At 41.4% G+C, this 143,877-nt stretch overlaps 4 protein-coding genes across 5 annotated transcripts; 3 read left to right on the top strand and 1 right to left on the bottom strand.

Moving 5' to 3' along the window:
* Positions 1-30,899: 30,899 nt before the first annotated feature.
* CCDC80 (coiled-coil domain containing 80) lies at positions 30,900-53,510 on the top strand. Its single transcript, XM_009814409.2, has 8 exons — positions 30,900-31,044; positions 31,413-33,325; positions 37,253-37,409; positions 42,307-42,443; positions 43,080-43,228; positions 46,444-46,547; positions 48,114-48,194; positions 50,959-53,510. Exons 2-8 carry the CDS (start codon positions 31,424-31,426, stop codon positions 51,303-51,305), a joined length of 2,877 nt encoding a protein of 958 aa, XP_009812711.2. The 5' UTR covers positions 30,900-31,044; positions 31,413-31,423; the 3' UTR covers positions 51,306-53,510.
* Positions 53,511-56,473: 2,963 nt separating this feature from the next.
* SLC35A5 (solute carrier family 35 member A5) lies at positions 56,474-67,967 on the bottom strand. Of its 2 annotated transcripts, XM_059817524.1 has the most exons (7): positions 67,838-67,967; positions 66,938-67,036; positions 66,663-66,665; positions 65,178-65,311; positions 61,919-61,986; positions 58,884-59,679; positions 56,474-57,707 (listed from the first exon to the last, which is right to left on the bottom strand). In XM_059817524.1, the coding sequence occupies exons 1-7, from the start codon at positions 67,965-67,967 to the stop codon at positions 57,639-57,641; spliced, it is 1,299 nt and encodes a 432-aa protein (XP_059673507.1). In that variant the 3' UTR covers positions 56,474-57,638. The 2 variants fall into 2 exon arrangements, with proteins under 2 accessions (XP_059673507.1, XP_059673499.1); XM_059817516.1 differs by lacking the exon at positions 66,663-66,665.
* Positions 67,968-69,677: 1,710 nt separating this feature from the next.
* Positions 69,678-94,330, top strand: ATG3 (autophagy related 3). The gene is made up of 12 exons (XM_059821548.1): positions 69,678-69,810; positions 72,918-72,959; positions 76,248-76,297; positions 77,530-77,600; positions 79,386-79,493; positions 81,545-81,594; positions 83,622-83,703; positions 84,247-84,281; positions 85,068-85,223; positions 85,903-86,030; positions 92,696-92,764; positions 94,053-94,330. The coding sequence occupies exons 1-12, from the start codon at positions 69,739-69,741 to the stop codon at positions 94,132-94,134; spliced, it is 945 nt and encodes a 314-aa protein (XP_059677531.1). The 5' UTR covers positions 69,678-69,738; the 3' UTR covers positions 94,135-94,330.
* A 7,727-nt stretch (positions 94,331-102,057) lies between these two features.
* F5 (coagulation factor V) lies at positions 102,058-137,406 on the top strand. The gene is made up of 25 exons (XM_009814430.2): positions 102,058-102,218; positions 105,289-105,380; positions 106,739-106,861; positions 108,079-108,291; positions 110,871-111,014; positions 111,946-112,167; positions 112,901-113,066; positions 114,091-114,268; positions 115,317-115,419; positions 115,808-116,019; positions 116,816-116,966; positions 118,119-118,331; positions 120,165-122,100; positions 124,368-124,533; positions 125,744-125,980; positions 126,473-126,680; positions 127,723-127,902; positions 129,581-129,697; positions 130,107-130,178; positions 131,269-131,363; positions 132,717-132,872; positions 133,713-133,857; positions 134,015-134,163; positions 134,937-135,119; positions 135,903-137,406. The coding sequence occupies exons 1-25, from the start codon at positions 102,058-102,060 to the stop codon at positions 136,089-136,091; spliced, it is 5,811 nt and encodes a 1,936-aa protein (XP_009812732.2). The 3' UTR covers positions 136,092-137,406.
* The last annotated feature ends 6,471 nt before the right edge of the window (positions 137,407-143,877 follow it).

Raw genomic sequence — 143,877 nt, 5'->3', positions numbered from 1 at the left:
CCAAGTGCAATGCTGACTTTAAAAGCAGGCTACAGTCTAAAAAGTGGCTCTGTGAAAGTGATATTGGGGTACTTTATGTTCACTCTTGTTTATCCCTCGCAGAAAAGATAAGGGTAGAGGCAGTTTATTCTTAATTTTTTAGCTGCCAGTGTTCTGGTATTAAAAATATTGGAAATTCTACTAGAAATAAACTAGGAGAGATCAGTTGACAACCTGATGAAGAAGGCAAACAAGTGCTAACTCATCTTCCTGTAGCAGGAGTGGCTGGATGTACCAAGAGAAGAAAGACTTCTCAGTAGCTCAATTTTCTCATCATCATACCAAAATCTGCCAACACACAAAACAAACCCTCAAATTCTGTCAGTGCCACCTTCCCCAGTTAACTGATGTTTAAAAGGATATCTTTTAATCAGCTTTAGAAGCGCTGCCTTTCACTTTTACTCGTCATCCTTTTCTTTTTGACAGAGGAAGGCAGGACGAGCAGCCTTCATTCTGTGTGCTGTTTGTTACTGTATGTAAAGTACCTTCACACCCACGTTAGGGTTTTATTTGACTCCACAGTTTTATGGAGAAAAAGAGAACGTGCAAGGCTTTGGATGAAAGGATTTCCTGCTCACCACTAAACAAACTAAGAAGCAATGAAAAGATACAAGGCCTTTTTTCTTTTTCCCACCACCACGTACACCCCTTCCCAGCAGAAAGCACATCAGGCACAAACAGCCTCAGTATAAGAGGGTTCACGTAGAGGCTTTTATGTCATTAATTGTGAAGGTGAGGGCTCCTTGCAAGTATTTGAAGGTGGGCTGATCACCCTCAAAGATCATGGCCGTTGCTTCCTTCTGCTGGGTAAAGTAGCAAAGAAAAAGGAAGTTAATCTGGAATGAAAATATTTGGTGGGGCTGTTTCCTGAAATAACCTATTTACCTAAAAGAGCACTGTTAAATATTTTTAAGCTAGCATCAGCTAATTAAACAATTAAAGGTTGCAGAACTTGCCCCGAATATAGGGTCAGGTGCTGAAAGACTCTTTTGTAAATGAGGTAAACTCCTGTGGCTAGACAGAAAGCAAACTACACGCATGATCACAAGCCCTCAAAAACCAGTCCCACGTAAAAGACTTTTAGAAAAGCAAAAAAAACCCCAACCAAACAGGGAGCCATTCAGTTTTCAAATCAGTCAGGAACAAATCCTCTTGCTTTTGAACACTTTTTTTCCTGCCAATAGCAACAAGATGAAAACGAAAGGGCTCTTTAGAACAGTTATTTCAGATTTGCATAGTGCAGACCTACCATCCTAGGTGAGATCAAAAGCATGACTCCACATGATACTTCCTCCTCAAGGTGGCTGGAGAACAGAATGAGAAAACCCGAGACCAAGTTACACAACTTGACAAAGGCAACTGCCATCTTTTAAAATGACCGTCAGAAACAGCCCATTTTGTCACTCAGTTTAGATGCAAGAGAAAAGAGAAAGAGAAGTCAACAACCACCTCAACTCCTAAATGAGTGAGTCCAATTATCCATGCCTTAGCGCTCTGCTTAAACTGAGGACCTTGGAGGCAGACGACAGGAAAGGACAAGAGTCGTGTTGGGATAACTGGCCGCTCTGCTGGAAAGAATGGAAAAGCAAAACAAAGCAGCTGTATTGAAAGGACTCACCTATACACATGGGTGACAACTACAGATGCCTTAGCACCCCATGGCAGCAGGAATTAAGACTGTATAGGAAGTGGTTTTCTTGTCCCATGAACAACTTCAAAGTACTTCCAATCTGAATAAACTGGCAAAGGACCAAATGCTATTCTTGCACCATTATGATTATTTTCTATCTGAATCACCAAAACATTAAATTTTGATACCCTTTAAGTACTGTAATGAAATCTGGAGAGTGCAGTTTTAAAAACATGGTATCTTGCTTACCTTTTCAAAGACAAGTCATTTTGCATTTGAAAGTCATGTTTGTTTAGCTTTGAAAATTGCATTTTGATGCAATTTTTCCAATAATGTGAGTCGGGAACACTTGAAAGTGACTCTTTCAAAGTTCTTACGAGAACTTAGGGCTTTTCCAGCAAACCAAAACATTTAAACCCGGCCTGCTCTGGAGAGGATGCAGTTCCCTCCCATCACCGTCGTCCATACCTCCCCTTTTAACAAGACCACCCTCAGAGAAGAGGATATTCTCCTTTCTATTTACGCAAGATCCTACCGAAATAAAGGGTTCTAGCACCAGCTGTTTCTAAAGCAGTACAGCCCTGCCTACCTCCAATTTGGTTATCTAAGCATGTCCTATGCTTTCTAGGACCGTAACCAAGCCCCAGGAGGGTAGGCACAGGCCTTCCTTCTGTGCAGCTCACTGAACAGCGTTCTTTCTGCAGGGTCTTTTGTGCTGGACCTTGAAATCCTGTCCACTCTGCCCAAATGCTAATAATCCCATGGTGTTTTTCAGAGTTTTCAAGGTTGTCCTTAAACAAAATCTCACTTCATTTTCCCTTTTTAGGCAGAAAGCCCAGAGCTAATTGGATGCATTCTCTCTCTTCTTCAGTGACTAAATGTAATGCTGATGTGTGCATATAATGTGGGAATCACGTTAATCATAGGCACACAGATTTCAAAGCCAAGAGTGCTGGTTGTGATGACCTAGTCTGATCCGCAGTGTAACACAAGGCACAGAATTTCCGCCAGTGATTCCTGCCTCAAGCCCGTGATTTTGCACCTCGGTTCCCATCTGTATAAACCGAGTTGCAGCTTCCAGACACAGGGTTTGTTATGCCTCTCTGCTGCATAAAAGAGTTCTTTGTTCCCAGAAACCTTCTACCACACTAAAGTCTTGTGGGCTCTGACCAAGCCACCTCTTCACCTTCTCTTTGCTAAAATGAATAGATTAAGCCTCTTATATCTCTATGCCCAAGGTAAGGTTTCCAGGCTTTGAATTATTCTGTAAAAAGACCACATAGACCTACGCGCTTGGTATCTCAAAAAAATCTTGAAGATATGAGGCTCCTGCAGTACGGGCCCTTCAAAGGCCACACAGTTAATCAGTCATTCAGAAGTTAGTCATTTCAGCCTTCCAGTTGGATCCACAGCCTTTGCTTTGTCACTGAGCATGTGTGGTACGTTTTTAGTTCTGTCATCACCTGATATTTCTCAGTTTATCCAATAGAATATCCCTGTGCACAAATGAAGTTTGAAATGGAGCTTAGCAGCTGCACGTTAGCAGGGCTGTGGCTCCACATTCAGAGCAAGGGCTCAGAAACTTCATACGCACTCATAACAAACACAGGGCTTAAAACAAAAGCAGTAATCAGTAAGAAAGATTTAAGCAATTAGGTGGGGTATCACATGGAGCCTTGGCTGTTCTGGTTTAGACTTACACTCTTAGTTTGGTCTCTTCCTGATGACTTGGTCCTTTAGAAAGCAAACTTGGCTGAAAGAGCTGCTCCCAGTACTTCCCGTTACCCTGCTTGACCTGCCATACTTGTGTGCACGTCAAATGCCAGCTCACCAAATGTGCTGTTCCTATAATTACTAGCAAAAACGCTTGTAATCCATGTCAAACTAGCGGTAATTTTCATGGCAAGATTCCCAGGTTTTGCAGCGATCTGATGTGACAGATCTCAAGTAATTCACAAATATCGAAAAGTACTGATGTTGTCAATAGATTAATCAGGAGATTAATAAATAATGCAGAATTCCCTTCGCTCTAGTATCTTAGCATCTATCTTGGATAGATATATACAGATACCTGTGGACACAACTCCAGTTTTCAAAATCCTGGCACATAATTGCATTGTGAAAGTCACTGATTTTAAGAGAACAAGTGAGATTTGGAGAGTTTAACAGAGATGCTTAAGTGCCATGTAAGTCCTTTAAGATGTCTAAGATATTAAGCAATCCATATGAGGTGCATGATATCACAGGGAAACCAACAACAAAACTGTTATTTAAATTGCTCTAATTAAGCTCACGAGAATTGACAGCTCGCTTTACAGAATAAATTTCAAGTGATTGCTTTTCAACGTTTTTTCAGGGTTTTTTAATTTGTTGATTTCAATCATGGTTTCCATAATTTTTTATTCATCCAAAACCCCTTTGCAATACGCAGCTGCTTTTATCTGTTTATATTTACCGTTTCTGTATTTTTAAAAACTGGGAGCAGGAGGAGGAGGGAGGAGCTTGGCAAATAGAGCAAGCAAAACAGTATCAAAATTTTTCACTAAAAATTGGTTTTCAAAACAACTTCTTCTTAAAAAAAAAATTTTGTAAAAAGTACTGCTGTTTTTCCATTTAATCATTGAAAATCCATCAAGTATAAACACAGCAAGTCATACATTTTTAAATTGATAATTTTGGGCTATCTGCAGACTCTGTAAATGTTTTAAGGTTATTTTCACAGACAGTAAGACTAGACACTTCTCTTTTTCTTTTCTATAAATGCTGGGAGTCTCAAGTCCCATTCAGTGTAATAGATGGTCTAAATTTTTGGCATACATTTGGCACTATTAATATTTACTCTAAGTGTAACATTACTTTTTTTTCTTGCAAAAGTCCGAGACACACAATCCACTGCCCGACTCCACACTGAGTGTGAGGTAATGCCTCTATCCACTAGTCAAGAAGAAACCTAGGAACCAGAGATCTGCTTTTTCAGCAGAGTTGAGTCAGTGTTTTCATTTTCAACATGCTTTGCACTAAACATCACTAAAGCCCTTTCACTAATTCTGATCTTGTGATTTCTACCATTGACAAGTAGAAGCAGAACCCAGCAGAGCAAAGTGATGTAGCATTAGGGTATTGTTTCAAAAGCAACATCTACATGTGACAGCTGCTCCATTGTCTGGCTCTTTAAACCCAGCCTAGGATTTTCCTTATGGGACAGTGCTCCAGCAAAATAAATGAAAGGGCTGTAGTCTAAACTCCAAAGCCCTCTGTAAGATGTTATTGTGTTCCAGGCTCAGCAATAATAGGAGAGACATCACATTACAGCAGACGTATACTTCTGCGCTTTTGGATAGATCAAAGCTTGCCTTGTCTGCAATAACTTTGGATAGATGCAAGATGGCTTGAGCCAGCATGGTCTAAAACACAGTAGGGGAAAATGTCATCAACATCCTACGGACTAATTTAAATCCCCATTTCTTCTTACTGCCTCATCAACTGAAAAGCCTGAAAAACCGCATACTTGCATGGCAGGTGGTAAGTACCTCAATGGTGGGGGGAAACTGCAATGGAGGAGGAAGCACCATAGAAGAGCTTATACCTCTAGGGGACTCTGGAAAACAGAGAGAGCAAAGAGGCCATACGTTCAGGCTGAAACGCTTTAACAAGGGCTTAATTACCAGAAGGCGCCTTCCCCACATTTTTTACACATCAGCCTCGAAACCAAACACTCCACCAAATCTTGATTGTTGTTCTTACAAAATGGCACAACTCGGGCAGAGGCAGCTCAAGCCAAGCGGAGCAGCCGTCACCGGGTGCCAGATACTCCCCCGTGGAAAACTCTGCGTAGGTCACTGGTCCTGACTCTCCATTACCTCCAAACAATGTCTACATACATTGAGGTAGGGGGCCTGAATTCCCTCGTCATCTTTGCATCTTCTGCCACTACCTCTGACAGAAGTTGAGTGAGATGAAGGCTTATACTTACTTTATCCTATCCTGGGAATGAGGTCCAGGTCATGCCTGGAGGTCCTTCCCGCCTGCCCCTTACCGCAGGGAGGGCTGAGTGGTGGCCGGCAGAGCCAGGAGCACAGCGGAGCTGCTGGGTTTGCCCACACCCTCCCAGGGATGGCACAACATGGTTGTAACAGGCTGGACACACCACCGGAGCATGCATTGGCTGAGAGTCTCAGTGCCATTTAAAATGTCACAATTCAACCTTGAGAAATAACCCTTAACTTCTGAATTGCCTTGGCTTGAGGATATTGGCTTTTAGACATGGAGGTGTTTCAAGAGCACAGCACACACATCCCCCAGCCTGAAGGGCTACAGCACTCCCACAAGAGCTGCAGCCCCAGGACGGTCAGTGCCTGGGACACCGGGAGCGTCGCAGCCCCCGGCTAAGGAGTGGGGGGCTGCCAGGGGGACCGTGGGCTGGCTGCCTGGCTGCAGGCAGGGAGCGAGGAGGTCCTGGAGGGGGTTCCTGAGGGCTGCCAGTTTCCCCACAGGAAATCTTGGCTGCATTTTCTGCTGCGCTGCATGATGATGTGTGGGCTGTAAATCTGGATGTTAATGCAGGAGCAGCGTGTGCTCCTATACAGACAGAGGAGGGACTCGGCCTTTTCTTCCTCATTAGGGACAGTAACACCTCGGGAAAGTCAAGCACAGGATGATTGTGGCTTGCTCAAAGACACTGAGTAGTTAAGCAGGACACATGATATGACCCTCACTTCTGGTCCTTTTGCCTCCAATCTCTTCAGGGTCAGGGGCTGATGTCACACAGTCTTACAGAGTGCTGGTCCTGCCTCATTGGGCAGCTAACATAGGTTAGCTGCCACGAGGTCTGGTTGCATCCTCTGTCTTCAGTCGATTCCTTTCAAAACAGACTAGTTACAGTAGTTCAAAGATGCAAAAATTAGTATGTAGCACAGTGTATTCTTCCAAAGTATAAGATCCTATTGCTGACCTGCTGCTCTCTGGTGAATACTTAAAGAACATCAAATGCGTTCCTCGTGCAGCATTGGATAATCAGCCACAGCCCCTTCAACTGAAACACACTGTACCCTCCGTAGCGCAGTCATCCCGCCATAGTTAGAGGTAATATTTCATCCAGCTCAACACACCGAACATACCAGTCTTGCTGTAACATTTAACTGCAGCCACGAGTAGAACTGAGTTACTTGCGAAGTGTGAGAGTAACTATTATTATATGTACTATTGCTCCTGTAGCATCCTCTGGGGTTCCAGTGACAGAAAAGAACCTTGCTATGCTAGATGCCGTACAAAACCAGAGCTAAACGCTGAGCTTTGCTCCTCTACAAAAAAAAAAAACATATTCAGATTTGATGTAGTACAGTTACAGAAACAGGCCCATTTGGGTCTACAACCACCCAATGTTTTGATCTGGCAATATGAAATGGCTCAAGAGGATGATACAGGAAAACACCTAAATGCAGGGGCGGGGGGGAACGGGAGAAGATTAAAAGACAGCTGATTGCAAGCAGCTGAAACTAGTCAAGAATAAACACAGAATTTTTATTGGTGGCAATACGCAACAGTGACCGTGGAAATACGGGATCCCAAAATTTCACTGTTTCTCCAGTTTTCACCTATCCAGTCTTCTCATGAATCTCGTAAGAGGAATAATTCTACAAGTCCCTAGACAGCCATTGCTCAACTATCCTTACATCTAGTTTTGAGGTTTTTTCTTCCTTTCTTTAAGATCTTAAAGACAAGTAATCTTTGCTGAACTTAGGCCAACTTCTTCTTGCCTTACCCTGTCTTGACCTGTAGAACTGATCATTGTCCTATCTGTGACACACTTAGAAATGTCTGAGGACTATCATATTTCCCACCTCTGCTCCTGCCATGTTTTCTTTCCTAGACTAAACAAAACTGATTCTCTCAGCCTTTACTCACAGTTCATGATTTAAAAGCCTCTTACCACTCTTGTTGCTCTAAGAGTGACTCTTCCATGGTTGTCTACATCTTACTGACAGTGCAATGCATCCAACAGAGAAGTCTGTTAGCGTGTGGAACAGGCCTACAAAGAAGGGAGTGCACTTGTACTGTGAGAAATACAACAAATTAAATACCAGCAGTAGAGTAGTAGGAGTTATTCCATACTGTCAGAGATGGATTAGGTGAGACCAAATACACTGTTTCTACCTTTGGTTTCTTCTGGAGTGGAAGTAGATGGAAGAGGCTGCAGCGTTGACTGTTTCATCAACTCATGCTTTCACAAAGAAGTCGTTAACAAGACAGCTCTGCCCCTGTCTCTGCAAAGCAGTCAGTGCCTTATCCGTGGAAAAGCTGGAGTGAAGGAGCCTGTGGCTCATAAGCTTTAGTAGCACTAAAATGCTTTTGTCTGATGCTGATGAAGAAGCAGCATGATGATATCAGATCACAGGCAGACACCCACCCTGTGAAGCAAGGGTATAGCAAAAAAGCATGTCCATTCTCTGCAAAGTAGCGTGGTGGAGAAGCCCTTCAATCCACTATCTGCTGTGCTGGCTCTGGAACAGGAGGCAGTACTGTTGTATCACACAACTTTGTATCAAGAAAGCAAACAAAAAATTCCTCTGTGGACCTAAAAGATGGCATGACAGAGGATGCTCCTTGTGCAGCTTTTCAGCCTCATCTAGTGTAAGCCTGGTTTGCTTTATTTTTATTTGCAGGTGATAGGTTTGGAGTGTAGGGGGAATCAGAGAGGCTTCTTGCAGAATGGAGCCCCTGTAGTACGTTTATCAGCCAACCAAAAGCCCATCAAAATCCTTTATTTTTTTCTGAGCTGAGTTTTTTGTTTGGCACTGTCTCACACAGTGGTAGACCCCAGCTGCAGAAGTAGCCTACTCCCCTCCCAGAAAAAAAAAAAAAAAAAAAAAAAAAAAAAAAAAAAAAAAATCACAGGGATGCACCCAGCTCTGCCCTGTTCTGCTGTGGGAGTTCACTGGGTCCCTTGCTAGGGCCACTTATCAGCATCAGCTTCCAGGAGCAAAGCCTGAGAATCTTTCACAGAAGAAGCTGGAAAAGTGTGAGAAATTGGGGGGGGGGAAGGAGAGAGTGTTTTTCCTTTAAGTCCTAAAGGAAAGTTTGAGCCCACAGTTTGTTTATCATTTGATTTTATTCAACCTTTACTATGGGAAATAAGGAAGGGGAAAGCGAGGATTGTCTGGAATAGGCTCAGGTCCAAACTATGCTCCTGAGAAAAGGAAAAATAGCCAGAAGGGCCACATGCACAAACAGACAGCTAATTCCACCAATTCTTTACTTGACCACATCACTCCCCACCCTGTACACCTCAATTACTGCCTCACCCATTTCAAAGGGATTCTGCTGTGCTGCTTCTCTAGTACTCCCATGGGCTCGCAGCCTGATTCTCTTCTCCCCTGTTTCTTTAATCATTTACACCAATGCCAAGAGTGTGTAGAAAACTATCAGGTCAAGAGCCAGAGCTTCAGCTAATGGAAATCAGATAACCACCATCCGTGTTAGCAAGGAGCCCTCCCCTACTGCACACCACTTCATAGGATGAGATACAGGGAAGAGAGCCCTGTGATTCTCCTCTAAACCCACCTCAGTTTGTCTAGACATGTACCAGCACTTTCCTGAATGTCCCTTCACCTTCTCTCTCAATCCCCTTTTTCTCACTGACTCCTTTCTGCAGCTCCTGCCATCTCCAGCAGCATTTGTAAGACGCCTTCTGCCCCCTCAAATCTTCACAGAAGACTCCTTCTCAGTGTTTCTGTTTCTGCACATGTGTGGCAGGAGGAAGAGGGTGTTCTTCAAGTTCTCTTCCTTCTTTGATACCACTCTGTGCTAGAATTTCAGACCTATCATTTGCTGGGGGCGGGGGGGAAATCTGTGCAGCAGAAGACTGCATGGTAAGCATCCTGTTGTGGCCCAGTCTCCATTGCTAACCTACATCCCTTGTAAGTTATTTTTAATAAAAAAAAAGGGGAGGGGGTTAGGAGGAATTTAAATCAGAACTTAAGAATCATACTATCACAAGATAGAAAAGCCTATTCTTCTGGAATCTTTGGTCTTAAGCATTTACAGATGGAAAATACAGACATCCTTCTGCATATTGTTTTTCCCAGTGCGTTCTACTTGGTAGCTTAAAAACTTACAGCAGGAAGATGGCTGTAGCATTTCAGGGATCAGTTCAAAACCTTGTGCTGTAGCAGATCATCTGGTGTTTGACCTGCGCACAAACTGAAAGCCTTGGGAATAAGGATTTTAAAATCCTTTAAAAATCGAAATCTGTGTGAGCACTGTGAACATACACATTACATCTAAAACACACACAGGAGTTCAGGTCCTAAAAGGAATTAGGACCCCAGTTGATACCATCCACACGCGAAGGCAGCAACAAGCTGAAGTTCCTATGTGCACCTTGCTCGCTGACCAAACACAAGTCTAAGTTACAGCTCAGGTTAATGACTTGACATATGTCAGGCCATTCATTGAGGTCAGAGCTATAATACAGTAATTAACAGGTTAGGTAGTCTGAAGCCTACACAGGTCTGGCAGCTCAGACAGCCCGAGATAATCAGGTAAACGGTGATAACTTCACCACCTGTCTGAGCCACAAAGTGCCTCAGTCTCACTCCATCGGGATGGACTGTAAGACTACAAATTGAATTTGGTCTCCCTGTTCCACCTAGTCCCCATGCTCCTTGTCCAGCCAGGGAACAAGTGTTTCCAAGGGCATTGTTTATGATGTGCACATCAAGAGCATCTACATCTGCTTTTGTAACCTCTGAGCCGGTTTCAGGCACACACGGCCCGTGCGCGCGCAGCCCGCCCTGCTCTCCAGGGGCCGGGGATCGCACATGCGATTCAGTCAGCCAAAACACGTTGTGTTTATCTGCCTACATGAGCCAGCACTCTGCTCCTGCCAACAGCCATTCTTGTTTATTCTATATCTGTCTGCCTTTCCTGGCACCCCGTGTTGTAGCGTCTAAGAGCCAGCAAGGCGCAAGCAGTTGGATGGATCAACTTGTTTCGTTCAGGTGCCCAAATAGCCAGCGGGTGGGTAATGGCTTTTGATCAAAAGCCATTCTACGACAGTGTTGAAAAGGAAGGCTTGATGACAAGCTAAAGAACTTAAAGTGCCCAGTCTCTAATTATAATGAATTTAAGCAAAGTAAAAGTCTTAAAAAAAGCAATTTCCTTGGGCACCAGAGAGGTTCAGATCACACTGGGAGTTCAGGATTCACATTGGGACTCATCCTAGGTAACACGCTAGGCTTTTATTCACTTACCTTTCTCAGAAACAATCACTTGATGTTTTAGGATAAACATCTGTCAGGAAACAGATCATATCCTATAGGAACAGAAGGAGGAAACTAAGCTTTGTTCATGAAATGCTAAGAATGTATTTTTAATGATAGAGGCCCGGGGCAGTTTCCCATAATTAGTTTACAGGAGTATGTCAGAAGGGCTCTGGCGGGCTGCACGGTGCTCATAAATCTGCACGATTGTAAAGTGTTCCAGGGTCCCTTCAAAGGGACTGGACCAAAGGCAAAAATAGCAGGATGCCCTTCATGTGGTAATCCCAGCTTCTGCGTACCGGGAGGTATCAGGAATCTTAATGAGGAATCCACCCTCTGGAGACTTTTACCTCTAATCTACACCAAAGAGAAGGGAGGGGAGAATAAATAAATAGAAGTGCTCACATTCTTTGACAGATCCAAAATGGACTTCCAGAGTCTTTAATGTTCCCTCATTGCTCACCAGCCATGACCCTGTAGACAAAAGAAGTCAATATAGTCTTCATTAGAAATAAGGCCAAGTTCCCAGGCAAATTTAAACGCATCTCCACTGGTGTCACCTGCACTTTCTCCAAAAGAATCCCTCCAGTGCTGTATCAGGTAACGTGGAAGGCAGGATATACTTTCTGCCAGGGCGTAGGAGAGAGTCAGAGCTGGTATGTTCAAGATTCAGAAAGAGAGACCTGCTGCAGTGAGGTGGATTCACCCTCAATCAGGCTCACAGCACTGGGAAGCTGTTTGAACAGCAGAGAGAGCAGCAGCTGCCCGTATGCCCAGGCAGGAGAGGTGGGCTTCACCCCCGGTGAAGTACCTCTAGGAAAGACTGCAGCTGTCCAGTGGTTTTGGTTTGTGGAAATGGTTCCTTCCCATGAAGATGCAAACACTCAATAGCAAATTTAAAACAAGTTTCCATTAATTTATCTCAAATATTTTTTTTTCAAACCCTGAAGGTGTTGCACTTGATGTGATGAATATCACTGCTCCAGCAGTAGGTACCACAGCAGTAACAGAGAAACTTCTTTTTGTTTGTCTGGGGGGATCTTTTTGCCCCTAGGGAAGAAGGGAGTGCCAATCATTGTCATTGCTGACCATCCTTACAGCCCCCCAACACACCTCCTTTGCTTGCCTCCTACAAAGTCATGAAAATATTTCCATATTCTCTGCTTGTGGTTTCCACAGACTGAAGATAAAATCTAAGCAAATCAAGAATGACAGAAGAATAGAATTGAAACAATAATACAAAGAGACATAGCAGTACTTATAACCTCCTTCAAACCTTGTATCCGAGCATCTTAAGGCATTTCACGCCGCCATGATGCCCTGGTGTTGTGGGGTAAGTGCTATTGCCCTTTTCCAAGCAAGGGCCATTAAGCCAGAAAGTGAATTGCAGTCTCCTGACACCCAGATCTGTGTTTTAAACCAGACATTGATTATCGTGGGAAAAGTTTTGCCATACCCCAGCCTGCATGTTAACACTGAGATAATTAATTATTTCAAAACAGGGACACTTCTATGAGAAATCTCATTTCCAAACTATTTAACAGTTATTCTCCTTAAATTAGTTGTCTCATATTTCTTAGTGTTAAAAGCATAAAGTGTTGGGTTTGGGTTTTTTTTAAACTTCCAGGTAGAGTGATGTACTTTAAGAATAAAGATGAGTTAAAACACATATTACATTCACCAGCCATTATCATTCATCCATTTTTTGGTCATAAGACCAGATGGTTTTGCTTTCTGGTTCTTGTGAGCTAGCAAAGTCCCTGTGTCTTTGAGGAATATGGTGTGACACAGGGCAACAGCAGCAATTTAAATGTATTCTGTGAAATTCAAGAATGAAAAAATCCATATTCCAACCTTCCCTTGAAATAAACAGAGCAAAGCCTGCCCTTCAGCAAGCCCTTATAGAACATATAGAAGAACATACGACTTTGTCTCCATTCTGAAGTGTTTATTCAGAAGTAATACAGCCTGAGCATCAGAGTACACTACAGAAAGTCAAACCTCCTTTATCTTTCATTCCTACAGAAGTTGTCATAGTTCTGTCAGTGAGAGACTTTGGGACCATCCCACTGATTCAGCAGACTAGAGAAGCTTCACATGAGGATCTACACCAGGTTAGATGATATGATCTGCCTCTTTCTTCCTCTATTTCTGCCTTATATAGAATGAAAATACTTTCACTTTGTAAAGAGCTTTGAAAGCTACAGAAGAAAAAACAGACCTAAATGCAGTGAACCATCATCCAGATCACTTACCAGTATACAGACGCAAGGATACCAAGATCTGATGCCCAAGGCAATGCCTGCTGAAGGCACTTCTCTTTCAAATGAAGGATTTATCTTTCAATCTTAGTTGAAGAAATTACTTGTCCAATATTTTGCATTTATACCAGCTACAGACAACCAAAACCAACACTGGAACCTGAGCAGCCCCAGTGACTCAGTGGCTTTAATTCTCATTATATTCAGAATGGCGGCATCCAGCTGGGAAAGGCAATCAGCTAACTTCTCACCAGCTGGCAACAATCAAGAACTAAGTGCATGGAGTGAGTGAGTGCTTCACTTCAGACACTTGAATGAAGTAATGTTTTACAGTGCTAATGTAAATACAGTTCAATGGAGAGGATGCTGGCAGGAAGCCATAGCAAGGACATAAATTCATGGTGCTGGAAGACCAGCTTGGCTTGGCCTGCTGAAGTAGTTCACAAAGCAATCCAGCATCTCATATAAATAAACTTTTTACCCAGGTAGTAAACCAGGAGAAAGGCTGGATTTTCTATCAGATGTCATGATTTAACAGATGGTTCTATTTCCTCCACAACTAACCCTTGTCCTGAAAAAGAACAAGTAAAATGAAAGAGGTTCTCAAATATGTCTGAGTTATTTCAGCTGGCCAGTTCAATTGAACAGCACACAAAGCAAATGAGAAGCTACTCTCTTCTTGCTCATTCTCACTTTCATCACTCAAGACGTTAATTGATACTGTCCCAAACTAGGAGATTTGGGCTGTGAGTATCTTCAGAGGCTCCTCCAAAGAGGAGAAGGTCTCAAAATGTTCCTCCAAAGAGGAGCCACAGAATCTTCTTGGCTTATTAGTTAATGGCATTCTGTAGCCTTCCCATTTGCCTCCTGCAAGCTCTTTATAAACTCTAAGTCTTATTAATGCTTGGAAATCCCTCTAGCACCTGGTTCGAATGACACAGGAAGAGCACTGGAGGTGGATGATGTCTGTAGGCACTTGTTCTCACTGGCATCTGCAGATAGTCTGATGAAGGCAGCCTGAACCCAGTGAAAACACCACAGAGGGGTTTCACTTCTTTGCTCCTGGTAAATCAAGTAGCTGTACCTTCCGTCATCAGTAATGGATTATGCCACCGATTCAGTGTTGACTCAGTGAAGGTCCTCAGTTTACCTCACTGCTTGCAGGCTGCTATTGAACCCTGCCAGTTTCAAGAGGTGTATGGCTATCGCTTGCCGGCTTTCCATTTTCTTCTTCAGTACCTGCTTCCTTCAGCTTGAACTTGTGCAGTGGCTGCTCACAAGTAGCTACTACATTTTTGCTCCCTCCCCTGAACAGTTCTGCTCATGTTGATATTTTGGGGCTTTTTTTTTATGGTTAGCTTTGTTCTCTCACAGTCTTTCCAATAATCTGGAATCACATGTTCCTCAAACCACCCTGCCTTTAATTAGAGTATCACTATGTCTGAAGAGCTATCTGTGGCCACCAAGGCTGTATATTGTAACATAATGTACCTACAAATTCCTTCTTCCTGTTCTGGTTTTGGGGACAAAACAAAATTCACTCCTTTCTCAAATCACCTGAGATCGCAGAACTCCATAGACATTGCCAACACCCATCCAGTATCTTACGTATATCATTCCCTCACACAGCTGTCTACGCGATGTTCAGAAAGCAAGGAAAATATAACAAGCTGTTGCTGTACAGAGACAACAGCAATGCAGCTTGCTATGCCTGCTGTGTAGGATGACACCTGGGATGTTTGAGCTCAAGAGGCACTGCGCCTGTGGGCACAGGCTCTCCGCTTACATCTGGAGTTCACATAGTGCAGTACACAGCCCTCGTCCTCACCTCTGACTCTAATCCTTCTCTTGACCTATATAATCTCTATAAGCATCAGTGCAGACTCCAAGGTGTGAATTTGTATGGGCACTTTTACCCCTAATGTGATCCCGTGTCCCCAGTATGATTTTTGAGAGTCTGCATTTGACTGAAGGAGTAGGACTGAGTTTTGCATAAGGAAGAATACCAGGAATTACTAGCAACTTTGGATACCTGATTAGAGGTGCCATCACAAGGGGTCTGACTTCCCCAAAAGTACCCAGTTTTACCAGTCAAACGTCTTTGATAACATGTTTCCTGTACAGTAAACGAATGAGGGAAACATACCCAAGGCATTTTTGCAGTTTGCAGACCCAGTCCAAACAAATGTGAGCTCTTCCTAAAGTTGATTGCTTAGACCAGCTCTCCAACATGCTCCTTCTCCTCTTCCTCATCAGAACTTCTAATTTGCTAACTGCTGCGACTCAAACTCTTGACTTGGAGGCTCAGGCTTCTTACATCTGGGACTGTCATTGCCATCGCAGACATGTCGTGCTGACAGTGGGTGCTGCAGGCGGTGATTTAAGATGTGGTCATTGCAGAAGTGCAACTGAAATGGGTAAGAAAAGTAATTTACTGATCGGTCATGTTCAAACGCGCCCAAAGAAGGCTGTTTACATCCACATTCTCTCAAATAAAGGAGCTGTTTACTGTTCTGATTTAAAATCAAGACAGTGAACATTTTCTTTTTAAATATTACAAAGGTAGAAGCCGCAATGCAGTCACTCACAAGCAAGTTTAAACTCCAATGTCCCAGTCTGGGGAGGCGGTGAGAGAAAGGGAGAAGAGGGATATATCCCATGGAAGAAAGGGAGAGTGAGTGGCTGATGCGGAGTGCAGTGGCATGTGCGGAGAATTAGAACAGTAGGACTTACAGAGCTACTTTTAAAACCAGAGGAAGAAGAAAACCTTCCCAGCCATGGCCAAGGTAGAAGGCAAGGTGCTGAGAAGGGAAGGTTTAGTGGTGAGTGGAATTTGTATCCTCCATCGTGCCACCAACTGCCAATCCATCAGCCACTGCGTTTATGCCGTGGCAGGCAAGACCATGCTCTCTCAGTCCACTTCGCCTGGGTGAACCTAGAAGTTGCCACCTAGCTTTGAAGCTTGCCCTCTGCTCTCCCCCTGCTTTCCTAGTGTGATCTTGGATCTTCATTCTTTTCGGGTTTCCTTTTCTATGCGCAGCTGCCTGCCAGGCTTGCTAAACTCTGAAAACCTGCCCTGACATCAGGGCTGCAGAGTCATTGCTATCCATGCAATATGCTTAGTAAACGGCAGCAGGATACTTTTGGGTTTTTCAACAGACAAACCCCCAGCTAACGCTGTAGCATTCTGTGGGATGGAAAAACTGCAGGAATGGGAATCCTGCCTTTTGTGGCTAAGGACAGGAAAGGCAAAAAGACATAGATGAAGTGGTGAGAGGCCCAGTAGTAGCAGCAACAGAAAAAAATACATTTTTTAAAATGAATCATACATTCCAGGGTTCAAAATATGCAGCATCCTAAGACTGACTGCTTTTAACAAGACATTATGGTCATTTATAGGCCACGCATTTTAGAATTAAAATGATAGAACTTGTGTCGTATCCTTAGGAAGCTTTTCAAGGTAATACACAAGAATGCAGGATCGTCCAAACGTTTGTTCATGTACTTTTCCCGGCTTCTGCCTAGTCCATTGTTTCATTGACTAGAAGAGCTGATAAGAGATAAACCCACTTTCAAGAACAGCAGGTCTGAGTCCATGTCCTGTGCAGACAGAAAGGGAAGGGGAGCTGACATTGTCCAAGTCTATTCCCAATAGAAGGAGTGACAGACCAAGCCACTGAAATTTCCTACACCTTTGTTTCCGTATTTGCGAACTGTGGCTAACCTAAAGGCTGTCATGAGGCATAGGCTGTATTCCAAAAGTGCCTTGCAGAGGCTTGGATATTGCTAAACATCAGCTTTCAGTTCTAGGATCTCAAATAGGAAATGATAGATATAGACAACATTATCCTCTAAGATAGGCCACGGTGTGTGAAACAGGAAAAAAACCCAGCATTGCCATAACAGCTCCTTTGTGAATGGCGCGACAGGGACTGAGGTTTGTATTTATATGAGTCTGTACAGATCCACATATAAACACTGGCCTGAGATGGGTCAGTGGATGTACTAAATGAAGGCACCACGGCATTGTTCTGCATTGTCCCACTTGATTCTAATAACAACACTTAGCAGTGCCTAGGACACGTAATTCTGACCTGCTAGATAGTGTGTTATTACACTTGCTTCCTGCAATAACAGAAAGGGAACTTACCTTCTACAGCGATGGATCTGTGCTCAGAGATTTTATGACTAAAATAGGCTTATCGCACAAACAGGGCTTCTAGTTATCGCTGTATCGCACCCTCATAGCTTCTGTTCAAACTACAGGCTGCCTTCTAGAGGGCACCCGGTATTTAGCACGGGTGACGGAGAATTCCCCTGGTCTGAATGTGCTCATTTTTTCCCCACATACACATGGAGTGAAAAATTTTTAGGTACCATTTTTCCCCCTACGAGAGAGTTTGGCCTATTCTGGGTGCTGCTGAGAGAAAAGCGTATCCCTTAATCACACAGTCCTCCGGCTGTAGAGTCAGTTAGAGAGGGGGAGGAGGGAAGAGACGTCTGTTTCGGATTAAGGGATTGTTCCAAAACTTTCCATTCGATGCAAAAAACACAACACCAAATGTTTGCGCCGTGGAACGGCCAGAACCCTTCAAAAGGGACAGGATGGGAAGAATACAGTAGATGCAAAGAAACTTCTTGTTATGACCTCTCCAAGCATGGCAAATAGAGAACCAGAGTAAGAACGGTCATTGGAAAGGGTGGGAATTAAGTTACAACCTTGCCACAGGATAATAAGGGCTTCACCATTCCTCAGAATTATGACATTTTTCAAACATAAGGGTTTCATTAATCTTTTTTTTTTTAAAGTAGAGAAAAAAAGTATCAGTTCCAAAGTAAAAAAATCCAGCAATAATTCAACACTTTCCAAAATATTAACGTTTGAAAAAGCATGGGGGAAAAGTGATTTGTGGCTTTTTAGACAGCTGAAGATTACAGAAGGACGTTATTGGCTTTTCTGTGACTCTGTATCACTCTTTTTCCCTCTCATTCCTCACAGATTCATAAATCTTGGAAGCTTACTATGTAGCAGGCTTATCAAATGGGAAACTCATCAATAACTTCTCAGCAAGGCTTCCATTTTAATAGGCCTCTGATTAAGGAATTCACTCTAAAAGAAGAGCACCAGTATAATTTACATACTATGTTTATTTGGGGTTTGGGTTTTTTTTCCATGAAACATAAATGGAAGTGGGTTTTTACTGATATTAAAAGCAGAGGGACATTGGAATACCATGAGGCCTCACACTGAGACCTGAAGCTGGGGTGGGACTGGGAGTGACAACCCAACTTCAGTACTGCCTGGGAATAGGTTATTGCTTCAGTGGACACTTTTCTTTTTCATTTAGAATAAACAAACAGCTCAGATCCTATGGATCAAATGCTCCTCTCGTATCTGTTGGCCTAATTGCCGCTGCTGTTAAATGTCAACATTTCTTTTCCTTGCAAAACCATTGGCTGTTCAATTCAGTGCAATAAAATCAGACAAAAGCGAGTCTGTATGGGTTTGACGCATCTATATATGTCACTAGATGGCGTTGCAAAACAGTTATGGTATAGTTTAGTGGCGGATCACAAAGTTATGCAATAGGCTGCTGTGTTACTGTGTAACGCCCCGGAGAACCTGTTTATGTACACATGGTCACTAAAACAGGCTGGGGTACCAGTTCCATCTCTTTTAAGCTTGTTTAACTCCCCTGTGACTAGACCGAAAGAATCAACGCATAGAAATTATCAGTTTTCTTTCTCTACAACAGCCCCTACGTGGTGTTTCTCTACAACACGCCCCTCCAGCCCCTTACTCCTGCCAGTGTAGGGACACGCTTATTCATACCAAGCTAAAGCACTGAAACCAGGGACAGGGGTAAAGTTAGTGTTGTTTCCATACTGAATACGGCCCTGACTTGAAAAATCTGTCAAGCACATTTCTAACGTCAAGAAGACGACCTGTTCGCTGCCTTCCCTTAAAGCCTGTGGTGTAGCTGATTTTCTAAAAATGATACAGGGAGGTGCTATGTCTCTTATTATTTAAGATCAGCTCATAGAACCTAAACAGTTATAAAAGTAGAAGCTAGAAGTTAGCTTGCCACACTGCTGGGAGCTCTGGGAATCAAGCCAGTATCCCATCTCCCACTTCACCTGGACCAGGACTGTCAGCTGAGTCTAGCTCCGAATTACAACTGCACTGTCACTTGCCTTCCAGGTCTGCCTTCAGTTACGTCTGCGTAGCTGCACTGGCGGCGTTAGAATTGGCAGATACGAGAGGGGAGGACGAGTCAGCTGTGCCTTTACAGTTTAGCTAACAAGTTTGCTGATAATGTGTGAGCCTAGCAGAGCCTAGCTCCCTCGCTGAGAGCTGTGCCTGTTCTGCAGGGCCAGCGGGCTCATGTTTACACAGGGTCAAGTCACACCTGAAGCTCAGGTGGGTACTTCCTATTTTCCTTCTTCCCACACAGGATGCAGGTGTGTATCCAAAACTCTCCAGAACAGGAATGCCAGAATGAGATGGAGCAGATGTAAAAGGCCAATACAGTCGGTCATCTAGGACTTATTCCTCTGCCATGATATCCTCTAGTGCTCTGCCCAGTCCAGATTTAAGTGACTCAGGCACCGTAAGCTCTTGCCATCTCCCTTCGGAAGTTACTTGCAAAGTTTTAATACATCTCCTCTTTAGCCTCAAAAGCCTCACCCTAGACTTGCCTTTGTCCAGTGATCCCATTTGCCCCAACCTTCCCAGTACAAAATCTCCTGTTCGCTGATTCTTCATACCACAGCCTGGTGAACTGTCATTTGCCCAAGCTTAATGCACCTACTTCTTTCATCGTCTCCTCCTAAGTCAGTCTCTCAGCCTCTCAAGCACTTGCGTTGTTCTTCTCAAAGAGAATTAAATCTCTCCCTCTATAAATAGTTCTGGTTGGTGTTCCAGTCTGTTGCTGATCTTTCCATTACCAAAACTTCTTGACATTTTATAGCCCACCATCTGCTGCGCATGATGGCATGCAGATGTTAGTCATACAGATGTCAGACATTTTTGGCTACCAGTACAGCAATAAAGAAATATTTCTCTAACACAAAAACTTGAGTCCTTGCCTTAAATGAACTAAGTAATGAGAGGTTAGTTCTGTATTGATTTCCCTTTGCTTCTTGCTATTGATGAATAAAATCTCATTTTGCCACCAACATTTGGGAAAAAAATGCTCATTCTACTCTTTCATATTGCTCCTTAAAAAATCCCTAAAGCCTCCCCTTTGCTAAGATGCCCTCACACCACTACCAATGACTTAACTGACATAAATTTGTCCACTGGTGGGCTACCACAATGGCCTGGCACTCCTGCCTGCATTCTGTCATTGTCCCTTGAGCTTTCACATCCATCTATCCACCTATTGTCTTCAACAGAGATTGTCATCTCCTTGAAGAAGAGGTTTTCTTGCTGTTCCAGATTTTTGATTGCAGGTACAATAGCATCCTGGCCATAGCCAGGTTATTAATAGCCACCGTGAATGAAATAATAAAACCCTACTCCTTTAAGGAATTCTTAGCAGTTAACAAGAATAAGGTTATATCAGATGTAATAGTATAGTATATTTCCAAGGGTGAGATTAAGGGCAAAGAGTCTTGGAGCATTGGTCACAGTTTTAGCATCAGACAACTATCAGTAATAGATATTTGCAGACAGTTTTCAAGAGGCAGGGCATTAGGGGAGGTGTGAAACCAGTACATTTCAGGAGGTAGATTTTGATAAATTGCAATATTGTTAGTCCATAATAGGATTGGGTTGCTTTCTTGGTTGTTTTGTTTGTTTTTTTTTCTGGGACGGGGAGCAACTATAATAAAAAACTATAATCTTGTGGCCAACAAGGCCAATGGCATCCTGGGGTGCATCAAGAAGACTGTGGCTAGCAGATCAAGGAAGGTTATCCTCCCCCTCTACTCTGCCCTGGTGAGGCCACATCTGGAGTACTGTGTCCAGTTCTGGGCTCCCCGGTTCAAGAAGGACAGGGAGCTGCTGGAGAGGGTACAGCAAAGGGCTATGAAGATGATGAGGGGACTGGAACATCTTTCTTACGAGGAAAGGCTGAGGGACTTGGGTCTTGTTAGTCTGGAGAAGAGAAGACTGAGGGGGATCTTATCAATGCTCATAAATGCTTCAGGGGTGGGTGCCAGGAGGATGGGGCCAGTCTTCTACAGTGGTGCCCAGTGACAGGACAAGAGGTAATGGGCACAAACTTGGTCATAGGAAGTTCCATCTAAACATGAGGAGGAACTTCTTTCCCTTGAGGGTGGCAGAGCACTGGAACGAGCTGCCCAGAGAGGTTGTGGGGTCTCCTTCTCTGGAGTTACTCAAAACCTGCCTGGATGCATTCCTGTGCGATGTACTCTAGGTGACCCTGCTCTGGCGGGGGGGTTGGACTAGATGATCTCCAGAGGTCCCTTCAACCCCTATCGTTCTGTGATTCTGTGATAATACTAGTAACACAAATGAAAATCAGAGAACAGAGTGTGTGGAAAAGAGACAAAACGGATTTGGTATCTGGTCATCTGCTTTGTATCCTGCAGAGATGTCATAGATCCCAAACGGTTTTGCAGAGCAGGGATATGTGGCCTCATGCTTCCGGAGATTAGAAAATCTCCAGATTTTCACTATGGGAGGTGAAGCAAGTTGGCTACTTTATAAGCATCTGCATCATGTGACCATTTAATATTAGCCACCTCTGTAGAAAGGACACTGAAGAGAACTAAAGGTCCAAATACAGTGGCATTTCCAAAAGCAGTCGATGTGTATCAGTGTAAATTAGGCTTCTTTACTCCAACAATGTGACTTTCTAAGATATCTGCAAGAAGTAAGATATCTAAATCATGTTTTACCCATGCCTACATCACTGTACATTACTTGATATTTAAGACAATCTCTTCTTGGCAGATGGTGGTTTTCCGTTCCTTGCTCTCCATGTTGAGTGCATGGACACACATTTACACTCACAAAATTTTGTATTTGCCTAAACGATGTCTGCTATTATCTTGATTCACCCAGTGCTGACACACATATGTAAAGCAGCTTTAACAGTTCTGGTCATTTGTGTGTTAAATTTCCATTGCCACTGGAAAGATCCCAGGTCACCTCCCCTCAGTGGAAGCAGGAGCTTGCTATAGTAATTATGGAAAAAATAACAACATCCAGACATGAAAACTTGGACCAATTATTTCACCTGGGATCTCTTTCACAACATATTTGCTTTCTCGTTTTTTTCTTTCTCCTCTTTAATTTTTGGAAGGCTGTGATCTCCCTTAAGTTTTCAGCTTAATTGTATCCTATAAATACGAGTAAAATCCAGGAGTCTTCACTGAAGACAGGAACTTTGCCATTGATTTCAAGGCAGCTGGGTTCGTATATCAGGAATACATGTGGATTTACATACAAGGCTGCCTTTAACATGAAGATAAGAAAGCAAAACCAGCAATGGAAATATCAGTCCTTACTGTGTATTTCTCTGAAGAAATCTGTTATACAGATTTCCCTCTCTTTTGTTTTGTTCTTTTTGGAGATCATGAATTGTCAGGGAGATGTTATCATTAATATAAATCTCTAAGATGAGGTGACAGGGAAGTAAACGCACTTCTTTTGGTCTTCCAGGTCCGCTCAGCACAGGTCTCCTGCCGCTGTTTCTCCTGTGACTCAGCAGATTGCTCGGAAAGAAATGTTGACAACATTGGACTGCTTTATCCCGTGTATTTAGACAGAAGCTGCCTGGACTGGGAAGTCCTTCTCCAGTCATACAGTATGTACAGAGGTACCAAACTCAATGGTAAGAACTTACTGCCCTACAGTAATACTAGTGCTTCTAGTACACGGGCACTAAAGTGCGCCATAAACAACCCGCAACAATAATCTATTGGAGAAAGGCAGTGACAGTTTGTCTCTGAATGCTTAAAAATAGGAATGTGCATGGTCTCTGTATATTGTAAGGGAACCAGATCCAAAAAATAAACCTTGAAATGCTATCTAATGTATAGCCTATCAGAAGTGTCATTTCAGATGTGAGCCTCTACAGGGGTATAATCCAAGAACAGCAGCAATATATTAATAAAACATGCTTCGACCACATTTTTTCTGGCAGATAGTACTTTTGCACTGTAGCCCAAAACATATAATGAAATCCAGATCTCACTAGTTGCTGGAATGTCCTTTGTCAATAACTGTGAAAAATCTCTCTCAGCCTGCAGTGCGAATCTGAGCTGTGGAATTTATGTGCATAAGTTCTTCCACCCTTAAAAAGTATTTTTTATCCTGAATGAAAATACTGACACTGATTGTGCATGGCAGAGACCACTCCCTGCCTCTGCTGTATATCCTAATCCCTTCTGCACCAATTTTGTTTATGTGAATTTATTGCCTGTGAAGTAGACTACCTCAGCCACCTCAAAACCCCAGGTTTTCTATTATTGTTTGATTAAAAATTAATACCAGTATTACCAAACAGGAAAGAGATGTATATGTACATCTCAACGTGAGACACTGTAGCAGGGGCCAGGATCCTTTTTTAGTCATTGCTTTTTCTTCTAGGGAAACGGTTAGAATTCAACTGCGTTGCTAGTTTTTGGCCTGGTGGAAACCTGTCCACATGGCACTACTTTGGGTTTGGTTCCAACCTGAGCTGAGATTAGGCCACAGACCTTAAAAAAACAAACAGCAAAACCCCTAGTTCCCAAACCCTTTGGACCAATGTCATGGCTCAAGACTTCTCACACCATTTTGCACCCTCTTCATATGTTTTTAGTTGAAAGCACCAGAGTAGTCAGCATTGTTCTATTGCCAGCTGCTGACCACTCACCATCATCTCATGAACTATGGTTTCACAACTAGCTGCCTACATCATTCTGCGCCTATCTCTGCTTCCAGAACTAGTACAGGAAGGTCACTGGATTCATGTCCCTCTACCCTGGTGAAATGATGAGACTAACCAAATTAGCCATTTGCCCCCTCTCCCATTTGAGTAGGTTCTGCCTACAGAAGGGAAACAAAATTCTGCAAGGAAAGAGGAAGAACTGTATTCGCCAGCCAAACAGCGTATCTGGAAGGCTGGCATGGGCCTTCCCAAAGCAAATGAAACCCCTTAAAGGATGCTGTGGGATCTTCATCCCACTCTAAATGATTCCACAGCTTTTGACTTGATTTTCTAAATACTCAAGTTTAAGCAGATACTTGCCCATTTCTTCTTTGTCTCCCCGTGTGCTTCTCCAAGGTTTGGGTAGTAGACACTGGTGCTGAAAACTAGTTCAGGGAAAGAACTTAAGAGCCCTGGGCTTCCAACTACTTGTACTCCTTGTCCCCATTTTTATGACCCCACCTACAGGCCCCTGGCCTGTGGAGCACTTGACCCAGTCAGAGCACCCATCGTAATGGGTGTCCCCCTCCTCTGCCACCCACCAAGGAAGGATTCCAAAAGAGTCTGGCAGAGACGTCTAGTTCAGCCTGAAGGAGACGAGAGAGAGCCACAGGCTACCACTAAGCGAGACACAGGAGTGCCTGTTCACACAAAGGAGAGAGAAAAGAGTGACTTCACTGAGATTAAATACTGTAATGCGCCTGACAGCATATAAATAAAGACAAGGGCCATGAATGCCTGCAAGTGAGCTTAAACAGCCTGACAAGAAAAGTGGTACATTATCTGCCCATGGTAATATTTCCAGCAGTCACTTTCAGGCTTGAACTGTCTTCAGTCTGACCTGAAGCAAAGGGACAGAAACACTAAATTTTCATTCTGCTTCAGCCTTTTGCCTTGCCTTGCCTTGCCTTGCCTTGCCTTGCCTTGCCTCCACAGAGCCATGTGAGCACCAAAGTGAGGTGAAACTTCAGTATATGCTTAAGTGCTTTTCCGACTTAGAACCATCAGAGGATTTGAATCTTCTCCATTGACTAGTAATGAATGTTAGGACAAGAATGTGTGCAGCCGTGTAAGTAGTAATTTTTTATATTCATCCCCAAAGCATTCTGACACGTAATCACTGAGAGTAATCACTGAGCATAGCCCTATTTTGGAAGGCTTTTTTATTGCTGAACTGTACCACAGTCTGGTTTTTAAACATGATCCTCCTCTACTTCTACCCCTTCAATTTTATAATCAAAACAAGTCTTTAAAAAAAAACAAACCAAAAACAACAACAACAACAAAAATCCAAACAATTTTTTTTATTTAAATTACAGGGTGCAAGAAAAAGATTTGTAAGCCAGAATATTTTAGGACAGATAATAAGGCCCACAAATATGTAAGGAACAACCCCTCTGAATCAGTGGGCTCTATTTTCTGGCAGAATCTCATTGAAGTTCTTCTACCAGGGCAGGGGAGAGCTGAGTCTTCCCTGGTAACTGAATGAGCTGATTGTATTGCAGGACAATTTCTACTTGATCTTCTTCCAAGTGTGCAAAGCCATAAGTTATTGCATTTGGACAATACAGTTGTCAAAGAGCTCATACCTGGAAGCTCTGCAGTAAGAATCCAAGTCCTAGTATTTGTGCAAAGAGAGAAGTTGCATAAGCACCAGTTTCCATCCTGCTTAAATCTGCTTTGTACTACAAAGTGGGGCCACGAGAGCCAGGAGAGAATTCTCCCTCTGTTAAGAACGGCTCCACATCGACTGGCAGTTCCCCAGACAGAGGAAGGGAGAAGGACAGAGAAAGCACGCCAGCGAAAGGAGGTGGCATGGATCAGCTTTCAGACCTATGCTAGCATAAAGTCCTCTTGTGCAGAGATGCAAAAGTGAGATGAGAATTCAGACCCTTGCAGCTGGTGAGTTCATTGCCATGGCCAAATTCATTTCGCCATGTAGGCATGTGATTTGGGAGAGGCAACCAACGGCGCTTCATGGGACGATCTTGAACATCAGCATCATGAGATGCCAGTAGTATGGCTTCCCAGTGGGGTTATACTGCTGTAAGAGAGGGTTTTGGCCCCACTCATTGATGATTAGAGCTAATGAAGTCTTCTTTTCCTATTCCCGTGACTGACTATCTCTTAACTATCCCAAGACTATTTCTGTGGTTTTCTGAATGCTACACCTCAGCAGCTGTATCCTTGAGAAACCATTTGCAGCACACTGCAATGGCTTTATCACTCCCCCCAGCTTTTGACTAGGTTAACACTGTTTGCAAGGCCGGCAGATGGCAATCTTTGTACTCATTTGCTCTCACGTGTAACACTTAGCGTACATAACACCAGTTGCATCAGTCAGTTTGGGGCAGAACTTGTGTCAGTCCCGGCCAGAAGATGTTTTTTCTCCCTGGCTGACGTTTCCATCCCAGATGTCAACCAGATGTCGAACAAGAAATGGGTCTATGTGAGAGCCTTCCTCTCACCAGGAAGCTCTGTAAAGTGAACAACGAGAGGTGCTAAACTCAAGGTCAGCTCAAGCACAGGCCAATAATAACACCCAGACATCAGAATTTCACCGCGTCTCAAATATAGCCTGAAGCTTTGGGGCTGCAACCCTGTCAGGACCTAGGAGGCTTAGCTTCAGTTTAAAACATTTCATTTTAAAGTTCGTAATATTTATTTTTAAAGCCTGAAGTGTCACATTGCATCACCAGTTTCTAAGCAACGTTCCCGGGCACTCCACAGAAAAATGTATATTTAAAAAGTGAAGACTCAAATGAGGCCAACCTATTTATCAAAAGCGCCTTTCTATTTTAGGAGCTTGATCTGACTAAGCAGGCACCGCTCTTTTTATTATGGGTCACTGCTTTTGCAAGCCTGCCTGTACTGACTCCTTTTCCTGCTTGCATACAGCGGCTGCAGCACAGTTCCCCTGTTTACGCTATTAGTTGTTATTTCCCCAGCTTCTGGCTGGGTTACAACCCCAGTCAGATCACTAATAATAGCCTCCTCCCCTCTCAGGAAAGCAAGGAGCCAGTGGGGTTCAAGAAACTTTGTCCCTTCCTAGAGCATCAACAATGTCCGGCTTCACAGGATTCAGGCTCTGGTGCTCTCCACACTAATAACCCCCCACGGCATCAGCAGGGGAACCTACACCCGCTTCTCTGGCTCCCAGCTCCCCAGCACTGGACAAAGCAGCTGGTGCCAGTCTTCCCAGCTCCTCGCCTCCTTTCACCTTCCCCGTAATCTCTGGGGGGTTGCCTGGAAGCCAGTTGAAAAAGAAAGCTCTTCCCACTCATGCCTCTGGCTGTCTCCTTCTTGCTGCTACCTTATTTCTCCAGGTTTTATAAGCCTGAGAAAGAATCCTAGTTCAGGAGGTAGCAGACTCGCCGTGTAATTCCTTAGCAGCTGAAATAATGTAGTCGTGCACACACCCCTTGACACACTTGATAGATATATTTTTAAGTCTGACACCTAAAGCAGAATATAGAAAGACTCACAGTACTATCGTCCTTAAACAGATACGTATTTTCCCTTTGTGGACATAGCATTAACTTTCAGTTCCTTAATAAAACCGCTCTGAGGGCTACAGGGTTCGTACATTGCATTTCACCTTTCTCAAATTGCTCATGTCAGTTCGGTGGGCTAAAGAATTCATTTCCGTAAGCCTCCAGAGAGCTGCACTCTTCAGGGGTGGGTGCCGTTTTGATCTCAGATTTCCCATATAGATGTGCCCATAGGGATCTCATTCCATCCTTTTGCCGTGACTTCCAGTCCAGCCAAGAAGGTCTCTTAGAGGCTTGATTTGAAGACTAAGCAGCAGAAAACCACCCCATTCTTGGGGAAATTATCCCAGGGGTTAACTGAGATCATTATTAAAAAATTGCAAGTAATTGCAATTACTTCAAATCTGCATTTGTCAGGATTTAATTCCTAATTATTGGATATCCTTCTGCCTTCCTCTGCTGGATTAAAAAGCAATTTACTTTCAGAAGTCTCTTTCCTGTGCTTGCACGAGAAGATCATGACCAAGGTGTGGCTGTGCCTTCCACGTAACTATTTTCCCACCACCATTTCGATGGGATCATAGCCAAACATCAGGTCACTTTTTGAGCCTTTTGCAATCCTTTTGAAAAGCTTGATGTGCACGGCAGTAACCACCTTATTGCTACTACGTATGACTTCCTAACTTCACGTACTGGCAGAGTTTCTCCTTGCTGAAGTATCATATCAAAAGTTTATTCCCAGTGGCTTCTATACCGCGACTTTTAAGTCTCTTACAGAATAGCTGCCTTCTAGGATATTGTTCTTTACCTTATGCATGTCTCATGCATTTTTTTGCATCTTACCCTTTAAAATATATGTTCACGTTACCAGAAGTCCCATGTTGGCCTGTATAAATTACTTACTTTCTAAGGAATTCTGATGCCAAATATTTCCAGCAGTCATTTCAAGTTTATTCTTCACCTCAGATACAGATACTAAGAAGCATCAGCCTTGGAAATAATCCTGGTGGCTCCATGTCTTGTTGTGTGCTAGTCTCTCCCTACAGCTGCCTTACAATCGATCATCTTCACTGATCCGCCACCCTTTGACACGTTTAAGACAGATTCTGTAGCATGCCATGTTTTAACTCAGGTTGGGAGAGCAAAGCAAAGTCCTTACAGAAATTCTTTAGTTTATCTATAATTGGATAGAATAGACAGCAGAGACGATAAGGAAATCTGTTTCTTTCCTTTGTTGTCAAGTACTAAGTGTGTTTTTCTTGGCTTCATTAGACCTATGCAGATAAATGATGTTTTGCTTCTGTGTGGTTTCAAACTATCACCAACAAAAAGAAATTTGAGGTAATTTATTTAAAAAAAAAAAATAATTTACCCCAAATTAAATACTTGGCTTCAGCTTTGTAGGGTAACTTCTCTTTATAATCTTTTTAATAGAACTGGAGGAAACATTTAAATGAAAGCATCATTTTGAATTATATTTTCTTTAAAAAGTCACATTGAAAAGTGTAATGTTTAGAGACTTTTTTTTTTCTTGTCAAGATTAATAAACCAGCAGACCTGCCGCTAATTTAAGTGGAAAATGTTACCTCCCCTTGCTCCGCAGAGCTCGAGTTTTGTGGTCCTTGTGAGAGGTACAATCCTCTTACTTCCCAGCTGACGTAGGATATATTCTGGGAGGGGCTGTGCATTTTTGCACTCATGTTAACGTGAGCAGAGGCGTTCAGCATCCTCCCCTACCTCCAGGGCAAACCACTGGCCACAGAATGCAAACTGAGGACACATATTAGCAAAACCACTACTGATGTTTATCAGCGCACCGGACAACTTAAGGTAAAAATGAAGCAAATAAGGAAAGAGAGAAAGAAAAGAAAGGGTTTTATCCTTGAAATATTAATTTCAAGAGAAGCAGAAGGTACGCCTTCCCCCCGCCCCAAGATAACTGAGGTCAAATCCAGTATGTTATCATGGAAATGTAACAGCATCTTTGTAAATAAATGAAATCTCGGAAAACAGTACAAGTAGCATTAAGTAATTGGAATTTTTTAGGTGTTACCCATCAACTACAATTAAGTGGTGTTTTACACTGAAGGTGCATGACACACTGAAGCCAGTGTGAATCGGCTGAAGACCAGGTGCTGGCAGCGTAGCTGTGCCAGTTTACGTCAGCTCAATAGAATGGTGTCATTTACACCATGAAGGGAGAGCAAAGGACGTGACCCTGTCTCTACCCATGTCTCTTTAGGTATTTTTGCACCTTTTCTCTTTTTTTTTTTTTAAACTGCTAGTGCACATTCATGGGAAATACATGCGGCTCTAATTTTAATACAATAATAAAGTAAACATCCAGATCTCTTTAAAAACTACAAATTAACAAACAGCCATACCCATAGGATGTTTGCAGAACAGACTATACCAACATACATGAGGACCTGAAAGAGAAATTGGTTGGAAAGTGAAAAGAAATTGAATTTCACTGGACTTTCTCCCAGAAAGTAAACAAACAAGGAAAAGGGGAACAGGAGGCAGAAATAATGGTGTTGAAAACCAGTAACTCTTAAACACCAGAGCTGTTATTGACACCGAAGGGGAAACACTTCTCATGGGACTATTTTTTATCCAGACGGTGTCTGTTTAATGGGAGGAAAGAGAAAGCTGAGGTTGGGGAGCGCCAAGGAGCTGGGATGTGTTAAGGAAAGAGTTAAGGCTGGAGTCACCCTCTCTGAAGTGCTCTGTGATGCTGTGCAGCGTTTCAGCCCCCAGAGCCTTCCTCCTCCTCCTCCCTCCCTGTGTCAGAGTGGGGAGGAGGCGGGTTCTGCTGAGCTGTTAAATCCTGAGTGAAGTTTCCCCCATTTCCAGTGGCCACCGTTGTCTGAGGCCGGTTCAGAGCAGGGTTGGGGTTACCCTGACATTTCTGGGACCGTGGCCAGCCAAGAAGGGAAAGAGAAGAAAAGACGAGTCTTTTACCGTTTGCTTTTGTTGAAGTGTGGAGAAAGGGGAAAGGGAAGTGTCCTTTTTTTTTCCAGCATCACATTCCTGTGTTTTTCTTCAGCCTGGAAAATATATTAATGCTGGTGCTTTCCTCTCTGGAAACAAAGGAGCTAAACGGAACTGAGGAAGCAAGAAGTGGGAAGGAAGCTTGGGAAGTTTAAAAGAGAGAGACTCGGAATAGCTGGGATTTCCCTTTTCTTAAATGAAATCCCTGCCTGTGTGGGTAACCGGTAGAGCAAAAAGCCAGACCTGCAGGTAAATGGAGAAGCAGAGATCCCAAAGGAAATTTCCGCTAACTTCATCCCGCTTGTCAAGAAGGTGAAGAAGAAAGAAAGTTAAAAGATACACAGAGAGACGGACAGGCTCTGGGACCTGTTGGGCAGTGTAAAGATAAATCACTGGGCAGCAGCAAAGCTGTATGGCATTGGTCTCCTTTTAAAGGAAAAAGACGTGAAACCTCGTCTCTGGAAGGGGAACTTCCCTGAGAGTGTAAGTCTCAAGTCAAATTCTTGGCTTTCTGCTCTACGTACTGGACCCTTTCTCTGTGCGTGTTTGCATGTGTGTATGTGAGAGCGTGAGAGAGACAGAGAGAGAGAAGGATGCAGATCACAGTGTCCATTTGGTTAGACAGAGTCATGTTACAGACGGATGATCTCATTTTTGCATGAAATGATCCATTTTGTGCTTTTCCAAAAATAACTGTAAACTACAAAGCCACCAGGGCAGGACTGAGGGGTAACCAGCACTTTGAAATCACAAAAACTAGCCAGCCTGCGCTCTGCTTTTTTTATCCCTTGTGCAAGATACCATCATGCTGTTAACATCTAACTTTTTCTCTTTCTCCTCCTCCCTGCAAGCGGATTGCACAATGAACTGGAGGCCAGCTCTCAGCTTAGCCCTGCTGTGGGCAGCGTGGCTTGTGTGCGGCTCTGAGAAGACGGGGAGGCTACCGGAGAGAGGGAGCCATGGAGTTAGGAAAGTGCCCCTGGCTTACAGGGCTCCAAGCAGCCTCCTGAGAAGGTCTGGAGCATCCCTGAGGATTTCAAGCCCGAATCCCCAACACCCCGTCACCAAGAGGGATTCTTCAGCACCTCCGAAGGCACCTGCCAATCTCCTGCAAGGGGAAGTGCGTTCCCAGGCCAGGAGCACGGGGACCAGAATGAGACGGGTACAGAGACTGACAGCTGCAGCCAAATACTCCAAGTCCGAGATGATAAAGGATGAAGGGATATCCTCTGCCTCACAGTCACGAGTGGTACGTTTCCCCTCGGGGTCAAGTTCTCCCAATGTCCTGGCCAGCTTTGCTGGAAAAAATCGGGTGTGGGTCATTTCTGCCCCCCATGCCTCTGAGGGCTACTACCGGCTCATGATGAGCCTGCTGAAAAACGATGTTTACTGTGAACTGGCTGAGAGGCACATCCAGCAGATTGTGTTGTTCCATGAAGAAGGGGAAGAAGGGGGAAAAGTCAGAAGGATAACCAACGAAGGAAAAATCCTGGAGCAGCCACTAGATCCTGCCCTCATACCTAAGCTCATGAGCTTTCTGAAACTGGAGAAGGGGAAATTTGGCATGGTGCTGTTGAAGAAAACTCTGCAGGTGGAGGAAAGGTATCCTTATCCAGTCAGGCTAGAGGCCATGTACGAAGTTATTGATCAGAGCCCCATGAGAAAAATTGAGAAGATGAGGCAGAAGGGCTTCATCCAGACTTGCAAAGCAGCTGGGGTGGAGGGACAAGTGGTTGAGGAAGGCAATAACGGGGGCAGCACCCAGCCTACCCCTAGCAGCGGACATGTCCAGGTGTCAGCAAGGAAGGAGGAGTCAAGGAGGAGCAATAATCAGCCAACAAGGATCAAAACAGTGAGGAAACCAATGACAACCACGGTGGCCACTCCTCTGCCTACAGTAAGGACCACTACCCTCCCTCCCACGACCACAACTACCCGTGCCACCACCCGCGCGGTGACAACAGCAAGCCGGTCTACGACAACAACTACACCCCTCCCCACCACGCAGAGGACCTGGACCACAAAATCACATTCCACCACAGAGTACCACAGGCTGCCAGTAGCCCCCGATGCCACCACGCCACGACTCACAGCCTCTGAAGATTTCTACTCTCCTGTGTGGAAGGCAAACCGCAGGGACCGGCAGCGTGGCCACCCAGAGAAACACCCGGCAGCCACACGGAAACCAAGCAAAGCTGCTCGCTATGACAGTTTCACAGAAGTCCCAACAGCTCCCTCTGTGCACTATACAAAGGCAAATGTGGGTAGATTTAAAGATAACCGAACAGACAGGAAGGACTATAACCATAGGGACCTGAATGTCACACCAGGGCAACACAAACCAACTAAGACTAAACCACCAAAAAAGAAGGCCCAAGAAAAGATACTGAGCAATGAATACGAAGATAAATATGACCCGAGCAAGCCTGCTAGTTCCCATTTAGAGGAAGAGATTGCAGTGGGAAATATTCCTCCAAAGAAAGGAAAAGAATCAAAGAAGCATGAGCGAATGGAGAAACCTGAGAAGGAGAAGAAGAAGAAGAAGGACAGACCTGACAAGCTGCAGAAGAGCGAGAAGCAGTCCAAGAAAGACAAAGCTGAGAAAAAGAGCAAGCAGGACAAAGACCGTAGCAAGAAGAACAAGAAGGGGAGCAGGACTGAGAATGAGGATTTCCCCAAGCCCAACAAGAAGCCTTTCCTACAGCCTCCCAGGAAATCGGTGATTGACCTCCTGGAATATTTTGAAGGCAAAAGGCGGCTCATTGTAAGTAACTCATTCATCTGAATCTTACTATGTCAATGAAGTCATATCTCCCTCCTAGTAGGAATATGCGTAACAGAAAGTTTATGATGGTTTTGTATTATTCTTTTTTGGTGCTTTTGTTTAAGAGGTAAAATTTCCAGACCCAAACAATCATTTCCAACAGGGAAGGTTTCGCGGCCTCATGCCGGAAATCCTACATGCAGTATGAACATCAGTCAGCCAGGAATTAGGCTAAAACCTCATCCCAGTCACTTCCATGAGCCATCAGATTATTTTGTTTCCAGTGGATATGTAGGTGTCAGGATCTGTATAGTTATGATCGATCAAACGAAGTTCCAGTGTGGATTACATCCCTTCATCGCTTTGGGTACTGGCCAACGTTACCACATTTCGATGCTCAGCATGTCCTGCCAGCTGGCACACCGGTTTTATATTGGTGCTGGTGTCCTAAAACTGGAAGCAAGCCAGGTGGCTTGGCAGTACTAGTGCATGTCTGACTGAGGATATGCACAAAGGCATATGATCAGATGCCCCGAGGTAGGATTGTTACATTTGCTATTCTTTCTGATGGGAATTTGGCATTCAAATCTCCTAGGCATCTTCAGAGATCCCGTGCAAACTTTATTTTGTTTTGGTTTTTTCCCCTGCTGTTTTTATTAAACTATAACACTATGGTAAGTTTTCAAGTCTGAGAAACTCAGCATGGTCTGGAGTTACTTATCCCAGGGTTTAATAGTGTTGTATGTTTTTCCAACTACTTATCTAAAAAAACACTTCACCTGGGACAGGAAACAGTTTTAGCTGTAGTACAAATGTTTTTTCTGGCAGATGGCACATACCCTGAAAGGTACACTTGGAAAAACAGTTCTTTAAAAATATTATTGTGGGAGCTGGTTGCTTGCAATTATTCCACTGTAAGCCGGCCTGTTTCACAGTTACTGTCCAATAGTCAGTGTCACAAACATAACTTTGACTTTCATGCCCCATATTCCAATACAAATAGCTAAGATGCCAAACTAAGATTTCAACCATTGGAATTTAATTAACGGTTCTACTGATGATTCACGGACCTGAGCAGAAGCCAACTTTCTTCTCCCCCTCCCCGTTCTTCCAGCTGTAGGGGCTGTGCGGAGCGAGCAGACTTGCATTCCCCAACATGATGGAAATGGAAAAGAGCCACATAGTTGAAAATTTTGAACTTGATTGAATGTTGCAAATAATGCCTATTAGTTACTTGTTAACTAACAGTTAATCAAATCAAAAGTTCAGAGAGAGAAACTGCACAGAAGTTTGGGATCTTTGAAACTTAGTCATCTATCTCAATGTTGTGGCTTCCAAAATATGTGCAGCATCAGGACAAATAAAAACAAATTTCAAAAAAGAGCCAAAAGCAGAGCTCACAGATGTCAGGCTGCTAATTCATTACACTAACACAGTCCTGGCAACTTAAATACTGGTCTGAAATTTGAACCTTCTGATACTAGGCCATCTCTCAGCTGGATCTCCAAGAAGAGAGTTGCACAATCTCAGGCTGTCAAGCCAGAACTCACTGAAGACAAATGATTATGCCACGCTGCACTTCACTTTTCCAGTATCTAATACCATCCGCAGCCTGCTTGCTCTGAAGTTTCTTGGAGAATAGGTTTGATTTGGTCATTAGTAAAAGCAGTGGCCGAACTCTACTATCTCTTTGCCGCTCAGGGCACATGTGGAAAACAAAGAACTTCTCAAGTTTCTTTGAATCCACACACATGCCTATTTGCATCCCTTCCTATCAAACTCTTTAGCTCCCTTAGGGTCAGTCCTTCCAGCTAGATGAAGTCTGCCATTCATGAGTCTTCAAACTCCCCCTCTAGAGAATTTGCCCACACTGCTGAGAAACTACCCGAGTTATTCCCCATTGCTTTGCTAAACTTTTGTCTTTCAGACACTTTAATAGACTGGCTCCCAAGGACGTTGTTTCAGTCCTCTCCCAAAAGTCTTTTGAGAGAGACGTGGGCTTTTAAGTCCTACACATCATTAAGGATTTCAGATTGCAGATTTCAGTGTGAATTTCAAACATCCAGAATTTTGAACTCTATTCTGGGTAAAGTTCAGTTAATGACAAATATAGGACCCAGCTGCCGAAACTGAAAAAATGTATGGGTTTTGAGTCCTGCTGCCCCACCTCTCCATAGCGGAGCTTTTACTGCAGTCTTACTAATGTTGAGAAGTCTTGGCTCAGTGAGTTTGGGTTTTTTGTTTGTTTTTCTGTGGTGACGAAATGCAGACTGACAGAATATATAACACTCCATTTATATGCACATGCACATATACACACATACACACATGTGCATGCAAATGCAGATAGATACTGTGTATATCTGGGTTAAAACTGCCTGGGTTAAAACAGTCCTAGCACAAAGCTTTGATTTAAAGTTTGCTTTGCCTCTTAAATGTTCCCTGCTTTTTTCTACAAGGTTTGATGAAGTAGATAAAATTCAGACTTGACTGTGCATTCCTGCTTACGGTCTCTGAAACTAGGAGGACAATACAAACCAATGGTCTGGTTTTGATCTCAGCCCTCAAATCCTTTTCATGATCCTGTTTTCATTTGAAGCATTTCTATGCAATTTAAAAGCATGTTACATGTTACGGCCCAGAAATCAAATCCTCTTTGCGTCTGACTCTCATTCACCTTCATGTCCCAATGCTGTAGTCATGCCAGGGGGCCTTTGCATAAATGAGAATCAGATCTTATAAGCCCAGAAATGCCTCTTACATTTCAGTACACTGATGAACTGGATTTATAAGGAGTATATCGTAAAAATTGGCCTCCAGGCCGTACAAACTTAAGAAGGCAGCTAAAAGATGACTGCACCTGTTACAGGCTAAAGCATAAATTTGCAATTGAAGGATTCTGGTGATTATTTATGACCTTAAACCATAAAATTTGGATCCAGATTCCAACTCCCTTTGTGTTTGGGGGATCAGTGGCAGATGCTTGAGCGCAGTTCACTGCTGCCAGTTAGAATGATCACATTGCTAGAGCTGCGGCATTCCTCTCCACCTTCTGCTGCATAGGACCACTGCTTGTTGCTACGCACACACCTTCCCTGGAATATTTGCATCTCAGTCCCTGTTGAAGGATCTCAGTTCTGTGCTTTAAACTTTTAAGAGTTAAATCTTTGCAATTGTTAGGAGGCTTTGAAACACGTACTATAAGCTGTAGAGATTTTTATACTTTTGTTGTTGTAATTGCTTCTCCTCCTGCTCTTCCCCCATAGCCATGCCTTCCCAGCAAATATAAGTCCCGTAAGACATCGAAGTGGCTTAGAACAAACAAAAGCTAAATCAGCAATTTTCAGCTGAGGTCACAGTGGCCATCACAAGTCTTCGGGGTCTTCTTATATGGCCATCAGTTACATAAGTATTCATGTAGCCCTAGTTGTACTCACCCCTTGACAGTTAAAACAGCCACCGGGAGCCCTGCCTGGACCATGGGATGAGGCCAGAGCGGCTACCATGTTCCCAGTGCTCCCACTGTAAGTGAGTAGGGGGAATCCTAGATTCATGGCACCACTGAAGGCTGTGAGGGAGACCTGGCGGGACTGGCAGGGCAAGGGTTAATAGGAGAGTACCTGGTTTTCTGTAAAATCCAGTGCCATTTCTTCTATCCGTACTGTGGAGAGGCAGCGGAGGAGCTGGTGCCACCAGCTGGCCGTGCTTCCTAAGGTTGTCCTGTGGCTGGTTGAACACCTTTGGGTCAGGCCTGGGCCTAAAAGTACACTCCAACCACAAAGAAATAAAATAAGGCTACAGAGCTGTCAACAGCTCTATGGAAAAGAAACCCCAGTTTGCAGAAAGTGACTAGTTCTCCTTCGGTAAAATACTTATCTGCTTCATTCCTTATACTAAACAAGCTCTTTTGTCTCTGCCACCAACCAGCTGATCACGACCCCCAAGGCGGACAACACCATGTATGTACAGCAGCGAGACGAGTATCTGGAAAGCTTCTGCAAGATGGCAACAAGGAAGATCTCAGTCATTACAATTTTTGGCACCATGAACAACAGCAGCATGAAAATTGACCACTTCCAGCTAGGTTCTTTTTCTTTAAATAATTTCTTTCCATTTCATGGGCACAATATAGACAGTAAAGGGAGAAATCTCCCCAGCTTGGGTCAAGATCTAAGCAAGATCATTTGTTGTGGTCCAGTTGCACTTTTGAATCCATTCCTCCTCCTTCCATGCCAACTACACCCTTTTTGAATTTACATAAGTGTCTCTGGTATTTTCCATGTTTAGGCTTCTAGGGCTATAACTTGAGCACCTTCAGCTTTCTTTGTGGGCATTCTTAAAGCCAGTAAAACGGTGAAACACTGAAAAGGCAGAAAAATGTGATGAGGGCATGGGACAGAAAGAGGAAATTAGGCTCAGCTCTACTAATATCTTGAACACCAACCTCACTGTCTAACCGAACAGCTGCCCTCATACAATGCCCCCCTGCCCTTGGTTTCTGCAGGACATCAGCCATGGGTGGCTAGATACTGGCTAGCACAATTTAAACACTGCTTAAAGAAACTGGCTGTTGTCATGAAGGAGAGGAGATTGGGGACAGGAAATGCTGAAGGGAACTGTTTGAAATTATATTCAAAACTTGGCCCAAGTTAATCCTGTTTTGAAGTTCCAACATCATTATCTCCCCGCTCTGCCATATAACATTTTCTCATGCCTTTGCACTCCTCACAAGGTCATAGAAAAAGCTTCATTTTTCAGGGGCACCCACTGGCTAAACCCAGGACGGAGAGAAGCATGCTAGTTAGACCCCTTGGTGCGAGTTCCTTTCCTTCCCAGGATCAGCTTTCCTAGGCTTAAGAGTGATTTTGATATGTTCACAAAGTGAGTATTCTCCTCCACAGTAAGGAGCATTTTTACCTCTGTACTGGTAAACAGATATTAATTTAGAAGTTTTCAACCATAGCCTCTAAGTTTGGACAACCTTACAAATTTGCACCAGCATACCTGATACTAAAAGGTTTACCATTTGAAGTCCTATCACCTCTACCCGTAAAGCAAGATACCCATCAGTGTGACTGCTTATTGCTGGCTAAAGAGGTTCATCTCACTGAAGCCGGAGGTTTTGGAGGCACTATAAATCAGGCTATGAAGGACTTGAAAAGTAGCTCATTCAGCCTTCTTTACATACAGAGTTCCCGTATCGATGGGTGACACTGGGCAGCCACCTCTCTTAGGCAGCTTTGAAACAACTGGTGTCAGTGTTCAGGTCCTGGGGAAGGACCCACCAAAGTCAGTGAGAACATTTCCTTTTGTAACAGTAGGGTTTGGACAAAGACTTCAGGTCCCAGTCCAGCAAAGCACTTAAGCTTAGGTGTCTCTTGAATCATGTAAACAATCTCATGGCTGTCTGTGTCTAAAGGTTAACACCACCATGAATGCTTTGCTGGACGAAGGCAAAGTAATAGTATAAAAGCTGCTAGTTTTGCTTACAAGTCCACCACATCTTTCCTCTGGAATTTCATCTGGTTTTACCAGACCTTGGGAAGAGATGTGTGATGGAACAGAAAGCTCAGGACCACACCAGCTCCAGGGTATCTCAAGTCTGGTATACAACAGACCAGAAGATCCCAGATTTATGTCTGGCTTCCAGCTGTGCCTCTACTACTCTCAGAGGCAGAGGACCTAGCGGGGTTCAGGAACCTTGTGTCCCTGAATGACAGCGAGTCACAAATCCTGCCAGACTGTCCATTTGTGCACCTCCTTGACAAATCTGAAGCAGTACAGGATTTTCCACATCAGGCCAAGGTTACTGAAGGTCACTTTTTGTGTACCTAGACCCATCTGCCTGTCAGTGGACTGTTTAGGATTATATTTAGCTCCAGTCTGGCTAATAAACAGACATTCACTCTGACATAGACCATACTCTTTCAGCCCGTTCCAAACTTAACCTACACTCAACTTTTCCCAAACCACACATGTGTATATAACAGCTGAACTCTCACAGGAGGAATTAACTTGTTGAAGAAAAGCAGGAGACTTAGAAGGGTGTAAGTTAAACTTTACATGAAGTTCACCTTCCATTTTTGCCCATAACACCAAATCCTGAGGTTTTTTTAAAGTTTAAATAATTCAAACTTCTTTCTATTCTACCTCCCCTTCTCCTCTACCCTTCCTACTTGCATGGCCTCTTCATGGCTCTCTTGGTCAGCACCAGAGGCAGCAAAAGCTCCTCAGAAACATATTGTTAACAGTATTTATGCTGTGAGAAGCCTTAGCACCCAGCATGATGAGGTCTACTTGTAGTGCTGCACCTTGGGACTGAGGTACAAATGACAACAACAGAAAAGTCCACAGAAAAGACTTTTCACTTAAAATTTCAAACACATTTAGAAGTAGTGAATGAAAGAGAGCTCATGAACACTGTTTGGCCAAGATCAGCTCGTACTGAAACCAAAGAGCGTTTCCCAGTTTCCCACTGAAATGACACAAAAGCCGAGTGTCACTGTAGAGGTCTTCTCTTCACCCTGAGTTAGCCATGTGGTCTCTTTTCCCCAACTCATGGGAACAGGGCTTTAGTCAACTAAACACCAGCCCCAGGCTCCCTACCTTACCATCAAAGCCAATACTCAATCTATTAGGCCACTGTACTGCTACAATAAACTGCTGAACTTCTTTGCAACCTCATTTGAATTATTTGTAAAGACTAATTCATCTTCCCAGCCTGTCTAGCTGTGAAAGATGTATGGAGAAAAGCTTCCACACTCCTTCAGTGACCTCTCTAGAAAGAGCAAAGAGAGCGAGGACTTTGCAGGTAGCAGCAGACAGTCTCAACTCCCATTGTTCTTCATGCTGATCCCAGATGTCCTTTATGAGGTGGAGGTCAGGGGCAAGTAGTGAATTGGAAAGAGGCGATTAGATTAACTTCTTTTTTTTTCTCCCCAGAATCACTTCCAAGTGATTCCAGCCTTTGTGGCATTATTTTTTTTCCCCTGAAACATTTTTCTGTATCACTCTTGTCATTAATTTTCTTCTTTACATTGTAAGTTTTGAAAGAAAATCTCCTAACAATGAAACTCTAAAGCGCTATCTTCATGCTGATATCTACAGCTTTTAAAGCAGAGAAGTGCCATGGGTCAGTTGGTCTGAGGTACTGCACCATAGAGGTGTTTTCCATCGCATTTCACACTAATGCATTTTGCATTATTCTACCTTCATATAGGCCAATGAGATAGTTTTTGCTTTTGTAGGGAATTGTTTGCCGGCATAAGTATGAATTTTTGGTCTATGTTTTAATGGTCATGCTTACCCTTAGTAACACGTAAATCTCACTTATGAAGCATTGATGCATGATTTACTTATGTTTTACAAAGTGAATAACCAACTAGCACATCCAGCAACCCATCCAATGGGGAATTTATAACGCCTATAATTCTTTACAAAACTTTCAACTGAGGTACATATAACCATGTAAAACCATATAAATTACATCTATAGCTTGATTAGTATAACCAAATTTTAACATTTGCAGACTTGGGGTTTTTTTTTCTGTAAGAAGCAGGTCCAAGATGTGAAACCTAAAGGTCAGGTTCTCATTCAGACATTTTCCCAAAGTTTTAATTCAGAAGTTTCATTCAGTCTACTACACAGATTGGACCTACTGCAGGATTTGAATCAGATCAGTATGCTCCCTAAAGGCTATGGATGTTTAGAAAATTATTTAAAATGCCTTATTATATAATGAATCAAATCTTTTTTGTTGCTGTGTACTCAACTCCCCCTGTGGAGCAGGGGGCTGGAAAGTTGTACCTGTGGATTCTAGCTCTTGATCAGCTGTCGCATCTCTGTTTGACTTCAGGCAGGTCACTTAAGCCGTGGCGGGGATTTCTAAGTGAGGATATGAATATTCATATTCATAGTGGTGTCACAGGGCATAAGCAGGTAACGTTTGCAGAGAGCTTGTTGGTGCCCAGGTGACATTTCACTTTGTGTGTGATTTAGCCTGCCTTTAGCTTTCCAGGCTCACAGTTGCATACGAAGGCCTGTTCCAGCATTGTCGCAGTTGTATAGCGCTGTGCTGGATGCTACAGCTGAGGCTGAGCTGATGACACGGAGGCTTTCAGGACTTGGCCCTAACACACCCTGGTTCTAGGGGAAGTAAGGAACCTCAGTACCTCCACAGGCTTCTCTTGTACATGCTTCAAATCTCTATCTTCAGAGGTCTTTTTCTCCTCAAGCGTTTCTGAATGTTTTCTTAGGGTAGAGCTGTGAGCAGGTACAAATCATTCTCAAAATTAAGTTTTTTCCTGTCAGGGTACTAGAATGGGAAATGAACATCAGCAAGCAGATGGAGGAGGAGTGCCACAGCAGGATATATAGAGAGAGCTGAAGAACTAAGACTGCAGTATTCAAGACACATTAAACAGTTTCTGGTTTCTTGTAGTCACTAAACCTTCCATGTAATTTTTTAAGACTGGAAAGGTTAACTCTAGCGTCCTGGCCAACCTCAAGCTGTTCTAGCTATATTTTACTGACCCAAATTCTCTATGCTGTTTCATTTGGATATGGCACTTTCCAGCTCTGTCCTGAATTGTTGAACAGTTTCTATTTTCTATTCCAGAAGTGGCTGCATTTCAGGAGCTGGTGAAATGATTAGTACATGCGTATACATGTATAAGCATATTGAAAAAATCTAAAAGATCTTTCCAAGAAAGAGCAGGCAACCAAGATTTTTCAAAAGCAAGTAGAAATATTGAATACTGAAGTGCATGTGCCCTAGGATAGACTGATTTTCAAAAAATACTGGGGTTGAAAACTGGACAGTTAAAAGCCAGTGCCATACTGATGGTTTTTAATTTCTTGCCTATGCAGCAGGAAGAGAGCTGCTGGGAAATGAATTTCCCCCTTTCTTTCAAGGTGAAATTAAAGGCAGAGTGCTGCGTGGTTCCATGACTATTTTTATTTCTCTTTTGTCTCACATTAAGATAACGAAAAGCCCATGAAAGTGATAGAAGATGAAGATCTTGTGGACCAGCAGCTCATCAGTGAGTTGAGGAAAGAGTACGGGATGACCTACAATGACTTCTTCATGGTGCTGACGGACACTGACATGAAGGTCAAGGTGAGTGTTTTGACTCTTTGAAAGAAAAGGCATTGGAAAAATAAGAAAAAATTGAAAAATTTTAGGAAATTACACTACAGGCTTGCATGTGGGGCACACAAGAGACTGATGCAGGACTTGGCCATCGCTGGAGGACAAGAAAAAGGACAGTAAGAGAAATTTTCAGGAATTAGGTAGTTATCCTCATTTTCTGCAGTTAGGGGATTTCAGGAATTGTGGATTTCTGCTGGTATGGTGAGCTGACACCATAGGAAAAGTACCCCCCACTGGCAGGGGGTTTAATGTAGTACCCGGCATTCTAAGCCACACAGTTTGGCCGCTCAACAGGATGACAGCACAATGCATAGAGGCATTGCTCTAGCTGAATGGCCTTACAAAAGGATATAATGACAATTTGTTGCCTGCAATGGCCTGGCCTTATCACTTTGGGCAAATACTGAATATATGCCACTTCCAAAGAGCAGCCTGACTGCAAAACCAGTAATATTTTCCATAGTTTCTAATCTGTTTTAGGCCTTGTTACCCATGTGTAAATAGGAATACTTGAATCTCTATATATCCTACAGCACTGCGAGACGTGCAGAAAGACTGCTAATATGTGCATCCTTTTATCCATCTGTTCTTTTTTCTTAACAGCAATACTATGAAGTACCCATAGCAATGAAGTCTGTGTTTGATTTGATTGACACCTTCCAGTCACGAATTAAAGACATGGAAAGACAGAAAAAAGAGGGCATTGTCTGCAAAGAAGATAAGAAGCAATCCCTTGAGAGCTTCTTATCCAGGTATTACTTTCTGTTCTTATCTACTGCTAGTTCTAATAATTATTGTCTTATTGGAAAAATACCCATCCAACTATTTCTGTTAAGCAAATACAGAGATATAGCCATAGCTACATGCAGTCTTGTACAGAGCACTGAAGTCAGGATGCATATTGTGTTTCCTGACTGACTGCACATTCTTTGGACACTAACTTTCTGTACCTCAGTACCCCCATCATGACATAGAGATAATAACACTGATTTGCATTAGAAGAGAAAATAAGGATTAATCACAGATGTTAGCTCAGTATTTTGAATGTATGAAGCAGTGTTTATGTGTTTCAATCATCAACCATCACAATCTCATTAATCCCATTCTAATCCCTTCCATGTAGCTCAAATCAGTAATTAATTCTCTGTAACTTCCTTCTCATCCTCCTCGAGATAACAGTTGGTGTTTGCCAGTATTAGTCATGCATATTATTAAAGGTCTTACAGATGCCTCTTGCAAAATGTTTTAGAGACCTTCTGCAGAAAGACAGTTTTGTTTATGTAATCTCTATATGCCGTGTTACTGCTCTACCTGCGAGACCTAAATTCCAGGCAATAAACATGTCTGCACTGTGGGAATTCAGATCTGCAGAAGAGCTGTGCAGCTATAGCCCTCTCTGTTACAGGATAATATACATGAAATTAGGGCTACCCCATCACTCTAGGCTTTACCTGTTACTACTTCATCCTCCTCACTACTATCAGAATCCATAGGAATACACTGTTAATGCCAGATGGCTATAAAAATAACTGAGGCAGCGTGATGAATTATGACTTGAGGGGGAAAGGAGCAACAGGTAAATGAGTAGGTTGTTGGTTCATAAACATTTTAAAATTCGATGGCCACTTTAACAGAAAGAGAACCTTTAACAAGATGCACCCCACGCACCTCACCACCTCCTGTTTAGGTCTCAGTGATTCATCCTCAAGACCACCAAGAAGAACCACAGTTTGGCAACAGCTGCCCAACATGAGAAAGAGCTTGTATGCTGGAAAGTGACAGGCCCCAAATCCTTCTTTGCTTGCAAACAGCCCTAATAATAAACACGCATTAGAAAAACAGGCAGGAAAAAAGCAGAATGTTACATCTACAAACAGAACTGCTGCTGTAAAGAATGCGTTTGCTGTCTGTGAAACAAGCATCAGGCTTTAAATATCGAGTGGACTTCAACCAGCCACATTAACTGGTCAGATTCCCAGCAAGATTCATTCCAGCTTTGTCTGAGATTATCTTCCCAGCTGAACAAGAGTCCTGGCATCATCTCCCTGGTGTTGCTCATGGGGGAGGTCAGTTATAATAATGCAAATATTGTTCTTAAAAAGCCTGGCTGGTGTGAAAGGAGACCATGAGAGCCAGAGCTGGATTGAGTAATGCTTAAAAGCCACATGTATCAGGAGAAGATCCTTGAGTTTGTGGGGGGGAATCCCCCTGTAACACCAAGACACTGGCTGTGCTGCTCTCTGGGCTCACACACAAGAATGGGATGCAAAATAGGTAGAAGACGAAGAAAGGATGCACACAGAGAAGGGTCTGGCAGATTTGTCAGGTCAGGAGTATTGGCCTGTGGCTTCTGATGTCAGAAATAAGGCATAAATCTGTACATTAGTGATGGCAAACTAGCAGCTGTGAAGGACCAACTTAATTAATTTCTGGGCAAGATGTAGCCCCAGAGAAGCACTCCAGGTACAGGGATTGCCTGGGGCAAGGGGATAAACAGCTTGAGTGGCTTTCAACCCTTTTCAGCTCTGTGCATCTCCAAAGAAGATAATCAAAAAACCAGAAGGGAATTACAGTATCTTAAAGCAGCTCACAGATAAGATTCCATCCTGATTTATGCCCTAGACAAAATATGATCCAATGTTTACATTCTAGGTCATTGTTTATACGTAGCCAGGTGCTTTTGCTATACAAAATATCATAAAGATTATTTTTTCCCCATTTTCAGAATAACACAAAATTTCCCCCCTTTCCTTCACATCACGTGTCTTAATGCTTCTCATTCCAATTCGCATACCTGTATACACACGCCCATGTCTCTGCTGTTCCTCCTGGGCAAGATTAAAATTGGGGAGCTTTGCTTTTCAAGGATTTACTTTTTTAATTCTAAAAATACACACAGTTATCAGTTGGTCAACAAGACAAAGACATCATCATCCCCTGTTCTTTCAGCAGCTTCTTCTGTGACTTTGAGCATGTTCCACTATATTTTCTGCTTCTCTCAAGTGGAACAGAATTGACCCATTACATTAGCCTTTATTTTGAGATCTTCACATGGTGCTGCAGAAAGGCAGGCTATTATTATAACAGAGTAACATCTGCATCCATTTAAAAGATCATTTCCTGCTATATAAATATCCCTGCAGCTTTGCAAATTCCTTTAAATCTGATTTATTTAGGTTTAATGGAGAAGTACCTTTATTCAAAAAAGGGGTTGTTTGGAGAGTATTAAAAACCCCTATAGTTAGAATCTTTAAAGGTTTCAAGTGTCCTTATGGCACTGCCTTTCTTCGAGAGGACAACGGAAGGTGCTCCTTGTGCAAAAGTTTGGTTAGATGGGGCATCCCATATTAAAGAAAAATCAAAGATTTATCTTATTGCCCCATGCATGCCTTATATAGCCACAGGCTCACACAGCCACACACATACAAACAAGCTCAGATTTAAAGCCACGTTAAAGGTATTTTGAGCAAGTGTGGTAAAGAAGAAAAAGAGGTCAGTGAGTATTTACACAGAAGTAAGAGTTATGTCTGAAATGAAGATACACCCTAATTCTCAGACAGCCCTTGGACTGCAAAATAACTGTACACTTCCAGCAGTGGTTAATGACGTAAAAGCTAAATGTCTAGTGAGGAATTCTACAGGAATCTCTCTTTCACCTGAATATACACTTCTCAGCATTGTTGTATCTACCGAAGGGGGCTTTGAGCAAAGATTGTAAGCTTTGCAGTGTTTGTTTGGCGAAGCGGTTAAACTGCAGATGTTTCTTTGAGAGTTTTGAAGTTGTGAAATTCAAAAAAAGGCTTTATCCTCTCCCAGTGATGGATAGAACTGGGAAGATCTCCCATCCAGCTGCTACTTAGAAGTTGTGAGAGGTATGACATATCTCAGCCTACAGAGAACAGAAATGCTGAGAGGACTCGAGTCACGTGTCATGACCGTGCCCTGTCACACCCTCTTCTCTTTTCAGGTTCCGATGGAGAAGGCGGCTGGTGGTCATCTCCGCTCCCAGTGATGAGGACTGGGCTTATTCCCAGCAGCTTGCTGCTCTCAGTGGACAAGCCTGCAATTTTGGTGAGTCAAAAGAAATTACACTGTTGCTCCCCCAAACCACATCCTTCCTGGGGATGTGATGGATTCCTTTGCTCAAGTCTGAACCTAGACAGTCTGAGGAGACTGATAACTGAAAAGTTTGCTGTAGCTACTCCAAATACAAATGGAAAATATTGTTCCTAGCAGGTAGTACAGCACACCCTGACAGCTAAAATGGTTAAACAAAGTGTTCCCTGGAATCATTTGTGCGAGGCAGAAAAGCACTCCGAAGCTTCCCTTCAGGCTTGTACTTCAGGAGATCAATCGTATTTTCTTTTTCTTACTGCACAGATTAATGACATAAGTACAAGGTATCAGGGAAATGCATGGACAGCAGGTTTTTTCTTTTCCTTCCTGCTTCATTGCCAAAACCTGTAAAAATATTAATGGAAGCTGCTTTAACCCAATAAGGACCCTCCCAGCCCCCTAACTAGGTACTTAAGATCCAACTACACAGTCAGTGGAGAAAGATGGGCTCCTCCAGGAGGTACTTAAGAGCAAGACTGAGAAACACTCTTTGGTCTTTCCATTATGAAGCCCTGAGAGACTTACTCTTTAACTTAGGTTCCTAGCAATGCAAATACCACACAGGGCCTAGACTTGACTCCTACAACAGAATGAAACAGGTCTCATTCAAAAGCCACTAATTCAATACATTTCAATTATGCCTGGAGATCTGCACAGTATCACTGCTACACTGTTTATTCATAATCACTTGGCTTTCATTGAGAGCATCAGCATCATCTCATTTGCTAACTACCAAAGTAAACTGTGACACGGGACCACTGTAAAATGCTTTCTGAAGAATGGGATGTAGCCAAAACAGTTAATTCTTCCCACCCTTTGTGAGGGACAGCTTGAAGGAAATCCAGTGAGTTCCTAAAGCATTTGTCCTCAACGGGTGTTTTAACCAAGTGATATGTTTCCAAGTATCTTACCTCCAAGTTGTAAAAAGTTTCATCAAAGATTTTGTAGATCATACAGACTCATGTTACACAAACAGTTTCTACAGCCCCTAAGATGTTTCTTCAAAGCAGAGGCAACAGTCCAAGCCTCTGACCAGAACAAATGAAAGAAGTGAATGCCTCTCCTAAGCCATTCCCCGCAGTCATTTGGAGTTTAATTGTGATAGGTTGTATTGCCTCTACATACTTTGCTGCGTGTATGACAAGTAAGAGCTTTACTTGTGAACGGAACAGTGCAGAGACATTCTGAATTTGGAGAATAGCCTCTGTAATTTACTGGTGTGCTTGATGCTTGTATCCCTATGCTACAGAAACACACCAAATGCTGTCGCCCTTGGGACACTAGCAACAACTTTTATGCAACTGATATCACATTTATTCGGCACACTAGTTTAACCCCATGTTTGGGACAGGTGATGTGACTGGCAGAGACTCAGAGAAATCAGTAACTCTTCTTCCTAGAGGGCTGCTGAGGCTGGCCCCTAATTTAGCATGCACAGACCTGACTAATTAAACTGAAATCTGCCTGAGAACAAGCAGAAAGAACCAGTCAAACTCAAAACCTCCTTCATTTCCTCCACAGGTCTACGCCATATAACTATCCTCAAATTACTAGGACTTGGAGAAGATATTGGTGGCGTCTTAGAGTTGTATCCAATTAATGGTAAGTGACTGGTTCCAGCTTCTTCAGAACTACCCATGGAGGTTATTACATAGCGCTGAGTGTTTCTTTCCTGTAATTTCTTTAGAGGGATGGGTATGACTGTGTTTTTCTCTTTTGGGGTTTTCTTTTTTTAAGAAACAAAAAGACACAAAAGCAAGCCATCAGTTTTCTTGGTGTTCCTGTACTAAACATTATCTAGCTTCCTCAGGACAGAAAAGCCCAAATATCATCTGGAAGTCATCTCACATCTTTATCTCCCACCTAAACATAGTCCCAAGTACATTCCTCTCCCTGCCTTGCTGTCAAAGACAAAGGGATGTCTGTGCCTTTTACATGCTCAAGAGTTTGCAGGGCTAATAGAACCTAGACCCAGCAGCTTCTCTTATATGGGTCCCTCATTCATCTTCATAGAATGGTTTGGGCTGGAAAGGACCTTTTAAAGTTCATCTAGTCCAACCCCCCTACCATGGGCAGGGACATCTTTCACTAGATCAGGTTGCTCAAAGACCCATCCAACCTGACCTTGAACACTTCCAGTGATGGGGCATCCACAACTTCTGTGGGCAACCTGTTCCAGTGTCTCACCACCCTCATCCTAAAAAATCTCTTCCTTATATTCAGTCTAAATATACCCTCTTCTGGTTTAAAACCATTACCCTTTGTCCTGTCTCTATGAGCCTTGGTAAAAATCATTTCTCCATATGTCTTATAAGTGCCCTTTAAGTATTCCACTTGCACCCCAGCTTAGGAGATCTCACTGTCGGGGTACATTTCAAATGCTACAGGTTCCTCTACTACCTAATCTCAATGACCGACTCCATCAGTGGAAGGACAATGACAGGAAGCAGCTTATTTATCCCACTGCCGTTCCTACAGCTCTGTACATGAAAGCATCTTAGTCCTTCTACCGCATATAGACGTAAGTCCATGCCTAAGAAGGAATATGAACAGAGGAAGCAGATGTCGTACTTCTTCCACCAACACTCTTGCAGCCTCCACTTACTTTTCATTGAAGGACTTCATGACCTTGGTTATAGTTCCTATTTGTTAAGATCAACAGATCTTTTTTCAATTTACTTGTCTAATCTCCCTTTGAATTCACGCTAACTTCTTGCATGTGTACTCCCCCGTAAGAACCGCTACAGTTCTGCAAGGTACCTTTTATTTGTCCTGAACATGGCCCCTACAGTTTTGTTTCATACCCCTAACCTCTTGTGTGAGGAAAAAAGGTAAACATTTAATCCCTATCCATCCCTGCAGTGACATTCACAATCCTGTAAACCTCCCCCAATCCAAAGACTGCAGAGTCTTTACTTACTTGGTCATTTCTCATACAGAGTTTATTCCAAACCTGTGACCAACCTTGTTGCCTTTCTGACTTCTTCTCCCAGTTCTACCGTATTTTTTTTTTGAGGTGAGAGAACCAGAATTGCATGCAGTGTTCAAGATGCACACAAACGATAGGTTTCCACAGTGGCATAGTAATACTCATTTTTGGTTTTTATTATTTTCCTCGTGGTTTTATAACATCTGGTTTAGCTTTTGACCATTAGTGAGCACTGAACTAGCCTTTCATGAAACTCTCTTTCATAGCCCTAAGATCTCATTGCCAAGTGGTAGTGGTCAGACTTCACCCTTTCTTATGTGGAGTTAGCAAAATTTTCACCATGTGCATCATTTTACTTCAATTTGAATAAAATTTCTTCCATCATTTTATTGACCAGTCACACAGATTTACAAGGGTCTTCTGCAATGCTTCACAATCATCCCCTGCCCTTACAACACTGAGTATCTCCAAATCCTCAGTACAATTCCTCACCTCCATGCTCAAACCTTATGTGCATCATTTACAAATACATTGAACAGCACCAGTCCCAGCACAACCAACCGTGGGACTTAACTGGTGACCTCCCTCCACTCTAGGAACTGATCATTCACTCCCACCTTGGTTTTGCCTTTCAACAAAGCTATCAAAGTTCCTTTTGAAGCCTTCTGGAAATCCACATAGCCTGTATCAGCCAGACCACCCTTAGCCACCTGCTTGCTGACCTCCTTCAGAGAACCTCAACAAGTTTGTAAGGCAGGATGCCACTTTCTAAGAGTTCTGTTGCCAAGTCAACTATGTATATGTCTATGTGCGTGCATATATATATAGGTGTCCACTGATCCTAGTTGTCTTATACTTTCTACTCATTTACCCAGCACAGACTTCACACTTACAAGCCTGGAGTTCACCAGATTTGCGCTAGAACACTATTTTAAAGTGGACATGACATCTACCACATCCCATATCTCGCATATCATGACAGTTCAAGAGTAAGGCTCTCTACTGCTGTTAATGGCTGAGCAAATTCATCCTGCAATTCTTCACACTATCACACTTCAATTCCAGTGATTTCTTTCACTGTGACTGTTTTCCACATATGCCTTCTGCATTATGTGAACCAGTGACCCAAGCAGCATAGAAGCCGAAGAAGTGCATGTGCGTTGGGTGACAAAAAGGTGTGCCACACTCTAGTAACTTCAGCCTAGAGAATAAAGACAAATTTACTAAACCTAACAAAACTGTTAAAAGTACATCTTTAGTTCACAGTAGAGCAGTTTCATTTCGGAACCAGGAAATCCTGAACTTGTAAATGACAAGAATCTTACATTGCCAATTATTGGGCTGTGTCCTATCTCATGTTGCTACCTTACTTGCCTACAAACCATCATCATTGCCTAAACAAAATATCAATGCTGGTTTTATGTGATCACTTTCTAGGAAGCTCTACTGTAGACCGAGAAGATATCCCAGCTAATTTGGTGAAAGACATTAGAAATTATTTCCAAATTAGCCCAGAATATTTCTCCATGCTTCTAGTTGGGAAAGATGGAAACGTCAAATCCTGGTATCCTTCTCCAATGTGGTCTATGGCGATCGTGTATGATCTGATTGATTCCATGCAGCTTCGGCGACAGGAAATGACAATTCAGCAATCGCTCGGCATGCAGTGCCCAGATGATGAGTATGGTGGGTATGGTTACCATAGCTATCACCAGGGATACCAGGAAGGTTACCAAGATGACTACCGTCACCACGGAAGCTACCACCATGGATATCCGTACTGAAAAGAGCAACTTAGCCTCCGAGTGCCCCGCGTCTGTCTTCTAATAGCTATCCAAGCAATAGGTGGCCAGTTGCAGAAAGTCTTCCCAAGCCACCTAGATATCCATGCCTCATTCTTCCACTGTTCAATCAAGGGACTTTGGTCATTTGCCTTCTCAAAAATGCAGAAGCCTTTACAGTGAAGCAATTCAAACCAGTAGTATTGAAGCTTTAAACAATAAAGACTCCTTTATATTTTTAAACCTTTATAAACAAAGGGCATCAGCAGGTGCTGTCTGTATTAAAACCAAACAAAAAAAACCCACAGCCCCAGTTCATGAACACTACTGTAAGGCAGGACACGAACTGTCCAACAAATATTGCAATGCTCTTTTTAGTATTTTTTCCTAAGGAGAAAAAAATAGTTGGTTTTTTTTTTTTTCTAAGGACTAAAAAAATAGATGTATTTATTGGGAAGTGAGATTGCATTTTGCTCATGAAGACAAGCAAAGAATCACACTTCAGGACTCCCAGAAAAGGAAAATTTTAAGAGAGAAGCATGGGGCAGGCTCTTGAATCATAACAACAACAATAATAATAATAAAATCCTTTTGAAGTACCTTGTCTAAAAAGACAGCATCCCTTCTACAGTGCATTAACATTGTAATTAGCTGACTTTATCAATGAAAATAAGAATCTATGGCTATGGCAGGATTTGTTCCAATACAATACAATGTAAAGTTCTTAACTACAAAGCTTGCTGCATGGCCGTTTATTCTTTTAATTGGGGTCCCTGTTCTCTTACGTCCTGCCCACCTGACAGTTAAATCCAAGTTAATGAGAGCTAAGTGGAAACACCAACCATAGTTAGCATTGCCTGAAATACAGAAAACTGAAAAGCATTATTTTCATCAGAAAAAAAGGAAAAAATTCTCATTCATGTATATTTTAAATGAGTTGTAACTAGCTCTCTATAACAATGTTTTTGATTAAACTATTGCTCTAAATTTCGAATTTCCTTCTACCTCTTCTTCTCATACCCTCCCCCATGAAAAAAAAAAAAAAATCTAGACTATATGTTTATAAAACTATTCAGGAATAATTTGATCTGCTACTCAACCAGCTCTATTTCTGCCACACTTTCTGAAACGGTTTTCTCCTGTCTCATTGGTGTCTTTGGGCATCGGATCTGTTGCACCACCCTACTCCTGCTGAAGTCAGTGGCAGGAACTGCATGCATAGCCATGCTTTCAACACCATTTGGGTTAGATTTCTAAACATTAAAGACCCAGCAGAAAGATTCAGGAATTTTCTGAACTGAAAGTATCATGCAAGCCTTCATAGTGGCACGGTGGTCACTTCTAATGTTGAAGGCATGCCTGACCAGTCACATTTCTTTTTATAATCTGTGACTTGGATGCACGTGCCATGTATAGATACAGGCAACAGGGCACTCTCACTAGGTTTTGCCATCACAGCAGTAGCACAGGAATAGGGAGAAGCTACAGCTCGAAGCATGCCCCACAGTTTGAGTTTTAGCATTTCGCCAATCCTTTTTTTTTTTGGCCCAGACAAAAACAGAACTGGGTAAAGCAACAAGTTCACTCAAAACCAGATCCTTTCTTTAGAAATTCAGTCACAAAAGGTCAGACCTTGCTTCCCCTTCTGAATGTCAGAAAGGCAGACAGATGTGGAGAGGTCACAGGGCCTGGCCAGTTCTTCCTTAGCTTTACAAACCTGGTCTCCCTCTGGGGCAGGCTGCCTGCTGTACCACAAACAGAGGGTGCAGCTCCCGACTTGCCTCTCTCAGGTGACTGAAGGTAAGTGGAGGAAGGCAGGCATTTGACAGAACCATTCTGAGAGGACTGCTGCATGCAGAGAGCTTCCAAGCTCTCATTAACTACAACACTTCCACAGCTGAAAGCAGTGGACAGAGAAATTCAAAAAACCAAAGAGAAGCTATAAAAAAGAATCACAGAACTGAAAGGTTTCTGGAAGAAAATGGGAGGTCCTATAGCTCAGTTTTAGAAAACAAGTGCTTATTGCATCAGTGTATTAAGGTCAGCTGCCTAACTTTCTTTGCCTAAAGCAAAAGCAGAGGAAAGTATACCAGATGTCTAACAGCCACTTCCTGTAGAGAAAAAGAAACATCTTTGGGTGTTTTCTTTCAGGTGTTCATTTCAACTTTTCTGTAATCTTGTTTTCCATGTAACGTCTTTAAATTAAAGCCCTTTCAACTCACATTACAACTCATAGAAACTAAATGTCCTGTGCTGAGCAGGAGGAGGAGACAATTAACTTACAAAAGAGAGTACAACACCTGATCCAAATTGGTTTTCTTGGTTTGTGGTTGTTTTTTTCTGTTTGTTTTTTTTCCCCCTCTCCAGAATTCAAAGATAAGTTGTGCAAGTACCAAACCCAACCTAGGCATTCTGTGGGAGTTGCATTAAAAAGACAACTCCAAACAAGTTGTCCACTTATAAGGGAGGTTGGGATGGGCTCTTAACCAAAACCACACATTCAAATATTCATAGAATTTGAGGAAGACTCAGTATTATTGCACATTCTGGTGCTGATTCCTGCCTTCATTACAAACTGGCTCAAAATTACCAGAAACTTTTAGCAATGATTTAAAATTCTGATTTTGCAACCTGCCTCTCCCTATGGAAAACTAAAAGCAAAGCCTGAAGGAACACCAAGCCAAAAAATCCTTTCAACAACAACATATAGTTACCCTGAAGACTATAAGCATTCAGGAGCGACAATACTCCAAATTAAGACTTAATTTTGCAAAACACAAATCGAATCCAAAGCACTGGATCTCTCCCTGCAGCATCACTCTCAGGACAGACTTATTGAGATCAAGGTCCTATTTCTACAGCCCTTAGTGAAAAGATTCCACATGATAAAGAAAAAACTTTTTTCTTATACATATTTATGGGATTTGATTCTTCTCCAAGATGGCTGTTTTCATCCACAGCCTGTCTTTCAAGGACCATGGCTCAGTTGCTACATTCACAAAGTAGCTGACATTAACCAAAATAAATATTGCTTTAATTAGCTTGTTATAAACAAGAGAAACATGAACACATCTCTCTTCCTGAGAGGTTTTGTGAACTATTTCCTCAAACCTGGAGGAAGGAACATAACATCTTCAGCAGCAATTAAGTTCAAATGTTTGTGAATCTGGGCTCTAAATCAGAGCTTAGAAAGAGCTCTGTGCCCAATGTATTCATTAAAGACTATGTGCCATACTAATGCTGCTCTCCAAAAATCTCTTCATAAATTTCCCTATTGTCATTTGAGGACAAAAATAGTAAGCTTTCCAACACAGAGTAGGTCAACAACCATACAGTGGAAATACTTAATCAAGTGGGATTCACATGATCTATCCAAAATGTGTAGCTCTATAGAATAGCTTCCCTTGCTAACGAGGGCTGCTCTCCAGCTGACAAACGTTTACAGTCACTTCCTCTAACAAATCTCATGTACACACTAAATTCGATTATTGCACTAAATATCGATTATTCGATAGTGCAGCCACACAGAATTGCATGGTTATACTTTCAGGTTACTTTACACACTTTTTTATTGCTAAGTTGATACAAATCCTTACCCATTTTTAGTCAGCAGTTAACATTCCTGTTGCTGCAAAGGGGATATACAATTCTCCTCCATTATTAAAAGAAACCTGCCTGGCCAATCCAACAGAATCTGAGACCTCCAACCTGAAGACAACAGAAAGATTTCTACATATTAGACAGGACCAGCTCTACAGCACAAGAAAACGCTTCAATCAACAGTTATATACCTGGCATTTTTGTGCAATCTAAGACTTTGGCAAATAAGTCAAGCATGATAGCATCAGTGAAATTTATAGAGGGAAAAATCATTAAGCAGGACAAGAGTTGAAACCAAGAACTAAATGCACTTTATAAAATGTGCAGATCAGTCATTTCCATATCTCATTTCTCTTAAGGCAGGTATTTCAGGCAGGAAGGTCAAACATATGTTTTTAAGACATACAACTTTGGTTTGATGCTCTGTCGTTAGAGGTATGAGGCTGATTTCTATGTTCTGACTTAAGGCAAGGCAAAGGTCTCTGGAAAAGTTCATGTAAAAAGCTACTGCTCATGTAAATGCAAAGCAATCTAAAGCTAACAGTACTTTCACTCTTCTTGGAAATACCTGCTACAGTTGGTAGCTGTGACTGAAAAAGACAATGAACTCAGGCAGGTATATATTGCAAAGCTGTATGTAATGGAAAAAAAAGGAAAACGTTTTATCGCAACTAAGTCTTTAACAGTTTGAACATTATTTTTTTTGTGTTGAAGTTTCATTTCCCAAAACAGGACATCATAAACCAATGAAAACCATGTTTCTGGAATTTACATTGAAATATGCTTTCTTATTCATTCTGTACCAATGCAAAGAACTAGGATTCCTTTTGTTGAAATGGCCTGCTATACAAGCACAATGACATCAGCTGTAAAAAAATTTTCAACGACAACAGTAATTTCACTTTGTACAGTTATTCTTAATATATGCTAGAAGAAGTTAATACTCCCACAAAAAAGAAATGAGAATAATAATTTTAGATTCATAGTTTATAACTTGACAGTCATTGGCCACATATGGAAACAGGCTGCCCCTCTTGATGGATCAATGACAGGAGGTATGTTAATTAATATAGCAATGAGCCATCAATACAGTATACATAAGTAAGCTGTTATACACAGAGACTGGAAACAGGATGGCAGAGGGGAACAAAGGCAGGACTGTCTTCAGTCCACAGAGAAATGCATCACTAACTGATTACTATACACTGTGGTATGAGGCTTTGACACTGAACTCATTGCTTATCTTAAGAATTCTTTTGACAGTATCTTTCAACTATGAAAGATGCATTTTTGAAGGGAGGAGATTATAAACCAACATCTTTTCCGCTGTTCTGAGAGAAGAGGCTTTAGGAACATACCAAGAATCTCTTATCTACATCCCTATTCCCTTACCCCTTTTAAAATTCTCCGAATTATTTGGAACCTATTTTTTACCTCACTCAAAATACAGTCCAGCAGATGCCTCAACGGTGATTCTGAGATCACTATGCCTGGCACTCTGCAGAATGATTTCTCTCTCTACAAAATGAATGCAAGACCTTATCAGTCTGACAGGGTGGAGCAGCACCAAATGATACTACCACCTGCACCCTCTTGCTCAGTGCTCCAGAAGTTGAAGGGCATCACTGTAGCTGCATATTTGTTTTCAGATAGTGACCTCAGTGCAAGCTAAGCCCCTACACATAGCCTTTCTAAACACAAAAAAGACCCTATGATGCATTCCTACTGTATAACACACTTTTGTTTTATTCAAGCTCTTTCAAATTTAGGCCACATAAGTTGCATGTAAAATTCACTATCTGCTACAAAGGCATTCCAGATTTCCATTTCCCCAGACACTGGGAGACAGGCACACAACAGTCTCACACTGAAAATGTGAGGAGAACTAGTGGCTGAAGCCAGTGAAATCTATTCTGCTCTCAGTCACAACAGAGAAAATCAGAAAGGACTCCACAGGAGTCAGTACAGAGTTACACTGATGTAAAAACAGGAATGAAGAGAGAATTAAGACCATTCAAACTCAAATCACACTATAGAGATCTGCCTGTTTGAAGGATCAACATACCCTTAACACAAATTATTTATTATACATTCTCAAGTGAAAGTTTGATGAGGTTGGTTAAGAGGGACTCTTTTACTCAGCTAGGGATATGTCAATCTGAATTGCCAAAATACAATAAAACAGTCAATATGCCTCATTATTTATGAGGTTATTAGTAACATCTTAAGTCCTGAAAAGAAAACTTACTGGAACATTTGTACATTGGAAGATGCAGCAAAAACATTAATCAACGCTCATATCACTTCTGCAAGGTAGAGAACAGTTTTATCTCTGCTTTGCTAACCAAGCAATTCATACAGGAAGGTGCAGTGACTTGGGACAGTCAACCAAAGCAGTGAAAGACATATGGTTAGAGTCCAGGACTGCTTTCCACAATGCAGCACATGTCACCCAGACCACTGAGTCCAGGGTCCAAGCCTCTTCTTGTTTGCATCAGTTACAAATTTTGTTTCTTTCAGCAGATTTTGAACTCCTGATTTACACGGATAGGAAAAAGGAATACAACTCTCCATATATATATGGCTTGAATGTTTTCCTTATCCACACCTCTGACATCCAGCCCCAAAATAGTCTCAGTTGCTCTGCAAGTGGGGAAAAATGACCCTGCCCTATGTTAATAAAACACTAACATTCTCTCACTATGAGTAATAGCACTCCTCTGAGCCAGCCTCATGCTAGAGAGAATCTTCATCTGTATCGATGTCACTGCTTGGTTTGTTCAATCTCTCAAATTCTTCTCCATCCTACAGGAACCAGAAGTAAAAGAGAACAATGTGAGCAAAAGTTAGCTTGTTACTAATACAAAAAAAAACCCCACCAAACCCCAAAGTTTATTTTGAAGGCATCACTTATATAAAATCAAGACCCTGTAATTTAAATCTCTTAACAGTGTGTTATAATCTTGCTCTAGGATATACATGCTCATAAAAAACATCCCCTGTATCTTTAACACTTTTTAGTGACTCACTCCCTAAACCAGCTTGTAGCCCATTCCTTCATCAGGAAGACTGCTCACACACTGCTATTTGTTTTTACCACAGCTGCTCAATTGTAAGTGCTAAAATAGATAACACCTGGTATACCAAAAATATATGACTTTGTGTTATTTACTGCTTGTTAAACAACAACCTAAAAAGGCACCATGTGGAATTTCTGGAAAACATCTCTCCCAAGTTTAATGTTCCTTAGAATTAAACGGAGACAGCACTATCTGCTGGTTGCAACGTGTATTACAGAGCACATCTGTACTCGCAGACTAAAAATACTCAGACATTAACCCTTCCCCCCTTAGACTGACTGCTCAGCTCAACTGAATGACATATCTAAGAGCAAACCCTCCCTGCCATGTTCTAGTTAAGTACATTACTATTCGAGTTAGCACAAAAAGCATTAACGGGCCTGGAGGAAACGTTTCGTAAAAAACCAAAATGTGTTAAAACTCTGTATTTAAACATTACCTTTTTCTCTTCAGGTATCTTTGACTGTTAAGGTAGAAAGAATCTTAACATCAAATATATTAACTTCATGATGTGGGCTCAGCTACACAGATTTATCAGTTCTACTTAAGTACAATTATTTCCCAGGCTTCAATTCCAATTTCTAGATGCCCAGGGCCAGTAAAATATTTTGGTTATAAAGGTTTCAAGAGAGGATTTGTACAAATCTGAAGTTGCTCACAGGACTGTCTATAGTCACAGCAGGAAAGCAATGCTTACCTAGGCTTCATGAATTGAAAAAGTGGAACATACAGAGCAATACAAAATCAATTTAAAAGATTTTAAGAAATACTGAAGAGTTTTGGCATCTGAGTTGAGGGGTGAGTCCGGTCACATGCAAAATGAATCTTCCAAACATTCCATAGCATAAATGGAGGTGAAACAAAAGAGAAACCAGAGGAGACAAGTACTGAAAAGCCTTACCCCGCTTGACCTCTCCCATGCATCTCCTTTGACAAGTTTGCCCCTTTCCCGCAGAGTGGCATATTCCAGGCCTCTTGGTTTACTGGCATTATAGATGGATATTGAGAGAAGCACTACAGGAGCTTCCAAAAAGAACTCTAGAGAAGGCCTGAAGTCAAAGATGATGAAAGAGACGGCAGTGATGATGACAGTGGTGATCTGAGCAGTCATAACATGGAACATATTGTCTCGGAACTTCAAGATGAAGGCTACAGACAGCCCCAGGAAAGCTGTAACAAATATGAGAGCCACCGAGAAAATGTTGTGCCCATAAAAGAAGCCACAATTCCCTATCTGCCTCCGGTCCTTAGCCCGCAGCCCCAGCATAAGCCCATTAAACAGCACCCCAAAGGCATAGAGTTTGCTGTTCTGCATGAAGATGCTTTCAGCAAGCTGATCCCCATCTTTCAAGATCTTTTCATTGTAGATGTTAGCCAGAGCAGAAACGAAACACTGCACTAAAATAAGCAGATGGCCCAGGCTGAGGCGGAGAGGTTTCAATGCTCCTGCCATGGTACTGGTGACATTCCACTGGAAGCTGGGAAGGAAACTTGGTGCTACGCAGTTGCCTTTTTCCAGGCATGCTTCCTCAGGTCCGGTATAGAGAAGGCAGTGGTTAGATGGCCTAAAAAACATGTTGTGATGGAATCCATGTGCAGCCAAGCTTTGCTGATGACCTCCAGTTCCTAGAGTCAGGGCAACGATGGACAGGAATAAAATCACCAGAGATGCCCATTGTACCCAAGAGAGTTTTCGCCTAGGAGTAGACAAAAAAAGCCACCAACTTTAGAAACACAGCGACACAAATTAAATGACAGGAGAACAAGCTCTATAAAACACATAAAAGACATCTCATCACAGATAAGGAGACAGACAGATGCAAAAAAAAATCTTGGCTTTTCAGAATTGACAGTAAACTGCCAAAACACAGCATGCTTTTCTGTGGCAAGGGGGGGCCCAGCCTGGTGATCACGGAAATACAGAATGGAGTATTCTGTAGAGATAATTTAAGGAAAGTCTTTCAAGATCATGTTAGTTCTAGGTACTGACTGCCTGACAACTTAAAAGCAACTGTTGTCTCCATGGGAACACAGGTCTGATGGATAAAAAGAAATCACAGACATTCAAGTAATTAATCTCTTTCTTTGGTAAACTTTCACTACATTTCACTTGTCCCCCATGATATTGTGCCCTTTTCTAGTATTTTATGATGGTAAATCATATAAAACTATGAGCGTAATTTATAAGATTGTGGGAACTATTTATACTATTTTTCACTCAAGCAAAGCCTGTTTATCTTGGGGAAAATCAAGACATTTGGAAAATTAAGTAAACTGTGACATCACACTAAACAACTGAGAAAAGGCATTTCAAATCAGACTATCAGACACTCTTTTGGTATATTAACACCTGTAGAAAAGGCATCTTTGCTCCACATTCAACACAACTGATTTTTGAGTAGAGTGTTCCCTCAGCAAGGTTGCAGACAACACCAAGTTGGGCGGGAGTGCTGATCTGCTGGAGGGTCGGAAGGCTCTGCAGAGGGATCTGGACAGGCTGAATCGATGGGGCCAGGCCAATTGTATGAGGTTCAACAAGGCCAAGTGTCGGGTCCTGCACTTGGGTCACAACAACCCCATGCAACGCTACAGGCTTGGGGACGAGTGGCTGGAAAGCTGCCCTGCAGAAAAGGACCTGGGGGTGTTGGTCAACAGCCGGCGGAATATGAGCCAGCAGTGTGCCCAGGTGGCCAAGAAGGCCAACGGCGTCCTGGCCTGTATCAGAAACAGTGTGGCCAGCAGGAGAAGGGAGGTGATCGTGCCCCTGTACTCGGCGCTGGTGAGGCCGCACCTCAAATACTGTGTTCAGCTTTGGGCCCCTCACTACAAGAAGGACATTGAGGTGCTGGAGCGTGTCCAGAGAAGGGTGACGAAGCTGGTGAGGGGTCTGGAGCACAGGTCTGATGAGGAGCGGCTGAGGGAACTGGGGTTGTTCAGTCTGGAGAAGAGGAGGCTGAGGGGAGACCTCATCGCTCTCTACAATTACCTGAAAGGGGGTTGCAGAGAGGTGGGTGTTGGTCTCTTCTCCCAAGTGACTAGCGGCAGGACAAGAGGAAATGGCCTCAAGTTGCACCAGGGGAGGTTTAGACTGGATATTAGGAAAAATTTCTTTACTGAGAGAGTGGTGAGACACTGGAATAAGCTGCCCAGGGCGGTGGTGGAGTCACCATCCCTGGAGGCGTTCAAGGAACGTGTGTATGTGGCATTGCGGGACATGGTTTAGTGGGCATGGTGGTGTTGGTTGATGGTTGGACTTGATGATCTTACAGGTTTTTTCCAACCTCAGTGATTCTGTGATTAATATCCATTTCCATGTTAGTCTTTTCTGAATCTAAATCACACCATAAAGAGCACAAATCAGGGGAAGTGGAACACATAGGACAGAGAGTCTGACTTTTGTCACATGAATAATGAAGAAGGGACATATAATTATTTTTTAAAACATACTATGCAGTTCACCAGGACACATCAGGGCTGGCACAATATTACCGAAGACACCTCTATCTTTCACTCTTAAATATCTCATCCCCTCTTGTTAGATTACATTTACATTGAATTAAAAATTACAACAGACTGGAAAGAAGTACTGCTAATCATGAAATATGAGATTTAATGTACAAATGAAAGTTCCCAAACCTTAATTCTGACCACCCAACAACTATATCATCATGCTTTCAGTTGTTTTCTACTACAGTTGACCAAATATGTAGAGTTATGTAGGGACTCTTTTCCAACCTTAGTGATTCTGTGACTCCTAATAAGCTATTATTTCCTACACCTTCAGATGTAGAAATCAAAGCCAGGTCTCCAAGTTGGTATAGCCACCAGAAAACAAAATTACTGTTCCCATCAGACAAAGAGAAGGAATGTAGCTTAACTTCTTCATCAAGGCTAGGAAGATATAAAATTTCATTTACTTTAGTAAATACTACTTACTTTAACACTATCCTGAAGAGAAGAGCTGTTGTTATAATGACAAAATTTGAGAAGAGTACAGCCATTGCCTAGAAGGAGAAGAAGGGAAACAAAGTTATACTCCAGACATAGCGTGGACATCAAAAGCCCACCAACTTCAAGTGTTCACTTTTCTGCAAGGTGCCAGAGTGAAAAGTAACATCCTGGTACTGAACTTTCTTCCTTACCCAAGTGGTAGAATAACACATCCCTAAAATGACATTCAAGTTCCATTTCAAAATCTCAAGAAAACCACAGAGTCTAAGTTCCACTGTAGTGGGGAAAGCTGTACTGAAACAAAGATGTGAGGAAACCAATCCAGCGGAAAACTTACTTAACAAAAAAGAAAATGGTTTAATTTTCTGTCAGATCAATTCCCCAGCCAGGCTGACCAGTCAGCTGCAAAAACAGCTGTGTCAGCACAAAGTAGGAAGTTGCTCCAAAATTAAAATAAGAAAAGAATAAGGGAACGTGAGGCTGCTTCTGGCTGCAGTGCCAGCTTGCAGCATTCATGAAATCCCAGATTTGGACAAGGCACTTGCAGAAAATAAACTTCTTGCACGTCAAGTGCATTTGCTGTATCATTTATCAAAGGTAAGGAGGTGCTCGTCTTCAATTTTGAAGATTGCAACTGTACTAAAAAATTTGCCTATTTCGAAGTACAACTGAAGACTACTCTAAAGCTCCTGTCTAATTTGGGAATAGCTGTATAATAATGACCGTGCCCGATCCACGGCCATGATCCCAAGCTGCAAACTCCTTGTGGCAAGGATTGTCTTTTTGGTCTCTGGATTAGACACTCTATACTGGGACACTGAACCAAGAAGAGGCTCTTTTAGGCACTGCAGTTACCATTAAAGATCAGAATTTACCAGTACCAGCGGGGAAAAAAGGTTCTTTTTGGGGGGTGGGGGTGTTTCCCAAATTGTGTTTTATTCAGGACTGCCCTATGTAGTCAGTAAACGTAAGAAAATCTAGGCATCTGAACTCTTTCCTCCAGTTCAGCCTCAGAGTGAGATCACTTTATTAGACAATTTTACACAAAACCATATATGGATTCAGAAGTGCAAAACACAGACTTTTTCTTGAAATTTCTCATCTGCATTTCCACATTCCCAATTCTGCAATAGCAGAGCCTTTTTCATTTCCCAGAGGAAAAGCACAGACCCTTTTCCCATTACCTTAGTTCCACTCTATTCCAACATACTACCTGCTCAATAATAAATCTCATGAAACAGCACGACACAGGGTCTCAAGTAAGCTGAAGACTAACACATGAGACATCTGCCTAAGAAACCACAGCTTAATTTTCTGCTTTGCAAGATTACAACTCAATTAATATTCATGTTAAGTGACCACTGTGGAAGGAGAAAAAATTTGAATAAACAAGTGAATTTGGAACTAGCAGAAACCACTCTGGAAAAAAGAGGCTTGATGCAAAATGTACAAGTGTTCCATGTATACTCTGTTTTTGCTTCACGGCCAAAGCCCCCCATCCAACATCTCTGGTAACTTAATACTATCAAAATCTACAGCAGGATAGTTACAAGGAATTAATTTTGAGTTTCTTTGTTCTCTGAGGCCTCAAGGGACCTCTGTCCTAGATGAGAAGGAATAAGAAAAAAAATTACCAAAGATCACCATGCCACTAACTTACATGTCACAACCAAAGTCTCTAAAAACTAAGTCTTACCACAACGAAATGTTATCCACTAAAGAGTATCCATAGTTATAGCTGAAGCTTCAAGCAAAAAAAATCTCACCAAAGCAACTCTATACTTCAACCAACCGCTCACTGAGGCACTACGTAGTCCTGAACCTACTTCGTTTTTAAAGTCACATGAAACCAACTTCAGTCAGGTATGGCTGCCTTCTTTCAAGCATCTTGCCTCCACCTTTTCACTTTCACGGTCTTGTACACTGTCAAGGTATTCTATCTTACAGGTATTTAGTTATCTCTTTTAATACTTGTTTACCATGATAATGTTACAATTTCAGCTAACCCTCATAAAATATATCCAGTTAAAAGGTATAAGATGCTAAGAGTTCTAAAAAAGAGGAATCTCAGAGCACATGTTCTGAAGGGAGAGAGACAAGGTGTGTGTGCGTGTAAAATATAAAAGCTGTGCATTTTACAGAAGATGACCTTAACTGAGCCAAATCAAATTCCTTAAGAAAGCAATAGTGTTTATGTAACCTTATAAACATCAGGCTTTGCTATTGCAAACATTGTAGCCGATTTCCTTCCTAAAGTTAAAAAAAAAAAACCAAAAAAACAAAACAAAACCCCAAGCACCAAAAAACCCCCACACAACAAACCACAGAACCAAACACCTGTGCACGTTATTTTAAGATATCCGACTCTTGATTTTAATTAGGTTTTTCCAGCCAGGTCCTATTCTAGACTCTGGTCTGTCCCTGACAGAAACGTACACCTAAAAGGACAATATTTTAAAGAGAAATTCTGAAAGAGAAGGAACAGAAACATTTATACTTATTTTTAATGTCAAACAGGCAGCCACAGTATCTTATACCAAGCACCAACCACCTGTTTCCATCTAACTTCAAACATAGATTCTGAACCAAAAAGTATCCTAGCACGAAAATAAAAGAAAGCACAAAAACTGTACTATTTCCCGAGCACCTGTAGATTAATACAAAAGGCTGAATGTAGCTAGCAGAAAGTACCAATGAAATTCTGTCCTTAAACATAACTAGTAAACAAATGCAAAAATTAAGAGTCAAACCGTTTTCTTCCTCCCCTCCTGAGTTCCTATTACACTTACTCCATTTGTGGAATTACATTTACTCACTTTTCTTTGGAGTCAGTGAGGAAAGAAAACAAGTCATCATGTCAAGTCACATACATGAAGTGGCAGAAGCCACACAAAAAAATGCAGCTCAAATACTAGCAAGAGGAGCAAATGAACAGAAAGAGAAATACAGAATTGAAAAAACCAAAGGAGGGAAAGCACTGAAAACCTGCCAAGTACTTAAGCAATTCAGCCTATTTCTAAATCACTTCAGATGGAGAAAATACAAAGAGACTCCCCTCTACTGAGAGCTGTACAACACTGACCAGTGGGCAAGAGGATGGGAAGGTCTGGCTGGTCAGGTAACAGATCATTCTTTTTACCTGCAAATCCTGTCTTGCCAGCGTTACAACTGTAGACAGCCTAAGAGCAATGTTACCTAACACTAAGTCATTGGAAGATACTTTATTCAGTATATGTATACTTACTGGCTGGAGGTAGGACAGTACGTAGAAGACAATCAAGTTATCCAAAAAGTAAAGAAAGGCAGGAATTGACCATTTCATGGAATTACAAAAATTCTTCCAGGAAAGACATTCAAAGGGATGATCCAAACAACCCTCTGAAAGGAAAAGGTATCAGTAAGAAAGACATCTTTCTTATTATCAAAAGTCCATTCCCTTATAACAGAATAGGTACCACTGTTCTGTTTTCAGGAACACCGTCGGACTGAAAAAACTAAGGTACTTCAGCCCTCTGGCAACATAGAGGACAGGTCCAGGGCAGAACACACAGCTAGAGCAGCAATCCTATGTCTACGGGCATTCACCTCCTTGCTTCAGCAGAGGAAACATCAAAGAACCTTTTGCTCCCATCAGAGTATTTGTCCACAGGGAGCAAAAATTCAATTATCAACCATTCTTTGATGGCCAAAAAACAGCCCCAAGTCCCCACACAAAAGTGACATCATCACTGGCTATGATTTTCTGATGATTATCAATCAAATCTAGAAATAAAACAATGACACAGACAGTGGATCCATTCATACAGCACCCAAAGGGCAGCCAGTAATGTCAGAAATACAAAATAATCCAGAAGTATCTGTAGTACACACAGCACGTGACCTGGGTAAAAAAAGAACATACAGGAAGAAGGAAGAAAGGAAGGACAAGGCACAGAGAATGACATTTATGTAGGTATTCAGGACACACACTTTAGGAGGAAGACTGTGATAAACCGTAGACTACTCGACAGTTGGTGACAGAAGTACTTTGTTAGCACAGATTTAAGACTACACAATGTTATCTAATCCTCTTCTGAACCACCGACACATTGAGTTCAGCAAAACTCAGACATCTGAAACAAAAAGGGAAAAAAAAAGAAAACCAAAAACCATGTAATCAGCAGTAGCCAAAGATGGCAAACACTGACTGAACATATTTACTGTCTTGGGTATATCTGCACTAAATGGTGGAGGTAAAAATTTCATCAGCTTGCCAGTAGACAAAACCAGGAGTTCAATTTAACATGAGTCTCCAGTGCCTGACACCCTCTTCCAATCTAAACGTCTGTTCTCTACCATTTTGAAATGCTATGAAGTTAACCTCTCACCCTTTTTACATCAGGATAGAAAAGCCAAGAAATAAAAATACAAAACCGGTAGCTAGTAAAGCCTGACACGGCTTTTCCTGAACAGCAGCCCCAAGATTTGTCTTCACAACAAAGCTACCTTGAATATTGATATGTTGCTTCTGACTCAAAGGCCACTACACACGCACAAAGCCCCTTCAGTGGAAGGTGGTGGTGCTTTTAAATAGAAGTGGTCAGAACAACAGAATATGAAGGCCAATCCTTGAGTTAGTGCAATTTATGAGCTTCTGTTCAGTCATGACTTTATAGTGAGGTGACTCCTTTTATCCTAGCATGATGCTGCATTAAAATTCTGAAAATGTTAGATTGTGTCTTCGTTACACTTTCTAATTTAACTTACCCGTCCTCATTTCGGCTACCATACACACATCTCAAGAACATCTGAATTTACAGCACAAAGTAGTTATAAAAGTAAAGTTTAGTTATAATTCTGCATGGAAGACACAACTCCAGTGAACCTTACTAGCAGGACCTACTCCATACTACTACATGTGATTCTATGATTTTAAAAAAAACCCAAGCAACAAAACAAGGGAGCTGAAGTACAGCAAATCTTTGAAAGTTACACATTTTATTTCTTTTAAACATAGGTACTTACCTTTTTTCTTAACCCATAATGCCAATACCACACACAGGACCAGTTTTACTACTTCAGAACATATGTTCACTGTTGTAGGGAGGTAATCATATTTGTTATCTGTGGGATTCAGCAAATCATAGAGAATACACAATCAGATTCTGTCTCCTGCGTTCATAATTATAGCAAGAAGCTATTTTAACCTCTCCAATCCACATTTAACCATTTCCCATGAATGCAAAAGGCTATGCCAGCACTTTCATTACAAATATTCCAATTTTTATGATATACAACTTCCTGAACGGTCTCCTTTCTGGGTTGAAATCTTTCCTCATTTGGTCCCAGTTTACAACAGAACTTTTTGAAAGAACCCAAGAACATCACTGTTTTTAAAAAAAATTAAAATCAGAATGTTTTCCCCCAACAGCAATATGCTATTTTTTCCCCTCACAAAAAACAGCTTCCAGGATGACACAACCTTCTTCTAGGACCATATCTTTTGTTAACATATTTTGCTAGTACTTCGTGAAAGGAGATGCAATAATACTAGCCAGTTATAGCATACCCACTATGATACCACTTTTCTCCTAAGCCTGTTGTGAGACAAATATGTCAGTCAAGACATGATAGTGCTTACACAACAATTTAGTCTTTGAAAATCAGCTATAAAATTCACTACTTCATCTTTTAAGGGTGAACTTCCACATGGAGCATACACCTTGCAAACCAAGTTATCACTTTATGTTAGACCAGTGACTACATGGAAATTTTCCAGTACAGAAATACACGTCACTATTTATATAATAGAACGTTTATGCCAAGAACTCTGCAGGTGGAGAACTAGGCTTTTGGGTATCCGTTTTACCCCAAACATTAATTCTTTCTTATTTGAGGTACATTATGTTTATTGCCCAACAGCACCTTCATTGGCAGAATACTTCATCAGGAGGATTCGACTTGAGCCCAATGCAATAAACACTCCTCCAAGCAGAAAGGTATAGATGGTTGTCTTGGAGCAAAACACAAATCGACTACAGCACTTGGTCTTCATTCTGCTGTCTTGCTGTCAATGCCCTTTGGATGACAAAATGAAAATAGACTATAAACAGGACTTCCAGAAAGTGGTTAAACAAGGTGAAATGTATTTTCCTGCTTTGTGTTACCTTACACAAAGATGCTTACATCGCAAGCCATGATCTCATTTTACAGTTACCTTTTTCTTTTTTATTAAAAAAAGAAAAGAATTAAGAGAGACTCTGCTATGAGGACCAGCAAATGGGGATAAGCAATGTATACAGTGACTCAGAAGGTGGCACAAAGAGGTCAACTCGTCAGAAGAGCGCATCTACGGAATACTGAGTAACTAAAAGAATTAAATAAAGAAAACCAAGCATGTTACTTTAATACTGTTAAAAGCGTTCCCGTTCCTAATTCCAGCAAGGAAAAGTTTTACAGCCGTGGAGGGAGAGGAAGACCGCAGAGGTGCCCCGGAGGCAGGGGCGGAACGCGGACCGCTGGAGGCAGAGCCTGAGCTGTACCCGTGTTCTCCCTCCCCAGCACCGCCGTTACTGGGCCGACCCGTTAACAGGCCCGCAGGCCTGAAACACCGGCTAGCAGTCGGCCCCAGCGCCGGGGGAGGAGGGGGAGCGCCTTCGGGCCGGCTGCGGGCGGGACCTCCCTCAACGGCCGCCGCGGCTCGCGCCGTTCCGCCTCAGCGGGGCCGGCCGGAGCGCGGTACCCCGAACGGGCGCGGGGCGGCGGAGAGAGCGGCTTCAAAGCAGGCCCCGAGGGGGGGGGCCCGGGGAGACACGGGGCGGACACCCACCTCGCAGCGCCGCCGAGCGCTCCCCCGCGCTGAAGGAACACCCGCCCGCCTTTGCTGACCGCCGTCTGCCACGTCGCTGCCTCAGGTCGACGCGGTGCTGCAGCCAGGAGCGGGGCCGCGGCCGCGCGGAGGGAGCCGGGCTCGCAGGCGAGAGCGACCGGCTCTCAGACGCCGCGGCCGAGCACACCGCCTCACAGGGGCTCCCGGGAGGCCGCGACGCCGCGCTCCCCCTCAGCCCCGCTGCGCGCCGCCAGCGCCCATCACCAGGCTCCCCGGCCCCCCGCCCGGCTCCAGCGGGAGCACGGCCGGCACCTCAGCGTCCCGCCCGAAGCTCCCCCGCCGCGCCGCAACCGGGGGCGCTGCCCGGCCCCGCCCCGCCTCACCCCACCGGCCTCACCTGGCGGGGCGGGGCCCTCCCGCCCGGCAGCGCGCGCGCCCCCTGGCTGCCCTTCCCCGCACCGCCCCCCTGCGCGGGCGCGCACACCCTCATTCTCTTTGACAGCCGGCCCCGCCCCTCCCGGCCGCTCCGGCCACGTGACGGCGAGGAACCGAGCTCCACCCCAACTCCCGCCCGCGCTCGTCCCCCTCAGCCACGTGAGCCGCCCCCGCCCCTTCCCATGGACTGCGGCGCGCGCGTGCGCGCGGAGACTCACCGGCTTCCCGCCCCGGCCCCTCTCCGCCCTCTGCCCCTTCCCGCCTTGCGCGCGCATACGCCGAGGGGCGGGGCAGCTGCGGCGCAGGCGGACGTTGGGCCGCCGCTGGCCCGAGCCCGCCCCCGCGCAGGCGCGGCGCCGCTGGGTGGTGGGTGTGTCGTCACGTGTGTGCGACAGGGGATGGGCGGGGGCAGGGAACGCTCCGGGAAGGGCGGGTGGCCACGTGACCGGGTGGGGAGGGGCGGGGGGGGGGCGGTGCTGCCGGGGCGGCCTCCGCCGCCGAGATCATTGGCCGAGGGGCGGGAGAGGCGGCTGTCCTCCTCGCGGGGCCCGCCGGCGGCAGCATGCAGAACGTCATCAACACGGTGAAGGGGAAGGCCTTGGAGGTGGCCGAGTACCTCACCCCCGTGCTCAAGGTGCCGGTCCGCGCGGGGTGCCGGGGGCGGGCTGAAGGGAGGCGAACGCCGCCGCGCCTTCCCTCAGGTGTTGGCGCCGCTGAGGGTCGGGGGACGCACCCGCCCTCTCACGGCGGGGCGGCCGCGCAGCCGTGAGCCGCCGGGGTCGCGGGTGGCGGCGGGGCGGCCCCGGCCCCCCTCCCCGCCCCCCTCCCCGGGGTGTCACCCGCAGCACGGCCGCTGGCGGCTCCTTACGGCCGCTCCCGCCTGCGCGGGCCTTTCCCTGCCGCCTCAGCGGGTCGTGAGGGGCGCCCGCCCCGGGGGTCGCTCCGCCTTCCCGGAAGCCGGCCGGCGGCTGCGGCTTCGCTTCTCCGGGCCCAGGGAACTTGTGTCGTTGCGGCAGCTTTACGCAACCGGTGGAGGTTTTCCGAGGGCGCGCTGCTCCCTCACGTCACCCCGGAGTCGGTGCGCTGTCAGGGGGAGGCTGTGCTGGGGCAGCCTTGTGGCGGCGAAGCCTTCGGCCCTCACCCCGCACCGGGGCCTGCGGGATGGAGGGAAGCTGAGTTGGAGCTCGCATCCCATTAGGGGTGGGAGCATTCACCTGGGAGGTGCAAGCCTTCGAAGACCGTGTGTTGCCGGTCCTACTGCTGGAGGAATAACTTATTTGTTGCAGTTTTCCGTTAAAGTGGCTAAACTTTAACTAATTGTGTCACCAGGAATGGAAATCCAAAGGTGCTTACGTACTGATAGGCTTAAACCTGGTTTCAGGAATGCGTTGCAATGATTATTTTGGGTAAGAGTGCAACTTTTTCAGCTGACATCAAAAAACCCTAGTCACATCTTCATTACGTGAGCAGCTATAAAGCTATGTAGCATAGGTTATTTCTGTGCCAGCATTACTATACTAGTACAGGCCTTTATGCGCTGAAGTAACTGCAAATAGTGGAAATGGACTGTTTGGTTCTTGAGAGTGAATTGTAACAGTCTGCTTGTAAAGACGAGCAGCACAGCTGTTACTGCTTATTTAGATAGAAACAAATTGTTTTTCTGCAGTTTTTAAGCCACATTCCATCTTCTGCCTCCTAGTTACGAATACTTTTTAATGTAAAACCCAACGTAGTATGTGAATGCTTAGTTTTAACTTGTCAGCAGTTCTTTCACTACCGATTTTCACGCTTTTCTGTGTTTTTGAACAAATACATCTACTGCAGTTGTTGATGACAGCAACCTCTCTGCCTGTGGTTTTGTGGTGTGACCTTCTATATGCCTTGTACTCTGCAGCTTAGATATTTGGGCAGACAGCAGTGATAATTATTAATTGACCTTGTCCCTCTGTGGTATACAGTGTGCTCTTGCCTGGATAGTGAACTTTTCTAGAATTGCCCACCAATGTGACATATATGGGCTGCAGTGAACTTGTGGCATGGAAAGGTGAAGTGACTTGTTTAGTACAGTTGCTGTCGCACAGCTGGTGTAACAGTGGAGGAATTCTTGTACCCAAGTGTACTACGGGGTGGAGGCAGGAGTAGAACTTCCCACAAATGGGGGCTGACAACATTATGTGTATGTGTTCCCTTTACAAGGGGGTGAAATAGTCCAACTTGGTAACTTCTGAAAGAAACTAGACTTGTGTCTCTCGCTAGCTTACATACCACAGAATGTGCAGGGATGAAGAAGTGAACTATTTACCCTCAGGGAACAGAGAATGGATTTTTTACATATTTTCCCTATGTAATTCCAGAAGCACAAGTTTGTGCGTGTTGCTTACTACTTACAGTTCATTTGGAGGTTGAATAGTAAGCTGTCTCCGCTATGGTGTTGCATAATGTGTTATTGAGAATTCTCAGTTTTACGGCAATCCAAATTGCTAAATTAGGGTTGTTTGAGTTCCCTTGATTTCTGTTAACTAGCATATAGTGATGTTATGGTGTTTGTACAACTGCTGTTTTCCTTATCTTAAATGTCTCTTCTTTAGAAATGGGGGAGAAAGGAAGTAATCAGTATTGTGTGAAACAGGTGTGCTCATTTCCTTTTACGTAGCACAGGTGATAGCATGCACCAGGGTGAAGCATCAATAATAACTAAGTTAAGCAGTGGCTAGTTTTCTTTAATGCTTTCCTAGTGATTGAATAGGGTGAAGTTGTAGTCAAAAGTGAGGTACTTCTCCGTTGCTGCTTTTAGTCTTGATAGAAAAAAGATTGTGGGTTCTTTAGGGCAGGAAGTTACTCAGTAATTGATGATGCAAAAACTTGAAAAGTGAGCTATGCCACGGTTCTAGTTGTATTCTTTTTCAAATGCCTTTCTTAGGTAGCTCTAATGCTAGGGAACAGTAAGTTTCCTTTTTGCTTGAGGCTTTTCTGAAGAAAAAAACAGAAACAGAATTCTGAAACAAAGTACACTTACTCTAGATTTGAGTATGCTAAAAGTGTTGTATCCTTAAACTTCATAGATGTCATCTTTCATGCAAAAGTACTTTATTTCTCCATGCAGAACTAAATTATGTTGCTGCTTGCCATCTGTTCTCTCCTCCATAAAAAAACATGACAATATGAGAAAATCGAAACTGTTTCCATGGGGTGCATAATGAAGGTGCAGAAATGGGTACAAAAAAGTTAATAACTAAGCTTTTCTACATAACTTTTCCTACCACAGAGAAAAGTTGGTTTGGTCATTCATTTCATGACCTTTCTTAACTGCAGAGCCTCATATTGATGCATTGCAGTGCTGTTCAGTGCCTAGAACAGTCCCAAAGTCCTGACTGTGAGAATCACTGATTCCAGCTGGTTTTCTGTCTCTTACTGGCAGATGTAATAGCGAGTGCTGGAGAGCTTTTTTTTTTTCTGTTATTGATATACTTGGCAGTAGCAAAAAAAATTACTTTGTATATGTGAACTTTTTCATAATGCCCCGCATTCCACAACAAGTAATTTTTTTGGGCCTTACATTATAGGATGTGGAAGTAAGCTGCCTATCAGCCCTGGCAGAGGTTGCCTCCAAGCTGATTCACAGATCTCTGTGGACAGAGCTAGTTCCAAGACAAAAGTAGAGCAGGTGTTTTTCTTACCAGTAAGGTGGGGTACTTTGATTTGTCAGCAGTTGTCAAAATTTCTAAACTTTCTTTATTGCAGGAGTCCAAGTTTAAAGAAACTGGAGTGATTACACCTGAAGAAGTAAGTATTTAGAAACTTTGAAATATATTTTGAAAGTAGTGATAAATTTTCCTCAAAATGACCATGTTAATCTCAAACAGTTCATGTCTTTGCCAACTAATTATTACCTTGAAACAATTTCCACAAAGTGGAAGTTTTAAATTGCCTTTTTAGTCTACAGATTAAGTAGATCAGCAGAATTCCTCACTTGACATCTGAAGTGGGATGCTTTTTTTCCTGTATTATGTTGTGAAAAGCTTGGAAGGAAGCTCATGCTGGGTTAACAGCTCCATTTGTCATGGGAGTTCAGGACTAAAACAGGAATATATTGATTTCAGAGGTCTTTCCTGTAAGCAACTCCAAGGGGAACTTATATCCTGGGAACAGTCTTTGCTTACCTCACTTCTGGTTCCTTCCAAGGCTCTGGCTAAATCATTACATATGCTGGTCCACACCAAGTATCCAATGATTATTATTTTTTTTCCCTCCTCTTCTCTAGAGGCTACTTGAGGCTGGTTGTATTTTGGATTGCTGCCAAGCAGTTGTAGTTTTTTTAAGGAGTCTGCTGAGAAGAGAAACAAACAGGGTTTTTTTCTAGAATAGTAACACTGACTGTGCGGTGCTATTTTGACTTCCCCGTTCTGCTTTTTCTCATATTAAAGTGCTATGGTTCTGAAAATACATTGTCTTTACAGAGGTATAAGAAAACAATGTTAAGACTGTTAGGTAGAATTAAAGAAAAAAGAGACAGAATGCACAAATGTGAAGATGAGATGGAAAAAGATGGAACAAATGGTGACTGCAGGTAGATAATGTGGTCAGAAGCATTCTTCCTAACATTGGTACCTAGCATTTTTCTGCTATGTTGCATGGCAAGCAAGCACTCGTGCTTTCTATGATCCAGAAGAGTGCTGCTCAGAAAAAACAGGCTTGGCAACATGGTGTTCTGCTGTTCTGATAACCATATGTATATGGGTGTGTGTATAAATATTTATATATTATTTGTTACATATTAATATATTTATAATCTATATTATCTATAAAACAAATATAACAAAGTCTAGACAAATGTTCTACTAATGCTTAACCCCTTCTTCATCTACGGGAGAAAACTTTGCAGTAGTATTGAAATAAAAGGTACTTTTATAGAACATAGCAAGAACCACACTATGTTACGTTAAACAGTTTGCAGCATTTAAACACCAGTAAGAGAATGCAAATAGTATGTATTCTCTGTATAAAGTTGGATGCTGATAGCATGAGTAAGTTGGATCCTTCAAAGGAAAGGGTCAAGGGAAACAGTTACACAGCTAGATTAATTTTTTTGTTAAATGTAGATGGGACTGGAGCATGGATCTGCTGATTGGCCCTTTGACTTTTTTTCCTCTTTCCTGAAGATTTTGGTCTTTATGTAGTAATGATTGCTAAAGAAGAATTGAAGTCATCTATAATGATGCTAGGATGTTAACTTCGAATGAGTTTGGATTTCTTGGGTAATGAATCTCAATTTCACTGTATTTTAGTCTGAGACGCTGACTAGTTTATAGACTTTGTGGTGTTCCTGTGGCTTGTCTCTGAAGATGAATCAATTAGCGATAAGGCTAAACATGACTCATTAATCAAACGCAACACCTACTCCCTCTTTTCATAGATCTGTGTACTTGATTTAATTTCAACAAATTCTTGCCTGTCATGAGTTCTTACTAGTTCATACCTCAGAAAGATAACATCTGTTTTAATTTTATATGTAAGTACAGGCAAATCTTTCAAATCATCTTTCCAGGAGTAGAAATAAGATATTGTCCTAAAATTGATCTCTTGCCACTTTTGCAATATTGATTCAGGTATGAGATAGCATTAGTGCTTGAGAAATAGAAAGTGAAACCAGCTAGATTAATTATGCTGCCTAAGCTGAAGAAAATGCAAATGGAATTTCAAGTATTGTTTTAGGTGTTTTAGGTTTTTCCATCTGTTAGAGCCACAAAGAAAACTTTAAATTATTTTCATCTTTAATAATATATTTTAACATTGGTGCCACAAACAGTGTTCCAGTTCCTTGAATAGAGAATTTTAAATAATTCTGGAGTTTTATGTGTTATTTATTATTATGTAAGGGCTAATGAGCTTTAAAATTTCCATGTGTATTGGGAGAGATTGCTGTTTACTTTAAAGTGAAGATTTTACTTTTGCTGGAGACTTTTGTTGGAAAATGGGTGAAAGAAAGCACTTTTGCAGAGATTAAATCTGCTAATCCCTATGCAGTGCATGGTGTGGTGTTTTCCACTATGCTGATATGCCTCGCTCTGGAGGACATGGTGAGAAAATGGCTGACACGCTGCAAGCCTGTTGTGTCACGCTACAACAGCTTCTGGTCACCTAGGAAGTATGTTGTTATAAACCGGCATTTTAAGACAAGAAAGCAACTGTAGCAATAGGTGTGCACCTAATTTTCAAAAGTGACTGGTACAAAGACCGCGCTAATTATTGTTCTTAAATGTGCGTTTGCCTTCCTCAATTTATGTGTACAAAAAATAAGCCCAGATAGTTAGACTTTGCTGGGTGAGTTTTGAATTCGTACACAAGTCTAGCATGAGTTTTCCAATATCGCTTTGATATAGTGACGTGATTTTTATAAAAGCCTTTATCTCTGATACTAAGAACAAGTAGAGTAAATATTTTTAAAAGCTGTTTTGTCAGAACAAAGTTATGCATAAGTTTTTCAATATACTAAGTACTTGGTTATCCATATTTAGTTAACATCAGTGGTGAGCTATCATAGTGATGGGTCATTACTTAAAATGTATACTGTTTATTCCTCTGTTGCAGTTCTCTCACTGATTCAATGAATTAATGTCAATCTCACTTTTCTTCTTACTGCAAAATCATTTTGAACACAGAAAGAGAATTAAATATTTTTTTACGTTAAGCTCTTCATTGTCTTTGTAAAACTTTGAAGAGTGGCAAATAAAAAGTTTCTTCATCACAAAATGAACAATGTTACTGGGTCTAGAAACTTTTTGGCTTGTTAAAAGACTGGTATGTCATACCATAGCTTTTTAAACTTGATCTGAATTTGCCATTGTGCTTAGTATGCCTTTCCTTCAGGTGAAGTGGATTTAGTCTTTGGGTTTTCATGGTTAGCTAAGAAATGGCATGAAAAGAAAGCATCAAACTGATACAAATGATTATTAGTTACGTAGTTAATCTATTACAGGAATGTGCAACTGAAATATAAATATTGAGACAAATTGGAGATTGTTTCCTTAGGCTGTATTTAACAGTACTTTAATTTTTTTCCTGCCCTAACAGTTTGTTGCAGCTGGAGATCACTTAGTTCACCACTGTCCTACTTGGCAATGGTAAGTAAAATGAAAAGAATTATAGAAAGCTAGCATCCCTACCTATGCTTCGATGTGTTTCCATTGGATACACCTATACAGTTGTCTCATTTCAGAATAGTACGTGGAATCCTGCAGTAGAACTTATCCTGTTTTTATGATGAAGCTACCCTTAAGTCAGGCAGGATTTATTTATTGTTCTGTGTAGCAGTAGTTGAGATAAGGATTTGTTTGGGAATTTTTTGTTTGTTTTCCTAAGGCTTTAGAGGAAATAAGCTGGTACATACTGTGAATGCTTTCACTGCATAGCTGTAGTAGCAGCATGTCTCCCTGAGCTTGTCTTGGTGGTTGGTGATTGAAAAAGCAAAGGCCATGTGCAACTGGAATTACTAGGAAGTAGTTGTAATTGGCATGTTTTAGACAAGCATTTGTTAATTAAACTTGTTCAAGTTGCCCTACATCAGATCACTTTGTGCAGTGCTTGCCCTTGGAAATCCTTTATTTCATGTACAATAAGGGTGCAAGTAAGGTGCTTCCTCATGATTTACTGGTGTCTTGTATTATAAAACGGATCTGTTAGTGCCTAGATGGGCATTGTCTGTGCAGTTGGTATCATCAAGATTCTTGGCTCTATACTGGGCCATGAAGAGCTGAAGGAGGAATTATTGTGTTTGAATCATTGCCTTTTTACTGTCTCCTTCAGAGAAAACATGATGTTGAGTCTGGTCTATGAGCTAGCAGTTTGGAACAGGCTATTTAAAATGTTACTCCTATTTCAAACCAAAAACCACTGAAGGTGAAAGCAAATGCTTGAGTAATGTGAGCTTGGCAAAGATTACTTGAGCTCTGGTGACAATGGGCAGATTTTATATTTCTGGAGGTCTATTTCTTGCTTTTTCTGAAGTTGCTTTCTTCAAACATTTGGGACTATGTTGTTGCTGATCCTAGAACATTTCAAATAGACTAGATTGTTCTGTCAACCTGGCTTTGCTTGGCCATCTCAAAGTGAAAGTAGCTTTTGAAGCAGAAAATAGTTTAGTCCAAGACTCCTTAGTTCAGGGGTGGCCAAACTTTTTGACCCCACACCTATATCAAAGTCTTCATTTAGGGAAGAGTAAAGTCATAACAAACAGATCTGAGAATAGGTTAAGAGGAGTATATAAAATGTTCCTGATATACATTGAAAATAGAAGGGTTCTTTTGTTTGCAGATCATAAAATTCTCAACCTTTTATGGTGCACTTCATTTTACAGGGCTTCAGGAGAAGAACTAAAAGTCAAGGCTTATCTGCCAACAGACAAACAGTTTTTGGTAACTAAAAATGGTAAGGCTGAAGTTTAAATATAAGTGTTCTTAGGATTGATAGCATGGTTGACTGTGCTGTCAGCTCTACTGATTGTCTGTATTGACAGGGGAAGCAAATATCTCGCACTTTGGATGCTTTGGCTTTGTGATATTAAAGTTTTACCTGCACATCTAAGATCTTTTCCTTAGACCAGTTGTTAGCAGGGCTTTATACTAGTAATACAGCTTGCCTTGATGAAGTAGAAATTAAGTTTAAACATTATAAACCTCATTGTCTGTCTTTCCTTTCTCCTGTCCTTCAACTCTGATACTCAATGTCTAAAAGGAAAATATGTTTGTTTTCCTCTTTCTTTTTGAAAACTCAGGCTATTGAAGTGTTCCTGAAATGTCTTTCATGGTGACGCTGATACTTCTGGTTCAGATATGTAATTAATGTCACTATCCCTGTCAATAACAATAACATAAAATCCAATTTTAAATAAAATTTTGATCACCTTCATGGTTGCGTGTATATAATACTTGTGGTGGCTACCCTTTTTAATGAATAAGGTGGCTAACATCTTGGCACAAGCATGAGGAAATAATTTTTCTCCAAAGATATTGTATCAAAATGTGTCAAAGATAATGCTATTAGAAGAACTTTCAATACTAAGAACAGCCTGAGAAGATTTTTACCTGCAATGGGTTGTATTTTATATACTTAGGTTTCATTTGCTGAGTTTTGGAGTCTTGCGGTGTGCTATCATGTGAAAATGCTTACAGTAGTGTCAGACAGACTTCCCTGAGATGGTCATGATAGCTGGATGGCCAAGTGATCTACTCGTTTCTCTCTTCCTCCCACTTCCAGGGTCCCTCATTGCTCTGATCCTTCTAGGTCACATTTCAAAATAATGTGTTTACTGCTGATGGTGACACATTGGCCTACCGCCTGAGTAAAAGTTGCGGGCTATGGGTGAGGCTGGGAGCCATACCACAGACCTCATTTTGGAAGTCTTTGGAGACGTCTCTTCACTGTGACTTTCCCGCCCCTCTTCTCCCTTTCTGAAAGGTCTAGGAGCAATTTACAAATTCTGCACTTCATGCAGCAGGGTTTTTTTTCTCCACATTAGAAGGAAAGGAGCATTTGTTACATAGTCCATGTTTATGATGTTGTAAAATGTCTGGTTTGCCTTAATCAGATCCGCCACTCTTTCTTTGACTATTTTCTGAAAACTTCGTATAAATCTGTACTTGAATGACTCTGTAATGCATATGACTGAAGTTATTCTAAATAACACATTAATTCTAACCTCTCCTAAACTTCTAGATGTTAATTTATATTAAACATACCTAATACATTGCATAAATAGCTGATGCAGACTTTTAGTAGAATTCTAAAGACAAATCAGTTTGGTAAACTGATGCTAATCTAGGCAAGGCTGTACTTGGACTGAAAGTTGTTTAGCAACAAATAGGTTGTCTCCAGTTGTTAGCAAATGGATAGTCAGTCTAAGGAGACATGAGAAGTTAATTCTTTTCTAATCCTTAAGAGTTTGGATGAAAATGCTCTAATGGGTGACAGAAGAATGAACTTTTATGGCCACTGCAAGTGTTGTACTGTACATGAAATAAAATATCTGGTACAGCACATCAACGTTTTTTTAAGTTCATGCTTTTGCATTTGAAATATAGCTTTAAGATTCCTTAAATAAGGATATATGAGAGACTACCACACTTCAGAAGGCTTTGTAGGATAAGTTCTTGCTCCAGTCTGGTTTTTCATAGGAATGGCTACATTCATTTTGTTTTGCAATTTTTTTTGCAGTGCCATGCTACAAAAGGTGTAAGCAGATGGAGTACTCGGATGAGCAGGAAGCAATTATAGAAGAAGATGATGGTGATGGGGGATGGGTAGACACTTTTCACAATGCAGGTATTCAAAGTCTTGCTTCAGACTTTGTGTTTGGTAATCGGAAAGAGTTTGAGTTTCCACTCTTAGAAAGCAAAATCTTTCTTACATATAGATGGCTGTGTGCTAGTATCTAATCTGGAAGATATAAGTTACGCTGCCGGCTACGCACTTGGTTGGTATATGACTGCTCAGGTATTTATCTGTATGCCTATATATGCCTGAAACAGGCTACTTTTACAGAGGTGTTGACAATAAATTATTTCAATATGCTCTGATTAAAGTTCAAGGAAGTTATTTTAAAAAATGAGCTGTGTAGTGGCTCATTCCTTAGTAAGGAGATCCTGTGAAGAGAATGGTGGTTTAAATTATTTGTTTGAAGAATATGCGAATTTCTCCTTTTTAGCAAGATTGCATGTGAAGCGTGTTGAGATCTTTATCTTAATTATGACCTCAACTGACTTAATTATTTCAGTGTTTCTCATTCTGTTGAATTGTTGAATTGAGCTAAAAGGGGAATCATTAGAAAATAATAGCTATTATCTTAGTATTTGAGGTCATTGGGGGAAGAAGGGGGGGGCACTAAAAAGAAAGAGAATATTGTTAAATGCAAAGATGAGCATGGGAGATGATCCTTTTTTACACTAAGTCCTTAGATGAGCCTGTGTTTATAAAGAAGTCTAAAAACTACTGCTTAGATTAATCTATCTCGTTAGTGTTTTCTAGCACAGCCTCTTGTAAATCCTTTTGTTCTTTTCTAAGAATTGGCAGTTTTATTAGTTTTAGTCTGTTTCTTCATGTTCTATCATGAGTTAATAAAAATCTGTCTTTCAATGATGTTTTCTCCACCATTTCCAAACCTGGAAGGTACTCCACTCAGTTTTTACTTTCTTTGGTGTAAATTTTTTTGCTGTAATGTGGAAGAAGTTCTCTAAATAGTTCAGCCAGGCTGGGGAGAAAAAGGGTGGGAGAAGATGCCTTTTGTTTCTGTAGATGTAGATTTTTCATCACTGGCAATTCTTAAATGTATCACAGTTCATATTTGAACGCCCCACACCAAAGAAATCATTTGACATAGCTTTGTCATATCCTTGAATTAAGGATGCATTCTCCATCTCTGCTGTGGATAGACTCCTCTGCCAAGTTTTTCTCTTTAGGGTTGACTGGTTTGGGCACCATGCTGTGGTAGCACAACTGTAAGACTCTGGCTATACCTGGCCAGGTCTCCAAACACTGTCAAAGGAGATTGGGGGGGAAAAAAAAAAAAATCTGTTTCCAACCATCTGTATAGATGTCCTTTATAACACCACTTTTTCTGGTAGGAAAAAACGTATGTAAATGATTGCATGATGCAGCCACTAGAAATGCATTTTTTCCAAGCAGCATTCAACAGGGATTCCTTTTCTTTACAGTTATTTCTGATGAGCGGTTACTTGATTCCAGGTTCATTCTCTGTAATGATGTAACTTATATTCAGCTGAAGAGTTAATTAGGTAGATGTACTGTGTCAAAGCAGAATCTTGTCATGTATCCCAAAGACTACTGGGTGAGAGCTGCAGTAGAACTACAAAGCTAATGGGGAGTAACTCTAGAGTTGAGCCTACTGTGATTTGGGATGTGTTTTACCCCCACTTCCTCTCAGCTAAAAGTATTGTGTTCTCCTACATTATGCTTTGTCATGAACACCTTGCTTTCAGGATGCTAAGAAATATTCATAAATGCATGCCTTGCTCATGAAGTTGAGTTCCATTATTGTGATGTGAATGCCTATCCTGAACTCACTTTTATGCAAAAATTCCTTAAAATAAAAATCCAAATTACTTTGCAGTGTTCCATCAGCAAAATTCGTACGATGTGCAAGAGCTGTGCTGTTGTGCTCCATGTTACTGGTATGGTTTGTTTACAGATGTCCAGCACCAAGCATGCTACCAATACAGCCCTTCAAATATCAAAATCATGAGACGCAACTTGGATAGATCATATGCTGCTTTCTGAAATCTTTGCAACCTCTTTCTATGCTGTTCTGGAACAAAGAAACAAGCTTTTTTAATGCAAATCTCTTGTTCAATTAACAGGTGTAGTGGGTGCAACAGAAGCAGTTAAGGAGATCACACTAGACAGTAAGGTACTTGTTTTTAAATTTTCCTCTTACTTTATGACAGGACCTAAAGGTAATAGACATCTTCGCTGCAGCAATCTAGTACTGCCTGTGAAAGATTAAAATATACTTTGTTGCTAGGTGTGTTGCAGATACACATTGACCTTCAGAGCCCATGAATATTAGTCTAAGCATGTGCATCTCCTTATTACTATGTGTTTACTGAGGCAGTGTTCTTCTTGGAATGTCTTTAGCCAGTGTGCTCTTGTGCCAGGCTTCTACAAACTGAAAATGAAATCCTGTTTACAGTGATACTACACCTTTGTGTCTCAAGAAACTAATGTTTGGAGATCCAGTGTAAAGAAATTTTTATATGGAAAAATAACGTAGGGATGTAAAGTATTTCTTTGTAATCTTTAACTACTGCAAGTAGAGCTTTAATGCATTTGGTCCTGTTTGACAGGCTTGTGCCCTCAAGTTCAGAAGTACTAAAAGTGTTGAAATGTATACATCTTACAAAGTCATCAGTTTCTGCATGTTTCCAAAAAGTCACTCTGCAGCAGGAGCCAAATCTGAAAATTAAAGTCCTGAGGAAACTGAGAACAGTTGGAAGTAATTGAAATGGAAATGTGTTAGATTACATGTTTAAGAAATGTGGAGAAAGTCAGAGACACAAAATGCTTTTAAAGATGAGTTGGTTGTTAAAGTGGTGTTCCATCTGTGTGCTATGAGAGTTTGTTAAACCATCCAAGCACAAAGCTTTGGATTCTAAAAATTAGGGGGAAAGAGAATGTGCTGTGGCATGCTACCGCACAATTGTAAACGGCTGAAAATGCTATTGATGTGATGAACTGTGAAATACATGTATTTCAAGTGAGACTGTGCTGAACATAGTAAAAATACTGCTTTTTTATGAGCCAGTAATGTAAGGGTGGAAGAAACACTCTAAGGACTACCTAAAGGTGATCACTATTTCTGTAAAACACAATACTTGCAGAATGTTATTGTGATTCATATCTGCTTTTGTTTCTTATGAATTGGATTTCACTTCTAATATGCAGAAAAACTTGCTTGTTGAACAGTAGTTCATTTCTTGGACCACAGGTCCAATCCAGAAGGACAGCTCTTTTTCTGCTACTGTTCTTTTTGTCAAAGCACTTCACAACTTAGTTTCTTACTGGTTTTGGTGTTTGTTTTTTTGTGGGGGTTTTTTGTTTGTTTTTTTTTTAATGAGGAAACCAGCCACCTGATGCTTACAATTAGAGCAGCTTCTAATTGTGATCATTATTTGGAGTATTCTCCTAAAGTCTTCATGAAACCTGCATATATTGAGACGTGTCCCCCTCTGAATTTCACTGGGGTTGTCTGTTGGGTTCAAATGCTACGCATAGGCCCTCAATGCTGAAAAGAAAAAGTTAGCTGAAGGCTTGTGCAGTGTTCATGTCTATTGGACTGTACTTCCTCAGACAATGATATCAAAATGTGATATCTTTTGGGACTCTCTTGTGTTTTAAAAACAATTATGGAACTGAGTGACGCTTTTAGTCCTATGATTTAGTTTCAGGTAATCCTGCGAGGAGCAGGGAGTTGGACTCGATCATCCTTATGGGTCCCTTCCAACTTGAGATATTCTGTGATTCTATGATAACTGCTGCACAGTTGGCTGTGGGTTAGGACATACAAAATCTTAACCTACATGTTTAGTCATAGCTGTTTAGTCGTTGCCCTTCACTTGAGATATGTGGTTTTTTTGAGAAAAAATTATGGGCTGTTTAACACCATGTTTATTCTTTGCTTAGGAATTAAATAATTCCAGGTTACAAAGTCAAAGGAGAACTTTTTAGCATATTTTTAATGTCATACTAGAACTTTGAAACTAAGTTTGGTTAATAAGCAAATATTTCAGTTAAGTATAGTCCTTCTTAATATTGCAGAAATAATTTTTCTGGTTTGCTGTATGTATGGGCTAGACTTATATCTTAAATTTGCTGGGGCTGTTAGGCTGTGTAGATGCAGCAGTCTTTAAAGCAGTATTTTCAATTTAACTTCTAAAGGATAATATAAAAATACCAGAACGTTCAGCATCTTGTGAAGATGATGATGAGGAAGATGAAGGAGAAGCTGCTGACATGGAAGGTATTTCCTTAAATTGCATGGGATGTGCTTTATTTCAGGCCTTTAACTAAAGCAGTACGCTCTAAGGAAACACTACTCTTTCTTTTCATGCAATGCATGCTGGAAAATTCAGGAGGGATATGCTCTTTATCATTTTTTGTACGGTCTTACTGACGTGTATTTACTCTAACTTGTGTGCCGAAAAGCTGCGTGAATGTTAGTGACCGGGAAATTAATTTGAGTAGCAGAACAGGTCCAAGCAAGTAAAAATTAGGGATTTAGCACAGCTTCTTCCCTGCTTCATACCTACACTTAAATTCAATCTGCCTATTTAAAACCACTTAAGCATTGCTCATCATGTACTTACTATAGTCTTGGTCAAATTTTTATTAAAAAAGGTGTAGTCTGGTTTGGGGGTTAGGAAGTCTGGTTTTGGGGGTTAGGAAGTCTGCCTGAGTAAACCATCTTTAGATACGTGTAGATTTTTGAAGGAGTAGTTTATGAATGAGAAATATGATGACTAGCTACAAGCTGAAAACAGAATTTTATGGATCTTCTTTTCAGAGTATGAAGAAAGTGGGCTATTGGAGACAGATGATGTGAGTGAACAGTTCTCTATCTTGTCTGTTGCAATGCTTTTCACCAATATGCGCACAAGCAAAGTAAAAATAATGATAACAAATGGATGAGATAAGCTTGTTATGAGCAGTGGGATTACTGAGCCTGGTTTCCTATGGATTTGTCTCCTGCCAACCTGCTGCAGCAACCTTCACTCTTAGGTCCTCAGAGATTTTGATCACAGTAATTTTGCTTTTTTTTCTGATCCTTTTCGCTTTGCTTACACACAGAGCTGTATTCACAAGAGGTAAAAAATGCCGTGGTTGTTCTTGAGGCTTACATGTGGAGGATGGATGGCTTGTAGGCTCAATAGATTACACTGATGCACCAGACTGTTGTGAGAGAAAACAGAGGGCATCATTATTTGTGGTACTCTGCTAAGGTCTTCATGAACCTGCATAAACTGAACCTGCGTAAACTGAGACCTCTGCCTTCTGAATTTCATTGGAATTGTCTGTCGGTTCAAAAGTTATTGGTGAAAGAAGAGAGGGGGATGTGACAATGTAGTTGCATGCTTCCTTAATAAATTGGACCTTTTTTTAAAAAATAAAAGTCCATACCAAAAATAAAACCAAAACCCACTTTGTGGGAGAGAAACTGATACTCCTAATTTAAAGACAAAAACAGAACCCAAAAGCCTATGTTTTTTTTAATGCTCACTTAAGAACATTAATTTCAGTTTTACAGCTTTATGTAACTACTTAGGGTGGGAAAGGAGGGAACCCAAACAAGACTATACTAATGTTGTCATTTTTACCTTGAACCAGGCAACGCTTGACACGAGACAGATTGTAGAAGCTAACAAAGCTAAAGTTGATGTTGGAGGGGAAGATGCTATTCTACAGACTAGAACTTATGACCTCTACATCACGTATGACAAATATTACCAAACTCCAAGGCTCTGGTTATTTGGATATGATGAGGTATAGCTATGTTGTTTTTTTCCCCACTTCTGTGGTATTAGACTCACAGTGTCAAATAGCAAGGCTATTTTGTTGCTTATTCACAGTAGAAATTTAAAGGAAAAAATGGTGAGAAAACCATTACGTGGTCAGGGTTGCAGACAGGACTTATGGTACTTGCAGGAAGTAGGAACAATTTCACTGAAAATTGTGCTTGGTAACGGAGCATATTTTGAAGGAAGGAAATCATGCTCTGTCATTTGAGTTTCTGTTAGCTCTGTAGAGCTAGTAATAACCCCAGTAAACTTAGTCAGGTAAGCAGGTATGTGTTTTCATGATCTTCAGAGGATTAGATAAATCACTCTTCCCTTTAATGACTAAGTTTTTTTGAGTTAAAGTTGGTTAGGGCTTACAGCTCAAATACCTAGATGGGAACCTGGATGGGAACCTAGACGTTTCTCAAATATGTTGACTTTACAATTCACCTGGTATGTTAAAAACAAAAATTTGTGCAGTACTATTTCTACACCATATAGATTTTAACACACGCAGTTCTCTCAGTGTACCTTCAAGAACTGCTGTATATTAATGCTTATAATTTATGGTGCTTCATCTGTTCATGCTGTTAGAATCTTTTGCTCCTTCTCAGCAATTCTTTGTTAGTAATGCTTTTGTTCTCATGTTCCTTTTTCCCATATAGCAACGGCAGCCTTTAACAGTAGAGCATATGTATGAAGATATTAGTCAAGACCATGTCAAGAAAACAGTGACCATTGAAAACCATCCTCATCTTCCTCCACCTCCCATGTGCTCCGTTCATCCATGCAGGTAAGTCTTTGTTTCTGGTCTGATTCAGCATGCAGACACAAGGTGCTTCACTGGTCTTGTTAAGGATTTGGTTCAGGTTTTCTGGACGTATTTCTACAGCTGGCTGCCGTAATGGTCTGTTAGCTTCTGAAGGAGTATGAAAGGAAAATATCAGCAATTCTCTGAAGTCATTCCAGTGCTCACTACCACAAGTGTATTCTGCAGTTAGAGCTGTCTTCTCTCTGCTCAACTTGCTTTTCCTCTACTTCTCTACGGACGCCAGAAGATGGCAGACTACTAGAACTCTATAAAAGAAAGTTCTCCTATACTTTCATTTGCTGCTGTTCTGGGATGGTAAAAGTATAATATATATACTTCGGGAGCAGAAAAAGTTATTTGAATGTGAAATAACTCTTTCTTACTGTGTAATAACTACCTTCTGCTCCCCCAGAAGTCCTTGAAATTTTACACTGATAAATAGAGGTCCTCTAATTGCCACACTGAAATATTTGTTGAACACAAGTGCAAAACACACTTGTGTTTTTAGGGACTTTTCTGTTGCATTTTCCACGTTTCTCACCCAAGACGTAGGGAGTCTGTAGTTCAACTGGCTGCACAGATATTTTTTTTCTAGGTCTTTGAAAGGTGCCTCTCATCTTAGATGGTAGGCCCTAACATCCTTTTAGGTGACTTAGTGATACAGAGCCAGTATCTTAAACAGTGTAACTCCTCGGCTTCTTGGTAGTATGAAGTTCTTGGAGATATGAATTTGGGGTTTTGTCTCATTTTAAAAAGAGACACACCCTTTGTAGTCTTGCATATGTTTAAAAAAAAAAGTCCAGATTGCCCCTTTAAGTCTTGTAATGTGTTTTGACTTAAAGAAACACTTCTGGGATCCATGTCACTAGCTGAGGTGTCAAATAATCAGCTTGTTGACAAGCTGTTGTAGTTGTTGCAGACTCAAAACATTCTTGTTTCTGGTTGAGCAGTTACCTGATCGTAAGATTAGTCTTGGGAAGGGTATACCATTCTTTAGAGAGAGAGAGCAAAGGAGCTTTGCACCAAGTAGTTTATGGATACTTTTGTTCTTATTATGAGGATGTGTATGTGTTTCTTTCAGTTCAAAGTTCTTTAATTACTGCTTTACAACAGTCTTTGCTTTCACCAAGCAGTCAGGCTTATATCTGGACAACATTAAGCAGAGAAGACATTGTACAACTAGGAAATAGCTTTTCCCTCAGTTTAGTTGCCTTCTAGAAAATTTTCATGTGGTGAAGTTTATTGTTGGTCTTTAAATCCTCAGGTTTAAGTCTACACTAACAAAATAGACCTGTGAAAATGTCAGTCTTCCTGCTCAAGAGTAGTACAGGAAGGAGAAATTAGAAAGCTGTTAGGAAAAGAATAAAGAACATAACAGAAAACAGCACTACAAGAAGGACATTGAGGTGCTGGAGCGTGTCCAGAGAAGGGCAACGAAGCTGGTGAGAGGTCTGGAGGAGCAGCTGAGGGAACTGGGGTTGTTCAGTCTGGAGAAGAGGGGGCTGAGGGGAGACCTTATCGCTCTCTACAACTACCTGAAAGGAGGTTGTAGAGAGGTGGGTGCTGGTCTCTTCTCCCAAGTGACAAGTGATAGGACAAGAGGGAATGGCCTCAAGTTGCACCAGGGGAGGTTGAGGTTGGATATTAGGAAAAACTTCTTCACTGAAAGGGTTGTCAGGCATTGGAACAGGCTGCCCAGGGTGGTGGTGGAGTCACCATCCCTGGAGGTATTTAAAAGAGTGAGGATGAGGCACTTAGGGACATGGTTTAGTGGTGGACTTGGCAGTGTTAAGTTAATGGTTGGACTTGGTGATCTTAAAGGTCTTTTCCAACCTTAATGATTCTGTGATAAGGCCTCTATTAATCTGTGGGACCACCCACACATTGAATACTGTGCTACAGCTCTGGTCATCTGTTCTGTAGTCTGTAAGATGAAGGAAGACTAAAACTGGAAAAGATACAGAGGGGTTGTCTGGGATAACTGAGGTTATTAATCTCTTTCCTGTAAGAACTGATTGAATAACCTGGGACCCTTCAGCTTTGGAAAAGGCAGCTGAGGGGGAGGGTGTTACGATTTTGGTGACCTTGATCATGAATGGCACAGAAGGTGAAGTAATAGGTGTTCAGTTTTTTGTAAGAGTAAAACTGGTGGCATTGAATGCTACTCACTGCTGACATGTTCAAAGTCAGGTAAGGATTAAACTCTGCACACAGCACCTAATTAAATATTTATTTAACCAATACAATGTTAATGAAAGAAAAATTTGTCAAGACTTGTTAAAAGTGAAGTTATCAGAATGCTCCAGAATTAGAAAGTCCCTGGGTTGCATACTGCTGAAAACTAGTAGTACTTTGGGGGAAGCATTACTAGGTGCTTGCTCTGGTCTCTTTCTTGAGCACGTACTATAAGATAACGAGCGGGACAAGGTAGACCTTTGGTTTGATTGAATAAGGTATTCTTATACCTTATATGAACATATCAGTCTTAATATGTTGACCTGTTAGGGACTTTGACTGTCTTATTGTTTGCTGTCTGTAGGGTTTTGGATGAAAAAGTGGATGCAGCTTTTTCTCCAACTAGTGTTTATGAAGGAGTGTCAGGTGGGATAAATGTAGTAAGGCTTAACAGACTGACTAGGAAGATGATTAGTAGAAGAAAAAGAGGAAAAAAAGCCTGAAGCCAAGGCTTAATATAGCGATTTCTGGAAGCCCTGCTAATAAATCAGTTGGGAAGAAGCTCCTGTTGATGGATGCAGGCTGGGAGGGCACTCTCAGAAGAAACAAAGGTGACCAGATATTTGGGCATGACAGCCCTCACTGACTAAGTAGACCTGTGGGTTTTATATTTGGCTGTGGCTGCAATGTAATCTGCTTCATTTTGCAAACCCCTTTGCCGAGTAAGAACCAATTTAATGCTAGTCTGTGAATTTGGATTGAGAGTCTTCATAGACGAGAGCTCTGTGTGCATGTTTTCACTTCTTCCTCTGAAGCCAGTGAAGTGCCAGTGCCTTTGTTATGTAATCCACGTCTACACTTGAAGAAATGGTTTTCATCGTGGCACTTGTTCCAATTAGTCTTTTAACATGAAAGAGATGATTGATATTACAGTAAGACAGATTTGTTGATAGTCTTAAATGTGGAGGAAACTGTCTAGTCCTTCTCAAAAAGCAATCTAGTTGACTGGCAGCTGGAAAGGTTTGAAAAGGTCATCTTGAGAAGGTGAAGAAAGAGGCTAACAGTGTATCTAAAATGTTCTCTTACTCTCTGAGATAAGCTGTTCTGTTTTCTTGAATTGGTAAGGCTAACAGCTAACAAGGTCTGGGCTTCTGAGGTGAAAAATAAGAGCCAAAAATGTTGCTTTGTTTTTAATTTAGCTAGGAAGTACCAGTGTTCAGCTAGCTCTGCTGCTGTTGCTTCCCTGCACGCTACAAGAATTGTGTAATGTACGATATTTGGATGGTCCTGAACGTGGCTGTTTCTTGTGACGTGTATATCCTGATGTCATGTGTCAGAGGAAGGAAGAAACAACAGTCTGGTGCCGCTGTCAGCTGCTTGAGATTGCTTCTATTTTGAGTAGTTAGTTGAAACTGTTCATCTTGTAGCTCTGCTCTGAGTTGTATTTCTTGTCAGCATTTTTATGGTACTGGGAGGAACATAGTCAACTTCCTCATTAATTCCTGCAAACTGGTTTAATCACAATTCTCAACTTTTTTATGTGAGTGTTACGAAGGGGCTATCAAACTACTTAAGAAGGAAATGTGTTTAGGAGTTACGTACTCTATAAATATCTGCAGGGAGGTGACCAGAGGCAACTGCAAGGATCAGTGAATTGTAGATCTTAAGGTTAACTGACTATTGCATATTCTGAATGTTCCTCCTAATGATGACATTTGTGGGGTTTTCCACACCTGTCTCATTGTGTGTGAGTGGTTACAGACACTGAATCAAATTCATAGGTAATCTTTTTCTTGAAAGTACATTGTCCTAAGAAGTCTTGTATTTTACCCTCTGTTACGGAAGCTTACTGTTGTTGTCAACTACACTGAAAGCCCTGTGGAAGGCCTTTTATCTTTATGAACTGCAAGGGAGGATGGGGTGGGGATGAATCATTTCTGGTGTTGGGTTTTTTCCCCATATGTCAGGAAGGCTTTTATTTTTTACTTTTACTTTTTGATGGTATCTATTTCCCTTCCAGCTGATACTCAGACAATGTCAGTATGTCAGCTGTGCTGAATTCCAATGGGAAGTTAATAAATATTTTGACTGACAGCTTTGGTCAATTGCAAAGCAGGAAAGGGGTTCTTCAAGCTGGAAAGTGAATATTCCTGATAAGAGCATAAAGGGTCACCTAATCAATCTAAGATAACAGCTTCTTTCAACTTATTTTTAACACCTTAATGTATGGTCTTAACTGTATATCTCAATTTATTTTCAGTAGGAACAGCAGTATTTCTGAATTGGAGTATGAATAATAATTCATTCATGTTACTTGAACAACCTCAAGAGTTGGTTGATATACTGGAAAGTAAATCAGGTGATTTTTAGTAGATGTTTTAAATGTCTGATCTATTTGAGAGCTCAAGTGATCTACAAATAGGTCCTGGAACAAGCGCTGGTGAGCATGTAGTGTATTTAGTCATCTTGAGTTAAGAGTTACTTCTGGGGCACTTTTATTCAGAAGTTAAAAAAAAAAATACTGAGTTTTCTAGATAGCAGGATATTTTAGATGACATTTCTCCCAAAGTTATCTTATTTCTTTCCATTGGGGGGTATACATACTTCATATTAATTCCTCAAAATTTTCTTACAGAAGGAAACTGAAAACAGGAAACAAACTTGAAAGTCTATAAAGCACCTGCAAAGCTTTTCATGAGTAACTGTATGACAGTAAGAATGACCATTACTGTGGCCACTATGGAATTCCAGATACCTAACTAGTCCTTAGAAAACAACAAATGTTATTAAGATGCATGAAGTTGAGCCAGTATCCTGTTAAAGGCTTCTAATAGTTGTAGGGTCACCTGTATTCTGTGCCGGTACAAGAAATAGTGCACTATTATGGATGAGGTCAAAGCTTAAGTTTTAGCAGTGGCCAGGTTTCTATATAGAAGCAACTGGCTTTGGCACCTGATACAGCATGTGTTCTGCAGGGGCATCATGAGGATCCAGAATTGGAATCAGCCGTGAAGGTTAGCTGATTTGCAAAGACCAACAGCACAGCAAATGACAAATGCTGACCTTTGGTATTTCCCCAGACTTGCATGTTCTTGTTTACATTGTGTCTTGGTAACTTTGCAACAGCTTCCTTCCTTGTGTTTGCAGTCACTGGCAGCGTGAGTAACTTTGGAGGTAACTACTAAATGCCAGTTGCTGGTCAGCTATTTAGATTTGCATAATGGCATCAAAGCATTGTCCGAAAGTTATGCAAACTCTGCTTACCACTGTTCCTTGTTCTCAGTAGGCACATAGGTTGTTTCAGGACGGGTATTTTAAACTGCTACTGTTAAGTAGCTTGCAGTGTTGTATAGGTGGATGTCCATAGCCCTATGTGACCTCACTGACAAAGATTGCCTACCGAATCATGAATTTAAACCAAAGCTGAAGTATAGATAAAGTAAGATGAGTGGTACAACCTGGGAGTTTGTGTTAAAAAATATAAATAAAACATCAATTAACTATACAATAGTTCTCCCTTCTGATTTGGTATGTTCTTCATCCTTTGGTTTATGGGTATAGGAACTATCCTGAACACAAGACCATTACTTCTGAATTGTAGCTGGTCATGAAAAGATTTGAAGTCTTCATCATTGGAGATATTCAATACTAGATCAGACGAGGTACAGAGCAATCTGTTCTGGTTTACTGCTCATTGAGCAAGGAGGGTTGGACTAGATGGTGACCAGTCTCTTCCAACCTTAGCTATTTTGTGATTCCATGTTATATTCCCAGGATCAGCTTTGTACACAAATATTTGTGTGGTTCATAATAGGTCTGGTATGTCACTGATGACTTAATGTCAAAACACAGTGACCCGAGGAAATGTTTGTCCTCCCCTGTAGTGCTTTACAATAACACCCTAAGGCAGTCTGAGAGCAACAGTTCTGAATTTCTGCAGGGCTGGTTTAGTCTGCCTTTACTAGGAAACCGTGAATTGTGTGGGAGTTTGGTACCTCATAAGTTCTACAAATATAAGAGTACAGGAGAGGCAGCTAAAAAAGTTGCAGCAATTTCTAGGCATCTTTTTCAGGGGTCATCTGGGAACTTCTGGTGGCTTGCTGCTGGTGAGGATTGCCTTCTGGGGACTTACCTGGTGGCTTCTGTGGCATTTAGCAATTAACAATCACACTAGTGACAAGCAATGTGTATCGACTCTCATGATAGCACTCAGTCTACACTGTAGCATAGAACTTCCTTCTCTTTCCTTGTGAATGTAAGGATCTGGCAAATAATGTTAAATTCATCACTTAATATTAACTTTCCATTATTGTTAAGATTTTTTTCCTTAGTAAACTGAAAGCTTCCTTTTGTTGCTTCTGAAGCTAACAGTCCAAAACTATTTAATTTGCACAAAATCAAATATTATTGAGATTAAGAGGGAGTTACTTTTTCCTTAAAAATATTTTCATTGTTTCTAATCTGTTTTTCAGGCATGCAGAAGTGATGAAGAAAATAATTGAGACTGTTGCAGAAGGTGGGGGAGAACTTGGAGTTCACATGTATCCTTTTGATAGGTGTAGAGGTCCCATTATTCTCTACTCTGCATGTGAGCGACATCTTGGTAAAACATTCAGCTGGCAAAAAAGCAATGAAAATTACTGAAACAGTTCTGAACATCAATATCAAATGCCTCACGATTAGAATTTTCTTTTCAGTTATGCTTTGTAGTGATTCATACTGTGCTTTCTGACTGAAGTAACCTCCATGTTAGAAGCAAGTGTGTCCTTTCAAAATAGTGTTCCAACTGCTTTTGCTGCTATAAGGCAAGCAAGGGGGGATTACTGAGCAGCTGCAGACCCTCAATCAGTAAAATTCTCATTCACTGTCTCAGTTGAGACTTCTCAATTTGTGCAGCATGCAACTGAAACTGAACTGGAAAATAAGTTTTCTGGCAAGGTAGTATAAGTTCTACTCCTCAATAGTTAGAAATAGCTTATTTTCAAGATTTTGATTACTTTTTTGCTATTGCTGAACAAATCGAAGGGGTTTTAACAGGCAATTTCTTCCCTCCTTATCATATAGTTTGTGTTTGTCAAGAAATGGTCCATGAGACTGACATGCCAAAATAGGAGGTTTTACTTATATCCAGTACCAATGTAACTTAATTATCAGTTGAAAGTAGTGATTTATTTTAATTTTTCAGTTCACTGTCTGCCTCAGTCCCAGGTGGACAGACACTTCGTTTATAATCATCCAGTATACTCCAGACTTGCAGATTCAGGCCCAACATGTATTTGAAGGTGATATACAGAAGGGAGACGAGGAGGGTCTCCTACAAAACCAGGCTTCTCAGCTTAGCAAAGCTAATCTCTCTACTTTCCCTTATCAACAGGAAAAGGAACTCTTTCAAAGGATGGTTCAGAACTGGAACCTATTTCTTTTTCTGAGCCTCTGATACATGGAGGGAGGAGCCTGCTTTCCCTGCAACTACAGGAAGGTAGCTAGGGATTAGCCTTGCTAGGTGCAATTCACTTTGCTATTTGTTAATAGCAAATAATAAGTATGTAAATGGGATTGTAAATGTTTGTGTGGTGTTTGTAAGATTTATTGAAAATAACTCCTGGTTCCCTGCTTTAACTTAAAACAGGAAGGTCTCTATGTTTGGGCAAACATCAGATGTCATGACTAGAGTTCTGCTGTCTTAATTTTCCAGTCTCTAACTGTATAATTCCTAGGTGTTATTTTCCTATTAGCAAGAAATACTGTTGATCAGACCATTGAATGTGACTTCTGCTTTGTTTTACAGGATTTCTAGCTATTGCACGTTTTCCTTTACAAGAAACTCAGGTACCTTCTTATTTTCTTGAAATTTGTACAGGCGGTCATTCCAACGATAGAATATGACTACACGAGGCACTTTACGATGTAACTAAAATAAGAGATGTCCTCCTCTAATTATCAAATCTTTTTTTAAATAACCCATCCATGTGACCTATACAACATTATACACAATTTCTGTAACTAACCTTTTATCAAGTTGATGGATTAAAATAAAATGTTCCATTACCAGCCTTTTTAATAAAAATCTTTGTGTGTAATATAAATAAATCACTTTCATTCCTGTATAGACACTGCACTAAGAGGTGGGATTTTTTTCTCCACAATTCATTCAATTTCCTTTCAGCAGAAGACTATTTTTGTCTATATTGGAAGCTAAAATATACTTTCCTCGTAGAAGCCTAGTGCTTTTGGCTTTATTGCTGATTCCTGAAAAGGTGACTTTTTTCCTCCTATTTAAATTCACTTGAGAGCTGTGTGGTTTTTTTCCTAGTTATGAATGGTTGTTTCCTCTAGCTGGAGGAGGATTTTGAAAGCTGAAAGAAAATAAGTTTGACTACATCTTAAACTAAAATAGCTGTAACTAATCAATCTTTGAAAGGTGATTTAGATTTACACTTGAGCAAGACTAGTGTTTTGAGATGGAATTTATTGGAAGACAAAGGGGGAATATTAGTATGTAGTCTGTTTATCTTGTAATAAAGGCAAGAATAGTCTTATTGACAAAATTACAGCTTGGTGGTAAAGAGACAAGATTGCTATGGTAGAGGAAGGTTCGATCTTGGATCTGTCTCAATCTTCGATCTTGAGTCTGCCTCAACTACACTGACTGGTTGTCTAATAGCACGGTAGTCTAATAGCATGGTTTCCTTTTTGGGGTAAATATACATGCGGTTGTTTATGAATTAAAATATTGCAGATGCATGCAGGTTTTAGCAGCCACTTTCTGCCCTGTAAAATGTAAGTTTTTCATAAATGAAAACTGTTTAGCTTTCAGGACAGCATCTTTGTCTCCCAAACATCCAACTTTCATTCTGCAAGGTAATCTGAAGTTGGGTGTCTGCAACTGACTGAATTTACTGTTGGGTAGGAAGGTTGGTCGCTGTCTCGGCACGACTGGTCCCTGTCTTGGCTGTCCTCTGTACCATGCTGTTACTTACATGACAGCCTGTAATCAAGTTCTGTGCACTATGCTTAAATTGGCTTTCCTCTTTTGAGACCTATCTTCACTTCCTCTTTCTTGGACAATATCTTAAGCAATGTCTGCATAAGTGAAGAGTGATGCTAGCTGAAACCTTTTAAAACTTAACCACACCCACTGAGTCATGCCATAGGATTTTCCCCTATCAGACTAATTTCAAGGATGTTTTGGGTTTTTTGGTAACAAAGGAAGTAGCTGTCCTCCACCCAACAGAGGGGATTTTGGAAGGGAGCAAAGAGGGAATATGACTTAAAATAACAAGCAGTGATGTATTTTTTTTTTTTCTTGGCTCTGTGAGAATCTTTTGAAACATCCTTCTCCCTAGAAGGTGTCTATATTCCTCCTTTATGGAGGTGAATTAGTCTTTCACTGGTTTCCAGTATGTTGAGTTAACAAGTAACACATTCTTCTTTGTCATGCTGTTGACAGAAGTAAGTGGCGTGATTTTTTTTAAGTGTAAATTGATGAAGGCCTTTTTCTCTGACCATAGCAGAAAAACAGAGGAGCAGCAGAACTGAGGAGACTTGCCAATGGCTCCCATCAGCACCACGATATTTAATGTCTTATGGCATTTGAAGCACAGAAATACCTAGTATCACAAAACCTGGTGCTTGGTGACTGATATGTGGTGCTCTGCCTGGCTGGATATCAAAGTACCTGAGCAAACAAATTTGACCTGGGTACATTTGCAGCAGTTATACTGTACATTAATCCTTTTCTTCTGTTTGGGACTAGTATTAAAAATTCCTGTTGGAAGTGAAGATTGCTGCTGTAGGAACTGCTATAAACATATGCAAACATAGTCACCTCAGTTATAGTTTCTGGCAAATCCTATCTAGTCACTAGTAGTCTGAATTTACCCTCTACATTAGAATAACTCCTGAGAAGTTCTGCTCTGCTGAAGTCCCTTTCCTACTGCACATCTTACAGTTCTTGTGGCTCTTTACTTGCCTCTAGATCTCTTGTCTCTTCATCTTTGACTTTGAGTACGTTCTAGTTTACAGGTGCTGCACGCAGTGAAGATGTGGGTGAAATTTTGATTCCGCTGAATCTGAACCAAAGTTAAAATTTTACCACAGGGAATGGATTATGATGAAAAGGGAATAACCTTACAGAGACTGAAAATAATTACCATCATAAGCTCTGTTGTCAAAGTGAAGATACCTAGGCCTCAATTTACATGACATACTTTGAAAATACAAGAAATACTTGCTTCCAGTAAAAAATAAACATAGAAGAAAAAAATCAAAGCAGTAACTTCCAAGCAATACATGGAAAGTGCACTTCTGTATTTAGTCTTTTAAAATTCTAATCAAAGTCTAAACTATAAATAACGAAGTGTGGAAATAGTGTTAAAGAATGAGGGCAATTTCAACTTTGTCCTTCTGTGGCTTCATTTTTAGGTGTGGGAAAGTGGAGCTTGTTTAACCAGCTTGCTAACAAACAGCCTGATCCGTTGCTAGAGAATTGGAATGCCTTGAATTTGTCTGGGTGTTGTAAAGTCCATAGGGACAGATGTAATTTAGTGTCTTATTATGCTAAAAACATACTGATTCCATGTTTCTTCCTGAAACATACCTATCTGCTTTCCTATTGGAAAATAACCTTATCTGCTAGTAACTATAAAAATTGCTCTATATCTACTTTTTAAAAAAAAAAAATAGACACCTAGGTGTAGAAAATACAACCATATGAAAGAAGAAAAAGTTAATTCATTCAAAGTATCATACCTATTGTTGGAAGTAGGTGTGTTTACAATTATTTCTTAAGAGGCTCACTTTTTTTGATAATCCACTTTCAGTTCCAACAAGGATTTACGATAAAAAGATGCAAATCTTCCTGGTTGCAAACTCTTGCAATCCTGTACCACCTGGTTAACATCATATTGTGGGCACTGGTATTCTTACCACTTTTATTCTCTACAGAAAGAAAGCCAAGTTGAATATGCTGCTAGACTGACGTAGCATGAGGGCAGTTGGTCCCATTTAGCATATCAGTTGTAAGCCTGGGCAAATAAATCTCTTAGTACAGAAGACAAACTGGAACACAGAGAACACAAACACAGTTTAAAGTAGCAGCAAAATTCTGTGTGGAGTCAAACTGAAAATTTTCTGGCAAAAATTAAGCATGCAGAGTCAAAAAAAAAAAAGCTTCTTTTGGGTCAGTCCAAAGTTTTGAGTCAGACATTATTAATGTAGTTTTTGAAGAGAGGAAGCTTGGGTGTCCTCCTTTTTGTTCCTTAAAATGAAATTTTTTTTCAGACCAAAAGCCTTAGACAAATTTGTTAAAGCACTGAAATTTTAGATTTTGCAATATTCAGAAAATCCACATATTTCTTTTTCTCAGAAACTGTTTATTGTATTCAGCATTTCTGTGCAGATAGTTTTGGGTCCTGCTGAATCATTGGTTTTGGCAAACACGGTGGCTGGAGAAACAGCCAGCTCTAATCAAGGGCACTTGCTTTTCTCCTAAGGAAAAATACAGGTTTAGAAGATGTGAATGTATTCAGCTTTACGTCAACATGATTATGTATTTTCTGAAGCCTTCAGCACCAGACCAGTCTGAAATGCTGTTCTACATTCTCACTGCCTTGTAGTCTCTGTGACCACGCAAGTTACACAGCCTACCTTCTTTTAACAGTTATGCAGAATGTGTTCTTATATGAGCTGCCATCAAGTACAAAACACATCTACGTATTCCTTTCGAATAAGTGGTCTGAAAGCCTAAGTTTCTCTGCTGTCTTGTCTTTTTGCCTGCTTGTGTGGTTTTTGACAGAATACATCTACTTTAAATGTGTAAAATGAGCTGTTTCACAGATTAACCTTTCTGGGCTTTAGTGCCTTCTTCCAGAAGTGAGGATATTTATCTGATGGCTTCTGTTCCGAGTTGTGCCTGGCAGATTTGGTAAGTGCCCCCTCTGTCTTTTACCTACATTCAGAACCTCGTGTTCACTGCTGATCAATAATTAACTCCTTGTTTGCCCATGAAATCCTTTCACCCTGCACTAAACAAAGTACGCTTGCTGGACCATTGTGCATCGATTTGTGTGTTTGAATGAGAGAGAGAGATCTATGTTAGGGCATTATTAGCAACCAATTCAATGATTGTTTTACAACTTTTTCTTCTCTATACTAGCTCCCTCTCAGTCACTATAATACAGTTGTTAAAACTGATGGCAGCCATCAGGATATGGCTGCCTGCTAGCATTTAGGATAGCATTTGTGATAAAGTAGAACGATGTTTGTTGTGGGTACTAATCTATAATTCGCAGAAAAAAAGTTGCAAATCACCACTTTACAGCTCCTTTAAAGAGTTAACTGTTCTTGATTACTCAGACTCAGCCTAGGCTATTCTGGGTAAAAAACTGGCAATGCCAGTTAGTTTTAAAGGTCAGCCTTAGAGCAGTACTGTGAGTATACTCTTTTAGTATGTTTTCGCATGTAGCATAACAAGAACTAGGACCATAATTACTGGGTGTCAGAACAGACAGCAACCTTCCCCAGTTAGAAGATGCAGACCTGCTTTTAGTGTTAAAAAGTATTGCTAATGCTTCTCTTTCCATGCTTTGTTTTCATTTGGCATTTCAGTATCGGTACATCCCAAAGGTACTGCTTCGTTTTGGGAATAACATTGTTCATTGTGCTGCAGAGATTGTTTTGCCGGTATGGACTAGACCTGTGTTCCCCCGTGCATGGCTTTTGCCCACAAGATCTTGTGATGCTGCTGGTGACCAAGTGTAAATTATATTTGACCATGTGGGTAAGCAATGAGGATAAAATATGAAGTGTGCAGTGTTGTGAAGTAGAAGCAGCTAAGATCATGGCTAAACTTATGAATAAACAATAAAGTTGCATTGTCTTGGAAGGCTTCAGCCTGAAGAACATGTTCTGTAGTCATTTGTCATGTGACTAATAGTAATAGCTTGCAGGCAACCAATGCTAACTAAAAAAATTATGTGTATGTGTTAGACTTTCACCATGTCAGACAGAGGATATAATTGTGGATCTTAGAAATTAATGGTCAGGTGGAGGGGAACAAGGTCTTTGGATTATTCATAATTATTTTCAGAACACTCTGAAACTTCCTAGAGGACACAACGTGTTGCAATAGCTTAAATAAAAGGAAAAAAAAAAGGCAAAAAAAAAAAAAGGCTGACCCAGATAATTTCTGGCAGCTCAATCTTACATTGATCCTAAGAGGTGTGGCAAGAGGAAAAATAAAGGAATAGCCAATATTGGACTTTTTGTTCTTAAAGGGTTAAAGAAGGGTAATACATGCTAATTGGCGTAGCTTAATGGAAAGGATATCTGGTCTAATCTGATACTCTTCTTTAAAACTATCAATATTATCAGCCACCCTTATAAAAGTAATTTCACTGATGGAATGCATTTTGATTCCTTTTACCATTTGATTAGTACTGCATGATTTATCGGCTAAGAAATGTGAAAAGTACAACCCCCAAATTCATCAAAATGGATAAAAGAGAAGTAGCTAATTGATGTCAGCTTGGATGATTCCCAACTCACAGTCACAGAGCAAGGGGTTTTAGGCAGGTATTCTGTGTGTTAATTCTTAACCTGCAATATTTTAGGTTTTTATTACAGGATAGAATTAAGTATTAGAAACCCACCTATAATGGAAAATTCAAATTCAACCACTTAGTTCATTAAACAGAATCACAGAAAGATTTGTTTAAAGTGTATTTCAGTTTCATCTCCTCAGCCAGTCACATAAGAATACAAAAAGGTCTTCAAATCCCTGTATGGGAAAGAGCTTTAGGAACAGTATTGTAAAGCCCAATGGGTAGAGATTGGAGTCAAACATGAATCAGTTTCTGTTCTGATAGAGTTGCATGATATTTTCTCTGTGCTTCTGTATGAATGTTGAAGACCTGGAGATAAGACAAGCTAACTTAAAAGTGAAGATGGTTTAGGTTTAACAGAATGTGCCAGGCACTTCAGCACCAGCTGCTTCCCATCAGTTCTGGATCGAAGGAAGGAATTGTCCATCTGCCCAGAGACTTCTTTCATAAAATCTAAATTACAGGCATTTTCACACCAACTATCAAACTCTTAAGCACCAGCATTGAAATAGATCCTGAGCCAGAGATGAGATTGGGACCGGAGTAGAAATGAGACAACTGTTATAACTTTTTACTTTAAAATTATTGAAGTAGTTTACTAAGGATTATGCTGAGTTCCTTGATCAAAACAATAATTAATTAGTAATGAAATACTATTGGACTGTGTTTACACAAGATTTTCTCCTCAATATCAGTGCACGCGTTCTGGTCCAACCTAATTGTTTGCTGGATTCTGGGTTTTGAATCTGTTTCATACAGAATGTATGTGTCAGAGTGGCTCATGGAAACAAGTGGTTAACTCCACGCAGATGCAACAGAAGGTAAATAAGTTTAGTATGCTGCCTCGAAACTATTCCACGATGGCTGTACTCTTCTGCTGTCTAAGTGATCACGGTTGTTTTCAGGTTTAGGTGCCAAAGTATCCTGAAGTTTTGGCAGGGAGCATTTAGCTATTGGTCTTCATCAATTTTTTTTCCAGCCATCTTCCTTATCCCTTCTAAGGCCATGTGGTACCATATAGTTTTGATAGAATTAACCAAGCTGCCAGTTAGACCATTCTGCTGTTGAACAATATATCAAACCTAGAATTGATCAGGTTTTCTTTTGAAGTAGTCTGAGGAAATGTTGTCCTTATTTTTGTCTGGATCTGGAGTGGAATTATTTTGATTTGGAGTTTTAGGTAATTTTTTCTGAAAACATTAGCCAAAACATAATTGAAAAAGTTGTTGTGATCTTCTATCCAAAACATTATTGAAAAAGCTGTTGTAATCTTCTACCCATGAAAAAATAGGGATTTTTTTTCTTTTTCAAGTAATTCCAGTGTGTGGGAAACACACTCAACAATTTTCTTGTTGTTTTGACAAACTCCTCAGCACTGGCAAAAGCAGGGAAACATTTTTGGTGATATAGTTGACATTGGTAATTAGCTTATCAAAAGGTATTTTCCTAATCATTTCTCTTTAGGTAAATGTCAACAGATGCTAATCAAGACTAGATTAGAAGGATTCTGACTACGGGCAAGTCTTCAGGCTGACCTGTTAGCTGCCACTGAGAAGCCCATTCGTTATCCATTACCTGAGGTACTTGAGAGTGTAGTGGGAACCAAACTGAAGCTGACAACATGTTTGGGAAGGTTACTGACTATGATGAGTGTGCAGTATATGGTGATTTGAACTAGATGTTGCTCTGCATCCACTTCTAGTCCCCAAACCTAATCCCTCAGCATTTTGCTTTCTAACTGGGAATGATTTCTTAGGAGATGTAGCATCTACTGAGAAATTTCCATCGGTGCCAGCCGTGTGCTGGATTTCTGTTTTCTGGGAAGATAGAAAATATGCCTCCCCCCTTTTTCCGAACCATGCAAGTCAAACATCCTGTAATTGTAAGTAATCTAAGTAATTGTTTTCTGCCTCTGATATCCTGCTGCTTCAGTAGACAGTGACCCAAACACAGTCTGTAGTGGGGCTGAAGCTGCTTCTCCTGGGTGCTTGTCGCTCACTGAAGATGGTGTGGAGGAGGGGAAGAAAAGTAGTTTAAACAGTTTTTTATCTCTATTGGATCCCTGTCAGCAAGGGGAGGAGGTGAAGAGCAATGACCTGAGCGTAGCAAATGCTGCTACCCTCTTGCATCACAATTATTTCATTTCTGAGGGGAAGTTAGAAGCAGCAACAGCAATAAAAGCAGCGGTTTCTGCCTTGTCTTCCAGAGCAGCATCAACGGGCATCTGTACCATGACACTCCGCTGCACGCGTCTTTTTCTCTTGCTTCTGCTTGGTTCATGGTGGCCAGACTCAGAGAAGCGTGTGGTGGGAGCTATGAAGGTCAGGGAGCACTATATAGCTGCTCAGATCACTAGCTGGACCTACAAACCGGAATCTGAGGAAAAGTCCAGGTAACAAAGTACAGGATAAGAAGGATGATACTAGTCTCTCTTGTGACTGAAAGTGTTTTATGTTTCCAGTCTCCTGTGGAATTTTAGAGCCTGATCTGTTGACTTCAGAGGAACTTGTGTGACTTAAACAGCGTGATCTGTACTGGAGCCAGTGAAGTATTAAAAGCTCCTTTTTATATAGTTTGTTAGTGGATAGAATTATTTTCATGTTTTCAGAGCACTTTTGTTAAATATGTTCCAGGGCTTGCTTTTTATCATCTTCTGTGTGGGTTGATGTTTGGTTTTTTTAATGTAATTATTTTAGGTATATGGATTTTGAGCAATGTTAAGTTGAGCCATGGTTTGGTAAGATTTCGAAAACTTTCAGACTTTAGAATATGCTGAAGGAATAAACATGTTCCGATTTGGATACTATCACTTTCACTTAAATCAGAGCCTGATGAACTTTGGAACTAGCTATGTTTATGAGTTGTTCAGTAGTTTTTGTGAAATGTCCATCCCGAGTTCTACCGAGTAGAGGTTGTAGGATCAAGCATTGCTATACTTCATTAAGTGAAAATACTGATTTTTTTTTTTTTTAGATAGCATTGCAGAATGGCCAGCCTACAAGCATACACTAATCAAGCATATAAAATATCTTATTTGTATTACCACTGTTATTCTTAGGATTATAAATACTGCAAGTGCAATGCTACAGATGACAAAACCTGGACGTAATTTAGAATTCTGTTTAAATTGGGCTTCATTCTTATGCTGTGCTCACTATAGTCACCATACACAGCTTTTATTTGTTCATGAAGTGGCATGAAATGGTACAAATTACTTGTTCTCCTACGTTGAAAGGTGTATTTGGATACTACTGCATTTTTTTTTATATTGGTGGATGGCTTGTTTTCTTTATTTTTGTTCAGTTTGTGATATTTTTTAAAAATATGTATTGCATTTCTGGATGTTATGGAAAGGACATTTCCAGTTCAGATTTAGACTTTCTAAAAATTCTTTTTTCAAGGCTTAAAATGAAGTTTCTATGATTTCTAAAACTCCCCTTCGAAGTTTAATACAGCTAGTATAAGCATAGTGTCAAACTGGCCAGACAGAAGAAAACAGGATATAAATGTAGGAATATGAAGCCAAATGCCATTTAAGTATTGACCCGGGCTTGTGAATTTAGTAGTTAGAACTTCATTCTCATCTGCACTGGATGCATCAATATAAGCATCAACTGCTGTTTCGTTAAATGTCACATTGTGAATAGACTGTTTTCGTGCAGTAGAGACCCACAAGACTGCCTCAAACCTCAGTTGAAATAATCTGTGATTAGCTAGGAGTTTTTCATACACAGTGCCTATTGAGATATCTCCCGTAAGTATTTAGAGCAAGTCACATCCTGAATGGGTCTGATGAACTTTGTAGAGCTTACAGAAGTCTAACTCAAAAAAACCCCTAAACCCCAACACAAAAATGATCACTAAGGAAGAGCTAATGGCTTGGATCCCAAAGGTGTTTGGGTATGTAACTTGCTCTGACTTCAGCAGAAGCTGAATGTCTAAATACAGTGTAAGAATCTGATACTTAGCTGCTTTTGCTTCTAAATAACTGAAGAGAGGCTGAAAAGAAAATAGGTTCTTCCTGAACTATTTCCTTAATTTTCCAATCATACAGGCTAGAAAAGGACACAACTTCTCTCAGTGTCAGTCATCTTATCTTCGTAGAGATTTGTTACCATGTCCAAGTGCTATTTATAAGACACTTCAGAGCAAAATGAAAACATATTATCAGTGCACGCAGCATTGCTGCTGCCATTCTTGAAAGCTATGTAACTAGACCTGCTTGCGTAGTCTGAGATTTCTGAAGTGTTAGTAAGCTACATGTTTTATTCCTTCTAGCTATACAACTGGTGTTGATAAATTTCCTCTTCCACCCCATAGTCTTACATGCATATTCTATTGAACGTTGCCACATTAGGGCAGCACTTGTCAATGAAGGTTGTGGATCAGGTCCTTCTCCTTAAAGAGTGAAACAAAATTTTATCAGTGACTTTAAAGAGAGGGGAATGAATTGAAACATGAACGGCTTCTGCCTGACTCTTCTGTTGCCAGACTGTGTCACTGAGGGATTTACAGAAGATCTCTACAAAAAGAGATCTCCCCTTTATGGACCCTGGATAACAGAGTGAGCTCACTTCGTTGATATCTCTGCCCAGCTTCTCTGTGCTTGAGCAGCCCATCAACTCCCCGCTATCAAATGTGCCTGAAAGGGCATTACAAAAAAATGGAATTACTGTTGGATCCAGTCATCATACATACTGTAAGAAATCAACCAATAAATGTGAAACTAAATACAGGCTGTTATCCCTCCAGCCCTCTTCTGGAATGGAAGTAATGTTGAGAAGTGTTGTGTGCTTGTTTCCTTCTGCTTGCCTAAATATTTTCTAAGAAAACATTGTACGGTCTGCTGGGTGCCTGATTCATTTACGTAACAAGACTAAGGACACTTGCAGTGTTTCTCAGAAATCAATTTTCTGACTTGCTGTGAGATCCTTAGTTGTTGTCAGGGAACGGTTTTGTGCTCGCCTCCAAGGTCATTGCTGCTACAGGAGCTTGCTGTTAATGCTGTTGTAGAATCCTTGTGGTGAGTCTTAAAGTTCAAGCATGGGGCTGAGTAAAGAGAAATTCAGGGTTTTTTCCACTGTGTTTTGTCAGATGCTTTCTAGGTTAAGCATGGTCAAGACATCTTCCTCTGTGTCTTAAATGGACAAAACAAAGACTTCTTCACCGCAGAATCAAAAAGGGACCTATAGAAACCACCAGCAAAATCAGGGGTAAACTGTGCTAGGTACTATAATTGAATGTCTAATATGGAATGACCTAGCTCAGGAACATCACAGATGCAATAGAGTAAGAGGGAGAGGGGAAGACACTACAAAGAGTTGGACTGTGTGTCTTGCCTTCAGCAAAATGTGCGAGTGACTAGATGTAATTCCAGGATTCATTTTCTGAGATATCTATTAAACAGCAATGACATCTCTGGGAATCTTTGTCCTTTTAATTTTTAACTCTTTTGGTTTCAGATTGGAACATTCAGATCCTGTGTTTAAGAAAATTTCTTACAGAGAATATGAAGTGGATTTTAAAAAAGAAAAGCCAGCAAATATATTTGCAGGTAAACAGGAAGGAAATGGTCTGAGTATTTTTGTTTGTTGCTTGTTGTAAAGCCAGTAACAAGCTAACTAAGCTTGTCCTTTTGTGTCCATTGTTTTGCACGTAAACCAAAAAGGCACAGGGATGAGGTCTCTACAGTGTCCTAGACTTTGAAAGGCCATAGGGAGGTTGGATTTTCAGAGGCTGGGGCTCAGTGCTATCTGCAAATTCATTGCATGGTACAAAGTTGTTCCCTTTGTTTTCAGCATCTGGTGAGACTTCCCATACGCATTTAGACTTGTAAGGCACAGTCACAGTGGTGACACTATAAATTCACATGGAAGGTGCCTAAGGCCTGAGGCTGAATATGTTTCTGATAGATCAGTGGAAAGGAAAAGAAAAACTATGAGGTTGGGTGTGAAAGATGTCCCCTGGCCTTTGTGTCTGTTACTGCTTGAAGACGCTTTAAATGGATGGAGGCAAGTTCTCATACTTATGCCATACATAAGTATGGTACTTGTGTTCTGATACTTACGCAGAGTACTTATACAGTCTGTCTGCGCTTCATATTAATAGGTAAAATAACTTTAGATGTTAGATGTTCAGATTTAGATTTCAAAGTAAATGCGTGGGAGGTTGGTGATACGAAATTGTTACAAGTTGCCCTGAAAGGTCTAATCTGTGATCTGATTCCTTCCAGTTTTGTTTGTTCTGCTGTGTTTTCTGAAACTGCTGCTTTCTTTTCAGGGAAATAAATTTACAAAATAGTTCACAAGGAAAGACACTAACAAGCCAAAGGTTATCTTAGCAGGTTTTGTCCATTGCTTATTTTTGCAACCTGGGGAGTAGGGATACAAGCCCCTCTTGAAACCTTTTGCAGGCTATACCTCAAGAAATTTGCAACATGGAACTGATTATTTCTTTAGATAACACTTTGAGATTGAAAGATCTTTTTATTCTGTGACTTCTGGCATTGAGAGTGCTACTCAAAGAAATGTGCTTGAATGCCTTTCTCTAAACTCTTAAACTATAAAATGTCTGGATTCCTAGAAATTCCCAATGAACCTTTTGATAAATTTTCTGTATCTGGAAATAACTTTTTTTCCCCCCCAGATCTAATCTTTTCCTGTAATTTTTAAGTGCTAGTTGCCAGATACGTGATTTAAAACCTGCAGCTCGTAGTCAGGAACGTTATAAATCCCCACGTGCTTTTTTACGGGTAAATCTTCATTGCAGTGGTATTACATTCTCTGCCCGTATTAATTTTGCAACTTGTACTTTGAGAGCTCATGTTCCCTAACGGGGGGAGAGAACGCTTCATTTCACTAAACATGCTGTTTTGCTCACATTTTCCTCTCTCTTTATCTTGAATAACTACAGGACTTCTGGGACCAACTCTGCGTGCTGAAGTGGGAGATACTTTAGTAGTTCACCTTAAGAATATGGCTGACAAGCCGGTCAGTATTCATCCCCAAGGCATAGTTTACAACAAAAATGCAGAAGGTAAACATTATAAAAACTCCATGTTTTGTTCATTTACTTGTAGACTACTGCATGAAATATTGAGAGGGGCCCAGACCAATGTTTGAGGATATGTGTAACACAGATATCTATTGATCCTGGATTAAAGCTTCACACCCATTGTTAGCTCATTTCTTGTTCATCACTGTAACGCTAGGAATATGAGTGTCATCTGACATGCACAGTCTCCTGACCAGCTGCCTGTTAATACTGTTTCACAGAATTCCAGAGTGGTTGAGGTTGGGAGGCACCTCTGGAGGTCATCTGGTCGAACCCCCCATGTAATTGCAAAATATTCTATTTCGGGGCATGTAAACTCTTAAATACAGGTCTTAAAACTTTTCCAAATCCCTTGCAATAGTATACATCAAGGCGTTATTGGTAAAGGCAGTTGACAGTGCTGATCATGTTCTGATGCTCAGCTTTTTGGTGTTTTGCTCCTGGAACCCTCATGAGACTGGCAAAAATAGACCATAAACTGTGACCAAATTGACAGTTAAATGTCTGCACTAGCACAGAGTGAGTTTGATTGCCCATGCTTCTTGGATTGCCCTGCCCTGGGTGCTAAGCAAGAGCTCTGACCTGTAGTTTACAAATTTATTCAAAGCAACGCCATCTCAGAGTTGAACACAACATGTTATTGGAAGTGATAGGCAGGTCAGTTTGACTATCTTATTAATGTGCCTTTTCACCTAGGATTTTGATTCTCTGGCTCCCCTTTGTCATGTTGCAGATTTGTTGGATATGGTAGTCATAGATATGAGCCATTAGTGCCATCTGGATACACAGTGCACAAAAGGTCTAAGGCAGCAAGGCAATGCTTAGCCTGTGCAATGGCTTTATGAGAGACAATTAGAAAGTTGACAGAGTGGGCAGTATTCCTCCACAGAGTATCAGTGAGCAGAGGCTGAAGCTTCATGCCATCCTAACCCTAGTCAGAGTGATGAAGAGCCCCACCTTTTGGCAGTGATGACACTTCTAGGAAATCTTTAATCTCTAAGAAACAGGATGGTGGAATAGCTACTCTCCCCAATGCTACTCACCACAATGTGCATGGAATCATGAGTTATCTCTTTGAAGCTGAAGTATTATATAGGCAAGAAACAAACTAAGCTTTTGGAATTGATTGTAGGAGGACATTCCAGATGCTTTAATTGCTCTTTGTCTTCATGCCACCCTACTGACTCTTTTCTTGGCAGGCTCCCTGTATGATGACAGAACATCATCTGCAGAAAAACGAGATGATGCTGTACTTCCAGGCCAGGTACACACGTATGTGTGGGATATAACAGAAGAAGTTGGTCCAAGAGAAGCTGACCTTCCTTGTCTTACTTATGCATATTATTCTCACGAGAACATGGCAATGGATTTTAACTCTGGTCTGATTGGAGCACTGCTTATCTGTAAGAAAGGTAATGAAATGCAATAAATATTTTTTTAAAGCTTCATTCAAAAAGGTTCAGCTATTCCAGAGAATAAGGCAGGAAATAATTGTTTTGCCTGTGCCTTTTAAAGGCTATCTGACCGAGAGGCTGTAACACTCTCTGTTGTATAACAAGGGTTTGAAATTGCAGAGCAGTGTGTCTTTTCCTAGTCATTTGAAAATATGGCCAAATTTGAATAGCTTTGCATGCGATCAGGGACTTGAGATTTTAGCAGTTTAAGTCATTGAATCCCATCTGCACTAACACAAACTGGTGTCTTGTAGGATTTGTAAGTAAGCATGTACTGCTAGGTACATGCGACTGATTTGAAGGAAGTTTGAAACAGCATACCACTGTGTAAGCTACTTAAACTACTTGTTGGTCCCTTAACTTGGAAAAATTTAGAATTTATATATCCTTCTTTTAGTGAAAGCTCTGTGAGTTATTTAGCTTGATTCTCTTTCCCTGCAGTTTGAGTCAAATGTTTTGCATAGACTGTAGACTGCACGGACTTGGACTTTGAAGCTTTCCTGAAAGTAAACATAAAACTGGTTCTGTGTGGGTTGTACAAGGTCACTCTTCTCACTGAGAGATATCCATTTAATTGCAGAACACACCTACTCGTATCACCTCAAAGGACCGGCATTAGTATTAATTTTGTACCTCCTGAAGTTTTTGAGAATTAGTGCTTTTAGTATTATCTAGGGCTTGTTATTTTCCTAATTTTCTTGGGTTTTCTTTCTCTGTGTTCATGTGTATGTGTGTATTTTATGGCATGCTGGTGGAGTTAATCTGGACAAATGCTTTGGAATGACTCGCTTTCCTTCCCTCTCAGGCTTCTCAAATTCATGCATATATTGTGGGCTTGAATTGGATATGAGTTTGAGATGGATTGGTTTGACCACTACCTTCAAGATAATTTGAGCATGTGTTTCTAGCTAGAGCAAAGACAAACAGCTAACTACTCAAATTTTTAAGATTTCTGAACAGGGTTTCTTTGGGCACTGTGTGTGGTAGGTGTGCAACATGCCTGTGTATTTGGTCTGGCTGGTATGGAGTTAAGTTTCTTCACAACAGCTCATACAGTGCTGTGTTTTGGATTTGTGGCTAAATAGTGTTGATAATAAACCCACGTTTTAGCTATTGCCGATCAGTGCTTGCACAGTGTCAAGGCTTTCTCTTTCTCCTGCCCAGACCTCCCCAGCTCATAGGTTGGGGGTGGGCAAGAGTTTGGGAGGAGACACAGCTGGACAGGTGAACCAAATTGGCCAAAGGGATATTTCCTACCATGTAACATCATTCTCAGCAATAAAAACTGGAGGTAAAGGAAGAAGCAGCAGCGTGGTGGGGAATGGGGAATGTTGACTTCCAAGGTGGCTGTTCCTGAGAGACTGGCTGGGCATCAGTCTGCTTGTGGGAGATGACGAATTATTTCCTTCGTGTTGCTTGGGTTTTTTCCCCTCTTTCCTTCACCTGTTGAACCATCTTTATTGACCCACAAGTTTTCTCACTTGTGTTCTTCCTGTTCTCTCCCCTGTCCTACTGGGAGCGGGGAAGCACTGAAATGGCTGTGTGGGTGCTTGGCTGCTGGCTGGGGTCAACCCACATGTCGAGGCACATAGGTGATGATATAATCTGGGAAGGTTATAAAAAGTGGCCTTTTAAGTTAAAGCACCAACTGAATGTTCTTTGTGTGGCAAGCAGACAAATTCCTCTGTTGATCTGAGACTTCTTTTGTGCAGGAAAACAGGACTTTGTAGCCTCTCATAAATAAAAAGGATTACACTAAAGATAACTGCGTCCACTGCCAGTGTCTCTTCCTGAGTAGAATAATCAGCAAGCTCCCAAATTTTTGCTTCCTGCAGTCCAGAGGGAGATTTATTTTAGTCCTGGATTATGTATTGAAAGTAGCAAATGCAAGTTTTTGATGTGAGCAATCTACAGAAAGAATCAGTAAAATCACACCAGTTCTGTGTGGCATGTCCAGAATGAATTCTACTTGTTGATAGAAATCACACCTGTATCACAAACTCAACTAGATGGTTCCTTATAACCAATCCAATTCAGCAGCATTTGTCAAAGTCTTTTGAATGTAAAGGTTGTTTGCTGAGTGGTTGGTTTTATGCTTTTTAAAGGAGCTGATGACCTCAGTGTAGTGCTTGAAAAGGCAGTGTTCACACTGCAGGTGACTCTGCCATCATTCTTCTCCTTGCCTCTCAGCCTCAGAAGAGGCCAATGTCCAATTGTGGACAGAAGGCTGTTAGGCGCTCCCGTTCATTGAGGTGATCCCTACAACACATTGCCAGAATTGTCTGAGACAATTCATTGCATGTTGTTTAATCTCCTCTGGGATATCACAGACTTGATTTCATGGTTACCCAACCCAAAAGTACTTTCAGAAATAAAATTACTTTATGAGCATTCTTAAGGTCTTGTTTTGGTCAGGCTCAGCTAGTACATGCTAACAGGTGAAGCAAGCTCATTAAATACACATTAATGCCACTCCATTGGTGTGAATACTGCTTTACTTCTGCGTCAAACTAAGACCTGTTGTTTCTTTTTCATAGGAAGCCTAAATGAGGATGGGTCACAGAAACTTTTCGACAAGGAGTATGTACTCATGTTTGGTGTGTTTGATGAAAACAAGAGTTGGCAAAGATCAGCGTCGCTCAAGTACACAATTAATGGCTATACTGATGGAACATTACCAGGTACTGTTCAGGCTTATGTGAAATGAAATTAACATTGATGAAGACTGAATATCACCTTTGTTTGCTTTTTATGCAAGAGAACAAGAATGTAGAGCAATGTGATGCAGCTTTTCTTAGAACATGTCTGAGCATCTAAATTCTAGAAGAGAAACTGTGCTGCTGGAAGGAAGTCATGCCATATTGCTGAACAACAAGAACAAACAACAAGATTACTTCTAGGAAGAGTTCTGCTCGAAGAACAGGATTACTAACTTTAAGAAAAAGAAATCCCTCTGTTTTTTTACTCAGCTGATGGGGAGAGGCTGATGTGGTTAAGTGAACTGCTGGTTTTACAACATGTAGAACATACTAGGTGAAAAACTTCCTGGAAGTGGAAAGTCAGTTACCATTAAATTAGACAATTAAGTGGGAAGACTAGGAAGGTGGTAATGGGGCTATTCTGTTGCTAGTGTTTTCCCCTTGTTCTCCTAAGGAACTACTTTCATACCTCTGTTGAGTCCACTGAGCAAATAAAAAAACCTGTCTTTGGTGGGTTTTTTAAACAAATATTAGATAGGGTAGTTACTGTCACTAGATAAAACCTCATTCTTTAGCTTGGATCCTTGCCTCTTTTTTTTTTTTTTTCCTCCAAACAAGGACAGATCAGCTTTCCAAAAAAGGCTACTGGTTTTCTTCCTTCTTACCCAGCTCACTACAAGTCAGGTTGTCACTTGCATGCAAGATTTAAACACCTATCTTCCACTGATGTACAGGATTTTGGTATCTGTTCCATTTACAAGCTTCTGAAACTTCCTCTTGTTGCAAACACTGATCACAGGAGTCAGAGGGGTTGTTTTAATGTTTTGAGCGAAGATTCACTTCAGACCTAGTGTACATAGGGAACTTGCATGATTTGCCTGTATTCTGAATGCTACGCTCATTTCTCTTTCAGATTTAGAGGCTTGTGCATATGACAACATTAGCTGGCATTTGATAGGAATGAGTTCCAAGCCAGAAATTTTCTCCATTCATATCAATGGCCAGTCCATGGAGCAAAAACATCGCCGAGTTTCTACTGTTAACCTAGTGGGAGGAGGATCAACCACAGTAAACATGACAGTGAGTGAGGAAGGAAGGTGGCTGATATCTTCTCTTGTCCAAAAGCACCTGCAAGGCAAGGAAACATCTATTTATTAGGCAACTGTAGAGTTGTCCTTATCTTCTTTATGTCCCAAAAGGCTTCTGTTGTTTTGCAGTGGTACAGTTACAGTTTCAGATGGTTGTCGTTTCACTAAGAAACCACTGGAGAACAGGGCATTCTGTTGGAATGGGAAGTGCACCATGAACTAAAAGGCGTTCTTATCTGCAGCTTTACTGCTGTGTGTGGATCACAGAGCAACAGTGAATGAGTACTCCAGCACCTAAGCCTCTGTGAGCTTTTCAGATAAGCACTGTTATAAAATGAGTAAGGAACCACCTATTTCCTGAGGAACTGAGCACTTTCAGCTAAGAGTCACTCAATCTGAAAAAGTTTGCTCTTCATCATTTGAAAGAGGGTATCTCTCTCTTAGCAGTGATCAGAGTTCTGTTTTAAAGAATGAGAGAAATGTCTCTCTTGTAAGAGTTGGAAGACATGTTTGGGGGGGGAAAAAAAAAAGGGAAAAAAAAAAAGCTGTCTGTCTGTTCAGCTGGTATTTTCAAAGAGAGCTAGTTGAGAGAGCTTCTGTATTCCATTTGATTAATATGGGCTCCACAGCCTATACATAGTCTACATGGGTGCAGCCTTTTCAAGCCTGAAAAGATGGCAATCAGATGAGCAGCCTTGGCTAAAGAAATGAGAAATGCAGTTGAAGTGGTAAGGGTTCATAAAATGGAAAATCACTATGGTACTGTTTCTTCTCAATTAGCTGGAATGCATGGTTACCTCACTATAAGAGATTGTGGGGACAAAGAGGTGAAGAAGAGTCGTCTCTCCTATAAAGAACGTCTTATGGTCAAAAGCTGGGAATATTTCATTGCAGCAGAAGAAGTTACTTGGGATTATGCTCCAAGTATTCCAGACAGCCTTGATAGGTAAAATAATACTTTGTCAACATAATATGGAATGTTAACATGAAATCACAGAATAATTCAGGTTGGAGAGGACCTCTGGGGATCCAACAGCAAAGTTGGATCCAGTTGCACAGGGCCTTGTCCAGTTGAGTTTTCGTTGTCTCCAAGGATGGCGACTCCTCAGCTTCTCTGGGCATCTTTGCAACTTCACAGTGGAAAAAGTTTTTCCTTATATCCAATCAGACTTTCTTATGTTGCACCTTGTGTTCGTTGTGTCTCATCTCTTCACTATGCAACTCTGAAGAGTCTGATTCTGTTTTCTCTATAATCTCCCATTTGATAGTTGAAGTTAAAAATAAGGTGCTCCCTTACCCATGTCTTTGCACGACTGAATAAACCGAGATTTTGTTTCTATGTCATGTGCTCTAGCTCGCTAATCACGGTGGTGGCCCTTCACTGGACTCTCACCAGTGTGTCAATGACTTTCTCTGCTGAGGAGCCCAGAAGTGGACACCTTCTTTTGCCTCTAATGGGGAGTCCAAAATATGAAGATGACTTAGGAAATGCCCTAAGCAGCACACCAGCCAATTTTCTAAATTACTTTTCAACATGAATTCTGCTGAAATAAACAATCCTTAAGAGGAAGAGAAGACGAGGGAGGGCATATTTCTGGGATTAAGATTATCTGTTCCTGTCTCGTCTAGAGAGAATGCCTTTGTAAAAGGAGGATAGTGATTTCTGCTGTCTTATCTTGAAAATGTAGCTGCTGCTTCAGTTTTTCTTTCTTGCATGTATACCCTATTAACTTAAATGTAAACTCTGATACTAATTGGTCATATGTGATACTAAAACACAAATAATGTTCCAAGCCTCCTCTTACCTAATTTAGGTTAGAATTTGGGATGAAAAGTGTTAGGTTAGTTTAGGGTTTGGATTTTTTTCAAGCAGCGAGGCTTCTACCAGTTGCTTGAGTACTAATTCTGTGTTCTAATAGATGTCGCTATTTAAGTTTTGTTGATCATTTGTCTTTTCCTTTATTTTTAAGGCACTATAAAGCGCAGCACTTGGACAACTTCTCAAATCTCATAGGTAAAAAGTATAAAAAGGCTATTTTTAGGCAATATACTGATGCCAGCTTCACTAAACGTCTGGAAAATCCTCGTCCCAAGGAAACTGGAATCTTGGGCCCTATTATCAGAGCTCAACTCAATGACAAAGTCAAAGTAAGTAACATAAATTCAGAGATTATTTATACTCTAGCATAATTTTCTGTTGGGCAGAGATACAAAAGTACTAACTTGATTTGGGTTTTTTGTGAAATAACATAGCTAATGTTTGAAATATTGGCTCTATTAAAAGGTATGATCACAAGTGATGGTGTTTAGCTTAAATTTTTCAGCATTCCTTCTATAGTTTCCATGATTGTGCTTTATTCTACAACGTAAACAGACTTCATTCACTCTCTTCGTAAAAGTTATTCATATGTTGACACTGGTCCAAAATGGAAAATAGCTAGACCCAGGTGGACTTCTGGGGGGATTTGGATGTGAGACCAAACTTCATGAGCCCCTCATTCCTTATGTTGTTATTTTTTCTGGCCGTTTTAGACAATGGTACTCAGTTTTCATAGTTAAATGTTCTTCCATGGAGTTATGAAATGAAACTACAAAGCATTTGCATTACAAGCTTGTGCTGCTGTCACATCCACTGGTCTTTCTGTTGTCACTTAATGATGCATCACAAAGTTTCATGACTTTTAATTGCCACCATGACTCTGTGACTCTGAATTCGAGTTTAACATGTTTCTTCTTTTTTTTTTTTTCCTGGTTTCATCAAGAATAGGCAGGACATTTTGCCTTTTTCTCCCATATCCCCTTTGGGTCTTGGAATCTGGGGCAAGATTTGTTTTTAAATCTGTTTAAATTTGTTTTCTCCCATATTGAAGGTTCTTAAGAACTTTAGTCAATAACTTCATATTCCCTGAGGTAGTGTGTAGCTGGAAGAACAAGTGTTCTTTTTAGATTTTCCGGAGACCAGGTGTAAGAAGCTGAACTTCACTCAATGTGCTCTACAAAGCCCAGCAGCAGGGTACCAGCAGCGTTTAGACTGTGGGTTTATATTATCAGACAATATTTAAGATATCCCTTTGCCTTTCCAGCAGTTCCCAGTCTGAAACCAGGCAAATTCTACTGTAGTTGAAACTTTGTTAGGTATTGAGACAAGGATTTGCTGAATACTAAATTAATTTTTTTCATTTGCTTATCAATATAGGTTGTATTCAAAAATAAGGCCAGTCGACCCTACAGCATTTACTTCCATGGAGTGACACTTTCAAAGAATGCAGAAGGAGCTGATTATCCTCTGGATCCCACAAGTAAGAAATTTGTGAAGTACATTTTGCATACCACTAACTGTTGTGGAGGGTTTCATTGCTTCAAAGGAGATGCTGTGGCTAGGAATGTGCACGACTGGGAGACCTCAATTCTATGCTCTGCCTCTGCTGACCTGTTGTGTTGCCCTATAGAGAAACCAAGGTATTATCTGCAAAGCATAGACAAACACCCTTTTTTAGTGTCTTAGTTTTCTGTTCTTGTTTGTGATTTTAGAGAGAGACAAAAGCTCATGCTGAACTTCAGTTATCTCGGAGGTAGCTTGAAATAGCATAACTGCACCAATTTCATTAAAAGGTGCAGCCTGATGTTATATAAAGATCTGGCTCTAAGGTTGTATCACTACTGTTCTCCTTCTTTATTTTTCCTCAGGCAATGACACCCAGAGTAGAGGAATTGAACCAGGGAAGACATACACTTACGAATGGAAAATTGCTAAAACGGACCAACCCACTGCACAGGATGCACAGTGTATTACAAGGCTATATCATAGTGCTGTAGATATTGAAAGAGACATAGCCTCTGGACTGATTGGCCCGCTTCTGATTTGTAAAAGTGAAGCATTGACGCAGAAGGGTGTGCAGGTAACATGTTTGGCAACCTCTTAGAGATAGATTTTGCTCAAATAATATTATTTGATCTACAGTGAATTTGGTTTTGCTCCCCTTAGAGAACTGTCATGTAGAGAGCAATTAAACCAATAGGCTTCTGAAGAAATTACTTGAAGAAGCAGTCCTCTAACTGTCCACAGCAGTAGAGGGATTATACTCTGATTTTCTTAGCAAGAGCAGCATTTCAACAAAAGGTCAGCCTGACTTGAAAATCTGTTTCTAGACTTGGTAATAAACTTTCCTACTGCTGTTGTATCTTCACACTCTAAAGACATTCAGATCTGTGCTGGACCCTTTCTGTAACAGATATAACTCAACAGGGTCTGACAGTCTCAGGCATCACTGAATCCAGAGCAACCCGAACAGCATGGGAGAGTTCTGGGAGAGAAAGAGTGCTTCTCTTTGCCATCCATTGAAGTCTTGCTTGGCAAAGACTTGAGCATCGCTTGGGAGAAAAAAGTGTCAGAAGCTTGTGCTCAGATCAAACCAGGAGGCTGGTCTTTTTGCAGAGAGCCCAATCGCATACCATCTGTGTATCAGCAGTGCTAGTGGCTTGCTCAGTGCTCTACCACAGGTTGGTTGCAGTAGTAGGATTGTGTCCTTGAAGTCTTCACCCCCTACTCCCTTTCACTTAGCCCTTGGATCACGCTTACCACAACTCCGGTAAAGCTTATATTGCTTATATAGTAAGAAAGAAAGATAGTAGGATTGAGTCCTTAATACATGTCTCTGCTCATAAAATGTAACTGCTGTGTTGATTGTCTTTCAGAAAAAGGCAGATGTGGAGCAGCAGGCAATGTTTGCTGTGTTCGATGAAAATAAGAGCTGGTACATAGAGGATAACATCAAGGACTACTGCAGCAACCCTGGCAGTGTTAAAAGGGATGATCCCAAGTTCTATAACTCGAACATAATGCACAGTGAGTGGGATATCAAGCTGAATATTATGAAAGCTCATGTGAACCTGAGCATTCAGTGATTGCTTGTTCTCGGGTGTAGTGTAATCAGGGAATTCTCTAGAGAGTCAGTGAACTTCTAACCATGCCAGCTGGCACTGTACAGCTGGCTCTGGACCCTGAAGCAAAGGCAAGAGTTATTTAACTTTGATGCAGCACCCTGCTGCCTTGGAGATACTATTTCCAGAGCTGGAGTCTCCAGCTCCTTATGAAATTCAACAAAGGCAAGTGTAGGGTACTGCTCCTGGGGCGGAATAACCCCATGCATCAGTACAGGTTAGGGGCTGACCTGCTGGAGGGCAGCTCTGTGGAAAGGGACCTGGGAGTCCTGGTGGACAACAGGATGACCATGAGCCAGCAACGTGCCCTTGGGGCCAAGAAGGCCAATGGCATCCTGGGGTGCATCAAGAAGAGTGTGGCAAGCAAGTCGAGGAAGGTTATCCTCCCCCTCTACTCTGCCCTGGTGAGGCCACATCTGGAGTACTGTGTCCAGTTCTGGGCTCCCCAGTTCAAGAAGGACAGTGAGCTGCTGGAGAGGGTACAGCAAAGGGCTATGAAGATGATGAGGGGACGGGAACATCTATCTTATGAGGAAAGGCTGAGGGACTTGGGTCTTGTTAGTCTGGAGAAGAGAAGACTAAGGGGGGATCTTATCAATTCTTCAGGGGTGGGTGCCAGGAGGATGGGGCCAGTCTTTTTTCCGTGGTGCCCAGTGACAGGATGAGAGGTAACAGGCACAAACTTGGTCATAGGAAGTTCCATCTAAACATGAGGAGGAACTTCTTTCCTTTGAGGGTGGCAGAGCACTGGAACAAGCTGCCCAGAGAGGCTGTGGAGTTTCCTTCTCTGGAGATACTCAAAACTTGCCTGGATGCATTCCTGTGCAACCTGCTGTAGGTGACCCTGCTCTGGCATGGGGGTTGGACTAGATGATCTCCAGAGGTCCCTTCCAACCCCTATCATTCTGTGATCAAGGCTATTGTAGTTTCAGCCCTGTGCCAGTCTCTTGCCAGGTGCAAATGTAACTCCAGTTCAGTGGACTGACATCAAAGAAAAGGAGATTTTAAGTCTTACTCTGAAAATATTGAGACCTCTTTTATTTTGCTTTCCTTTTAGCAATAAATGGCTATGTGTCTGACAGCAGTGAAATCCTTGGATTTTGCCAAGATAGCGTGGTTCAGTGGCACTTCTCCAGCGTTGGCACTCATGATGAGATTGTCTCTGTTCGCCTTTCTGGACACTCTTTTCTGTACCAAGGGAAATATGAAGATGTGTTGAATCTTTTCCCAATGAGTGGAGAATCAGTCACAGTGGAAATGGACAATGTTGGTAAGTGGTAAAACTATAGTGTTTGACAGCTCTTCTAAGACATTTTTTTAATCTCCAGTCTATAAGGACTTACCTAAATAGGAAAGAAAGTTATTCACATAAACACAGTGCTGGAAAATGTTGAATCATTCCCGACTGCAACTGACGTGCATGGAGTTTTGTTGGCTACATAGACTTAGCACATAGCATAATTGTATGCTATACTGAGGTACTTTTTGTTGGGTTTTTTGTTGGGTTTTTTCGTTTCACAATTAGTATTGGGGTTAGCAATGACCATTTTAAGGCAATTCTAAGATTGTCCTTGGAAAAAATCCAGCATCAACTCCACTGTATGATTCCCAGTTTTGCCACATACTTGTCCATCCTGAGTTAGCTAAAATGGGCCAAGACTGTCCAATTATGCTAGTCATTATTGGACAAAGTGGCTCCACCTCACCTTAGGCTTGTGGTCATTTAGCAGCAGTAAAGTCTGCCTGACAGAATCGGATCACTGGTCCATCAGTATACATCTCGATGTCTAACTAGGATTAATACCATAACTTGAAAAGGTGACGCTAGAACCCAGGTAGTCCACACTTACGGGATTACCTGCAAAAGGACAGAGATTCTTTCTCACTGAAGGATGTGAGTGTTTAGTGATCATCTTAAAATCCCACAAGGTTTAGCTAGCCTTATCTTATTGAAAATACCAATTTTTTTAAAATATTTAATCTATTTAAATAATGAATTCTTTATGTCCTCAAAGCTTGTTTTCAGTGATCGCACAGCATCAAGACCTTAGAAGTTAAAAATGTATTGTATGTTAAGTGGTTTTTATTGTTCAAGACTAGGGAATCATTAAAACTCCATCAGACTTTATGGAAACCTCCCCAGTAATGAAGTTGTACTTTTGCTTGATTTTGGTATGTGATCTGTTCTTTCCATCTTGGGCATGTTTTCTTTTGTAAATTTGCTGTTGTTAGAAATAACGAAAGCTACGCGTGTCACTCCAAACTCTGATAAATACAGAAAAATTGTACGTGACCTTTTTAACAAAAAAGGCTGGTTTTCTCAAGCTCTGTTAATTCTGTCTATTCTGTCATTTCTGCTTGTTCCAAAAAGGAAGCTATAGCAAGCAAAGAACTTGATTTGATGCTGTTTAGGGAAACAGATTGTATTTCGTTCTCTGCAGATCCTCGTTTCAAATGGAGAACTTGTCTTCTGACTAGGTTTTGGAGGAACTATTAAAACCTTCAAGTTAATCTAAGACGCCTCAGGTTGGCAGCCTAATGTTTTGCATCCAGATTGGAAATTCAAATTACTTTATTCTTTTAAAGATCATTCATTATGCATTCAAAAGCTTTTAAAATACTACCTTTGTCAGATGTTTGTCAACATTGCCTCAGCATGTATTTGTTCTGTTTAGAATGCTCTATCTGTGTGGCAATGCATACAACAATAAGAACAGGACAAAATTAGAACTTTTATCTCAAAAGATCCCAATCCTAGACCCAGATCTAAATATAGGATCCTTTATATTGTTTTTTTCGTTCTTTTTCATATCCATCTCTTTCATGGGTTATGTTTGGACTCGGGTCCTAGGCACAGCTTAATCTGTGGAGAAGAGCTCCAGCTCTTAGATGTATTTATTTAGATGTGCTATTATTTATTAGCATTTATTAATTATTTTTCATTGCAATGAGAGCTCATGGAAAACCCAGATGAGGATTAGCACTTGCTATAGCAGGTGCTGTAGAAACAAACCCAGCAACTTGCCCTGACCGCTTACATGACAGGCAACATCCACTCTCGTAACTACTGCATATTAGAAAAACACTTTCATTTCAATTGCAGGTACTTGGCTTTTAGCATCCTGGGGTACCCCAGAGATGAGTTACGGCATGAGGCTGAGATTCAGAGATGCCAGGTGTGACGATGAGGAAGATTACACATTTGATGTTGTGGATGTCACTTACACCAAGACTGATAAAAAGGCTGTTTCCATCTCGGTTGAAGAAGATATGCAAGAAGAAGGACATAAGGAGGATTTGGATTATCAGGATTACCTGGCTTCTCAGTACTCTATCCGAAGCTCAAGGAAGGCAACAGGCAATGAAGAAAAACAAAACCTTACGGCACTGGCCTGGGAACAGTATGAAGGCACTGATGCCACTAGTTCTGAGGTGGCAGCTGGCTCAGATCTGACAGCTATAAATAGTGGTGAATCCACAAACGCCTACAAGTTCTTAGAAACTCATATCACTCCTCTTCCCCCAATCGAGGCTGAAACATTCCAGTCAAATCACACATCAGTCACAGCAGAAGAGGACTTATTTTTAGCTAGCACAAATGATGGAAAGGCTGACTTGGTGTTTGAGAATAGAAGCCAAAGCAATTATGAAATAGATCCCGGTAACACATCTGCAGGTGAACACTTGCTGAGCAATGAGGAAGGCCAAATGAATGTTTCAGAAGACCTTCCAACTGATGGAAGGGACAGTAAATTTTTTTCAGAAAAACATCAAGAGGAAAGCACCGGAAGAGGAAATTACAATGTTAATAGTAAAAGGAAAAGGCGAAACTCACTGGCCATTAAGTTTTACTCCATCCAAAAGATGAATGCCCTTCTAAATCATGTACGAAACAAAAATGTCTCATTTTCTGACAAGCCAAGTGCACCTCATTCTGTGCATCATACAGAGAACACATCCAATATAGCTGTGGTGGGAACTGGCCAGCTTCCAAATGATTATGATGATGAACTGGAAGAGGAGGAAACCAAGATGGAAAATACCATGCATGCAGTTAACATGACGCTTGCTTTGGACCTCATTGTAGGAGATGGGTCTAATGCATCCAGCCTCTCTGAACTCAAGCTATCCAAAGATAAACAAGCAGACGCTTTTTCTTTAGATCATACGTTAGGCAGTATAAGTCCCAATTCCAGCTCTGCACTAGTGAAGAACTTACTAGAAGCATCATTGCCCAGGGCTGGGAAATATTCATCTAAAATGACAAATGAGGAATGGAATTTGGTGTCTGCAAAGGGGAGTCTGGGATTAGAGGCAAATTTAGATAAATCTGTTAGGGTTAAGTTAAATCATAGTGGCAGAAATGGTACAGCATTCATAAATAAGAAGCATATGAAGAATTGTCAAGGATTCTCACATCTAATGCAAGAAAAACAGAAAGGGAGCCACAGGCACGCAACTATGAAAGGAAAGGAGAGGAACAAGAATGATACTTCGAGTACATCTGGAACCTTCATCAAGATCCGAAGGAAAAAGAAGGAATATCCAAAAATGACCCACTTGCTGAACCCAAGGAGTAAAAAGCCCCCCAAAATCACCAATTCTATGGCAGGGTTTGGCCGTACATTGTTTCTGGGTGAGACCAACTACACGACACTGCCATGTTGCACTAACACCACAGGGGCACCCAGTGAGGCCAACGATACAGTGGATCTGAGTAGAGAGCATGGAGAGTCGCTAAATTACACGCTCACCCCACGGCAGCTTAAGCCTTCAATCATGATTGGGCTTCCCCGAGAAAATGGAGACTACGAATATGTTACGGAAGGATATTACAGTGAGGAAACATCAGGTGGTGAATACGAATACCATTATGTGAGCTTTGATGACCCATACATGACAGACCCCAAAGTAAATATCCACGAACAACGCAACCCAGATGGCATTGCTGAACATTACCTGCGTAGCAAAGGGAATGAGAGGAGATACTATATTGCAGCTACAGAGGTCTGCTGGAACTATGCAGGATATAAAAAAAGGTTTGGCTAAATCATTTGCTTTCATTTCGCACACCATCCTGATACATACTAGCACAATGTTGATTCACATGCTGATAAATTTAAGAGCCTCTGTAATGTGCGATGTGATTTCCAACACTCCAGTTTGCAGAACCCTAAGAATTTTCCATGGGAGGCTGGGATCCCCCTAGAATGTCATAGAGAGACTACTATAATCAAGAGCAACAGAACTAAGAATTCTTTTTTCTTTTTTTAACCCCCTTTTGTAGAATCACTAGAAACACTCTTTAAAACATAAGTTGAAAAATCTGCTGTAAGAGGTCAAGAGGGAAACTTCTAGTTAGTTTTGTTATACTTGACCTGGTTTTACTTCCTCCTTGAGTTCTTGGATTCTCAGGATAGAGACCTCCTTGTACAAAGTCTTTCCAGGAATTTAATGGACTAACTGATCTAATATAGACAGGATGGGCTTATAGGCAGGATGAAATCACAGTTTCTAGCACTAGGTTCTGGTGTCTCAGTTCTCTGTTGTAAAATGGGATAATAGCACTTTCCAACTTCACAAGGGTGCAGTACTGAAAAATATATGAAAGATGCAAAGTGATTAACCACACTGGTGACTGCCTTATACTTAAAGTAAAAATAAAGCTGCATGTATTATTGCATTGTTGTTCCTACTGTTTAGAGAAATCAGAAGGTGACTGGATCACAATCCCTCAGGCTGAGGGGTTTTCTTATTTTGACAGGGAAGCCTGGCCACTATGCCACAGCAAAGAGTATATGTGACTTGAGAGAAACTTTGTATTAAAAATTTCTTATCTTAATTCAGACAAATTAGGATCAGTGCTCACCCTACAATGTGTAGAATTCCTAGCCACCTTTTATCAAAAAGGTGAACTTTGTGGCCCTTGACATGAACAAGACCAAAACTGCCACAACTTAAGGTTTTTACCAAAAGCAGCAAAAACAGGAGCAAGAAAATTTTCATTATACAAAATTCAGCTCCAAACATATGTTATTTCTCAAATTGAATTTCCATTTTATTTTATTGATATTTTCCCCCACTTTTTCAGTATCCTCCAGGTTTACGCCTGCCTCATCTCAGTCCATATAAATAGCACTTGCAAAAATGGCAGAAACCAGATTCTTTGTGCACTTGCAAAATACAGAAATCCTTATGCTCAGAGATCTATGTAGATGGCCCCAGTGAGATTCATTCTCAGCTGGTGTGAGGTGCATAGTTCCAGTGAAATTAACAGAGCCTATGGCATATACCATCTCAGTGTGTTGAAGAGCTGAAAACCAGCCTTTCTTCCTACTAGACAACTTCAGTTAAGTTTCTGTGTTTTGCAGAATTGATAATGAGGCAAGGTTTATCATAGAATCATAGAATGGTTTGGGTTGGAAGGGACCTTAAAATCATCTAGTTTCACCCCTCCTGCCATGGGCAGGGACACCTTCCACGAGACCAGGCTGCTCAAAGCCCCGTCCAACCTGGCCTTGAACACTTCCAGGGTTGGGGCATCCACAACTTCTCTGGGCAACTTGTTCCAGTGTCTCACCACCCTCATGGTGAAGAATTTCTTCCTAATATCTAATCTAAATCTACCCTCTTTCACCTTAAAGCCATTACCCCTTGTTGTATTGCAACACACACTGCTAAAAAGTCTGTCCCCGTCTTATAAGCCCCCTTTAGGTACTTGAAAGGCCCCAATAAGCTCTCCCCGGAGCCTTCTCTTCTCCAGGCTGAACAACCCCAACCCTCTCATTATAGGGAATGATAGTATGTTTTGTCAGAATAATAGCATTTTGATGCTTCTATTTAAGATCTGAAGAATGATTTGAATGCCTAAAAGCTTGGGGGTTTTTTTTCTTACCAGCTCTGTGTTGCAAAATGCAGATATAATCAAATGTAAAATGTGTTTCTGTTAGCTTTCCAGAGAAGGTACATCTGTGAGGCAGTAGGGTATAGGTGGTAGGCTCACTACACTCTGAGCTCTGATTCAGATTATTAAAGCTAATGGTAAAAAAGCAAAATAGAGCTCAGGTGGGTTTCCAGAGACTAGTTGGAGTTTTTCAGTGATAGCTGACCAAGTCTTTGAAGGATCTCATATACAACTATAGAACTAGAATTGCTTAAACATTGCACGTCACGATTTTCAGAATCATCTGACATTTATTTGTGTGTTTATATTCTAAAATACTCCTGCTGTATGAGTTCTCCGATTTCATCAAAGCTATTATTTCTGATTCACTGTGTGGGTTTTTAATTGGGGATTTCCTTTCAGTACAATGATGAATGACAAAACCTGTAAAGATGACACCACATATAAGGTGATTTTCCAAAGCTATACAGACAGTACCTTTACGACTCTTCAGGAGGAAGATGAATATAAAGAACACCTTGGCATCCTGGGGCCAGTTATCCGGGCTGAAGTGGACGATGTTATCCTAGTAGGTCCATGTTTTGAATATGTGTGCAGGATAAGATTCTTATGGCAGTCTTGCAGCGTGACATAGAATGGGTCTAGAAATACTGCAAATTTTTAAAAGGTGATGATGGGGAAACAGTTTTCAAAACTAGAAATTGCAGTGTGGACATACAAGCACACTGATGCGTTTCTTTGAAACACATCCTTTTTCTTTCCTATCCACGGTAAATTCACTTCTGTTTTTCTTCCTTATGTTTCCCAACATTAAATACTGGCTTATCAGTCTAATGTAAAATGAGATTTAAGCTTAACATTTAAAAAAAAAAAAATTTTTTTAAACCCAGATTGCACTGAAAGTATTACTTTTTACATGTAAAGGGAGCTTCTTAATTTTTTAAATAAATTAGTAAAATTGTATTCAAGATGAATATATATATATATTTGTCAAAAAACTGTGTTTTCCTCTGAAAACTTTTGCTGTAAATGGGTTGGTTAGTTCTAATACAAACAACAAGTATGGAGAGGAACTGTATCCCTGGTGATACAGTGGTATGTTTGCATTAGTGAACACATTGCTGTAGTTTCCCTTCTCTCATCCTTCTTCATCCAGTCTTCCAACACACAGACATGGACTTAGAAGGGGAGAGTAGATCTTACTGCTTTCTGCTTATTTCAGTAGGAGTAGTGCGCAACAGAATTGAGCTACATTTAAAAACATGAGTAAGAGAAGAAAGGCTATTTTAGCTTGGGAGCATCATTCTTTAAGGAGAGGTAAATACATAATCTCCCTATGCTCATGCTTCTCTGGGACAAGTGAGAAGCACTGACTTCAGTAGCAGTGATACAGAAGTCTAGTGTTACTATTTTGTGCCCTTCAGTACAACTGGGCAGCAAAGCATAAGAGGTAGAAACTCCCCAGCTCCCTGCTTGCTGTAACTAAGCATATCCAGGTGTGAAGGGCAGTGGTAAACGTCCTAGGAACCTAGACACAGTGGAAGACAGGGAGTTAGACTCATGCTTTCTACTTTTTAATTAACTACCTGCATCAAAGAGGGTGACTTTGCATGGAGATGTCAAAAGCTATCCCTGCCAGCTTAGCCATGCACAATGTAGCCTGTAATCATCATACAAATCTTGACCCTGGTTTGAGGCCATGGGAATCTATTGTGTGAGGACTTTTGGTTTAGGCCTGAATTTGATGAACAGAATCTGTTTCTTCTTTATTTTCTTAGGTTCATTTTAAGAATCTAGCATCCAGACCCTATTCCCTCCATGCTCATGGACTCCTCTATGAAAAGTCCTCTGAGGGAAGCATTTATGATGATGAATCTATTCCTTGGTTTAAGGAAGATGACGAAGTTCAGCCGAATAACAGTTATATATACGTATGGTATGCAAACAGGCGATCGGGACCTGTGCAGTCAGGAGCAGCTTGTCGATCCTGGATCTACTACTCCGATTTAAATCTGGTAAGGAAATAAAAATAGAAGTGGTAGTGTTGCTGGTGTCGATCAGAATCACAGAAACATTTATGTTGGAAGGGATCACTAGAAATCATCTAGTCCACCCCCCCCCAACTCAAGCAGGGCCAGCTAGAGTAGGTTGTCCAGGACCATGCCCAGTTGGGTTTTGAATATCTCCAAATGATGTTACTGTATGGTTGTAGAAACGTAACTTGCAGAATATGTTTTGGATAGTTGTCCTTTCTTTTAGGCCTGATGTTCCCATCTGACATTTAATCTCTTCTACTAGCTAAAAGAGGATATAAGCTGTGGACGAAGTCAAATCTGGGGGAACTCTGTGGTAGACTGAGCAGGGGAAAGTAAAGATACAAGGCAATGGCAATTCTGGCCTCTGCTTTAAATTTTTAGGGCCTGATGCATTTCTGTAGAATGCTATGGGTTTTTTGACATCTTTTTGGGAAATCTGCTTTTACATCTAATGAGTTTATTACCTTCTAGGAGAAAGATATTCACTCTGGTTTGATTGGGCCGATACTGATCTGTCAAAAAGGAACCTTCAGTAAATCACACAGCAAAGCATCGACCCGAGACTTTTTCTTGCTTTTTATGGTCTTTGATGAAGAGAAAAGCTGGTACTTTGACAAACGTTCTAGAAGGCCGTGTAATGAGAAGACCCAAGAAATGCAGCGATGCCACAAATTCTATGGTATTTATTTAATTTTGTCAAGTATTCAATTTATTAGGGTAGAGGGAAAGATGCTGGGGGAGGTATCCCTGCTCACAGTGGCTTTGAACATGCATAAATCGTACACGTTAATTATGTCAATTTTTTTGTTGTTGTTCTCCATTGTACTAATAAAAGTCATAGTTTTATATGTAAAGATTAGCATTGACTGGAAATTTGTTATTGAGAAAGGACCTATTAGACTGAAACTTCTGACAGAAAACTTCTCTCTCACACTCACATACATCTACCTGCCATATTTTAAAAAAAAAAAAAGAAAAAGGAAAACTAAAAAACCCTCTTTTCAGGAAGAAGCTAATACCCTGAAAACTTTTTGCAAGAAATTTTAAAATATTGTGATAATTTGACAAATCAACTAGTTCTACTGAGGAATTCAAAGCAGCTCTAGGACAGCCCTTCATATACCTCTCTGGATACAGAGATTTTAGTTATGTAAAGTTAAGTAAGCGGCTGACTGTTCAAAGGTAACCCTTTTTTCTCTTTGAAATAATGGTCAGTAATGAAACTCTGTGTTTTTGTCTTTGAAAATCTGATGCTTATGTGCTGTAAGTGATCATATTTGAAAAAGGCATGTTGAGAAGTGGAATCTGCCTTTTGAAAGGGGGGTCTATAAAATCAGTTATTAATCGAAGGTGTCAGTTGTGACTGTACAGCTGTGAAAATGTAAGCTGCAGAACACGTTTTGGATAGCTGTCCTTTCTTTTGGGCCTGATGTTCCTATCTGGCATTTAATTTTTTTACACCTCCTTTTTCTCCTGGCTGCCATGTGTTGCAAGCAAACAGTGCTCAAATCGCCTGGTGAGGTCCCTGGATTTTCTGAATTGATGTATATAAGACTATAAAGTGTGTAGCACTTTGAATTGGAAGAAGGAAAAAGTGGTGTTTTTCCCAAAGGTGTTACTTCATTAAACATTTTACTCATTTTAATAACTACATTCTAGCACTTTGAGACCTGTTTTGTGAGCGGTTTTCCTTACCAACAATATTTTTTTTTTTTTTCCAGCCATTAATGGGATTACCTACAATTTGCAAGGCTTGAGGATGTATGAAGGTGAACTGGTCCGATGGCATTTGCTGAATATGGGTGGGCCAAAAGACATTCATGTTGTTCATTTTCATGGACAGACCTTCATAGAACAAGGAGAGCCAAAGCATCAGCTTGGTACATACACACTCCTTCCAGGTAAGTATCAGAGCGGAGTAAGTTCTAAGGGGTGATGGTTGCAGTCTGTCATCATCATACCGATGTAAAGGTGAACAGAAGCTGGCTTTGGGCACAGTAAGAAAGAGTTTGAGAGCAGTAACAGTTCATTTGCCCATGATGGTCAGAAGGAAAATCATCGCTTTGCAGCTTGCTTAACACTGTGGCAGGGGGGAAATAAAGGTAACGTTGCTGACCTTTAAAACTGGAAATACGAGTAAAGGTACAGACAAAACTTAAGTGCTTGGACCAATTTCTTCCTCTCAGATGAGAAGGGATATACATGGAAAATTAATAGCAGTTTGGTCTGCTTCTACTGCCTTCTCTTTTTCACTTTCCTTGCCACTCACCAGGTATGTGAACATGAGTGGGTTTTTCTCCTTTATTGCATCTCTCTTTTCCTACCTGCAAAGTAGGTCATAGTGCTGGGCTTGGCTTTGGAAGGTGCTTAATAGTAAAGGTCAGTATTGGAAAAAGGAAGTCAGTAGGATAGTGTTTGCCACCAATTCCTCGTGAAATGACACGTGTACAGTAGCATAGCAATGATGTTTGTGCATCCCCGGGCTTCAATACCACTGAAGTCTCACTGACATTTACTGGGAAAGACCATTGGTATCTGGCTCAGTATGGTGAGGGTTTATTTTTATAATGTCAAGATGAATGTGATACAGAAGAGAGAGAGCAAATGTGAGCCCCAGGAGAATTCTTATGTCCAGAGAGAAAGGAAATAGGCTAAAAGCATTCATTAGCCTGCAGGATATACTCCTTTGCCCATGACTGTCAGCAGTGCAAGTGTGCAATAACAGGACTTATGAAGCCTGTATTGCCAGCTACAAGTGCTTAAACAAACCAAAACAAAAAACAAACAAACAAAAAAACCCCTCAGGAAACAAGGAGATCAAAATAAGGGGATTGGTGTGAAATAATAGGAGTTTATTTTAGTGAATGTTATGTGCTTTATTCACTATCTAAGCTTTTTAAGGTGATGTTTTTCCCTATGACATCTACATATGTTTTTGTTTAAATAGGAATCAGAATTATCATGTCTGCACTAACTACAAATATAAGAAAAGCAATGAAGCAGGTACTGTGCTTTCTAAAAAGTGCAGCAAACAGCCTAAACCGTATCTGCTTCCTGCTCAGTCGTTGGCCCTCCTGGGCATGCAGAGAGCGAGGGCAGGGCCCATACATCTGATTCTCCTACGCCTACTTTTGGCTTCTTTATATCCATTCTTTACATTACTTGAACAACACACTGGGGCAGCAGGACTCAGAGCTATAATCAGCACCACAGAATTAACATCCCTAAGTTACGTAATAAACTTAATAGCGCTGTTCGTTACATGGCTCAGCACTGTATTTAATGTGCAGGTATCTGCTGTTACATACAGGCATCCAAGGTTTTGTACTTAGCACCAGCAGCAAAGGTTAGTTTTGATCTGGTCACTTAATTCCAATCTCAGTCTCCAGTTGGAACTTGCTTGCTAAGAAAAAAAAATGATTGAGATGGTAGTTAGTGCTCTCTCTGCAATGTGTAGCAGGTTACTTAACTTTTCTGGATTAAGTCATAGGGCGATCTTTGGTTTAACATCCAGCCTTGCTAACATCAGCCTTATAATGCTAATGTTTCTGATACATTTCTCTTCCATTTTTTTTCAAGGCTCATTTAGAACAATTGAAATGAAACCACAGAGACCTGGCTGGTGGCTTTTAGACACTGAAGTGGGGGAATATCAGCAAGCAGGAATGCAGGCATCCTATTTGGTTATAGAGAAAGGTACTGAACTAAGGTGTTTTGTGCCTGGGGGAGTCAAGCCGTAAAGTCATCTCTACCCTTTCAGGATCACTAAAAATAAATTTGGGAGATTGTTCTGCCAAAACCCAAATCAGATGCTCTGTGCTTTCAAGGAGGGGGTGGAGTGGTTACTGTAAATTTATTCTAGAAGAAAAAATATTTAACCTCTAGCATACTGGCTTTGAATTTGAGGTTTCCTCACAGTGACCAGTGGATCAATCTGCTGAGAGAAATTGCAGAGATTAACTTGGCCTTCTCTGGGAAGAGAGTGGTGGTGTTACAGTATTACTAAGAATTGTTCTGAATTATGTTGTCTTAGAAGATTCCGACAGAATATATATTGGAATAGCCCTCCTTTTCTTTAACAACAAACTTACTCTGCTCTCTTTAGAGTGCAGGATTCCAATGGGTCTAGCAAGTGGAGTTATACTTGATTCGCAAATCAACGCTTCACATTATATCGGTGAGTTAATACTTGAAAAGGTCCAGGCGTGCTCCTGAATATCGCCAGCAAAGTATTGCAGTTCCATATTCTTTTGGCATCTCATGATACGTCGTACAAGATCAGCTGAGCAGTGAATCAACTGTCAGGTTAAAAAGATCTCCAGTGATGCAAGCAGAGACTGAGAGCCATGCTAGGTAGCCCTCATCATTGTATTTTAACAGTGTCATGGGTCTACTGTCAGTACCACAAGCCTGAGAGTCAGGGAGTCCTACGTCCGTGGCCTGCTGGATGACCTGGAACAAATCCAGCTTTATCTTTTTGTCCTTTGGGTTCCCTGCTTGAAAATCCACAGCAAGTGTTCAAAAAGCTTTTGAGATTTGCATGTGGTATGAGATGCGACAGATAAACTGTCCTTTCACAAAAGATTTGGAAACCTGGCACCCAGAGCAATGACAGTGTCTTTAATATATCAAGTTTATTCCTGATAGAAAAGTGGGGTCACTTGATAGAGAAATTGATAGAATTTTACATGGACAGTGGCAAATCGAGGTATACAGGTTACACATGCATGCAGGAACACACATCCTTTCCCTTGAAACAGCAAATAAATTACTTTATTTTGGGAAACTGATTTTTATGTGGATTTAACTTGCTTTCTTCATTTCCCATCACAGTGTTACGAAGGCTTGAAAGCTGTGTTGTCATATAGATTTCATATCGGTTGTTAACATGGAAACCTCCTTATGCGAAGGGAAGCTCTCTGCCATGAATGTAGAGCACATTTTGCATCTGATCCCGCTGGCAGCCAAAACTTGTTTAGCAAACTCTAGACGCTGGTGCCAAATCAATAGACAGTACATTACATAAAAGGCTGTTATTTTTAAAGTCATTCTGCCAACTGTAAAACTTTGCAGGGTAACAGCTGACTTTCAGTTGCTGACCGTGTTCAAATTATCATAGATTATGGTTTTAGTCTGTTGGTTGGGGTTTTTTCCCAAGACACATTGGAAAAGAACGGAAGCACTCAACATCAGTAGCTAGTTACAGCCTCCATTTTTTTTTCAGCACGTCTATTTAAATTCTTGCTTTATTCATATTTTCTGTCTAGACTATTGGGAACCGAAGTTAGCCCGATTAAACAATTCTGGAACATACAATGCTTGGAGCACTACAGTGCAAAAAGAACAACTCCCTTGGATCCAGGTACGGTTCGTACAACATGTGCTTGACCATCATTGAGCCTGGGTATGGCCATACAATCCTGTGTTGCGATGTTCCTGCAACTTGTTTTAAAAGGTCAAGTTGCTCTTGTTCTTGCTGAGAAGGCTGCTGGGGAAAACTGAAAAGATGCAGCAAGCCTGACTGGTGATACGATAAACTGTCCACCTCCCCTGGAGTAACCCAGTCTCTACTGCTATTGAGGCCCATTGACTGGACAGCTACCCTCACAATTTAGACCGTAACTGTTTCGTAGGCAAATGGAGTTGTTATTTCCATTCCTTTTTTTCCCTCCGTCTACCTGACAGTACATATTTATGTATGTTTGTTGGGTGATGATTTAAAGTGTAATACTCTCAAACATAGCTTCAGATAGGTTTGTGTTTGTTTTGAATGCTTCTGTGTCCAACTTGACATAGCACAGTGTGACTTCACAAGGTAATGAAGCTTGTAATTCTGGCTTCAAGCACTATATATCATTCAGTCACCTCACTTGTTCCATCCTTTTCTTCCATCCCAATGACTTTGGCACCAGGTAGCCAATTTGCACCCAAATTCAGAGAAGATAGTTGATTTCTTACAAATCTCATTGAAATTGGCAGTTGGGAGAAAAGAAAGACTCAAACTAGTGTTGCAGTGTAAGTTCAACAGGTGGCTGTTATGTTTGGCTTGCTAACATTTGACATGCTAGCAAGTTAGTGGAGGTGAAATAGGGGGAGAAGGCTGGGGGATCTGATGCGGAACTGGAAATAATGTTGGGAAGAGAAAGAATTTGATAGGGGACGTGGTAGTGAGAATTTGAGGCTACTGCAGTAAAGGATGGAGAGGTGTGGAGGGCATATCCCAAAGAATGAGTTTCACCGCTGATAGGAACATCTTGCTAATTTGATTTTTATGTGCTAAGTTTTTGGATCTGGTATCAGCAGGAATGGTAGCTCTTCAGCACTTCAGAATGTCATATCCCTTTTCTCAGCCTGGGTATCCAAAACTAGAGGCAGCTTTTGAAAATGTGAGCCTTGAATTTCTCTATACTCCTTTTGTCTATCTGTAAAATGAGGATAGTAGAGTTCTGCCTAGCATGGAGACATAGACATTTTTGAGGTGTCTTTGTGGTGCTGTGCTAAACACTGTAAAATGACCTCTGAAATTAAATGCACACACAAATAAACGAGAGCGACAGCATTAATTTGGATTCTGGCATCTGCTTGTATTCCTCCTGAGAGTGTTAGTGGTGTGGGGTTTAAAATGCAGGGCTCAAAGTTACCGTGTAGATGCCAAAGAATGAAACGGATTTGACTGTGCATTATTGGCTTTATAAACACTGTTTGCTGTTCCTAGGTGGACTTTCAAAGACAAGTTCTGTTAACTGGGATACAGACGCAGGGAGCCAAGCAGTTTTTAACGTCCTTGTACATCCAGAAGTTCTTTATTATTTACAGCAAAGACAAACGGAGGTGGAGCACCTTCAAAGGAGACAGCTCTCCAGCACAAAAGGTCTGTATGTGCCATCAGGGTTGCGACAACCTAGGTGGCATCATTGAATGATGCAGTGAGGTGACAGTTTTATGCTAAGAGATAGTGGAAAAAATGATGGCCTTTAGATATACAATACAGCTTGAGGCCCCAACGGGCATTTACCAATCTACTCAAATTCAGACCAGAAGAGAAATTATAAGGTGAGGAACCACCTAGACTGGGGCCCTGTGACCTTGACTGTATAGAGTCTGGCTTTCTGACAAGCATCTCTCCCTACTCTTATTTCCTAAGCCCATGTCAGCTTCTTGAAGCAAGCAGGAAGCTGAACTAAAAATCAGGCCCTACCTCATCTGGGACTAGATCCTCCTTCCTCTCCCTCCCTTCCTGTTGTCACGACAGTTGAATGTTAAACTGTCTGAATGGCCTGCAGAAGGCCTGTGTAATAAGTGTGGCCATACCCTGCAAGAGGTTCATTTTATGTCCAACCACTCCAGCCCTACTAGTTACGGCTTCCTTCGGTTTATTTACCCTGAGGTTTCTAAGATACAGCTTCCAAATTGAAAACCTGTTGTCTCTTACCTCTCCTTTTCCCTCTTTACTAACGTCTTCTTGCAGATGTATATAGTGCATAGAAATGGGTTGCTTATTTGAACTGAGGCCTTCAGGTGCTTCCATATATGCTAAGATGGGACCATGAAATATTTCAAGTTGCCCTGCAGCATAGGGCACTCCATCACAGTGGATGGGGCTAATGGTGTAAAAAGGACTACTTTTGTAAAAGAGCAGGTGTCCAGCATCCAAGCTTGTGTTTGCATTAAATTAACTCTGTGTGAATATTTTTTCTTTTTTCTTTAATAGATTTTTGAAGGTAATTCCGATGCCTATGGGATAAAAGAGAACATCATTGATCCCCCTATTATTGCTAGGTACATCAGAGTCTACCCAACCGAGGCCTACAACAGGCCTGCTCTTCGCATGGAGCTCCTGGGCTGTGAAATAGATGGTAAGAATGGGTTGTGTGCTGGTGCTTCCTTTCTGGCAAATTTTTTACCTAATACATTAAATGAAGCTAAAATTGTGGGTGTTCTCAACTCCAACATTGTTGCTTAGGCTATGGCTACTTGGATGAACTGGAGATAACATGGTGCTTCTCTTAACAGGTTGCTCTTTGCCACTTGGAATGGAAAACGGAGAGATCAAGAATACCCAGATAACAGCCTCATCTGTTAAGACATCCTGGTTTAACACATGGGACCCTTCGCTTGCTCGTCTCAATCAGAATGGAAAGATCAATGCCTGGCGAGCCAAGGTAACAAAGAAAAAATAGGGACAACACAAGACAGCTACCATTAATAAATTTGTGCTGCCTGCATGCTCCTGTGTTTCCTGCAGACTGTGTCCAGTGCCGAGTGTGATAGGGTTACTTCACAGCTCTTTAGCCATCCTTTGGGAAGAAGCCCATTCAACTCTTCCGGTAGAAAACTTGTTGAACTTCTGGCAACAGCAATGAAATCGTATTTCGAGAGACGGATGGTGTCCTCTGGGCCAGAGCCTGCAGCACTTCCTTGCAGAAATAGCCCTTTTAATTTCAGGAGATGAATATAAGTGGTTAAAGAAACCCTTCCTGGGTTGGTTTATAGGCAGTGCAGCTTAGTGGATAACGGAGCGGGATGACCTTCAGCAAGGCATGTGAGCTTCTGCGTCTTCAAAATGGAGCTGCGTTTCTTTACGAAGCACCTTGAGATTTACTGAAAGCTACTGTTTTGTATTAGCATTTGGCATTAGTACTATATATTGCATTTTAATACTGGAGATAAATCTGTGTTATTTTTCGTTATTTATTGGAAATTAATGTGGAAATCTTAAGACACCAAATACACCATCTGCAGGGAAGAAGTTAATTATATGGGCCGCCAAGAACGCCTGTGACTTTTTTGCCTCAGCTTTACTCTTCTGCACTTCTTTGATACAGTTTTGATGCATTTTGATGCAGTTTTAACTATCTTTAAACAGGATTTTTCACTTAAGCAAATACAGACATAGATACATTTACTAATAGACAACCCTTTTTATCAATTGTAGTTGAACAACAACCAACAGTGGCTGCAAATTGATCTCCTCACAATTAAGAAGATAACTGCTATTGCTACTCAGGGGGTCAAGTCCCTGTCTGCTGAAAACTTTGTAAAAACCTATGTTATCCTATACAGCGACGAAGGCTCAGAGTGGAAATCCTATACAGATGGCTCAAGCTCGGTGGCAAAGGTATCATCTTCAGCTCAGGCAATAGTATCATTGCTTGGTTTTAGATGCTGAGCGCAGTCAAGGCTCAAAGGCAGAATACCCAGCCAAAGAGGTATTCTCACAGGACTTTAAAATGATAGGGAGCTGGGGTTACTGCAGATAATTTCATAATACCCATCTGATTTTGATAATAGTAATTGACAGTAATAAAAGGAAAGAACACCAAATCTGTAGAGAATGCAGTCAATGTTGTGATAAAAGGAGCTATTTGTAAAGGAGGACATTTAATTTGAATGCACAAGGACATTTAATTAGAATGAACAATGGATTTCCCGGGGCCTCTTTCAGGTTTTTTTCCTGCCTTGATTTTATGAGTGAGATTAATGTTAGTGAGCAGTTTTGCTCTAACAGAGCTGGAAAGCTCTAGATACCCACAGAGTGGACACAGTACTTTATATTGTTGCCTACATCACCTTACACCAACCTAACTCACAAGGGCTATTAGCAGAGGTAAAATAAGGGAAGTTTGGGTTTTTTAGTCCATCCAAATTTGAATGGCAAATATCTCAGTGTGGATGGAAGCAGAGGCTGTTCAATTCATTCAGGCTCAGATATTGCTGGCCTGAACTAGCTTTGACCCAGTGTTTTAGGAAGAGACTGGATGTGATCTTACGTAAAATCAGAAATGAGCCAGCCCATCTACCCTGGATGGCTAATGCAACAGCTTGGAACCATTTAAAAAAACCTGCTTTTTCTTTTTAGACATGCTGCCTTTTAACTAATTGTGTGTTTGTGTATTTGCAGGTTTTCTTGGGTAATGAAAACAGCAATGGGCACGTCAAGCATTTCTTTAATCCACCTATCTTGTCCAGGTTTATCCGCATTGTTCCGAGAACATGGTATCATGGTATTGCCCTTCGGGTGGAACTCTACGGCTGTGATTTTGGTGGGGGTCTGACTGTGAAAAGAACTGACAAGTCTGGGAGCTCTTAACCTTTTGGCAATCATCATGCGGAACAACAACTTTTTTTAAAACCCTTAAAACAATCATACTTAGTAGTTCGGATGTGTGCTTTCTCAAAGGACCTTCATGTTTTGCCAGCAAGAATTGAGAGAGATTTCTCTGGCAGGTGTTTCATTCCTACAAATAGACACCTTAGAAAACAGCTTCTTTTCTCTGGGAAGAAATAGCAGTCCCATCTGATTTGTATATCACTTCATTCTAACCAATACTCTGTCTTAGTTTTTACTTAATTTTAAGTTCTAAATCCCTGGAGATGGAGACTCTGGCCTTAATCCTGAGCCCTGGCTATCTCCATTTGGTAATGTTTCTGCAGCACAGAGGAGGAATAGAAAGCTACAGGTGGATGTTCTCCATACATAGGGCTGAGAGGGAAAACCAGTGCAGATACGGAGCTGTGGTGCTGCATTCCAGCAGTGCCTCGGTAAGAAATGATTGCAAGGGTGGCCTCGCCTCCACATGTCTTTCATTTATGCTATGACAAAGGTGGAATGCATGCCAGCATTGAGGCATATGCAACCCCTTCTCGGAGAATGTGGGTTCGAATTATTGATTTGGTTCTTACACACCCAGCGCACCTGAAATGCTGTGGATTTCACGTAACAATTCGTCTTCAGTGCCCTGGCAAGGGGAGGGGGGTCAGCAATACCTTTCTTTCCCAGAAATGAGGAGGGAAGTGATTTAACCTGGATTATGGTAGGTCATGGAATGGCAACAGTAGAACTGAAGTGAGAATCCAGAACTCCTGGCATTCAGTCCCATACAAACTTTTAGACTATGGGGAGAGCTCCCTTGAATAGGAAGGCATTGAGAACCATAGCAGGTCAGTGAGAATATGACCTGGTCGTGGCAGAGGAGCATTAGATGAAACTGGGTAATAGAAACATCTGCATCTTCTTTACCATTTTGCTCTGACAGTGTTTTCACTAATGGAACTACTCTTGTGCATAGAGCATACATGGATGTTTCCCAGGATGACTACGTCTGGTGAAAATTTATACACAGTCCATGAACTCGTTATTGCAGCAGACTTTTACCTAAGCTTTCAGTAGTGTCTTTGGCTTCAATCCTGTAAGTTGTTTAATTGCAGAACTTCCACTTATCACACTAGGTACCCTTCAGCAGGGTGGATTTTTCAAAGTAGTTTGTCTTTGAACCTCATACAATGTTAACCAAGTTATTTCAGTAGTTTTTCAATTCTTGTATCTTACGGACTATGCATTTCAAAATGAAGATATAGAATGGAGTGAAAAAAAGTATAAAAACTAAACAAATATTTTCTTTTGTTTTTTTTACTATGTCACAAACTGTTGTCATTTTTCACTGGAAAATAAAGATAATATTGTAGCATGAAAAACATCAACATTTTAATTTGTATATTTGCCTTGACAGTAGTACCTCTTTGGCAATAATTAGTGAAATTTTGCATAATGAAAGTAAAATTTTCAGCTTGATGGGAATTTTCAGTGCCAATTAGAATTAATTTCACATGGTGAAACTGTATGAATAATTGCTTCTAAAAAGATCAGTTTCTTAATATTTTGTAATGGTGCTTATTTATTTTTGTTTGCTACAGCCATGAAATTGCAATACAAGCCATATTCACTAAAAAAAAAAAGGGAAAAGTAAACTTTGGAATCAAGTTTTACTATAGGAAAGAGCTAAGAAATGCTCGCTAACTTCAGCAGAACCACGATTTTGTGCAATAAGTGCTGAACAACTTAATGATCTTAAAGGTTCTACATAAGTAATTAGTTTATTTTGTATATATATGATCCTATGTGAAGTTAGACAACTGCAAAATTGATTGCAGGAGCATGACTCAATACATCATCAGTTTTACAAGCTGGAGATTCTGCTTCTACTTACTAATGGAAAGGACTTTGGTCAGCTGGGGTCAGCTGCCCTGGTTGCGTCCCCTCCCAAAATGCCGATGCCACAATGCGCCAGCCCAGGCACGTGGCCACTGCTATTAACAAAATGTTCCCTGGCACAGCAGAGTAAGATAAGTGCTACAATAAACAGCGAAGGTCCAGAACAGCCACTAACACGCACTAGACTCTAATATAGACTAAGGCAAGCAAGTACTTGAAGCTTACAATTAGCAGCTTAACAGCAATGAATTCTACCTAGCCTGTTCTGGTCAGATGTTCTCTCTTAAGTCCTCATGCCCCACCTTCGGCACCAAAAAGGACTGTGGTGGGTTGACCCCAGCTGGCAGCTAAACCCCCACCCAGTTGCTCACTCGCTCCCTCCTAGCAGGCTGGGGGAGAAAATTAGAAGGGCAAAACCAAGAAAAAGTTGGGTTGATACAAAGGCAGTTTAATCAGTGAAGCAAAGCTGCGTGTGCAAGTAAAGCAAAGCAAGGTGTTTATTCACCACCTCCCATGGGCAGGCAGGGCCTCGGCACATGTAAAAGTTACCTGGGAAGGCAAACGCTGTAACTCTGAACCTTCCCCCCTTCCTCCTCTTCCTTTCCCCCAGCTTTTACTGCTGAGCACAATGTTGTATGGTGTCGGATATCCCTTTGGTCAGCTGGGATCAGCTGTCCCGGCTGTGTCCCCTCCCAGACTCTTATGCACCCCCAGCCTGCTCGCTGACGGGGCAGAGTGGGAAAAAGAAAAGGCTGCGGTGCTGTGCAAACACTGTTCAGCCATAGCTATAACATTGGTGTATATCAAGACTGTTTTTAGCCACAAATCCAAAGCGCAGCGCTATACAGGCTGCTCTGAAGAAAATTAACTCCATCCCAGCCTGACCAAGTACACAAAGTTATTTCCAAAGGCAAATGAGGGGTGAAATTCTTGGTCCATGTTTACAGCAAAGAAGATGTGGAAACAATCTGTGCCAGATCTGCCAAAGAGAAGGTAAGCTATGTTTAAGTGAGCCTGTAGATGATTGGAAAACCAAGAACTTGCATTGATTTCATCAAGCAACCAGCTTAGATTGAATCTGCCAAGGCTTTTGGAAATTTGTACTTAAAACAGTCAGTCTTGCACCACCTTTTACACACTATGGAATGAAATCCGGTGTATGCTGAAGGTATTTGCAAAATACACGAGGGGAGCCAGAGTTCCTGCAGTTCTCTCAAACTAAAGAATAAAGATGCGTAACACAGCATGAAGGTTAGCAAACACAAGGTCTTTCAGACTGAAGGAGAAACGTTGTGCCAAAGTTCAGAGTAGTCACACCTGGCCAATAATTTCTTCACTCACAAATCTGGGTGGATGCCTTCATGCTGGCCTTTTGATCCAAAGGTCCAAAGTCAACTGCTTTTAGCCTCAAACAGCATTACAATGGAGTTGCTGCCCTCTAACGCTCATTCCAGCTTCCAGGAGGCCTCAGGGTGCCCAAAGCTGACCATCTGCAGATGACAATAGCCCAGGGATGGCTGTGCACGAAGTCCCATGCTTTTCTCACTGGGTGCCGCTAAGCGTTTCCTTTTGCTTTCCAGAGGTGGTGGCTGTACTCCTTCAAGTTGTGAAACTGGTTGTGTCCGCGCTTAGATTGGAAGCGAGGTGGAAGTAAAGGCAGTTGAGCAGCTCTAAAGGAGTTACTGACAGAGCAGCCCAGCAGTTTCTTCGGACCCTGACGCATCAGCCCTGTGTTCAGACAGGTTTGTACAGACTTCTCCATAAAGTTTAAAGCTGATTCAGGCAGGCTGATAGGAATCAGTAGGCACACCGCTTCCTTAGATAGTAGATGTAATCTCCGCTTTTACTGGTTTTTCTGCTGGCAATTCTGACCATAATGCCTGTACCGCAGAGGTAGCTGGACTCAAGCTGAGCCTGCTCACCTTCACCAAGGTTTGCCGGCGTTTGCGAACTGGGTGGTTCCCTGCACGCCACTAGTATGGCAAAACGTAATGGAAACATAAAGTTGTATATTACTCATGGATTAAAGTCAATGCAGATCATGTTTCTGCGCTCACTCTCAGAAACTTCCTGAGCTGTGCATCAAAACCGATGCAAAGGTGAATCTGGGCTTTGCAGCATTTTACATATTAAAAGACATCAGTGAGCGTGCATGGCGAAAGTATGCCTATGTGAAGTGCCAGGAGGACTCTACAGAAAACACATCAGGTAGGAATCTGGTCAGGACTCCAGAGAAGTATCCAACCTTTTGAGCACCCTCCAGCACCCCCTGAAATGGCCGTGAACGCTGCTGGGTTGATCAGAGTTTTAGGACTGTGCTAAGGGGCAAAAAGCGCCCTCGCAACCTCACAAGGGGTGATGCTCAGGAGATATCTTTCATGACAGGAAAAGATCTTTTGGACGCATACCTGAAGGAGGAAGGTAAAGGCTGTGCCCACGGCCACATAAGTGCTAGGGAAGGCTGTTTATTAATACGTTACTATTTAGCACCATAGAAATAAGATGCAACACTGTCCTGGGGTGACCAACTGCCATTTTGTGTGAGTCAGTCATTCCACTCAATCAGCATTGAATATTCCGCTTCTTGCTCTCACTCCTGTATTTTGTTTTGTTAAGTTTATTTACGCTACCTGTACATCATAACCAGTTTATCCACCTACAATTTCCTATCATTGCTGTGCCCCATTCTCCATTTGTTTGTTACACCCAGTACTTGCATCATGTTTTAATTACAATAATCTCCTCCAGGCTGGGCCTCCATCTTCTTGAATGTTTGTACAGCACTCTCTAAAACAGGCCATGGGATCATTCTCAGGGCTCCTGGGCACATCTGTAACACCATTCCGAATGGGAGCCATACTATGTTAAGCCCACTGTGCCCTAGATACTTCTAAAAACACCAAGTAATTCAGACTGACCTATGTGCTTCTACATTTAATAAAAGTACAGGGTATGTTTCCTCTAAGTCTACTCAATCCACTGCTTGCTTTTCTTTCTAACACCTGCTATTGGTCTCTCTTTTAGCACTTCCCATGAAAATTTGCCCACCACTGTCTCCACTTGTAGCAGACTTATGTGACTTTTTCATTTTTTTTCCCATGTAGCTGACTGCAAAATATTTTTCAAATGTTATGTACATAATGGAAATGTATAGTGCTGTACAACATGATCCATCTTAGACCAAGAGCTAATCTGATATCCTGTGGCAAGTGGTTCCACGGATTCAGCCATAAATTGCCTCATTTCCAACGGCTGTATGCTTCAGCCTGCATCGTGTCGAATCCAGAGCCTGCTACGGTGTGCGGAGGACGAGGGAAGCGCTCTGCCAGAGGCTCTCGATAGCAACCTGCCTCCTAACGACTCCTATACTTTGGAGAGGTGGCTGCTGTGTGTCCTAAGGCTTCTGCAGGTCTTGATAGCTTGGATTTTACACTGGCTTCTCTATCAGCTGTGTTCAGTAGACTGCAGTGCTGCAGTCTTCCCCCCCTGCACAGCTTTCAGGATGTACTTGGTTTACCAGTCTTGTTGAAGGCAAGATCTAGCATATATGGAACTAGAGGTGATGAAGGCAGCGCTGGAGGAGATACGTGGTGGAATGTGTGGACATCAAGGCATGAACTACAGGTAAAAAGCAGCGAAGTTTCAGAAAAATAAAAAAATAAGATGAATTTGTGTTGAACTAGAGTACCAAAATATCTTGGACTTCCACATTGTGTATAGTAAAATAGAAGCAGAAAATATGCTCTGTCCATGCTACAGAGAAGAGCCGTCGCATTCTTTTAGCAAGGGACTTTTTCTTAGAGGTCAAGGGCAGTTGATTATAGCAATATATTTATGGCAATGACTGCTGACCCTCCCTTCACCGCTCTAAAATACAAAATTACAATGTACCCCTGAGAGTTTGCTTGCTCTCAAAAAGCTGGAATGGTTCCAGAATGGCTCCAAAAAAGCTGTGCCATTCAAAGAATATCCTAGCAGAATTTATGCATATCTATTTTTTGAAGAGGGGAAGGAACTTTAAAGGAATTAAGAAGAAGGGATCAAGAAGCTGAGTCAATTCTGTTGTCTTTCTTAAGGCTTTTTTAAAAATAGTAATTTACTATTTGAGGTCCTGATACGGGAAAACGTTGTATTCTTCCCTCCAGTGAAATTACTTTGTTCTATTGGTTTTGCCACCAAGGAAACACATGCTCTGTGCTTGCAGGACAGGTCTACGTTCTTGAATTGAGGTTTGTATTTACTCAATACGTGACATCTTAAAAGTCTGGAACTAATCAACCCTAGGAGAACAGGAGGTAACAGAAATGATGGCATACTATCTGAATAAAGTAATCAATGCCAGAGCTTTTAAATTAACCCTTCATGGCTGCATAACATTTGTAAGTCTCCTGTTCAGAGCCCCCAAATTACCAAAGGATCAGCCAGAGAGGGAACTAGAAGACACAGACCTTCAAGGTTGTATCCAGTCTTCCGTTCTTACAGATAGCTGCAATCTCCAGGCTTTGTTCTAAACTAGTCGTGCTTAATTTCAGAAATAATTTGGCTTTTTTTGTTCTCGCTACTTCTGTTGCATTTCAACGTATATACTAGTTAATAGGCTCTACTTCCCCCAATTAATTACAATGACCAAAATCATAAAAACAAAGAAATCAGTTGCCGCCTTTTCTCATATTTATGTGCCCTTGTTCCTTCCATGCTCAGCAAAAGACAAACCTGTTTTCATCCCTCCTTCTGGAGAGTTTCTGAGGTATTCGTATCATCTGAGTGCTCTCGCAGGCTGACAGAGCACTCTGAAGAACGGCTTCACGAGAGCGCAGAAAGTTTTCAACTTACAGAAGCTCTTCTCCAAACAACTTCGCAAGACTTTAAGAGAATTTTTCTTGCACGTATATATTATAAATAAACAATAAACTGCAGGCCAGAACTGGTTAACAATACTCCTCCTGGTGCATTTTTGGGTGAAACCTATCAGAGTTTATGGTGTGGATAAGATGTGACCTTAAAGCGGTGTTGGCTCTGAGACCGAAATGTGCATTTAGATGAGTCGCTTGGATCTCATGCTGAATCAAGCATCCCCCAGGGGTGATTCCACCCTAAATTCAGACAAAAAGGGATTCTTAGTCATAAGCACTAAAGAAAGCAGCAACGGTGCCCTGCTGAAGGGCTCTGTGTGATCCTTTTCTTCTGCGGTGCCAGCAGCAATTTCTGAGATTGATCTGACAATCTGAAGAGTTCTGGGCAAGTACAGACAGATTTCAAGCTTCCCTTGTGCAAGGGAGGAGCAGGAAAACACAGCCGGCGCGTCCCCCGGCCAGCAAGAGAGCCTTCTAGTGTGCAACAGCCCTGAGTTGTACGAAGGTGAGGCTTGTGATAAAGAAGTTGGTTGAGGAAACTCGTACGCTCTGAAGGCAGTTCGGAGTGTTCGAGTAACTCAGCAAGGAAGGGTTTTGTCCAGTACTACTGCGTGAGCTATGTGGTTGTATAAAACGTTACTCACTGCGGGGTGTTCAGGGGATGTACAAGGCAGAGTTGTGTCTGTCAAGGGCAGCCATCACCCAGTGCGTCCATGCTGCAACTGCCGCGTACGGAATCAGGTTATAGCAACGGAATTCAGGTATCCTTGGGGACGGAGATGGAGACTCACCCCGGTAATTGGATGCGCATCCTGGTTAAGACAATGCTACTGTACAAGGACCTTTCGAGTAGACAATAACCTATTTAGTGTGTGTAATGGTGCATAGTGATACATGATACATGTAGAGAAGTATTTTGGAATTTAATTAAGACTTGTATCCTAAGCTAACCTCAGGTGATTTTAATACTAAAAAATACACCCCTAGAAAGAGATTTTAAATGCAAATGTAAGTCCACCTTAGTATGATGA

This window comes from Gavia stellata, chromosome 1 (assembly GCF_030936135.1).
Source record: "Gavia stellata isolate bGavSte3 chromosome 1, bGavSte3.hap2, whole genome shotgun sequence".
Classification (NCBI taxonomy): domain Eukaryota; kingdom Metazoa; phylum Chordata; class Aves; order Gaviiformes; family Gaviidae; genus Gavia; species Gavia stellata.
The sequence above is the reverse complement of the archived record's forward strand: the minus strand, read 5'-3'. Positions and strand labels throughout refer to the sequence as shown.

What these genes read in the sequence shown, in the direction of transcription:
- CCDC80 (XM_009814409.2), top strand. Translation starts at nt 31,424, where the DNA reads ATGAACTGGAGGCCAGCTCTCAGCTTAGCCCTGCTGTGGGCAGCGTGG. An exon ending in AAGGCAAAAGGCGGCTCATT is followed by an intron (nt 33,326 to 37,252) that starts GTAAGTAACTCA and finishes GCCACCAACCAG; the next exon opens with CTGATCACGACCCCCAAGGC. An exon ending in TGGACAAGCCTGCAATTTTG is followed by an intron (nt 46,548 to 48,113) that starts GTGAGTCAAAAG and finishes TTTCCTCCACAG; the next exon opens with GTCTACGCCATATAACTATC.
- SLC35A5 (XM_059817524.1), bottom strand. Translation starts at nt 67,967, where the DNA reads ATGAAGACCAAGTGCTGTAGTCGATTTGTGTTTTGCTCCAAGACAACC. An exon ending in TACTGTCCTACCTCCAGCCA is followed by an intron (nt 61,987 to 65,177) that starts GTAAGTATACAT and finishes TTCTCCTTCTAG; the next exon opens with GCAATGGCTGTACTCTTCTC. An exon ending in CTCTTCAGGATAGTGTTAAA is followed by an intron (nt 59,680 to 61,918) that starts GTAAGTAGTATT and finishes GTCTACTCCTAG; the next exon opens with GCGAAAACTCTCTTGGGTAC.
- ATG3 (XM_059821548.1), top strand. Translation starts at nt 69,739, where the DNA reads ATGCAGAACGTCATCAACACGGTGAAGGGGAAGGCCTTGGAGGTGGCC. An exon ending in GTTTTTGGTAACTAAAAATG is followed by an intron (nt 77,601 to 79,385) that starts GTAAGGCTGAAG and finishes TTTTTTTTGCAG; the next exon opens with TGCCATGCTACAAAAGGTGT. An exon ending in GGTTATTTGGATATGATGAG is followed by an intron (nt 85,224 to 85,902) that starts GTATAGCTATGT and finishes TTTCCCATATAG; the next exon opens with CAACGGCAGCCTTTAACAGT.
- F5 (XM_009814430.2), top strand. Translation starts at nt 102,058, where the DNA reads ATGACACTCCGCTGCACGCGTCTTTTTCTCTTGCTTCTGCTTGGTTCA. An exon ending in CAACGCTTCACATTATATCG is followed by an intron (nt 130,179 to 131,268) that starts GTGAGTTAATAC and finishes TTTTCTGTCTAG; the next exon opens with ACTATTGGGAACCGAAGTTA. An exon ending in ACAGCTCTCCAGCACAAAAG is followed by an intron (nt 132,873 to 133,712) that starts GTCTGTATGTGC and finishes TTTCTTTAATAG; the next exon opens with ATTTTTGAAGGTAATTCCGA.